Here is a 143,174-nt window from a genome sequence, read left to right on the forward strand (position 1 = left end):
ATCTATGTGAAATATGTTATCGATTTTCAATAACAATCTTTAAAAAAAATACAAAATGACAATCAGTGACGATGACAGGATGTCAACTTTATGTAAAAAAGTTGTAAGAAAACGATGTCACGTGACACAAAGATAAATGAGTATACAAAATTTGTGTATTTTGTCCACTAGGGAGATTTACATGAATGGCAACATTCTTCACATATGCATCTAAGCAGTTGTCATGTGAACAGGTATGATGTATATAAGCCGGCCACACTCTATTGGCCAGGTGGCATGTCACGTGTCGTACCGCCGGATATGTAGGAGGAGGTTGTTTATCTGTAAACAAATTGTTGTGTTTAGCCCTGAACACAGACCGGGCTACCCCTACGGTAAACAGCCATTTGAACCTTCGCCATTTTTTACGGAAATTGGGCCCGTTCGGACAATACAGTGCCCACACGTAGTTACTTGACAATCCTTCAGGGGCCTAATGTGTCGTAGAGGTAGCTGAAGTGAAGTGGAAACATTATTTCCATATGGAAATTGTGTAACTTCGAGATTTTTGTAAACTGGAAAGTGCCCGAGCCAAGGAGGATTTGTACGTCGGCGGCGTGCAGGCGTGTGCGCACGGGCTACTCGCCATTGGCCGGAGCATTTTGAATAGGCTGCTTCACACGGCTTTCATCAGCTGCGCGAGAGGTCACTATAATCCGTTTACTGAAATTATCTTGTAGCCGGTAAGTTATTCTTAATAAACCTGCAATATTGCAATGTTTGGATTTGTGGAGTGGATTCCTATTGAAAACTGAGCCAGAACTTCGTATTTCACGTACAATCGGTTCAATTTTCACGCCGAAATCGCGCCATCTCGTGGGAAGCACCACTCACGAGCGAGAGAGCTAGTATCCTTGCATTTATGAGATTGCGAAGCGTGTCCCATGAAATGTTGTCACAATCCTGTTGTTTGTGGGGCGTAAATGGTGATATGTTTTACAGTCCGGTACATGATGTATGAAATATTTTCTTTATAAGATATAAAGTTGTATCTCCTCTCCAATGCGGAAGAAGTGGGACATGTTTTTGTTCATGAGTGAGTAAATTCTCCCTAGGAGTGAGCTGAAGTAACTACACATTCGAATGACTCGTACTGGAGGGGTTCCCCCGGCCCTAGCTTTGGGTAATCTCTGTGTTTCTTCTGGACCAAAAATCATTCAGTTCTTCAGAAAATCTGTAAAGTCCATAGACGATGATCAAAGTTAGTCGCATTCAACTGTATTACAGGACAAACTTGAAGGAATGGGACGGAGATCTTTATCAAATCGTGTTTTAAATGCCGGTCGGTACACGTGGGTAGGCGTAAGGAAAGTGCTCTGTGATCAGCATGAGTTCCCTAAACTTTGTGTTACGTCAGTAGCGCTATAGTATGTGGACAGGCGCTGGGGTGTTTCCCGGGGTTTGTACAAGTGTGTATCTGGGATTTTGTCATCCTGCATCTGAAGTAGTCTTTGGTTGTAATTTTTCAAGTTTGTGCATTTCTTTTAGTTTTTTATGTGCAGGTTTTAAACTTTTGAGCTTGATGAGTTTCAATACAAAGTCACTGAGTGAGATAAAAAAAAATATTGTCACCACAAGAGTGGAAATGATGCATGCACACAACTTCAGTTCAGTTTCCCAAGTTGAAGTTTGAAAGATTTCAACTCCATGTAGGCCCTCTGGCTTCTCAGTTTTTGACAGTGTTTGGCCTAAGCTTTTTTTTTTGTCAAAACAAGGACTTGTAACTTGTCCAGAAAATAGTCATTGGAAAAAAAGATACAGACAAGTATGGGTGACAAATTAGCATTAATGTTAATTTGAATGAGGTGTTTTTAAATCTGAAAAAAAAATAGTTGACTTCAAGCATTCCGTATAAAAATAGTCCCTGCATATGTTATAAATGTAGTCAGTTTGATGTGACCTTGGTCATTTTTTGGGGGGGTGCATGAATTTGTAGATAAAGTTTTTCCTTAGAAATTGTAATCCCGAGTGTCGCGCCTTCATTTTACCTATAAGATGGAAAGGGTACTTCTTTCCGCATGGATTTTGGTTACAGGGGCAGTGGCTGTTCCTCTTCATTTGGTGGGATGTGACAAAGTTGGGGCATTTAACACAGCCACCCCCATCTGAAATGTCATCTATCCTTTCAGCTCCATCAGAGATCCTTTGGAACAAGTGCATTGTGTTCGAAGTTGTTAAGTAACTCTTCTTTCCTGTGAAAAGCATGTAAAAGGACCATCAAAATAGCTTGTACATGTACTTGTGCTTGAAGACAAAACTGAAGGAACATTTTGCAGACGCATATGAATGCCTGTTCTGCATATGTACTTTGTACATTGTACTATCCTGAATATATCAAATATATATCCTTTTTTACAGTTTTGCCTCACCGTTGTTAAGAATCTGTTGTTTATAAAATTAATAATGACGTCAAATACAACATGTACCTTGGCAGGGTTCATGTATTACTTTTGCTACTAGCAGAGTTGAAACCTCCAGACAAGGGTTGAATATCCCAGTGGATCAAGAGGAGAGTATTGTCAGCCAAGTGAGTGCACCCCAGTTGCCAGGTACATCTATGGCACTGGTATTTTAGATACGGGTGTAGTTTGCACATGACCACCATGCTATGCTGTGTACAGTATTTGCAAGCCTCCCCCCCCCAGCCTGAGACATGAAGACATGGTTTCCAGCTCCTGAACTGGTTTGACTTACAAGAAAAGGGGACGGACGCATTGCCAAGACTTTATACCCTGTTGGAGCATTCTTTTATTGGCTAGCGGTAGCGGTGCGCCGCGCTGCAATCCGCCCCACTCCCCGTAATGTTACCCACTTAATGGTAATCAAATGATGGCAGTGTTCTGATACGGGCTGGAATGTACCCAGTTTTGCCCCTGCCTCCCTTGGTTGATTCAAACAAATGGAAATTGCCCTCTGAAGTATGCACGCTTGATAGCAGGTAGAATTAGCCAAGCAGGTCAAAATGTCTAGGCGATACTCGGCAGTCTCATTATGCGAGACATTGGATAAGAAGCACATATCGGCATGAACTGAGATCGTGGTTGTTTATTTGGGCAAAATAGGGAAGCAGTCTACAAAAGGTGCAATTTCTGAAGTTTGTGCAACAGATTTGAGAACCGAGTGCAATGTTGTAACAATTCAAAGCAGACAACTTAGTGCATCATATGCATTTGTGTGTATGATACATGGAAACATTCCCAAAAGCATGGTACAGAAGTCTATGGTGCAGTTCACAATACAGGATACATGTACATGTACATTGCAGTGCCAACTACACATACCTTGCACAGAAGTAAGAACGTATCATGCAGGTACTGTGGATATATATATACATGTTCATGTTAATATACCAGCCCCTTTGAATTACAGATACTGTGAGATACTATGCCCCTATAAACGCTTTGATACATGTAGTATTGTGTGAGTAAAATACATGCGTTTGTGTTTACAAGCTTTGCAGTAGGTCTCACCCTTGCCAGAGATAAGAATTTTCCGAATATTTATGAGATAGAAACATTCAGTCTGCCTCGCTTTAATTAATGTCTATGAAACTCGGTATAAAATATACATGCGACGATTACACATGTACTTTGTAGTATAAATTATGCAAACTGTTTGTGTGCATTTGTGTGTTACAGACAGATCTATGTCTGTGTACGAAGGCTGATACGGTTCAAGCGTACACCCATGTACATGTTCTCATGTATGTGGCAAGAATAGTACTTGTATGAATGTCAATATCATGTTGTGTTCCTTCATGTTTACTACTGTGCCTTAGGAAAGAAATATTCTTGATGGAATTTCTTTGGGCTAATGTTACTGCAGTTACGTGTACCAATAGTTGCCACTGACTGGTCTGTTAATCAGTATACCAATAATGAATGTGCAATGGTAAGAATATTCGCCTTGTTGAATGGAACATTCCATCTTTCAACTCACGAAGATTTCTAACCATCGCACGAGTGAAAAAACATTCATTATTTGTTCTATATAACTGCCATATAGATCATTGTCATTTGATTTATCTTTGAACGATTTCAAATCCCAATGACTTTTCGGACCAAATGTTATTCTCCTCAGGTTTGATCAGCGCTGTGTGTTGTGCTCGCGCTGCCTTTTGAGGGATGAGGCCATTCATATGTCGTGGAAACAAGGATGATCCTAACCATTGTAAATTTTTTACAACCACACATGGGTGAATAGTACCCGATGCAGCATGAATGGCAGGAAAAATAAATGTCACGAATAATGAATGTCATGTGATGCGTGTTCCACCAGTGAAATGACAAGGATCTGTGTGGCAGTTATATAATAATTCATGATGATGAATTGTTTTTGAAGGAATGCACTTGTCTGTGTGTGCAGGTTGTGTTCAAACTTTTGTTGAGAGTGTGACAATATTCAGATTGAGATTTGAGATGTGCGGCGTTTGCATTTCTTTCCGCGTGCTTTCAAGTGCCTTGTCAAGGCCAAGTTTAGTTTGTTTGTGACTGTGCCAGGTTCACATAATGTCCTCTTATGGCCATCAAAGGAAATGTCCACAATGTGAGACTGATTTGGTGTGTCTAAAGTGTTAGAATGATGACCATACGTGCTTGTCAGCACGTTTGCATTATGTGCCCGTACATACCTTAATTTAGTCCAAGTGGCATATTTTTTCAAATGAAGAACCATCCACAACTTGATGTAAAACCAATAACACAAACCAAATTAGGAAAATGGATGACATCCCTGCGGTTTCATGTGGGGTTTCAGAAAAATACAGATCTTGATTGGAAAATGCAGGACTACATGTAGGTTGAGATAATTTGTTGGATGTTTGTTGAACCCCTGCATTAAGTCTTTTTAAAGTTACCTGTGCCTGAAGGCAATTTCTGCAGTTTACCCATACTGACAATCTTACTGGAAACGATTATCCAGATCCCTTGACTTCCAATGTCAAGGGCAATTTGGGAAGTTTTTCCTGAAGCAGCCATTTCCTAGGAAGAAGTCTCAAGTCCAAGCAGTGGGACAGTTGGCAATGGTAATCAGTTATTATATACAGGTTCAACATATTTGTGCCGATACCGATAAATCGTGTACCATACAGTAAACTATGGTGTGAATACATGTATGTAACCTTGGAAAATCCTTACACATCCGGTAATGTGCTTCTTGTACATTCCATGTGGAGCTTCTCAGGCTTGTATTGTATCCCGTGTTGTCACGAAGACTTGAAACCCATTTTTGTTGGAGCATGACAGTATATAATGAATTCAAAGCGAATGCACAAGAAGTTGAAAAAGAATTGGCAAGGGGTTTGTGGGACTTGCATGTTAATGCATGCACATGTAGCCTGGTGCATCCAAGTGCATTTTTTTTGGGGGGGGGTTCATGTTTCTTTTATCCCCTTCTCAAATCACCATTAAGTCAAACGTTTGAAACATCTCCCCACTCCGCTTTCTTATTTTACACCCTGTGGCTTCAACGACCTTAATTGCTGCAGTTCAATCAGTTGAATATGTAGCTTTTTGGGAGTATTGTTTTATGGGTGACGACATGATCAGCCAAGACTGAAATATTTAGCCTCTAAGGGCATCAGTGCTATAAAAATCCTTGCCAACGCAGCAAGAGGGTTGTAGCTTTTTTTTCTGTGTTTCCTGTTTCTGCCATGAAATGGAGGCCCAGTGGCAATTCATTTGTAAAGTTTAAACAGAGAGGAGACAATGTGTAATTGCGTAATGTGTCTGCATGTGTTAGAAGGGATTATGGGGGATTAAAGAGTTTGATACATGATGCAGACATTTGTAGTCCCCCCTTCCCCGCAGGTTCAACCAGGTTAAACAAGTAGAGCCTGTACCCCTCTTAGCTTCCTGTATAGACACATGGATTTCTTTGTTTGAGAGGTCTTTGTCCTGGGCGTGGCCATCCCACGCCAGCATTGAACCCTCCAGGCGCCAAATCATCAGCCATTTCCCACTATCCCACAATCCCCTACCCGGCATTCCCCCCCCTGTCAATCATCATGACATCATTGGCTGGGACTCCTGGTCACCATGGTGATTCCCTTTCCTCATGATTAATTCATCATCCCACCTCAGCATTCCCTTTGTTCCCCTGCGTTGAGGCAACCAGCCAATCAGGGCTCAAGGTCACCGGAGGTGAGCTGATCATGCTCCCAGTGTGTGATAACTTGACCTTTGACATTTCAGCGTAAGGCATGAGTGATCTCTAAATATAAGCCTGGTCATGTGACCATTTCCAGTGGGAAGAAGTGGGGGGGGGCTGATGTGTATCAGCCAGACAAGACTCATAAAAGACATTACAGATTCCTTCCAACTAAATACAAGTTTACAGAGCTGTCAGTTGACAAAAGTAAAAATGGACTAACATAGCAACAAGAAATCCTTTCAACATACCTGTAGGTTTTATGTATATGGAACTTCTGTGTTTTGTCGGGGGAGGGGTGTTTAGTTCATGACAATGACTATAACTGTACATATATGCACGATGTTCACTTACAATTCTTGAGTAAGTGTCAGTATTTTTTGCACTGTTATGCCGGGATTTACTACTTGGTCATGGCATTGGAATAATGCACAATTTAAGAAACCCAGGTCTTTATCAAATTGATCTCTTCGATTGAAGGTTGAACACACGAACATCCTCAGCAATCATCTTTAGCCTTTTGCGGCAACAAACATTTGGGAGGGCGCATTTTCACTACACAGATCAGTTGGGATTAACGAACACCTCTTGCATGTGATAGTAATGGACTTTGACAAATACCTCATCAATTGAATGTTTGAAATTTGATTTTAAGCCTGGTTTGATGACTTTGCAGGGATGACTTTGCACCATTCATGATGTCAAACGTATTAAGGTTGTGCTTGCAGTGTAACATATGGACAGAATGGGCTTTGTTATAAAATCAACTGCTTGTATTAATGTCAGAGAATACCGTTGACTTTGTTGCTCTGCAGACTCTCCTTGAATAGGTTCAGTCCCCTCTAAAAAACTAACTAGTTGATTTGAACGACAGTAAAATACCAGTTCATTCATTGCTGACCTTGCGAGATGCTGATTAAAACTACTAATGATATGGCCAATCCATTAGTTCTCGAGTCAGAATTCATCTTTCACGATGCGCCTTCAAATTTATTGATATGAAGTTCCCTGAATTTTCCCAGAAAGTTCTCACTGCATGACTCGGGACATTTGCCTTACGTAGAACAACAGTGACAAGGCAGTGCTTGCTTCCATCCCTCAGAATCTTTCAAAATTACTTGCCGCGTTTTTTGAAGGATCTGAAAGGTCAAGCCCCGTTCCCTGCTCCACCAGGCATTGTACATTGTACCTGCGCACATGTAGGGTTTGTACATTCTTGATCCACCCTGCCACAGGTTCACTTAGGAGCTACATGTACAGACTACACTGCAGTTGATGTATGCAATTCTGCTCGTAGGGGAGACATGAATAGTCCCTTGAAATGCAGCAAGCACCTGAACTTGAGTGCTGAAGACTGAACTGTGAGTGCCTACATGCAGCTGACCGGTCACATTAGCTGGATACTGGAAGTAATGCTTGGACATAGATATGTAAGCAGGCAGTGTTTTGGGTGACGAGCTCCATTTTCGAAGTTGCTAAGGAAGCCATCCATGCAAAAAGCATAAAGAGGCAAAAAGGGAAGTGCGTGAAAAAGAGACAAAACGGAAGAATTAGAACCCCCCTTCAAAAAAAAGAAAAAAGAAAAATGGAAGGGGGGGGGACATACCAGGTGCACTCCCCTTTGGATCCACCACCACTCAATGGGACATCTTGACCACTTGGACAAATATTGTGCTCAAAAAGGGTACAAGTGCTGATAATTTTAAAGGTCACTGATGGTGCTGTTGTGTGGAGGGCACCTATCTTGGAAGTCAAAAACCAGCTGACCGTTATCACAGGCGCATAGTTGGTTCTGACATCCAAAGCATTGTGCTCTATTCGTATTCCTCTGTGCATACTGCATTCCTGTGCCCTATACAGTCTGAACTGACCTCCATCTTTTGTCAAATCACCTTGTAACCTTGGGCGGCAGAAGAACATGTACTGTGCATGTCGGCCTACACATGACTGTGTATCACTGTGACTTTTGGTCTGTGCTTTTCACCATTGTGTAATTTTTTTCTTAACTAGCCCAGAAGACCTTAAAAAACAACCTATAAAAAAAGAGCTATAACATTACGCCTTACGGTGCACATGTGGCCTGTGAACATGTAGATAATGGATCTGAACACACTGAAGTCCTTTGCTCAAGCAAGCTACTTGTTCGTGTATTTGCTTAATGTACCGTTGCTTATGGAGTCCCGCATATATATATACAGCAACCAAATGCATGTGAGAAAACACATTACCCCAACCTTGTAGAGATACATGTAGCCATGTACATGTACACTCTACCTGTCCTTGTTAATAATCATATTCAGTTAATCTGAAAGGGTGGATACATGTACTGTAACCAATCATGTTCATTTAATCTGAAAGGGTGGAAGCCGAACACATTATTGCTGTTAGAATGCTTGGCACTGGCAGCAGTCTGGTGGCTAAGTACAGGTACATGCACATTGAAACGTGCAGTGCAGGCCCTTGTACATTGTGAACAATATGCACATGCATGCACACCGTTCCACCACAGTTATGGTGACATGCATGTACATGTATAGTCATCTTTTTGCCTATTTTGTGTGAACCAAAAAATACCACGGGGACAAATTTTCGTTCTGACAGTTTGGCCCATAGTTTCCCAACAAAAGAAATTGTTCCCTCAACCCTGTAAAAAGCCTACCTACATGTACGTACACATGCCTGCCCCCCTTACACATTGTGCCGTTATGCACGTTATTCACTGTGCTTATTGAAGAGGGTAAATTATTCTCTCTGGTTTTTGTCCCTATCAAAGGGATACTTCTACTGCTCGAGTGGTCATTGGTTTTGGTCTTGGAGCTGATCTCAGGAATTGCGACACAACGTTGACGAGATACAGTGGCAAGTCTGTGTTGATTGGTCAGCAGCTGATTAGTTGCATTTACTTAGTGGCAGTATTCATGATTGAAAAAGAAAGGAAAACATTGCATGGTACATTGTGGCTGCACTAATTTCGGGAAATTTGAGGAAAAGCCTATATGTTGCCCCTAACCACTATTTAGTTAAGTCAAGAACATTCAAAGCACTTGCCTAAATCATGAAATACAGTGAAGATTTCGTTTTAAGTGCACAGAGAATGTTTGATGTGAGACCTCCATTAAGGGGTTGTTTGGTTTAAGTTGTGCTGATTATATAAGGCACACAAACTAATTGGATGATAGATACATGAACTCTATGATGTACATGTATGACAGTGATTTTCCATAAGAGCAAAATGAAGTGTTCCACTCCGTCATGTTAATGATGCATGGTGTAACTTAAATGACCCAGAACTGGACTGCTGAACAACACTAAGGTAGGTTTCCCAACCATCTTGGAAATCAGGGAACACCTCTACAATGAGTTACTGTTTTTCCAGTCGGGTGAAAATCAGGAAATTTGACAGAAATGCCCCGAATAAGAGTCATGGATTTTGATTTTTCCAAAAGAGAGAGTGGTCAGTCTGGCACATTTCACTGCAACTGCATCGGAGAAAACTCGGGAAAACTCAGGGAATGTTGTTTTCACACAATGCTGAGGACCCTGCAAGAAATTATGCCGCAACGTACAGTCTACAGGCAGTGTTCATAAGTCATGCATGTACATGTATGTATGTTGCAATGTGTATTAGAATGCTTCAGGGTTTTTAAAGGTGGTGCAAATTCCTGGAGGTGTACGTACATGTACGAAGCTGAGGAAACACTGAGGAAAGGGTATGAAAATCATGGGACGCACTGCTGGGACAGGCACATGTGTGCTGCCTTTATTTTTGGGATGTGCCAAAGATGTTATTAGCGTACATTCGGAATATTTTGGCATCATAAAAAAAGCTGCCGTTAAACCGTTTTAAGGAGATAATCTGTGATAGCGGTGTGCCCTCTTAAATGCCCTCCAACCCCCCAGATGCTGTTCGTGTGATGAATACCACAGCTTGATAGGCTCAAACAAAAAAGGGCAATTGAACTCATTGCGCACTGGCGCAGTCTGGTGTACTACATCCCAGTAACCTGCCAGTGCAATAATGTGGAAAATGCACTTCTACATTGTAACACGTTAGCCTGAAACTGGCATGAGAATTCACGAAGAGCTGATAATGTATCGAGGGTGCACGTATGTTTATGTTATGCACATTGCGCAGACCAAGCGTGGCACCTGACTTGAGCTAAGTTTGACCAGGGAATTTAACCAGTGTAGAATGCACTGCGATAATGGCACTTATGCTAATGCAGAGATTATGGCAGCATATGAACGTTCACCTGGAGCAGGGTGTTTACGTGCCATGCACTATGGATACATTTTGTGTGCTTATGTTTCCCCAAACACTGTAGTTGCACGATGCCGTATTGGGCGAGCCCAATTTTTGTTTTAATGGACTGTTTCCTTGTCTGCCCCCCGTCAGTTTTGGAGGCTGCCATTTTTTGCTCATCTCCTTCATGTACATGTACCACTACCTCAGGACTTAAATGGGAGGGGGGGCTATTTATAACCCCCCCCATCTACATTGTGCATTGGGTTGAGACCCTAGCACAGATGCATGTGTTTGACCGTGTTTATGATGAGAGATCACAAATTGTTGTGAATTAGGGATGTTCATCGATGGAATAGGCCAGGCTTGAACTTCATTTACAAGTCACCTGACAGAAAACCAGTTCTACAAGACCGTTCTGGTATTTCTTGTGCGTATTGTATATAAGGCCCCCCCAAGTAGTTATGCTTTCGATTACATGCCTCTCAAAAATTGGGTCGGTACATGTACTGGTAGGTTGGAAAAATTTTTTGTCGTCATTTTTTTGTGCTGATTGAATGGCATAAATGGGAACGAAAGCTACCAAAAATTGCCACAAAAAGTGACAAAAACGTGCCTTAATATCTATAAAAATTTCTACAGTCGACAATTCTTAAGAATTATGGACAATTTACACTGCTATGCACAACGCTAGTCAGGTAATCACAATGGCAAACTGGCCAACGATGTCTGTGTATTGTGTGGTAAGCATGCGTGATGCATCCAGACGGGTGGGTGATAAACCTTGTGCCGCTGCAGGAAACTTTGTGGAAACAAGCTCAATTCAAGTACGAGCAAAACAACTTCAAAGTAAACTTGTGAACATAGAAAATACACACATGGACAAGAGACTAAATTCTGTGAATTAACTTGCAGAAATCTTGCAACATCGATGTTTTTTTGACCTGCAGCTGTAGGGTTGCATGAATGTAAGGCTGGTGTAGTGTAACGACATCATTTGTATATAGTACACTGATGGCCACATTTCCATCACGTGTTCTTTTGCATGTTCGTGGCGCAGTGGGAACCAGCACAGCATTGCTTTAACGCATTGAGCTTTGCGCATGTGTTTTCAACATTGACAGTGAAATGCCAAGGGAACGCATGAAACTAAAGGAAGTTTATTTTAAAAGTTGCAAATGTAAGTAGAAAAACATAAATAAAAGTGTTTTAACATGATAAAGGGTTGTTCAGACGTCTTTTGAAAAGACAGAAACGACAATAGGATTTTAGTTTTTTTATTTAAAAATTTGTTTTTAAATTCATTTTTGGAACTTGCTGATAAAAATTTTAGGGTAGCGCAGAAAAATCTGGATCTGTTGGGAAACTGGAAGCAGAAGTTCTTTTTTTTGGCCTTAAGACCAGCTTTACAATTGTAGGTTGCTTCTATCACATCAGATGAATTAAATGTTGCTGGTTTTTGTGCACCCACACAAAAGATGAACACTGAACGTACGCTAATGTTGGTTAAAAGGTTGAATTTGTAGTAACAACTTTCTGGGGAGTTTCCAGTGTTATCCTACATGTACATGTAGACCACCACACTTGTATGGTCCTGGCTTGCACAAGACCGACATTAAATTCGTTGGACGTGGTCTCAGTGATCCAATGCAATTCAAAACCCTGATGGGCAGTATGGGAAATGGTTAGTGCGTGAAGCGGGGGTTATTACGTCTCTGCATGTACATATGCATGCACGCACCATGGACAACTCAGTATTTCCAACTGCAAAAGAAGAAGTAATCATCCCAGAAGTTGGACCAGATGCAGGTATCGATGATCATACTTGGCCACTGTGTGATGAGGGATAATGTTGTTCAGTGATGCGTGGATTGCTAATGTTTCCCTTTCTTTTTGTCTGCTGACTTTGTGGACAGTGTGGAAAGCAGGATGTCTGGAATGGATGAGCTGGGCCCACAGGATCACGCCGAAGGAGAGAAAACTGCCTCAGTCGTAGCATCGTCATCCCAGCCCTCGCCGATCGCCTGTGACAAGTAAGGATAACCGGGGGGGTGGGGGGGGGAGGGGAAGGGAAAGGCAGCGTATGTTTGAGGTCGTCGGGGCCATGTTGCACAGTGGCACCGCCCTCCTTCCCCAACAGTTGAACTCGACCTTGACTCGCAGGAAATGCAATCTAGGAGGGGCTGATCAGCTTTTCCCCTATGTGGTTCCGTAGCAAATTTGGGGTGGGGGGGATGGTAGGTAGGGGGGATGCGGCAGATGAGAGAGGGTGCTGTGCCCTGCTCTCGGCCCGTGCAGTGCGACCCCAGCAAGCACTCGAAAGATATTTTTGATCACTAAGAAAAATCAGATCCTTACAAAGAACTGGAACAACACCCCTGTTTACGTCAGACTTGGTTCATTTAAGCAAGGTTCAGATAACATCCGTTGTTTTGCTCATTAAGAAAAGGAAGGATATCAGTAGAGCATGAATTGACGGCAGTGTGTATTCAAAAATAGAAAATGAGTAACACTGGCACCAAAAATGTCATTACTGTGCCCCGCCCATGTTGTACATGTACATTGTACATGTACTTGGATTATGTTCAAAACATGCACTAATCTCTGAGCAGATGCCTTAAAGTGGAATCCACCTATACTGTATGTACATGTACATGTCCTTCCCACAGATTAGTTCATTGTGGTGTTGTCATCGGGAGACACAGATTGACATGTCAAAGTGGCCAGGTTCCATGTGAGACCTGATACATGCATGTGCTCATTATTGCCCTGTAAAGTTCTGCAGACAGACACTATGCGTAGTACCAGTCGTCTACAACACAAACGCCTTTTACATTGGGGCTGTGTCCAAATTTCGTATTTTGCCGCTGTGGCTTTTTTAGTCGTGAACATGCTCCAGAGCACGCATACAGCCATACATGTAGATCGTGTACCGCAGTACCAGTACCGGATGGCAGATTGACGTTTGTAGGAAAGAGTATGTTGCTGTGCTTCTCAGTCCCTTAGCAGGTGAAGGAGTGAAGATTGTTTATGGTTAGGCCATCCCTCCCGGGGCCCATCATAATCCCTCATGGAGATGTTGGAGGGTTTTGAAGGGTTGGGGAACATAGAGCTGCTCCAGTTATCCTTCCCGAGATACCTGACACCCCCCCTGAAAGTTGACGCACCAAGAATGTCCCGTTAGTTTACTGCCCAGTGGGGTCCAGAAGGGTTGCCGGGGGAGTTAAGGTTAAAGCTTCTTTGTGCAACTTTTACAGTTCAGGTTGGCGCATTTAGTAGCACCACGGTGTGCGATCGGCAGTGGGCAGAACTCTGGAACTTTTTCCACTGCACAAATTTCTTAACGTTAAAACATTTTGGTCTTCACCAGGAACTCAACCATGCTAGAAGAGAAGAGCATTCACTCTGTCAAGCGTTTGTGGAATACAGACGCCGACGAGGCTGTCGAAACGTCTAAAAGGTGAGGGATCTGTGTTCAGTTTCTAACAGTCTGTCATCTGTTTCACCAGAATTGTGATCAAAATATTAATGGTGTGTTGGAGTTGATGTCAGAAATTGCGACACAACCTTGATAAGACACAACGGCAAGTCTGTTGGTCGGTCAGCAGTTGATTAGTTGTGATGGAGTAGTTGTCAGCTGACCCGTATTAATTCAACAATGTGGCAGCTACCAGGAAGGGATTGCCTACAGACTGCAAGGCACTCCTATGTCGGTTTATTAACACTGAGCTTGCTAACTTGAGTTCAGAAACCCATCAGTTATTCAGTTCTAAATATTGTTTCATGTAATGAGCTTGTTTTAAAACTTCTTCAACTCTGGTGAAGCAGAGACGCGTTCTTCCCGAGGAAACATTGTGATTTTCGGACCCGAAATTAGGGAGACCAAGATCCTGAAGATGCACCTCCAGACTTCTCCCATAGATTCGGCATTGAGATCAGTGCCAGGAGCTTGTTCTCACACTGCGAATGAGCAATTCTTAATCAACTGTGAGACCTCATACTGGACATTCCTAATCTAACTTCATAGTGTTTGAGAATCTTGCCCTTAACTAATTTTAGCTCTTAGTCAATCAGTTTCAGAGCTCCCTACCATTTTTTTTTTTGGAGGGGGGAGGGCAACTACTTAAGTAAACTGAAAATATCAGCATCGTGGGGGATTAAGCACTTGTACTTGATTCTGCCGAGGTAAGCCTTATTTTGAGCTTGCAGTTTGCATTATGGATTAAAGTATCCTCTACAAGATGGAAACTGATGAAAATAAACTTCTGATTGCCCTGGTTTCCTCTCCTTATATGGTACAGGTCCATATATTTTTCTTAAAGATGTTAGATTGAAGACGGGGCCTGTGATTGGTATGCAGCTGGTCTGTAAGTGGACGCTGTACGTGTGTGCCCATTTGATACTGTACATGTACATGTATGATTACATGTCTGTTTTCTGTGCAAGGTCACCTCTTTGACCAGGTTTCCTGGTGTGGCTTCTACAACAGCGCCACCATGAGGCTAACCTTGGCTAGTCCAGGAAGCTGGCATTTACAAATCTCTAGAGGGCCTCTCTTTGGAGAAGGCTGTTTACAAGCACTAGTGTGTGATGTTGGCAAGATGATGTTTGTTGTAGGTCATAAAGTTGATCAGACATAAAAATGTGATTTGAGGAAAAAGCATAATTTTTCGTGTTACTTGCATTTTGAACTTGAAAGCTTAATTTGCTTAAACTTTTTCTACAGAGCACGTTTGTCAGAATCTGAGGACAACAGAATTTATGATAACGTGGCAAATGAGAAGCTATCTCATGCCATCGTTGCACCCGTGCAAAACCAAGACAAGGACACAAATGGTGATGGACGGAGTGACCATATACCTCAGGACACCAGCAATGGTGCGCTAGAGAATAACTCCCCACTGACGAACAACACCAAGGATTCATGCCTACTGGAAACTGTTGACCTTAGGCCAGATGTACATGTATCTCAGAGGGAGACTAGTTCAGTTCCCAGGGAGCCCAGCAAGAGTCGGAGTGAGACTTCAAGTACGTCAAGAACGGAAACTAGCACATTGAGTAACAGTAACCAGGAGGAGTCTATGGATGTAGATTCAGACTCGCCAGCAAACAGTGCACCGGTCAAACCCTCAGGATTAGAAACGCAAAGAACAGAAGCAACTGATAATAGCAAAGAGCGTCTTCAAGACTCGGACGAAACGGAATCAACAGATCTGTGCGGGGAGGCTTTGGAGCCTAAAGCGAAAGTCTCAGCAGCTGAACCAGAGGAAGTGGCGGGCGTACGACCAACAATCACCAACAACCAAACAGGTGCTTCAGGAACTCGGGATGTGAAACCCAAACAGTCTGTCTCGGAGACCCCCTCAAGAACCGAGAACGGAAGTGGCACGCAGAAAACAGTGCAACGCGATCTAGAAAATGGAGACGGGAAGCCCCAGACAGGAAATACTGCTGACCGCCAAAACATGGTCAAGGAGACATTGGGAGAAAAGGTTGAGAACAGTGTGGACTTGAAGGAGACTAGAGACAAGATGAAAGGAGACAGTACAAAAGAAGTTCCTACAAGCACAGGGTAAGTTGGACAGTAGTTTTTGAAGGCAGTGCAGACAATCCTGTTGGCTCTGTGGCTTTTTCCTTCCATTTTTAATTGATATCAAGGTATTTTTATCTGTTTGTCAAGAAATTTGTTTCACTCGTGGAAATAAATGAATGTGTATTTAAATGTGCAAAACCGTATGTCATATTAACAGGGACAAAGAAAAATATTGGACCCCAAATTTATTGAATGACCCATTGTTGAGGGCAGTTTTTGGTTGAAGTGAGGAGTTTCTACAGTACAGGTCAGGATTTTAGCCGACACTCTAACATGATCAGTAAACCCGACACACATTTCGATACACACTTCGTGGTTTTTACTGTGCATTGCTGGTCCAATGCATGATGAGCCTGACTCCGGATCTCAATATGTCGCCAGGGCTTGTGACCACAGACTGCAAAGGTCGCCGACAACATGTAGTGAGCCACTTCACACGCAGAGCCGTCGCTCCAGCCTTATGTATGCATGTACATGTATGGCAGTGCACTGAATAAGTGACTTTATATGTAGCGCTGGCCGGCAAGATGACCGTCACAAGTATTGAAATATGTACAGCCGTTTCCTAGTTTTGGAGCGAGAAAAGTTATTTGGTCAGGTTACATCTGAAAAAGTCAAATTTTGGTGAAACTGGCTGGCAGTCACACTGTGTGTGTTTGGATACAACAAAACTTTCTCCAAATGTACATGTAAGCCTTGAATTTAAACTCACAGGATCGACTGAAGTGACGATGTTTTTCCTGCTGGTTCTGGACTGGTTTTTAAGCAATTCTGGATTGCCCGAGAAACGTTTTCACAAGTAAAAAGTAACCACGAAAGAAATCTATTCTTCGGCCAGAACCATTATAACAAGCTGATTTTCCTATGAACCATTTCTTAATTTAGGGAAGTTGGAATCAATACACGTTGACACGCTAAGCGTGTTTGCGTGTCGGCTAAAATTCTGACCTGTTCTGTACCCAGGATGATCATAGAGGAGCAGAGACATGGCCTGAATCTGGTGTCTCCTGAAAGGCGGTCATTCATGCCAGGGACACTGGTGAGATTGTGTCTGTTCACTGTCAGGCTGAGAGTCCTCAGAAAAGATCTCTTCAGATATTGTTCTTAAAAACAGAAATTTCCTCTCTTTTCTGTTTTGTGAAAGATACAGGAGTGTGGTACTGCTTGGGTAACCCACAGGGTAGCCTGGTGTTAATGATTCTCGACTCACGAGTGAAGGGTTTGGGGTTCAAGTCCCGCTGCTGGCCAATAAAGAAGGAAAGAAGTGATAACACTGTATTTTACTGTCTATAATTTATAATTGTGATCCAGCCGTGTTTGACGTTATTTCAAGAGTACGTCAGACTCATTTGCCAGGGTTTTCAAGCTTTGTTCATTAATGCCATTTGCTTAATCCTAACCACCCCAAACCTGCCATACTCCAACAGCAGGTTTTGTCAGGTTTGGTACTGTATCTGATGAACTTGTTGAATTTCGTGAGACTTGGGATGAAAGGCTTAGGGAGATGGTGTTGGATTCTGTGTGAGTTGGGACACACACGGGTCATTGTGTACAGTGTCTGGCTTGCTTTACCAATTGTTGGACTATGCTTGATTTTGTCAGGTTTGGTACTGTTCAGTGCAAGTCATCCTATACTGCATAGACCCATCCATACCATATCACTCAAACACCAACGGGCTCATTCTGTTGGAGTTTATCAGGTTTGGTACAGTGACCTGCATGTACAAGTACATAGACAAGTACACAAACCTGTTGGATTTTGTGAGGTTCAGTGTGCTTTTTAGTACAGGAGCCTAGGGGGTTAGGGTTAACAATGCCAATATTGAAGAGTTTTGGAAGTAGTACAGGAGTAGGGGATAAGCAACATTCATGTAAGCAGCAGAAGAAGTTCAGTACAAGTGACACGTGTTGTCAGTACGTTGAAGTAGTTGAAGTTACTCAGTGTATTCATCACAGGTGAATTATTTCGGCAGAATTTTTGGCATATTGTGCTTTGTGCAGTTGTGCACCATGCTGTACGGATCATGTGGAAGGCAAGTTGTAATTCAGTATCTGGAACTGTTTGTTTGATGTGTGGCAAATTTAGGATTTGTTGTTTCATTTCCTGCCCATAGAAACAAGGAGCACTCCAGATCATCTTCACCCCAGGATGATGTGATTGTCCTGTCAGACGATGAAGTGGATGGCACTCCAGATGGTGACGATACAAGCTCCATCGACACGGGACCTTTCTCGCCCCTTCCCGATGACGACCCCCTGGGCAAGTTGACGGAGGAGGAGCTGGCTCATCGGGACAAAGCCATCCGGGACCTCCAGGAAGAGTTGCGGACTGAGGAGGGCAAACTGCTGCTGCTTAAGAAGCTGCGACAGAGTCAGCTCCAGCCCGTCCAGGTCCTGCCCAAGGAAGGGGCTGTGGCTGCCACTGACTCGGCCGGCACCAGCGCTGTACTGCCTCCCCAGAAGCCCAATCCCACGCCCGTTATCAATGCCACGCTGCCGCAGGTACTCCGCACCACCCCAGGCGCCAAGATCCAATTGTCGGCCCAGCAGCAGCAGCAACAGCTGCAGCACCTGAAGCAGCTGCAGCAGCTCCAACAGCAGCACCAGCAGAAGGCTGGCAGCCACGCCATCCAGATGCCCCAGCTGGTGCGGGGCTCCCAGATCCAGACCATCGGGCGCAGTGTGCTGACCCCTCACAGCGGGCCACCTCCGCTCGTCATGGTGTCCAGGGGAGGGCAGCCCGTCCAGAACACCCGGCACATCATACGAGTCAGCGGCACAGGAACTGTCAGCACAACATCTCTGCAGACGGCTGGCTCGCAGCTCGTCAGCCAGCAGTCCCGCCCCAGCACAACAACAGCCAATGACAGCCAGTCGGCAGCAAGCCGCCAAGCGGCTGCCAAGTTGGCCCTCCGCAAGCAGCTTGAGAAGACCCTGCTACAGATCCCTCCGCCAAAGCCTCCCCCACCAGAGCTCCACTTCCTGCCTAGCGCGGCCAACAACGAGTTCATCATCCTGGTCGGCTTGGAGGAGGTGGTCAACACCATCCTGGAGGTGGAGAAGGACTCCAAGCGGAAGACGCCGCAGCGCTTCACCGACCCATTCCGCTGTGCCCAGTGCAAGACGGACTTCACCACTATTTGGAAGCAGGATGCCAAGCAGGGCATCATGTGTGAGACCTGCATCGTCTCCAACCAGAAGAAGTCCCTCAAGGCGGAACACACCAACCGGTTGAAGACGGCATTTGTCAAAGCGCTACAGCAGGAGCAAGAGATTGAGCAGCGGATGCAGCAGGGCCAGAACCCAGTCATCCACAGCGTGAGTACCCTAGTTAGTCTCTGTAGTCATTGTGGTAAGCTGAGGGAAAGTTGTTAGGTATGCCATAAATACATCTTGATAATAGTTCGCGGTACCCGCTGCTTCATTTGACTTGGACCGGCCAGCCGACCCCGGCAAGCTCGGTGGTCGAGTGGTTAAGACATCTGCACTAGTAAGCAGGAGGTCGTGGGTTCGAGTCCCACCCGAGTAAGCTTGTGAGGTTTTTTTCGCAAGCTCTCGGACAAGCACTGAGCGTACAGTGCTTATAAATATACGTTGGGTAAGGGCAAACCCGTTATATATAGTTATATATAATATGCCATAATTGACTATACTATGTTTGGCCCTTCAATACTGGAGTGAGACTATTCCACAGTCAACCTTTGTAAGAACTTTGCATGAAAGGGATTTATGTTTTACATGTTGTATTGCAGAGGATCACAGAACTTTCTTTTAAGTGTCATTGCAAGCCACACATACTCGGCTTCCTGGCGTAATACGCGTGGCTGTTTGGAGCAAACCACGCACCTATCCCTGTCCCACTGAACCAGAACATACCGGCCCACCCTTAGTCAACAAGTGCTCCTTAGGCCGAGTAGTGATAATTCATTGTGCTTTGTCAGACATTGCCTCATGATTCGACAGCATACATGTGCTTGCTCTGCTATGCGTTGACACGTCTCTGTGTGGTGTCCCTCCTTACGCAGAGCCAGCAGACATCCAGACAGCACCACCAGAGCTCCCAGCTCCAGTCGGCCAGGCAGCGAGTCATGAACCCGGTACCCCATCAGCAGCAGCGCACGGTGCTCAACCCTGCCCCCAACACCCAGCGAGTCATGCAGCCAGTCACCTACACCTACATACCCCATGTTAGCGGGGTGAAGAACTCAAACCAGGCGTTTGCCTACAGAGTCCCCTCGTCCCAGGTCCGTTGTTTCTGCATCCCTGAAATTCTCCCTACCATCTTCAGGGTTGAGGCTAACACGAATGTGAATATTTGCACTGCGGATTCCCATAAATTGAACAAATTTCTTCTGGAGCAGTTTTCATGCCAAATGTTTTGTGATATCATATTCACTTCGTATGTATGGTCCCTCAATGAGTTCTTGATGTGATGTTCAATTTTGGAAAGAACTTTATTCTCCCTGTTTGTTTCTTGCACTTCAGATTCAGATGGTGAGCAAGAACCAGATTTCTAGCAGTCACCACTCGGCAGCAGCCCGGCAGCGGGAATACCTACTAGACATGATCCCGTCCAAGGTGCTCAATCAGAACCCTGCTGTCCCGTGGAAGAGATGAGCCCTCCTAGCCAGCGTTCATTCTCCCCCTTCCAATCCCCAACCCTGATTGTGTTGAAATAGCTTCATACAGTCTGTAGAGGGCACTTTTTTTCTCTCTTCCTGATCGGCCAAACACTGACGTGCTGTCGTAAGAAAGCATACCCGGGGATCATTTAGCCTTCTCATCTGTGAAAATTGGGGGGGTTGATATGCTGGGCATTGTTTGGTGTGTGAATCTGGCAGCATGCAGGAGATGCTGTCCATCTACTCATGTAACCCTTAAATTGGTGGTATTGAGGGCCACGGTCAGGAAATGAGAAATCGCTGGTGGTCAGCTCACCTGGTCTGGTTTCTGAAAGTGCACTCATTGGCCAATGTATGTCCGAGGTCAGTGAAGAGTACACTGCTATTGGCCGTGGATGGCGAAGCTTGAACCGGAATCCTCCGCACTTTGCAGGTCATTCAAGCCCGTCAGCTCATTTAAAAATAAATCTTGCTTCTTACGTTGTCTTCATGATATGATGTTCCACGTAATCAGCCAGATAACCGAGCCCCTCAGGTGAACGGAAAGTATCTGAATCCAAACACCTGCAGGTTATTGCAGAAGGTGCTGCATCCTGATTTCTCCAACATGATATTTTAGTTTCACTTCTTATGACGGAGAGCCACAAAAGAACGCTCCGGTCTTGGCAGCAGTTCCAAGAGAGAAACCTACTCCTTGTTTCAAGCAGACAACCTTTTGAGTAGGAGGCTAATCAAGTTGCCCCAAAGTGGGATTACCTTGTGTTGAAACGGGCCACTGTTAATTATTTATCGTTATACAGCTCGAAGAGCCGATGGTAGCCGGGGGAAGGGTCCCTCCATAACAGTGGCTGTGATAGATTATGATAGCCTTTATTTATTTGCAAGTGGGTCACATCTGTTCTAATTCACTGTAAATTTATTTGGACAGACTTAATTTGCAATGTTTGCTCAGTTGGTTTTAACAAAAGTGGGAAAAGAAGAAAAATGCAAGAACAGTGAAATAGCAGAGAAGCAAACGAGAATGTTCATCTTCCTGACCAAAGCCTTACAATTGCAATGTTGCTCAGATTATTTGAATATTGGAGCATTAAGGGTTGGACAGATTTGGTCAGCAATTCATGTTTGTATGTAAAGCGATCTAAAGATTGTAAATACTTGTAGTTTATGAACACCGTTGTTATTGATATGACATAAAAAACTCCTGTAAATTATTTAATGGTGAATATGTTATCTTCCATGGTTAGCCCACAACAAAAGGGTTTGTCTCTGAGCATGGGACAGGTGCCAAAATTCCTCTTCAATGGGAGTGGTTGGGTAGGGAGAGCTTTTTGTATGGAGTGGTAAGTTTTTTGGGGGTGGAAAGGGTGTAATCATAAAAATCAGCGAATATTCCCGTGAGTTTTCTCCCTGTTGGTCTAGCCCTAGACGTGGGCAAGAATACCATAGTCCTGTGCATGGGGGAAAAGTGATTCGACTTGCATGTTCCAATCTTGGTAAATTCCAAGGTCTGATCAACTGATGAGCATTTGTTTTTGTGTATCGTGTATGCGCATGACGGAAGATTCCATCCCACCGGACGTTCATCTGAAAATCTTTTTTTTTTAAATACTCCAATTAGGTATTTATGTGTTGCAAATTGAAAAATGTAAACTATCACAATTGGATATTTAAGATTTTCTGAAAGGAGAAAAAAGGAATAAAAAAAGTTATTTATTCAGATTAACCGAGTACCGAATTCTCCCAAGGCAAATACTTTCCTGTGACATTAACAGTGGTATCTGTCCAATATAGGGATGGCTTAATTTTATTTCACGTAATCTAACCTAAAAAAATGCAATATTTAATCCTCAATATTCCAAGGGGGGGATTCATCAGCTGGCTCACAGTCAACATGGATATTTCATGCTTGCCGAAAAGTACTATCAGTGTCCTAGATTTTTCAGATGGGGGGTTTCACGGTTGAAAAAAAAAAAAGGTTCTTGTTACAACAGTCAGCAACTCATAACTTAACTAGCTGGAGACTGATTCAACACAAATAACTGCAAGTAGGTGAATGGAATGTGTGACTAACCTGACAATTAAGATTGTACTTTTGTGGGCATCATAAAGAGAGTGTAATAATTCTGTTGCCAAAGGGAGTGATAAATGTTCTTTTTCTGGCCACAAAGGAGTCCTCGAGTCAAAATAGTTTGGTCCAGAGCTGTTTATAGAGAGAGTTGCGAGTATCTCAGTCGGGACAAAAATGGTGGTTCATGAACACTGAGAGCACATGATGAGCCAGTTCGGTATTTCAACAGGGCATGCCCGCTATGAGGCTATTTGGGAACGGCTACACGCGCCCAATAGTCTGTTTTATCAACGCAGCCATACACTGACTCGCGTGCGCTTTGTTCCCAAAAGACCTTGGCTTTTTGAAATACTGAACTGGCTCATAGTTGCATGATGTACTGCACTCATAATAAACAGCCATGTTGGTTCCCAAAGGCTGAAGATGGCGCAACTCTCTCTCTCTCTAGACAGCTCTGGTTTGGTCCAAGTCTTGTGTTAATGTTCGTCTTCAGGAAAAAGACCAAGGACCTCAAGAGGCTTTTTCATGATCACAAAAAAATGAAGTCGTACTCCTTCATTTCTGAGACTGACATAAGGCCCCCTCCCGTGTGGAAAAATATGCAAATCCAATTCCACTCAAACTGGGCCGTAAGAATTCCCTGTGGGGAAAACAGTTTTTGTTTGTGGAGAAACAAGTCTTGTGAGGAATGTTCCGATGTTACAAGGTAATTTTTTTTTTTGTTTTTTGGGGGATGTGGGACTTGATACATCTTCTGTTAAACGGTTTTGTGATGTTGTCTACGTGTAAGTTACGGGGGACAGTCCTGTACAAACTCTTTGGGGGTGTTACAAGAAAGTGTAGAACATTAAAGATATTGGTATTGTAATAATAAAAGCATTGATGATTCATTGTTTTTTTGTTTGGCTGTTCCATGTGTCATTTCACTGTCTAAGCAGGATGGGTACATGTATTTCACAGCTGAAGACATTTCTGTAATTTTCATAGAGTGCCTTCCAGTTCATTTCCGAGTGGCATATTTCGTTGCACAGAACAGATGGGATCTCAGGCTATTCATGGTGAAAGACAGCAATAAGTGGAAAGGCTTGCAGTAGCACCATGCGAAGGAATATATCTCAGAGTATGTGAGGTTCTGAAAAGAACCGGGAGTATACTCGTTTTGGACTGAGCATGCAGTCCGCTCGTTGCATATTGCCCTGCCTGTGTTCTGTGGTCATTACAGGCAGCAGACTTGCAATTCCAAAAACTTAGGGATCAAAGTGTGACATTTTTGTGTCCCTGTTACACTTGACCTTTGCTATTTGACATGGAAATATCACCAGAATTGATTTCAAACTATTACTATTTGTTTGGAAGATAACTGATACTAGATACAAACTAGTCCAATGACTTGGAATTCTCCATTTGTCCTTTGAGTTTATTCAAATATCAAAAGAAATGCTTTGCTCTATATACATGAAGCATTGATTCAATGCGGCACAAAAAATCACAGAAATCTCAGGCTAAAAATAATGCAAATCAAGATTATTTCACCTAATGCACTTTATTAGTTCACCTAGGCAAATACACACGTGCCACTTGCATATCGGGATAAATATGTATACGTAGTCCAAAAAACCCCCACTAAAGATTGGAGCACTCTGGGTATAAACCACCATCGGCAGCTTCCAATGGCTGTTTAATAGGTATTTTGTTCCAGGCTACCACTGTCACATGATGCACCATACCAAAAGTCATGTGACCTATACAGTGAGTATCACTCCCACAGTAAAGTGTGTTTTAAGTGTTGACCAAAAATAAAACTGATTTCAACTATAGCACTCAACACATCAGCAGTCTGAGTATTGTACCGAACATCAGGTTAAATGACATGTATGATGCACTTAGCTATAGGAGGACACCGTGTTTGTTGACGTCTTTAACACCCACTACATGTGACTCGGTAGGTGCAATCAGTCTGTTGGGACCATATAGGCAAGGTGCAGTTAGTAATGACACCACATGTTGCTATTGGCTCTATGAAGTGTCAAAACGGTGCTGTGTTTTGCCCCGAGTAGAGAGGAATTTGCATTCTGCTGTTCAGTGCACATTTCAATTTTTGGCATTATACATTATGTGCAGTATAAACACTTCATTATCGATGCATGGCACATGACTCAGACTCGGCCTTGGCAATAAGGGCCAGACATTGGTCAACCTGTAGCTTGATCTGCTGCAGTTGACCACACCAGTGGCCCTACAACAAGTATCCTGTCATGGGGAGGTGTGGTTTGACGTGGGTGGCAACATCGATCACTGTACCCTCAAGGGCGCACTTTGTTCTGTTAAATAAACAGGAGAAAAGAGGCGCGAGGCTGACGTTGCGTGCACTGGCCAGATGGAACTCATGAACCATATTTTTTAGGAAAAACTAACATCTCCACTTGGGCGCTGGCCATTTTCTACCAAAATGGCTACAGCAAGCCCCTGTGGACATCATGAAAATGGAACGAATGACAAATTCGAAAAACATACCAACTACAGCATTATTGTTGCTTAGAGTGGCAGATGTTACTTATACACAGTGACACCCAGTGTTAAATTGTGTTCAAAACGACAGGAAAACACTGCTCCCATATTTTGTGTTCAAGAACATCTGGACTACTGCTAGCGTACCATCTACGAACCCCGCATTCTTTTGTTTATAGTTTCTCTCAAGATTTCCAGTCTTATAAATGCTGCCTGCCTTTAAGGAACCTGCCCAAAAGCTTGAGGATACACAAAAGCAAAACTGCCAAGTTTGAATGCGGTGTCTTTGCTTTAACATTAAGGCCAGGAATACGATGCACAAAGGGTCGGAGAATTACATATTACATGAACATACTTTCAGGCTTCAGCAGAAACTTATGAAAATAGCATCTATAAAGTTTCAGAAAAATCTTTTGCCAATAAAAAGTGAATTGATGTTCGCCATTCCACCCAAACCTGCCAGTCTAGCGCTGTCGTCGCTTGAATTTTCAGGCACTTTGGGACCGTGCAGCCAGTTGGAAAATCGGGAGATACGGTGACATTTCAGGGAAGCCACTGAAATCTTGCTTATGAAGCACTACTTCACTTTTACTCCAGTGATGTTTGTGCTACTCTATTCTTCAGCGCCGGAAAATTGTGCATACAGGAAGCATTAAAATTGCACCATACAATAACCCCCCCCAAAAAAAACTGTCGTGCTTTGTATGTATAAATTTGTACCTCTTATTAAGAATCACCTACTGATTACTTTCAAAATGTATATATATATACACAAGATAATGAGGACAACATACAGTTGTACATTTGTTTAAGACTAACCCATCACATTGTGGCAGCGGCAATGTAATAATTGATCTCATCTAAAACTTGTGTTCACTGAAAGCATTTTGGCATTCGAAGAAAACGATGCTAATTACTTCATTTTAGTCGCTACTGGGTGTCTGCTGTGAACATATCTGAGTTGCATTTCTCCATAGGCCCTCGACACAAAAAGAGGGGAAATCACTGTTGAAGGGTGCACACTCTGTCATTGACTTGAAATGGGATGGCCGGAGCAAGGCTGTGCAAGCATAGATCCTTGTTTAGGCCAACAGTGTCGGTGTCAAATGAAATTTGGACACGCATAAAATCCAGTCACTTCAAACAGCATAATATGGACTTTCAGTCTCACATTTGACAGTGAGTTTGCACTCTACTGAGAACCAAACCATGTGCAATGAAGTCCATACATCAATACATCCAGAAATCCAGATTTCACATTAAATGGGTCAATAGCTGACTCACGGAAGTCATTCATACCCCCCCCATGAAATTCAACATACTTGATATGTAGTTTATCTAAATACTTAAATATCAACATTCTTTGCATTATTCTGCATGTTACTAAATGTAGATATTCTCGGAAGTACATGTATTAAAATATTGGATACACATCTACTTTGGAATTTGTGGTGTATGGTTGGAGGATTCAACACACCAAAATACATTATTTTGCTGGAAAACCAAATCAAAACAGAAAAGCCTAAGAGAGACACCTTGCCAGTCCAATTGCTATGTAATGTGGTTTTTAAGCACAGTCTTTCCCTGAAGCATTCTTTTTCTCTGCCAAAGTGAACTTTTGATTTTTCTAAAGCTGTTTCTGGGCATAGTAATCCAACACCATCCCTTTCCCCCACTTTTTTGGGGGGAGGGGGGGTCCAGCTGTGTGGATATCCCTGTCTGTGCTGAATTCAGCAGAGAATTTCCAAAACTGAACTGGATTTTTAAAATTCCTGTTGTGGTTGTTGCGGCTGAGAAATATGGAAGTCAGCATTCTTAATTCGTCCAGTTCCTCAAGCGAAAACATTTGAAACGGTTTTGGCATTTTGATGGAAATTTAATTTATTGGCGCTTCCTACAACAACCAATGTAAGTGTTGCAGACCAATTTTTTTTCTTCTAATATTAGTCTTGTTGACCATGGTTAGACTACGGTTATAGAAATCTGGTACAGTTGTTACAGGATGGCTTCAATACACGAAAAACTCTGAATTTCAATATTATTACTATTTACATGAAAACTCTCACATTTGTACAATATTCGAATTCGGGTGAACTGATCCACCCAGGTATTAAAATTCAATCTTCAGCATGACAATTCCACTCATATTATTTATTTTTAAACCAACTACAAATGTACAGACATTACCAGTCCACGTGCATATACTTAATAAAAAAAAAATTACTGTGGTGCAGTGAGAATTTGTTCGGTTGAAAATGATGGGGCTGGGGCGGGGAAGAGCGGGGATAAATGAAAGGCGGCTCAGGAGTGTCACTCATCCAAACCGCCTGGCGGCAGTTTTGAGGAAGGCTTAAACCTCATCTTGACTAGCTTTCTCTAAAATGCTTTCTATTGAGTTGGACTCGTCTGATGGACTGATTGACACTGGCCTGCCAAAGTAAGTTCTATTCCAGGCTACCAATGGCCCTGTTTATTACTATGCGCCATATGGAGGTGCTGCACTGAAATTGGACTGTCATATTGACAGAAAGAATTACAAGTTATAGCAGTAATTTAGACAAGACCAATGTTTGAATCCACTATTTTCTTAAAAGCTCCGTCGTCACGCAACGTCTGTGCCATTGCTAACGTGTCATCCCTATTCCTTTCCTCATGCAAGACTGAAATGATAAGCTCCATGAACGTGCATGTTATATTGACAGGTGACAGATGGAAACCGTATTTTTTTTGCCGCACAGAAGAACACTCTAGCACACTGCTTGCCAACAGTCAGTTACAATCAGCGCCCTTATCAATGGAAGGAACATCCCTTTTGTTTTTTTTTTATTATGCAGAGCACAAACTGTAGATAACGGGAAATAATGACCCTTCTCATGAGAGATTTGTGTTCGGAAAATACTGCGTTTATCATGACGCTGTTGTTCTGTACGTGAACGGCGTACATCGCTCAAACCAAGCACCGTCCTGTCTCAACATTTGGGTCAAACTTGAAAATAGGTTTTCAATCAAATAGGTTACCATTCATCAAGTTGCATGATTGTATTTTTTTCCATGGTCGATAAGGGGCACTGTACTGAATAGAAATTTGACTCAGGGCGTTGGTTTTGGTATTAAATAGGGCCAGCTCATGTAAGCAAGCGGTGCTCTACTGTTCGGTGTACCTAAAGTGTTCTTGGTACGTGTGCATTTCTTTCACTTCCACTCCTGCACCGTCCCATCAAACAGTTCCTCTTATTTCTGTATATTCCATGAAATTCCGAGCTACTCAGAGGAAAAAAGACTCTAAAGGCCTACAGTTTTTATCGCATTTTGGATGGCACATGCATGAGTGGTGGAAACAAAGGAATCAGCAGACAGGAGGAAAGCTTGTGTGCCTCATTGTACAATCATCGCACCAATTCTGGAGTTTTGGTTTCACGTTATCATTGGTTCACGGCATCACTGGTGCCCCATTGCAGATGATGGTTGAAAATACTGCTGTATGGTGGTTGAGAAAAAAAACCTGCAAGCTCTTAAGACTCATTTTGAAAAAACCTGTACATTATGACAAGCAAAATGCCAGATACTGATGTTGGGCTTTCCCAATACTGTTTATCTTCAAAGCAAATGGATGAAATTCTTCCAATTTCATTTCTGCTGGCTGAATTCAAACATATCTTATGAATCACAGGCATGATGACTTTCATACCTTCAAATTGTCATGTTAACATGAGAGACAGAACAACTTCTGAGCCTTGATACTGAGGGTCCATTTGAAAAACCTGAATTTCTGTTGCCCAACTCTGAATTTGATAACTTACGTCGACGTCCATGCATTACGTCTAAGTCTCTTGACAGTTCTGGGCAAATTTCCAGGTAAGTTTCACCTTGTTAAACTCCATCAACTTGACGTTATTGATACATTACTGGAGGGGCGGAGCTAATATCAAATCCCCGCCCCCTTAGGGGGAGGGACAGTCTTTATCTCTTACTATTACTACGCTACTACATCTTGTGGATTCACCTGACCAGGAATGACAGACGGGTTCTTAGTCCACCCCTTCAAAGCCTTCGGCGTTCTCCACCGCTATGCGCAGTTTCTCCTTGAGTGTGTAGTAAGATTCGTAAGGAGGCAGGTCCAACCGGTTGAAACTGTTGGGAAATGAACAACAGCGACGTCATTATCACTGTGATTTTTACGTCAATTTTTAGGCAACATAAGAGAAATAAATCTGTGCCTGTAATTCTATCAAGTGAGCCTGCTGTTCTAGCCTAGAGGCTTCTTTCTCATCACAAGTTGTTCTTATTAAAACAAAGTTAATTGCCGCGAGGGGGGTTAGAGGGTAAAGGAAACTGGACATCACAACATCTTATCCAGGAGAGAAACCATCACATGGAAAATAAACATAAGTTGCCGTGATTGATTGGTTTAAGTTTGGTTTTTCTTCAGGTTGATGCATTTTGTATGGGTGGTCCTAAACTTTTACAAATGACTGTACTGCACTGCGCTACTGGACAAGCTCCTGATGTTGCTGGAGTGTGCAAGTCAGCACGCAGGCAGGACCAAGTCTCCAAAACGACCAACAACGCACTTCATTCTGTGCATGCTCAGTTGGCTTGTAATCCACTAGGGGATTGATTAAGACGGAAAGCGCCACCATTGACCTACCAGGTGTGGGCTCGGGGTAGGGACTCTGGCTTGCCCCACTTCTCCACGGTGAACAGCTGGGGCCCGTTGCTGCCGTAGAGGTGAGCGAAGCCATTCATGGGTACCCGGGAGGTGCCTGTCACAAACTGGAGGAGGCGGGATCGCATCTCGGCATCAAACGACAAAATAGCCTACAAAAGAAAAGCAGAATAGTGAGGCAATTCTTTCATTGAAACTATTCCAAGTTGCTTCCAGATTAAAAGTGACAATACTGCCTAAACCTGTATGTCTTGTCCCCTGTGTCCTTTTATTATGACATCTGGACCCAATTTCAGAGACCTGCTTTTCAGAGAATCGTGACAAATTGGCGCACTAAGCAGGGCACCACTCCCAAGCCATACTTTTACCAAGACTGGTTAGCTGGTTACCCATTCTTCTAAGAACACTCTCCCGACACTGGGCAAATTTCCGAGTACGGCGGCTCACTGACACTGACGCCTGATCACAATCTCCCCCAAGCAAGCACTCCTACGAGTCCAGAGGTGACTGGCACATACCTTCCACAGCCACTGTATAACGATGTGATTTGGGTGGTAGCCTCCCCGGTAGGCAGTGTTGCTCCTCCAGTCGTTGACATTAATGTCCCCTAGCCCGCTGAGCAAGAGCTGCATTGAGAGGGAAATAGTCAAGGAGACAGTCAGACGACAGACCAAGTATTCCTTGACCCTGCGCAGGTACTGTACAGGTTGTAGGTGATGCTGTGAGACTACTTGCCAAAGCCAGCAAAGGACACATTACATGAGTGCAATGGTATGCATGAGAGAATTGAGCAGGGCACCTGTGATAAATTTTCGGTTGAATGTGCAAAACCTCCATTCTCTTCACGTGGCAGAAATACACCGGGGGGGAGGGTTCCCGGGAACCTCACAAGGAAACCAGTGCTGACTTGTAATTTCATTTTTGTCCCAAGGTTACATCCACGGTTGCACATCGAAACCTACTTCTTGTTACAATTTCCGTTTAGCTGATGAAAATAATGGCAGAAAAAAAACAACCATATTCCAGGCAACTACTATCAAACAAAACCAACTCCACAAAACTTGGAGTGCTCTTTCACGTGTATTAGCAACACAAACGAGCAACAAAATGATTGGGGCTCGTTCTATGGGACTCGGTTATAGTTTTAGAAATGTGACCAAGTAAAATATTTAAATCGAAGGTTTTTTTCACCTCCAGCTCGTTCTCATCAAATATCTTCAGGAGGTCCAGTGGAACCAAATCTACAAAACCCTGCAAGAAAAGGTAAGAAACTATTCAGATTCCAAATTCTATTCAGAATGTGAATAAGTTATAAAGCAAGCTGCCATGAGGTCCTGGAGGCAAGAGGTACAGTACTTTATGATGTATATGTGCTGTATATGTGCGTTGGATTTTGATTTCCAAAGTTATGCTACTTTCTACAACAATTGCAGGTATTTCTTGTTATCGGTGCTCATTCTAGCAGTGCAATCTTTTCATAATGCACAAGATATTTTATTGATAAATTCAGACCCGCTGTTCTTTAAAATAATTTGAATTTCAATAAAGGTTATCAACAATTAAACATTAGGACTATTTTCATATCATAATGCCACTTCTTGGTGTTCTTGTATTGTAATTACTGTAACATGGATCTGTATTTAAACCTCTAATGAGTGGCCAGGTTCTCTGGCATATACAAATACACAATATAATTCCTGTGCATGCACTTCTAAGGACCACACATGCTTGATCCAATATTAGAACTTGTCCAGAACAAAAGGTGTCTTCAGGTCTCGGACGGTCAGTCATCGTGTGTCTAGGCTATTATGGCACTGTTCGACTTCTTTCCAAGTACTGTGACTTCATGTGTCTAGGCTATTACGGCACTGTTTGACTACTTTCCAAGTACTGTGACGACATTGCTAGATTTTGAGATAGTTGAGTGTGGATAAAGCTGCATAATGTGGACAGTGGACAGTACTTTTCGAGTATTTTTTTCCAGAATTTGATTAACCAATAGTTGAATACATCTACATCCAAAGTCCCAATTTCATTTTTTTTTACTCTCAGACTTGACTTCATTTGTCTGCTGTCGACGCGTTTCTCCCACTGTTCATAACAAACAGCTCAGTATTTGGCAGTAAAGTAATCTCTAGTTCTTACCTCCATGAATGAAGACATCTGCTTGCGGACTCGGTTGACAAACCGCCACTGAATCACGAGCCTGCAACACAATAAAAAAATCCAACTCTGCCGTTGATGAGTGCAACGGGAAAGTGCAACAAATATCCAGCCTCACTGAAAGTTACAACATACTACTTAGTGGTACAATGTAGCATATGGCGCTGTGGCTTGCATGAGAACATGATCTCATTGCTCTCAGAAGCCATAAAAGACAATAGATAAGACAATGAACCATACAGCGCTGTGGCACTATCAATACATGACTTTATTGTTCTCTGTACCAGTAATAATGGAAGTAACCTAGCCAGAAGTAGGTCTAGGCCTACAGAAGTGTAGGTCCTTCGGACTAAGACTACTACGTAGTATTTTGTGGTGCTGAGTCCTGTACCCCAGGTGACATGTCAGGGGGTACAGGTTAAGAAAACTAACAGAGACTTAAGATCAAACCAAAAATACTGATTAACCACTACCAGCCGGGGACTCCGAAATCGAAGCCGTATGGTTTATATGTGTGGCCGGGGTCTCCGAACTCGGACAAAGGAAACAGGGCCCTGTAACAAAAGACCGTACTCCGAACAAAAGACCAGGCTGCTGGGCATGACCGGCATTTTTCACTCTCAAAAGTGGTGATAATCCAGCGTTATTTTGAAACCGTATACCAGGGTTTGGGGTATTTAGAGCTAGCGGATTACCACCGGGGACAAAAGCTCTCCACCACCGCAGCGATGAGCCACACAGCACCGCTGCATGCTAATCTGGCCCCTATTGAAAAGAGGTCAGTAGTGCACTGAGCTAGGGTCGTGAACAAAAGAACGTTACATAACACCGCACAATCTGGGCTCTTTTTACAAGGCTGCAGGCCTCGCTGAAATACTCGGGCGTCAATGAAGGTCACCTGTCAACTTAGAGTAGTGCCTAAAGATTACTCCGTGCGGCTATAAACGACTGTTAAATGGAATGATGAATTGTTGAAGGATTTTGAAAACGGAAAAAATGATAGTCATGCCGGCCCAGCATCCTCAACGTTGAAAAATGCCCCGGCCCGAAGTGGTTAAGCTGAATGTCACTAACTCTGCAAGTCAGCTGTAATGCAGGGTCATAAGCGTCTTGTACAGACAATATTAAGTTAAAATGAGCACTGGTGGCATGATTCAAAATGATCAATGTTGAAAATTAACTGGACTGTTTATATCAAGCCCTTTGGTGAGGATTTACAGTTGTGTCTGGAATTCAAGAGGCCTTCAAAATAGGGCTAACTTCGTCTAACTTTGGTTTCATACTTGTGCTGCATTGAAGAAAACCCAATGGTACTACAGTGGAACGCCGCTAATAACAAACACGACGGGGTCCGCGCTAAATGTTCGGGACAGCAGTCGTTCGGTATAGCGAAATTAACTGCCGAATGTTTCATTGCCATGTTGAATAGCACCCTCTCTTGTCTAACTGAAGTATACCCTCTTGTGATACTATGATTTGTCATTTTCGTGATATTTTGCCGTTGCATTCATGTTTCAGGTTTCTAGAAATGTATCTGTACATTATTTTTGTTTTTTATTAAATCTTGATTTACAAAATTAATATTTAGTTATCCTAAAAGTCGTGAAGCTACCACTCAGGATAAATCTCTGAATCTAGGTTGATTTGCAACTGCATCATGTTCGGTAGGTTTTGTGCACACACTATTGGGAGCCAAGCATGATGTTCGGTATAGCCGAATGTTCGGTATAGGGACGTTCCACTGTATAAACACATTCCAGACTTGTGCGTCAGTTCTACGGGTCTAGAAGTCTCTGATTCAGTCCATTGTTTGTTCACTCCACCAGTCAGTTTGAAACCTGAAGTCGGTTTATGAGAAAGTCTGAAAGGAAGACCGGGCACTGCACTGAAGTCCACGCATGATCCACACGATGCTACCCACTAACTTACTGTGTGTACTCTCTCTTGTTGGTGTTAGTGACTGGGATCTCGCTACCGTGGGGTTTCAACTCTGTCGTCTTAGTCTGTTGGTTTAAAAAAACCCAAAAAGACACCAAATTATTCAAAATGTGGTATACGATTCATCTGACCAGCTGATGAGACAGCACAGAAATTTTCCAGAAAATGTCTTAGAAACTAACTTGCTTCCACTGTAAATATGACAGTTTTGGAAAAACCCGGGAAAATCGATCCACATTTAAAGGAACTGTACAATTTCAATGACGGCAGAATCTGTCTAGTACATCCACATATAAGTCCACACTAATAGACTGTCCAGGGCTGAAGCAATCCCCTACCACACACAGTCAATTCTTAACTCCAAGCATAGGACTAGAAGTGATTCTAGGGGGTACTTTTTGGTCCAAAATTCTATTTTTCCCCTACAACACATTAACATTACTGAGACCGAAATTTGAAAGTCTCGAAACTTTGGAAAAGAAGAAACCCTTTTCATGCATACCGCTCCAAAACTTTCTTCGTCTACAGAAAAGGTCAGGTCAAGGTCAGTGGGGTCATTCTCCTTGATCCAGAGCAGAGAGTTGTAGTATTCCGTATCCTGAGGGACAGAAAAAGTGGAAAAGGTCAAGCTGAGGTCATGTATCCATGACAACATGTAAGAATCACATGCCTCCTGGGATAGTGAAGATGATCAGAGACCATTTGCGGTTGGGAAAACTCCCAAGGGGAGCATGTCATCAGCCTCGCATAAAAGAGGAAAAGTTTCAATCATTAGACCTTACACGGCGCTGATTTCATTCTTGCTTTGCAGAATTAATCACAACTTGAATCATCAGGATTTATTCACAAAATATGCCCCCCCCACAAAAAACTTGCCCGACTGCTGCGAGTTAGAACATGTCTTTTTCAGCCCCTTCAAGATTGATATGCTTTTCCTAGGGGGCAGTCCATCTCTTTGGTGCGCAGAAACACAATGCCCCAAATCACCTCAGAGAGCAACTCATACACAGACAGTATACAGAATGTGAGCCAACTCACCACAGACTCCATATCAGCCAGGGTAATCTGCCTATTCAACATCATCTTGTAAAATGGTCGGATGAAGAACGCTGAGGATGCAACAAGAGGGACATTTCGTCACATCACAGGCAGAAATTTGTTTCTCGCTGATAAGAGTTTCCCCCCTCTGTGTTGAAGTGCAATCTCCAGCTGACCCTGAGAGCCTCAATAATTTCCGTGAATGAGACCTTTGCACTTGCAAGCAGGAGGTTGAGGGTTCACATCCAGTGCAACAGCAAACAAGCTAGTTATTGTTTCACCTGCTTTGCAAAAGCACTGATCATTTTGCAGCATTAACGGAGTAGACCCTTAAAGTGTCTGACCAAAATGTCTCAGAAAAATGAGTGTTTCATGAGGATAGTACGTCCAATTTTCACAGACTACGTGTCAAAATGATTGAGATATTACTGGAAAAAATCTGAAAACTCAGCATAGAAAAAAAACACGCACTGCAATGATGTCAGAGCAAAATGTCTAGGGGGAAGATTCTACCCAACTGCCCCCACGGCCCTTTCCGGGTTGAATGGAAAATGGCGTTGCATAGGAACAAATGACAATGGTGTCCAATGGTGAACTGGGGAAAACTCAGAACAGCAAATGTTGAAAGGGAGAAACAACACAAGGGAAAGTGAAAAAAAAAAAAACGAATCGAAAAGAGAGCAATGAATGACCAAAGAAACTGGGCTACCGGAACGGATGCCAGGAAAGTGACAATGCTCGCTCACCATCCAGAAGTTTGCCGTGGTAGACGGCCATGCCGGCCACCCGGCCGATGAACTTGAAGTAAGACAGGTGCTGTTCATTACACAAGCCCGAGTCTGGGTTGATCTGAAGTGTGTAGTTGTCCCTGCTCGTAAAAACAGTGACAGCAACGTGTCAGGACTTTCCAAACTTCTTTGGAAAATTGTCAGAATCATAAGCAACATGACAACATAGTAATGTTTTAAGAGCATCAAGCTAAAAGGCCTTTGTAGTATAGCATGAGACTCCCAATCCTGTTTCAGAGAATGCAGATACCATGAATATAATTTTCTCACGGTGATGCTGTATTTCAGACGTTCTCATTTATCAGGATATCAACTGCATTGATGAAATAATACACCTAACTGCGACACACTTTTTGTACAGACATTTACAATGGGAGAGAAACAGACTTGAACCACTTCCTGGCGGGGGAGCCAGGGTGCCCGGTTTTGGACAAAAGAGCTTGTTAGTGTAACAAAAGACTGTACTAGGAACAAAGGACTTGCTGCTGGGAATTGCCATCATTTTTCGACTTCCATTTTTCGAAAAGACACTCTGGCCCAATATCATGATTTTTTTCAAATTTCTGTTTTTGGGCAAAATCAACTAGGTTATGCAATGCCCACAACTTGGTGTAATCGTTGCTTTTTACTAAATCTACTGAAATCAGCCAAATCACGATGATCTACCTGGGGCAAATTTCAATTATTCCGCATTTTGCTTTTCACGAAGAGGCGAATTTGTCTTCCACAGATATGGCATCAGCTATGAAGGGCAAAACCATGCGCAAACTCGCTTTGCCACTTTCGCAAAGGGTCACATTTGACGCTGGAAATGTACAACTTTTCCACCTGGCTCGCGCTTTGGCAAAATAGCACGCGTTTTCACGAATAGACAAAAGCCACATGAATTTTAGTGTTTTCACGATGAGGCAAATTTGTTTGTTTACAAAAGAAACAATTTTAATTGACTTTTAATGATATCATTTGGTAGTTGATTCGTTCATGAAGTAGCATTGGTTAAGTCAAAGGCATGCTATATACTACGAAAATAATAAACACGCACACCAGCTTCAAATGCGATTTGCTTGAAACCTAGGTTATACTCCCTGGTGAGAAATTCACCTCTTCAGGAAAACGGTGACGATAATTAAACTTAAAACATAACTTGTGCAGTAAAAAAAGTCTTCAATATCATTCACTATCTCAACAAGTGTCGAGACCAGTCATGGCTTTCGATTATTTGATTTAGGAAACTATCTGAATGATGACCGAATGTTCAAAAACTCGACAAATTAGGCACAGCCACACAGATTTGCTTCTCTCGGTCCTCAGGCTTGCACTCTTATGCTGGTAAAAAGATTCTGTTGAAAGACGGTTCTTGACTCACATGGCTGAATACTCAAAGAGACCATAATATGGGTTGAACATCTCCCGTGATAACAAGAAGAACCACTCCCTGCACAGTAAAGACAATAATGACGATAAAATTCTGAAACTAAATTTGAAGATTCTGTCAGTGCTGGCACTAATCACCAGACCTTTCATTCTAAAAACAAAGCTGTTGGTGAGACATCCCTTTTTTTCAGAAGAAACCCCCGAGTTCCTCCAAACTGCAAAGTTGCTCATGAAATAACCTATGCCGTTTGCACCATTTTGTTTTCTTCAAACTTATCTTTCGTTTCAGTTTCAGGTATAAGCGTCTAAAACTGTGCTGTGCTGTGCTGAATATCCGACTCACCGAATATTTGATCGATTATCGAATATTCTACAACTATTTTTCATATTTGAATATTCGAATGCCAAATTCATGAAAAGGGAGGGAGAATTTTCTTTTGAAAAGCCAAAGAAACCTTACAGAGATTCAAAATGTACATTATTCATGAAAAAATTTAAAAGGAATTTACACTTTCAACAGGAAAAGAACTTTTATTTGTCTCTTAAATCTTACTAAATAGTGGCTAGAGATAATCGCACATGTGAGAAGCTATTATAGTAATTATATAATGTAAAATTGTGTGCTATTGCAACTGATTTTGTACATCATTTGTTCATCAACAATCTGCCAGTTGGTAAGACCGAATATTCGGATATTTGATCAAATTGAAGGTCGAATAGTGAATTATTCGAATTGACTCAGCCCTACATATTTTGTAATCATTTTGTAAAGTTTTCTCTAAAATGTAGTTTTTCAATTCATTTGTGAATCCCATGAAGACACCACACCTTTCAGGTAACACTCCCTGCATTTACCAATGCCAGGCAAGGAACACAGCCAACGATTCTGACCTTGCAACTCCTCCGTAATCCAGCCCCGTCTCCCCCACAAACTCGATCCATAGCCGGGCCTTGAGGAGATCTGGGTTCTTCACACTGATGATATTGCGGTAGGAATCCTCCATGATGCTGGCCCGGCTGCACTTCAGCTCATACCGATTGGGGATGTTGGACTGCAAGTGGAGAGGAAGGGGCGGAGTTAAGAAATTTGGAGGGTGGTAAATATCAGTTAAATGATTCTGGAAACTGTTGCAGCTGTATTCGTCACTTGAAATGTATTCCTTGATCACCTGTGAGTTGAACTATTAAAATTTGTCGTTGCAGATCATGCTTAAAATGAAGTACATCTTGAGAATAATCTTACTTGATATATTCATCTTTAAACTGTGTGCCTAGCCCAACATCTCTACAGTACACAACTGGCATCTCAAGACTTCCACAACTGAATATCAACAATACCTACATTCATGAAGAGTGGTCAGGCTCTCTCTAATGTTTACATCATCCAAATCAGGCCACACAGGATGTTGAACTAAGCCCAGATTTTGGCAGCTCAGGGTCACCTTACACCACTTGACTACATGCGGTGACTATTACGAACAGTTAAATTGGCCAAGTTCTTCAGTGTTGTACAAATACACTATGGTGGAATCTCACCCCTTTGATGCCTTGTAAATACTTACAGGCTTCTTGAGTCTAGACTTGAAATAGTCATACTTCCTCTTGTAGTCTCTTGAGTATGGAACAGCCTAAAATAGAAACGTACCCAAGATGAACAAACAGTTTGAAAATGGCAAGCTTTCACATCTGGTTTTTCATGCTCTGTCCTGTCCTCTTTAGTAAACCATTTTAAATAGGTACTATTTAAAATTCAATTACAATTCACAATTAGAAACAGAAAGTCTAAAAATAAAAATTAAAGTTACTTGGAGCACAGAAGCCAGATCAACCATTGTTATTAAACTGTTAAGAGGGTGTCAGATTCCAGATAAATCTTTCTGCTTTCAAAAGTAACCCCGTCTGCCCCACCTCAAAACGTAGCTCCCTAATAGAAAATCTCCAGCCAGTTATCAGTGAAGTGAGTTTATGGCCAATGGAAAAAAAAACGGCATGAATGTCATATCATGTTTGAATGGGTGCAAAGAGAAACTCAAAATATTCCAGTTGTTAAAAAAATGTCCTCTTTTCTGATAGAGGTTTTCACTTGCGACACTTTTTGGTATACTTTCCAAAGAACAGCTACACTGAAGAAATATTTCCAAAACACCCTGGGAGGGCTGTTAACTTTGAAGTTGGGAGTAAAACTTCCTAAGAAAGTCCCTTGTTGGTAAACTGTGTACAAAATAGGCAGCTTGTGCGACAGACATAAAAAAAAAATTGCAGATAAACCTACCGGTCCCGCGATAGAAGGATTCTGAAGCCTCGGGTCTTCCCACTGAGTACTGTGCGTATCTGCGGACAAAAAAACAAACCACAGGTTAGCATGGTCCAATGTATGTACATTACACGCACTGAGCCCAGCTCAGGTTCTTATGCAGGTACTTGTTGGCAGTTGCACTATTACTTTGAACTGACCGAGTGACACGTTAATTTTGTCACTTCCCTTAGTATCACTGTCTCTTTTCCTGCGTTGTTTACAAACCAGGCTTCTTTCGAAGGCCAATTTTCTAATTGGTTGGTTGGCTTTTTTGTCATTAACACCTTCAAAGAGCGATCTGGATCCATTGTCTTGTTGAGAGATAACTAAATGTCAATTCAAACACAAAAAAAGATAAAAAGTAATGGACAGGAAGCGTGTGTGGTACCACTGATGAGACTGTGTACAACTGGATTTATGCATGAGCCCTAGTACGTGAATTTATAAAGAACTGCAGAATGCTTCAGGTTGACCTAGCCCAGCGTACGTTAGAGCGCACTTACTGTGATCTATGAAAAACGTCCTTCCATCGCTATGAACCCGTTGCTCCCATCCGGGCTACATGTAAGCAGAAAAAAACCAACAACCGGAGTACATTAAAACATGTTCCGGGGAGTACTTCTGCAGTACAACATCATTTTGAACCAGGCAAGTGTGCAAATGAGTGAAGTAGATGTATATGTAAGTTCACGTGCTGGTTCTCACGCCAATGCCTTGTACATGCATAATGGTGCACGTGAGGTATTCTCTTTGGTAAGCCATATGAAGTGCCGTGTATTTACACGTCTATACCTGGCCCCCATGCTTGAGTGATTCCCATTGAGTTTGTACCCATGGAAGTTTGAACTAGACCGTGGAGGTCGGTGGTATGTGGAGCCCTCGAGCAGCCGCGGGTCATGGCTAGGTGTTGTAGCAAATGTCGCTTGGCAACACAGTCTCCAAGTTTTGAAAAAGCGACACTGAGGTACTGAAAAATGCCACACAATTCTGGAACAAATGACCACCAAGGGCCAGCGAAACAAGTTTGTAAAGTCTAACATTGCAAAGGACTGTGGTTGTGTTGTCTTGCCATTTCAGAGAGTTGGTATTTTTAACAGAAACAATACGGCCCTTGGGACGAGTGTAGCATGGAATAACACCATCGGATACCGGCTTGGATGGTATTTCGGTATTATTAGTTGGTATTTGTGGCTTTCTTTTTTTCAAGACCGAACAATATCGTCTGATGATCCATCCATAAATACCAAAATACCAGTGACCTTGGTATGGAATTTCAATACCGCGGTATTCTTGCTAATGTGTTCGGAATGTTTGCAGAACCATTTTGAATTAAAGGAAAACCCCCATATTGTCAATGTCTAGCACGAATTGGTCACATGGAAGTGAAGCGGCTGCCAAGCCACAAGCCAAAAGACTAGGAAGTTTGGTAATCACTGCTGGCATTGCGTTTGCAGTTTGGGTGTAGCTCATAGTGTCTGGGAGGACATGCAGGGGAACATTTTGGCAGGAGTAACTTCTGGATGGAATCATGACTTCCAAACGGATTCAATATGCCACATTTAGTGAGTAGCCGTGAACAGTCTTCACAATCTGTCTGCTCCTGAAAGGTTTTGAGGTGTACTGTGTGACCAGAACCACAGGGCTCAGATTTGAGACAATCTGTACTCACCGGTAGAGGTCCCAGGTCATCCACCGGTTGCCTCTGTTTCCTGGGGTCATCCTAAACATAACAGGAAATAATATTCATTATCAAAGAACAAAGTTTTCATGCTAGCTTTCGTCAATTAGAAAAAAATCTTGCAACAGTAAAAAAGATTTCATTAGTGGCTCTTGCTACACCCAGCTAGTTCATTTCAGCTGTCAGCCAAAGTGAAACCACAAGATATGGCAGTCAGTATTAGTTTTATAACACCTCTCCCATGGATTCATCTCAGGTTTCTTCCAAGCTGCATCTGAATCACTCGGCCAGCTAGAAGCTGACGAACAAAGTTTCTTCTTGTAGCGTGAATTTTCTTGCTGATCGTGGCCAAGTAAATTTGGAGCCCTGCCCTACTCACCCAAGTGGTGCTGCGCGTGTTGTGGTTGATGAAGAAGATGCGTCCATTGGCGGACCTCTGCATTTGCCAGCCGGCGGGCAGGGGGCCCAGGGGATCGTTAGGGGATGCAATGAAAGGCTGACTGGTCTGAGTTGGTGGGACTTGTTGCTGCAAGGGAATCATGGAAGGGCTGGTTAAAACTTTCTTCTCATTCTAAAGTAAGGACGACCTCATATTCTGATATTAAGCTGGAGGTTTGTGTCTGGATGGCTTCACACCAAAAAGGCCAGCTCATACTTAGTGTGAAAGCGAACACACTTTGGTGGCGTCAGATCAATTATTTCCACATTCGGAAAAGCTGGCTGCATTCCAACTCCAGCAAATTTCACTGCGAAAGTTCTGTGTTGTTGAATTTGCAAGAATTTGCTTTCGCCTGAAGTATAAATTGGTTTTAATTTTTATAAATATCTGTTCCTTTTTTTTGTACTAAGCACAAACGCCGCGTACAACACCAGCTTCCTGAGCAGACCTGTGTCTGGGAAAGTAGACAGTGCAAGATTTCATTTGATGAATCAAGGTCGTCTTTAGTTTTTGCTGTCTGCAGTGCAAGACCACTTCCACGGAAATATCAAGAAACACTACCTTGCTATTTAAAACTTCATTCAGTGAAAATTAAAAAAAAAACACATCACCAGCTAAAATGTCACATGACACATACATGTACTGCACGTGCCCGGTATTTGGCTTTTCTTTCTAAGGGACAATCATTCCACTCAGTGGCTACATGTAGCCCCGATGGCCTGACCACATCAGCAACTTTTGTTCGTTCTAAGCTCCCTTTCTACAACTTGGTATTCACTGTCTGAAGAATGTGGACTTTGCCTTTGTGACCTGCAGTTACCTGTGTTGGCACGGTAGGCTGCGCTGGTTGGACCTGGATCATCTGTGTTGACGACTGTGAGGGAGACCTTTGAGGCCTTGATGGTTCCTTCAGATTAAAAAAAAAACCAGGTAGTGTAACACTGTAGTGTGACTGCACAGCAAGTCAATTTTCCTTTAACGCCAACCATGCTGAACCCAACGACATCCAAACAGGGACCACTATCTGTGGGACTGTGTTGGTATGAGCAGTAAATAAAAGGCCTTTTGTTCTAGCTGTTTGATTCGGTCTAGTTCAGCAGGCTTCACACTTCTGCTGCTGTTGGACTCTGTCGGGTTCAGCAGGGTGCATAGAGAAAAAACCTGAAGGAGGTTGGGGTTAATGAGTTTGTTTCTGCATTCAATTGGGGACCCTGAACAATAGAGGACAATAAGGTCCCCGATTGACAGAGGGTCCCCGATTGACAACTGTGTACAAAACATATGGGTGGTCTTCTAAAAAAGTTAAAGTACAAACAAAAGAGGAACAATAGGGGGTTCCCAGTTGCAGGCAAATACACACTTGTATGTTCATGTAAATTAACTAAAAACTGGTGTTGATTTTTTGTCAAAAGTAACTCAAAACAATCATCATATGACCAGAGTACACTCTGTCTTCCTTCGCACTGACTAAACATGCTCAATCTTTATACCACTTCTAATGAGCATCTGATGTCTTCTGTGCATCTGTTTCACAGTCTTTCTAATTAAAGTTTCCCAGATTAGTCAATAGTCACACTGATGAAAAAAAACAAAAACAATGCAATACCAAGACAAGCTGTACATTGCACTGCAGCAGGAACCTTGAGCAATATCCAGCAAAGCTGCCCGTAGATATTACAATTTCTGACAAACATCCTTACAGGATCATTGCTGTGGTCGTGAAAAGAGATGTTTCCAGTCTTGCCTCGGGTCTTTGTTTTGTCAAATTAAGTGGAGAAGAAATGATCCAGCGTCTTACCACTGCCTCTTCTTCTGCTTCCAAGTTATCGTCCGCGCTGATCTGTCGTCGGGCGCGATAAATGGCTCGCATCTCGTCCTGTACGTTGGCAGGCATACCAGCCGGAGGGCCAGCCGAAGCACCACTATATACATTTTACACAAAAGACATTTGAAAATTTCAACCTACACAGCACAAGGAACAGAGAAATTTCAATAGGAATAGGGCCAAGGGAAAACAGTTGGTGACATGGCACCCCCATCCATGGTAATGAGTTGCTGGGCTTGCTACCTGTTAATATACACCTGTACACATTATTAAGTATTTCCAGAACTGTGGTATTTTAACTCTTTATTTTATAGAGGCATTAACCCTCCTATGCTGAAGTCACTCTTTGGGTCATTTGGAAAACACCTCAAAGAAGCACAGCTGTGTTGTGTTGTGCACTGCACTAACTGTCCCTCACAGGAATATCAGATTGCACTTTTGTGCTGCCCAAGAACTGTGCTTCACTGTTTCATGTGCATAATTGTGCAGTAAACCAAATGCAGTGAAGAGGACTGCACAAAAGACCCTGGGTCATTTTGTGCTGACAACCTACTGTGTACACACTGAACCTGTGCATGTTTGAGTTCCATATAGAAACTACATGCTCACCAGTGACTGTGGGCATTTGTGCACATTTGTGCTGTAAAACCATAGGAGGGTTAACATGATAAATCCATTTAAACATGTCCTTTTGTGCAGAAGTCAAATTGACACTTTCCAGAGTAACTTTTTGTTTGTCTTTCAAATTTGAATTCCAACACATGATGCTACAGCCCTTTGCTCTGGTTTGGAATTCAGACATCGGTAGAATGAAGTTCTTTGGAGTCACAGCCAAACCCCGAACACAAAGTGACTGCTTGCTCTCTGTACCTTGTGGGCCTCTCCCATTGTGTCCTCCTGGTGTTGTGATCCACGTAGTAGTAGCGGCCGTTGGCATCCACCCGCTCTTCCCAGCCCGAGGGCAAGGGGGCTCTGGCCTCTATATTAGCCTCCTGCTCAGGGGAAGCACTGGTCTCTGTCTCAACTTCGTTGTCAGCATCCACGATCTCCCAATCATTCTAAACAGAGTAACAAATCTGAGGTGTGAGAAACAGCAAGCAGCAGCAGCACAAGAGTCCGGAAAAACAAAAACGGCAGAAATGTAACAGATACAGCAAAAAGCATGAAAATCAACAGCAGAAGCAACATTAGTAGCAAAAACAACGGAAGCTACAGATACAAAAAACAGCAGAAGCAGCAAATCAGCAACAGCAGAAGCAACAAAACAGAAACAGTAGAAGCAACAAAACAGAAACAGCAGAAGCAACAAAACAGAAACAGCAGAAGAATCAAAACAGCAACAGCAGAAGCAAAAAAACAGAAACAGCAGAAGAATCAAAACAGCAACAGCAGAAGCAAAAAAAACAGAAACAGCAGAAGCAGCAAATCAGCAACAGCAGAAGCAACAAAACAGAATCAACAGAAGAATCAAAACAGAAACAGCAGAAGCAACACAACAGAAACAGCAGAAGAAGCAAAACAGCAAAAGCAGAAGTAACAAAACAGAAACAGCAGAAGAATCAAAACAGCAACAGCAGAAGCAAAAAAAACAGAAACAGCAGAAGCAACAAAACAGAAACAACAGAAGAATCAAAACAGAAACAGCAGAAGCAACAAAAGAGCAATAGCAGAAGCAACAAAAACAGCTACAGATACAGACAACAACAGCAGTATAGCAAAGACAACGACAGTAGTCGCAACCAAGCAGCTACAGATATCAGGGTACAGCAGGAACAGAAAGAGTAGCAGAGTAAACAGTATAAACAGCAACTGAAGCAGCAGCACTTAGCAACAAAGCAGAAATGGAACAAGAGCAGTATCAAAGACACTTGCTGCGACAGCAACAAAAAACAGCAGTCCCCACAACATAGTAATACAGCCAGAGACAGATACGGCGGAGGCACAGCAGCAACAGACCCAAAACTAAAAAAAGGGCAACAGCAACACACACAGCAGCAGTTTTAATTCCTAGGATTGACTAAAACCCTAGTACATGTAGTAAGTGCAACAACAAGAGCTGCTGCTGCTGCAGAGAGAGCAGATTGTCCACGTACCTCTTCTTCCCGACGGGGTTCGGCGTCTGGCACAGACTCGTCCCGGAGATACGCGATGGTCAAACGGAGGAAACCGCGAACCCTGGAGCGCGGGCTTCTTTGACGTAGGAGGTAGTCTTTGTGGTGGTGCCACGTTCCCTCTTGCTCTGTCTGTGAACGGAGAAAAAATCAGATGCTGATTTTCATGGAGGTGATTTGATGTGAACTGAGTTGTAAGAAGGTGGAGGTACCGTGTGGTATAAGCAGACGGGAATTATCAAGAAGACTCGAAGGGAGTTGCACTCCAGTCAACCACAATTCTGAGACATCCAAGTGAGTTTAACTTCGATAGAACCACTGAAAGAAGACAACTGGAAATCTACAACCCAACCACAGGAAAATTCCTCAACGTAAAAATGGGCGACTACAGCTCTCCCATGCTACCCTCCGGTGCTCAGAGGCACAAATGAAGGGGCAATCTCAGTGTCTCTTCAACCACTGAACCTTTCCCGACAACCACTTCCAGCTGAAGAGGCAGCCCAAATAGGTCGTGAAAATGTTCTTCACCCCAGTAAGTTTCACAGGCTGGTTGTCCTGTTCAAAGGAATCACTGTGAATTATACCTTCAGTCTGGTCATGATACAGGCGTTTCACAATAGCGTGCCTCCAAGAGTTTGCAACGCACGGGCAAATCATAACGCGCTTAATCTGTCGATCCAATGCCTGTTTTGGAATGGGTAGACAGATTTCGCGCACTGGAGGCGAATCATTGTGAATTGCCCCTATTGACAGGGCAAGAACAGAGACAGAGAAAATGGAAGACTGATGATAGACTTCTGAAGGCCTGTGATGGATCCGAAGACAGGGCACTGCAGCAACCCTACCACCGTCTTCTAACACAGATGACAACGGTCAAGTTTCAGGCATGCAGGTAAAAATAATGTGTCTGGTGCAGTCAGTTACGTAGTCTACAATGTGGGAGGGGGGAGCCTGAAACCAGACCACTGTAGGGAGACTTACATCCCCCAATGCAGTGAGAAATCTACCCAAAGGGCTTGCATTAATTTCGCAAGCTCAGTAACAATTTTACTAGGCTACAGAATTATTTTGGCGGGGGGGAGGGGTGGCCAATTAGCTACAATTCCATAATGGTCATTTTTATAAATTAGAGTAAATCGTGATTATGTCACTTACTGGAATATTTGCAAGGGGAATATCCACCATACCCAGGAAGTCATCTCGAGTCTGTGAAAGAAACGCAGCATTGTCACAGCATGAGTATGTGCAAGTACAGGCTGGATGTACGTATCTACAGGCAAACGGATATAAGGCTGATACAATAAAAAGCACGGGTACAGTGTACCCTGGGATCTTTCGGCTACCTGCGACTGGCGTGCTGGCTTAACCATTTCACGGATGTGCTAACGTTTTGCTAAACATTCACCGAAATAAATCAAGATTCCCGTCCTTAATCGCGACGTACAACAAGAGGCCAAAGACTACTGTGAGTTGCCATGATGTGTGAGGGCATTTTGAAATACACATGGTCATTTAGCAAGGTACCAGTTCAGCGTATTACGAATCAGCCACTTGCTAACCTGCACCGCACTGACCAAGTGGCTTGGGTGGTCAGCATGACAGCCACTTATACTGACTTAGGAAGGAAAACAAAAGTAAACATGGCCCCACAGGTAAAACACGGCAAGACTGTACCTCAACAATGGTGAAGTATCTTCACACTGATTCCATATTTGTACATGTGCTAGTGTGTACACATATCATCATTCCATCAAGTGCTCAGTTTCCCTTAAATACCCCTAATGACAGAAGCAAATGTTGCAACAAATACTTCCCCGCTTCTCATTGGCAAAAGATGACACAGGGCACTATACAGGTATTTAATAGACTGTCACTCTATTCCAGGTTTTTGTAAACACTTATCCCCCACTACAGAATAACAGTTTTTATACATAGTGCCTTTAGCTAACTCAGATCAAACCGCTTTCCAATATTATTACCCCTGCTCACTGGGCCCATGAAACATTCCAAATACCATCTCAGCTCCCTGGGGAGTATACAGCTCAATGCTACCATTTTGGCGCAAAGCAGCTAAATCAACCACAATAACCATCGCTGCCCTCACAGGTACCCAATTACTCCTGGGTGGAGTGAGGCAATGAGTGACAAAGTGCCTTGCCCACCATGACCTCAGGTTGGATTCGAACCCCCAACCTGTGGCTTACAAGTGCACTAGTAAGCAGGAGGTCGTGGGTTCGAGTCCCACCCGAGTAAGCTTATGAGGTTTTTTCACAAGCTCTCGGACAAGCACTGAGCATGCAGTGCTTATTAATATACGTTGGGTAAGCGCAAAACCTGTTATATATAATGAAGTATTCTAATTGTCTACCAATTAGAATACTACGATGCCTACCAAGAAACTCACAGTCAACTGTTCAAAGAACATGTACCTGCGCACCCAGCAAAGTACCGGTACATTCACGTACTACACCCTACTACTCACCAGCCGGTTCTCATCAAAGACTTCAAATAACAGGCGATTATCCCTGGGGTTCACCTGAAAACAAAGCAGATACCGGTAATATTCATAGGACAATTGACGATATCATAATGACAACATCCCTACGTCATTGATACAGGGTGAGTAAAATGCAAAGGGTGCTTGCGTGGGCAACAACAGCTTTTAGTCTGCCATTTTATCAAGGTGCGGGGTAAGATAAGGTGTCATGTGCAGACCACCATATTTATTATATATTAGACAAAGACGGTCTGAAGTCTGACTGCAATAACAACAATCCCACACTCTGCAATAACATACATTATACATATATGATCTTTTGTTGACACAGCCGAGCTTACATACACTAGCCATACAGTGTGCCAGTTTTTCAGCAGGAGGGGTGACACATACATGTAATTATACGGTAGTTAGCATGGGGACTGAACCAGTCCACCTACGTGTTCTTTAAAGCAGGGCAAGTGAAAATTTGTCTTTGGAGTTTCCGATTCACCATGTTGTGCAATTTTGAACTTTCAGATAAAAAAACTGCAAGTTAAATGCATCTCAACTTCCAAGTAGAGTACATGTCCCAGTGTGAAACAAGAATAAAGCAAAAGAAATTTGCCACATACTTACTCTGAAGACAAATTCTTCAAACCATTTTGGATTCAGTGTCTGAAAATAACCAAGGCAAATACATAATCAGTTTTCCGGAAGTCACATGAACTGACCTCTACCATTTGCATAACTCAGGCGTACAAAACAGACCCCTTCACAGCGAAGAACAAAATGTTATATAATGCACAAAAAACACATGACATCAAAGACTTGTGAACCAGTTCTCGCACACTGGTTCATAAATTGAGAAACTGTCGTAAATCTGCAGTGGCTTCCATGCAGAAGTAAATTGCTTGTGTCCCCTATTACAGGAATATGCAAATTCTGGTGCAAATTGGTTGCATATTGTTTTGAACCAATCCTGAGAGAGGCCTTGCATGGCAGCAATCCTACGGCAGTCCCAGCGAATTCCAAATGTGGCATATCATGATTATTTATGAGATGACGTATTTTGTCCAATCAGCGGGCAAGAAAATGACATCATACTTGCGGCGCACTTCCGGGTTTGTGTAACTCCTATGGCAGTTCAAAGGTCTATCTTTGACCCCTTCTAACCTATTAACGGCTCGGTTGGAAAAAAATATTTGCATATGAATGGGGAGAGAATAGCTACCGGGTCAAAATGGTACAGGTTAAATTTTTCTGACCGTGCAGTTCGTGTGGCACGCTGGTCGCGCAACTTTCGAATTATAAGGACTTACACTGGACTGTACAGGGAAACCTCCTTTATGTAGAGTGTATACCCAGTGGAACAAAAGCACTGGCCTACAACATGGCAGCCATGTAAACCCTCCATACAGTGTTAGCTGTATCATCTTCTTCTTCAAAAAAAAAAGGAGGCCATGGATGAAACTACGTATTACCATCTACAGATGTATTGTGTGTTACCATTCTGGCCAAAAAATCTACAAGTAACTGTGCATGTACAATGTAAAATGCATGCAGTAATGTCAATTTCAACCATACGAGTAGTTGATTTCAACATTGTATACACTGTACGTGTACACACACACCCTTACATGTGTATACTTGTGGGGTACTTCCTTTGTTCTCGTGTACAAAACTGCCACAAAACACGGAAAAATTTCAAATCACTGCCATTTCAACCAAATTCAGTTTCCTGGGTTGAAATTTCGACCGTATGTCCCTTATATAAAACACTTCAATTTGCAACAGATGAATGGCACTTGAAAATTCCTCTTTTTCGAATAAATATGAAATGTATAGTATCGATTTCGTGAAATTCTTGTGGGGTACCACTTTAGTACCCCACAAGGATCAAAACTGGCCTTGTGGGTTACCTTCCATTGTTCCGGTATCCCATAAGGCACCATGTACAAGCGCATGTGTGCGACGGTCTTCACTGTGTTAAGGCATAGGTTTGTAGCTCTATGGTTAAGGGTACACTTCTTTTCTTATGCAAATTAGGGGATTTTCCCCTATCACCCCAGCTTTTTCAGTCCCAACTAAATTATTTTTTTACCGGTACATGTTCCCTGTACTAACTCAGACAAGTGTTTGTCCTAATTACTACTGAACAATAATGTGTATGTATGTATGTTGTATGTACATGTAGTTTACTGTGCACTTATACATGTACATGAGGAATACATACATGTGTGTATGTACAGTGTACATGTACCCTACATGTGCTGTTTATGTTGCCAAAAATAGCTGTGGTCTGTGTGTACATGTACGGTTCATGTATAAAGCACCGGCTGGGGGAGGTTTGTGTACAATGTGCAGTTTGACCAAAGTCTCTCTATCAATGTCTTATCTTGCTCTATATGGCGCTTTTCCTTTGAAAACGACAATTAATTACTACTGATTAAGAAGTCCTATTTCAATTTCATACATAATTTACAAAATGCACAGGTACAGTGCTCAACAAATTAGGGGTAAAGTGAAAACGACTCACTGGAAAGCCCCATTACATGCATGCTATCAATTCTAAATGTTAGCATGCATCTTCCCTGTAAATGAAGCGAAGCCTGTTCAAACATGTACCTGTAAACTTCAAAGTAATCAGCAGTCATGCTATTGCATCATGAAGTACATGGTAGCTGAAATAAAATTCATCATGGCTGAAATGTAAAGTTCAGAATTTGCATAGTGCCACAAATTTGTGTTTCTGTACTCTGCTTACATGCTACATGTACATTGTATGAGTAAAAAACAATTGCGGTTACACCATGGATCAATCTCTTTCTTGAGTACGTGTGGTTCTGAGAAGAACCAGGGAATAACTCGATGTTTCGAACAGTACACTGTAATCTGAGAAGAACCGGGGAATAACTCGACGACGGTTCTTCTCAGAACCACACATACTCAAGAAAGAGACTGATCCATGGTGTAACCGCAATCGTTTTTTACTCATACAGCTCTTTCACCATGAAAACCTTTAAGTCTTTTATGCTACATGTACATTGTCAGATTGTACCTACTGACATGACTGATATGTACATGTACATGCCCGACTTGTACCATACGCCTACAATGTACCGGTACAAGTAATTATGCACAACAAATACCAAAGGACCTAAGAGAGACAATTAAGACCCAAATTTCAGACAAAAATATTTCACAATCCACAGTCTGGTAACCTGACTTGCCAATGGACACGTACATGAGTATAAACCAACTACATGTACATGTAGTCAAGGTTAAAGACATGACTTTGATCTCAAATGGAAACAAAAAATAGGAGTTAAAGTTACAAATACAGTGTATTAATTTCTTACATATGTAGGTTTTACTTTCACCAGACGGAGTACATGTGCGATATGAGTGCATTGCACATGGACCGTGGCCCACGGCAAATTTACACAATTTATTTACATGTACAGCAGTTAGAATAGTACAGTACATACATGTACATGAACAAGTACCGGGTACCTCCCAATGGGATTGCTGACAAATGACACAAGACAAGCTTCCTTATGTGGGTATACTGATAGACCCATTTTGATAGAAGCATTTCTGGCACGCAGCCTGCCAAGGCTCAGCAGTGAGCCGTCAAACCTGTCACATTAACACCTTCCCCAATGTTCCTGTTCGCCCACTGAATTATGCTGTGCCAGCCCCAGCTAGACCATGCATCATACCCTGTGCAAACATGCACATGTATGTACATGTATTGTACATGTAATACATGAAAGTCAAATCTTTCACAGATCGCCTCTTCCACCATTAGTGATGTACAGGTGCAATATCCCGTAAGCAGGTGCTTTTGTTCTTATTTTCCCCATGGTAACATGAACCAGTACACGTACATGTACATACAGTAAGAATATCTGCACTTTGTGAAATGATGAATGTGGAAATAGGATTAGACTTATACATGTATACGTACATGTACACATGTACATGTAGCCTGCCCAAGCTGGCAGCACAGAGTGCATATTTGTGATATGTGGAGTTCCTCATAATGACAGGACCTGAGATGACCTAATGTACATGTACTGTACATGCAGCCTGGCAGAACATTTCCCGGTACATACATGTACATGTATAATGTACATGGACTTATGTGCATGTATGTATATATTAGAAAAAAAAAATCGTAGTACCCGAGAAACTTTCTTTTTCATGTACTGTACACCATAAAGTGATGGTGAGACATCAGATAAATTTGACGGATATGTGACGGATATGTGGCATATTATGTTGCGCACAAGACAGTAGACACAAGCACTGTGCTTACAGAGTAAGCTGGCATGTACCGTGTGCTACAGTGCCACTGGTCCCTGTCATTCAATTTGCATGGAATTGGCTGCATTCAGAAAGCAAATCAGACTGACTCTTCAACATGAATTCCAACCCTCCTTTTGCTGTGACAGTCACAGACTGTCAAAAATTCCTTCCACTTCTCCCTCTACTGCACATACATGTAGACATATACCCTATATATATATATGTCATTTGACTAATTTTGACTGATAGGACAAATGTGCCAAGTATGCACCTTTGCAGAGGAGGGTTAACGTTACTGGTACCATACATGTAGCTGTTGAGAATCCACACTGTAGCTTGTCAGCACAAGAAATGTGCAAGATGCTGCAATACTAATTTTGGACAGGGGGTAAATTTGTTAATTTATGCACCATTCCCTCACAAAAAAAAAAGATGAATACTAATTGAATGTGCAATGTATACATACATGTACATGTACGCAAACTTTATTTTTATTACTGGTTTATTATTATTAAAATAAACTGTCCAGAACAGAATAGCAACCCAAAGGTTGAATTGCACTTGTACTAGTTCCATCTTATTGATAAAAACAAACATACTCCGTATATTGTAATAAAAAACGGAAGTACCAAAAAGTCTAAAATTGGGGTGTAAAGATATAAACATCAAACAAGGGGCACAAAAAAGAACGTTAAAATTATACATGTACATATCACATAAAAATAAAAACAAACACAAAAAGAGTCAGGAAAGACAAAATAAATTAACATTAACAAAACATCAATTCTGTGATCAGAATAAATACATGTATATCACACTAGATAATGGAAAGACCACGCTCAAATATGAAGAAAAAAGGAAAGAAACTGAACATGTAAGAGTATCATCTTTTGATGCTATTCGGCTGGTAATCTGAAAACATACATGTACTAGTACATGTACATAGGGTAGAGTGTAATAGTGCTCTGTACTACCATGACGACCTAACAGGCATGGTTTTTTGCAAAATAACTCTGAAGTGTATTGTACTGTCTATGCAACACTGCTTCACATAAAGTAGATTTGCCCACACATGTACATGTAAATTTAGTTCAAGGTTAAATGACATAGGGCTGTGAATACTTATAGCGGTATGGGGGTGAGGAAGGAGGCTCAGTCAGGTGAATGCAAACGCCGCCGCCCTGCATGGATCTGTGAGCTCATTACAGGACAATCCCTGTTCTAGACGGCACCGCTGTGCAAGTTCAATAGCAGTGTTTACCATTTTGGGATTTTTTTTTTTTTTGAGGAGACACGCGCAACTTGACGATACTTGGCAGTTTGGTTATACAGCACTGCATCCTGTTGATTGCTTGGCACAGCATCACTGTGTGTAGGCCTTTGATAGGAGAAAAACAAGGGGGGATTGGGGAGGAGAGATGCTGTAATACAGGGGTCATTCCGTGAAGGTGGGGAACACCTGGTAATTTGCCTATGGTCTGATGACTTCAAATGGAGTAAATCTCATAGCTTCTCAAATAATTAGCCTGTTAAGTTTACATCATAAAAAGAGCACATAGAGAAGTACATGTACATGTATACATGTATTGTAGAACCATTTTGTTCATATTTGTGGAAAAACTTTTTGCAGCATAAAGCACGAAAAGGAGGTTTATGTAAAACCAGTTTTTTGGTGACAAAATAAATGGGAATTTAAGAAGCAGAGAGAGTGGGTTGAAAGTAAATGTAAACATTGTCATATTTTTTACATGTTCGTATCTACATGTACATGTACATGTGTACATGTATATCAAACTTCCCCAGTTCACTGCACCTGGTCTGATATATCCCACAAGGCTCCCTTGACGAAGAGAAAGCATACAGTACATGTACATCACAGTATTCATGACCTCTCCAAAGGTAAAAAAGTCAAAGAGGATGAGAAAGAAAAAAAAAGGAAAATAAAGAAAAAAGTGATAAAAATGAGGGCCCGAGCAAAATCTATTTTACATTTACTAAACCTAAAACTGAGGAGAAATGGATAAAAGGAGCATGTTTTTCTCTGTAAAACATGCTGAATGTTACATGTACTGTACGCATGTACGGTATGTTAACTATGAGCATTATACTTTACAGCAAGTAATGCTTACCGGTAGGTTACGTTTTGTACATGTACATTTGCCAGAATGCTGAAGAGGATGCATCCAGATTGGCCTCAAATATGAAATGGAGGGTCCTTACATGTACGTGCATGTTCACATGTATCCATATACATGGTGTACTTATGCTTGCATGCATGCATACCAGTTACATTACTGTATATGAAGCAAAATATTTCACAGCACATGGCTTCCCCATCCGCTTTGAGCAGAAGCACGCCCTCACTGGTTGAAAAGAGCCACGTTGGTGGGGAGTATTCATTTTTGGTAACAATGCAACCGCAGCGCATACATTTCATAGTCGTTTGTGAACCACTGAAGTGCAGAACTTAGGAGCCTTGTTTTCTCAGGAAAACTACCCTCACTTGGTCCAGCCAGCTCAGTGTGGATGATGTTATTAAAAACCCTCAGGGGTGAGATTGGCCAATGATAAAAATAGCTGAAAACAGCTGAAAAAAGGCATAAAGAAGCTGAACTGTGAAAATCTCCTATACTTTTGTTTACAGCCAGTGAGAAAAAAACAACAACTAAAATCCAAAACAAAAAAAAGCTGAAATCAGCAAAAAAGCTGAGAAATCTCGCCCCTGAACCCTGAATGTAAACTGACCTGCAATTTGCATGCATAAAAAGTTTAACTTCTATCACCTCATGAGTGCATAAGATACATGTATTACATGCAAAGTGTCAACTGAAATGATACTGTGTGATTTATATCAATTATGCAAGAGTTGATGTCTTGTGATCTACAGGTACATTACACCTGCACAGTTTTTCTGTCTCGCAGCCATGCCCAAGCAAAGGTTAAGTTTGCACGTAGTTTTGTACTAGTAGCTACCGTACTGTTGTTAATTTACGATCTCTGCTGATGTCATATGTAACTAAAAGCATGAATATAATGGGGCCTCAAAGTTCACATCTGCACGAACCGGTACATGTATATGCACAGGTCAGTGCCTTCAACAGATAAAAGAAGTCCTACATGTACATGTATGTACGTGTACTTCAAAGTTAAAACAACTTGGTTTTAATATAGGGTTCTTTTTGTATTTAAGCCTTTATGTCTACCCCCCTCCCAGAAATGCCCAAACCATTTAAACAGAGTGATTTTAACCCCTCGGTGAAAACACTACTCAACAAACACTGTCTTCAAGATTCTCAGCATTAGTACAGCACCCTGTTATACATGTACATGTACACACTCCACGTATATCCAAAAGTAAACAGTTTTTGATGGGAAATGTATGCACATGTATATGCCTCAACAATTTTTGGGATCATTTCTAAATGACTTCTTCTGGTAATTGGTTAACCCTAACCCTCCCAAATCTTCCAAAATCCTTTTCTGCAAAGTGGAGGAATGGGGTTAGGGTTAATGAATTTGTTTTACAAAAAGAGTCACATGGTTCAAACTTGAAAAAGTTACACCTACATGTATGCACCCTTCTTGTACATGAACATGAACACGTACTGAACATAAAAACACAGAAATGTACAGCTATTAAAAACTCAAAGACATAATCCCCCCCCCAAGAAAATCAATTCACAACCATAAACAAAAACGTAGATGAAAAGGAAAACCAAAACCAAACTTTTTAAAATCTTTTCCTTCACACTTCACAAACGAGTAAGAAGCATGGACTTAGAAGAAACTTGCAAATGTCCCACTGAGGCCAGGGCATAGACAACTGTGTACAAATGCACATAACTGCAGTGCTTACGTAATGCACTGGTACACGGTACATGTACACAACTACTTGTTACCAGGTATGACTTATGTGGACCCAAAACAGGTCCACATGGGGCCCCATAATTCTACGGGTTCCAAACGTTTCTACCGTTCCAAACAAATACATGTAGGTTTCCTCTTAGCGCAGGGATGGCCTACCCACACATACTGCACTTAACTGTTGACAAGGTGGTAACTATGAACAGATAAATATACTGGTTAGATCATCCAGTCAAATCATATATCAGCTCTGAATCAGTACCAATCTATCAGCGCAGCATCACTTGTCTATGATACATCCTCCTTCCAAATGTACAGTATAAATCAAAGCCAGGGCCAATGAACTTTTTGTCCATCACTGGTGTGTATTGCCCTCCCTTGTGCAACATGTACAGGAGTCAATGCCTATTACATGTACATGTAAATCTGTTTGATTTCATAATCTGCTTGTACATGTACATGTATTTACATGTACATGTACATGTATGTACATGTAGGTTGTACAGTGCACCTCTTGGACAACCTGTTCCGGACACCTTGCTAGGGTCAACCATCCGTAAAAAGAAAAAAAAGCTTAACTTGGATACTGTGTTTGCTACCGTACTTCAAGGCAAATGTCAACACCTTGTTTTCAAAACGGGCTAACAAAAACAACCAAAAAACCCTCCTTGGATCAGGTGCTAACCAATGTACGGTCAGAGAACACCTCTCAATGTGATTTATGCTATACTTTATCCCTTACATGTGTACGTGCATACTTAGATCTGGCTTTTACATTACAATGGCTTCACTGTGAATCAGTTGGAAAGCACTCTTGGTTGGTTTCCCCATCTGCAACATCCCACCAGTGAACTAAAGGGCAATTTTTGCATTGCTGCTCCTGGGGTGCCAATAATAATGACAAGTTGTTAGCCACTGGTACATTGTAATTGTGTTTTGTCTGTGAACTTCAGGCGAAACCCTCATATCAGTAACAAAACCGGCCAGTAACTTATCTAACTGGATGGTCGATCATTTGCAAGATGGGCGGCAAGACGACAACATCCCCTTGCGTTAAGTAAAGATACATGTATGTACATGAACATAAGAAATACTGTGTGAATCGCAGTGATCATGCGCGTGGAGAACAAAACCTAATCAATGATCGACTTGGCATCAAGTCTCATGCCAACCTGAAGATGCCACACTGCTGTATGATACCGATATGACACAAATGTGTACAGGGTCCTACATGTCGCTCTAGGGCACCAGCCAGGCGTGTATGCAATAAGCTTGTAAATGGTGCGTGTTGCACCATGGAGGATTGATGCGACACGTGTATATCGACATAGTACATGTTGAAATTAAAAAACTCTGTCTCATTCACACACAGACCCCTGAATGTTATGCCAAATCAATGATGTCACATACAAATTTACATAAGTAATTTCCAAGAGTAATGAATTAATGCAAATTACCTGCCAAGCAAATGGTAATAGTTTGAAATCAATTCCGGTGATACCTCCATGTCAAATAACAAAGGACAGATGTAATGAGGACACAAAAATGTCACACTTTTGGAACCCTTATTTCTGGAATTACCCATATTTACTCCCTACAATGTAGTTTGATATCCTCCATCAAAATGTCTAATCCCGCCAGTTCCTGCTGTTACAGGAAATTTTACAGGGTACGTGTAAAGAAAGAAAGCTACATGTGCATTTATCTGGACTGATCTCTTCCTATAGATGGACATGTGCCCAATCCTTGAAAATGCAATGGTATTATGGGAGATTTGTGCACAGTTGAGGATGTCCAGCTACTAGAACTTCATGTACACTGGACCGGTACAGCTATTACTGTTGCTTGTGCGAGTGGATCTGACAGTCTTTTTACACCATTTGTTTCCTGAACAAGGTGGCACATTTTGGAGGCCAGTGCACCATCTAGCAACCTCAGCTGAAGCAGTGACCTGACACAGACAACAGGAATTTGTTGTGCGACATACCAGTAACAAAGAATTCCAGGATATGCCATACATGTAAGACGTACCGTACCTGTCCCAGATTAGTGGGACAGGCAGATAATAAAATCCAGTGCAGCAAATGCACTGTGGTTTTTATTCGACACACAATTGGCTCTAGCAGTGTACAGGTACACTGTACAGGTATCTGCATTTATAAGTACCCTGCTTAAAGAATATTACATGCTTGACACCAGCTTGACAAACTTGGGCTGATTTTCTCCTAAAACAGGGTTTGTCATTTTGTGCACTCTTGCCTGCTACAGTAAACTGCCCCTAGGCTAAGTATTGATGCAGTAGCCATGAAAATACATGAATGTATATTTGTAACTTTGTAATTAAAGTCCTGCACTGGTTGGGCCCAAAATACTCATGTTTCCTGTTCCCTCACTCCCCCAACTAATGGCGTAACCCTAGAGTGATCTTGGGTGAAACTTTTGGGAAAATGTGAAATGTCAGGCCTATTCACTGGAGAGAAAAAACATTCTTTTTTTTCCACAGAAAGCCTGGTTTTAAGGGCTATCCTAACTTTACAAGATGGAAGTGAAAAAGGCAAACTTAAAAAAGAAAAAGAAAAATAAGTAGATCACTCACCCTTTTAATAGTTTTTGTCTGTACGCATGCGATTTCTCCATCGTCCGCATCGCCCCTGTATAGCCTGATTTTAACATATGGGTCACTGAAACAAAACCAAAAAAAATCAAAAACAGGTGTAGAAAACGGCATTGAAAAAAAGTGCATTTATTGTTTATGTTGTTGCAATAAAACATTCCACAGTAGCTGGCTATACATGCACATGTAGTAGACTTCATTCCCACAAGTGTGATGTATTTATGCAAGTATAGGGAAAAGTGTATGATTGAATATAAGTACATACTGTACACATGAGTACTGCGGCACTGTGGGACAAGTTTGAGTGATGATAGTTAAAGCTACTGTGCAGTACAATTGATGTCACTTAAGTGGTGGATGCCTGAACTATCTAGTCCACCATTGTTAAACCAGGGCCCTGGGCTTGGTCACATCACTGGCTATCGACAACCTTATTCATGACTGACTAGAGTGGAAACCAATGACCTGGAAATGATTGCACACGATGACAGAAATGTTCAATGCAGGGAGTGCAGCGACTGAAAACCAAATGCGAATGACAACAAAATTTAGGAAAAAGAGATTGACAAGGCATATTTGAGTGGGATGATGTTGCACTGCATGTTAATTTGTAAAAAAGCAATCAATCAATGGTTGAACTACATGGAAGTTATGCTTGGGCTTGCCTGTGGCTGTAGTTAAGTGCCTTTGTACCAGTAAAAGAGATACAGACAAAGCACTAAAGAACGTGCACTGATTGGTTTATGCTGTCGGCTCATAAATCATATTAATCACTTGCATATATGGTATTATTCGTCGTCATACTCGCCTCAGATGAGGTATTATTTTTGACCCCCAAAAACCACTTTTTAAAATTGATAGGATACCACTAGAAACCAAGGTCCTTTACAAAGCTGGACTTCACAAATGTGGACAAATGGTGGTCATTTGCTCAAGATTTGTGCAGCACTTTTAACAGCATCATCACTTTTTTTTTGGAAACTCCAAGGTTTACAGTGTTGTAGTCGAGACCACATAAGACCTTCACAAGAACAGCACAAGACCAACACAAGACCTCCTGTCTGAATTCAAGTCACAAGCTATTCAAATGTAATGCAACTAAAGCATTCCTTTGTCACTGTTCACCCTGTACTAGTGAATGGTCTTGTCATTAGTCGTGTGTCTGGTCTTGTGCATGGTCTTATGTCTGGTCTTGTGCATGGTCTTGTGTCTGGTCTTGTGAATGGTCTTGTGTCTGGTCTTATGCATGGTCTTGTGTCTGGTCTTGTGCATGGTCTTGTGTCTGGTCTTGTGAATGGTCTCGTGTCTGGTCTCATGCATGGTTTTGTGACTGGTCTTGTGACTGGTCTTGTGTATGGTCTTGTGCATGGTCCTGTGTCTGGCCTTGTATCTGGTCTTGTGTCTAATCTTGTGTCTGGTCTTGTGTCATGTGCGTCTGGTCTTGTGTCTAATCTTGTGTCCAGTCTTCTGCACTGTCTTGCATCTGGTCTTGTGTCTGGTCTTGTAAATGGTCTTGTGCATGGTCTTATGTCTGGTCTTGTGCATGGTCTTGTGTCTGGTCTTGTGATGGTCTCAACTACAATACTGAAGATTTGAGTGGCCCAACGTGGGCTCCACACAACTGTGCGAGCCTCAGTGTAGGCCTAGTATAGATGTCACATGATTACACATTTTCCTCACTTTGACACACAGGAAATCCCTGCATGCTTAGATGTCGTCCAGTGAAAAGTGGTTAAGAAATCATTCCTCGTGTAAAACCTGTACGGTATTTGGTTCAAGCCTGCACATGTCAGGTAGCCTACTGTACATGCGACTGTAACCCAGTGGAGCACGAAATGCAAACTTTCAAGATACACACCTAGCACCAAATATGTCCTTCTTGGCCAGAGAAACACCTTGGAGAATTCTCACTTTCAAAATTCTTGAAGTTCCTGGGACTTCACCCTGTACCAAAATTATAAGAAAAAGAAGGGTATACAAACGATCTAGAGTGGAGAAATTTTGCATTTCCAATAATTTTCTACAATGTACAGCATTGTACATGTACGTACAATGAGCATTACCAATGAAGTATATATTTGATCTCAGATTCCAAGAATCCATTATGGTGCTGCAATAGCTCAATTGATATGCACGCTACCTAGCAAGTACATAAATCCAGGTTTGAGCCCTACGATGACGATCAAGTTTGTTTTCATTGTTTTTCGTTCTCTTTTGGAAACATTTTTCTGAAATCAAATCCCATGTTTACTTTCCATAGAAGCTTTTCCTTTTCCAAGCGCGTACATGTATTATGCTGGCATCTGGTTGCATTTTAGTAGTTTTCTTAAATCCACTTAATTCACCCACTGAGACTGGATAAACATGTTGACAGGTGGTTAAGAAAATACTAAGTGCAGCTGAAGACTAGGAGACCACATTTCAAGACACACCATTGGCATTTTGGAGTTATTAACGCTCCCAAAGGTACCATACCTTGAGAACTGTTAGGACTGATGATGAGTGGGACAGATGTCAGCCCCAGCAGTTCTGGGGGTACCCAAAAGGTTGCAAGATTGGCCTTTGTTTTAAATTGATTTTTAAGATCTTGCAATCTGTTATACATGTAGCTACTTCAAGAACTGTGAGGTTTATACAAACCTTACAAACCCTGTATGTACAAACTCGCATAAACACATTTTGGCTGTTTTGATTGTGCCAAATTACTCTGCCATCAAAGCTATCTGTACAGCAAAATTTCACACATGCTTTCTTGGTGAAGTTAGATGTCTGATGGGGAGGTTTATTCACCTTATCTCCTCATTAAAATGGTGAAATTCTTGAGTATTTTGCCCATCCACACTACAGAAAATCAGCTGCATGACAGCTTGACCAATCTTGACCTATCACAGCACAGCTCCTACTTCCTAAATAGTAAGGCACTACTCCGTAGGCTTTACTACACCCCACCTTTTTGATGGTTCCACGTTATGGCATTTTGAAAGCTACCCAGCAATCATACCAAATGAAACATACACTTGCACTTGCTTAAGCAACTCTTTCCCTAAAGATCCTATAATAATAGCTAACCTGTATGGAACTACCATTCTCGGGTGTATTTTGTAGCGTTTAACCCAGCGCTCGATTTACCCGGTGCATGCATGCACCAGTGCATGTAGATTTTTGCTTGCGTACATAGCTTTTTTACTGAGCACGTAACTTTTTAACCACCAAAATACTCATTTCCTGCATATATTTAAGCGAGAATAAGAATAAAGTTTGTTGAATTCTTGACCAGATAGTGTACGGACATGTTATTTCTTTCTCCCATTCCTCGCAACAGATTTATTGCTCGTAGCACTAGCACTGTTTTTAGAGTGGGAAAGCCCTCATTGATTACGCGAGCATGTGACATCACTGTGGCTCTTCACAACTGAATCAATTGTAGGCATCCCTCTAGGACATAATTGGGGCTATCGCAATTGGATCAACTGTCGATACCCCTCCAGGCAATGTTATTGGTTACGCACGTGTGCTCTAGCACTAGCTGTCAAACTGGTGAATGCAATGTTGTGATTTGACTCTGATTCTGAATCTGCTGCCTGGGATAAGGATTCAACTAGTGAGGACTCTGAGTTTTAGTACTGGTGGCTTAGCATCAATTGTACAAAGGGGTAAGTTAATACTTAAAACCTTAATTCTGATAATTTTTTAAGTATACACAAGAGAGAATGACGCTCACATCTAACCAAGTACGGTTCTCACAAGTTTTCTTTATTATATCAAACATACTTAAATGCTCACCTAACCTTATCTTTGGCTTATAATCCTTTAATTGCTATACACAGAAATATGCACTACCGGTAATTACATGTACTTGTGATGTAGGTTTTTCCTGGTGCAAGTACATGCCACTTTTTTTTGTAAATCAAGCCCTGGTTTAACCTACATTATTGGCAAAAAATGTGAGTTTTTCTACCAATCCCATCCTCACCTCTCATCCCTCAATGATCTGCATTCTCTTGTGACCGTACGTCACGTGACAAAAACAGATGCAGTGTATTTGCATAATGAACATTTATGATGCTTTGGATACCAGATACCTGATAAAGTTATGTATACAGACGTCTGAGAAATCAGTGGTCAGGGAACCACTAATCACATATCGGCTCGACCTTTTGCAATAAATAAATCCCCGAATTACATGGAAAACAAGACACTTTATTAGTCTCACAACTTCACAACCATATCTTCACAAAATATTATCACTCCCTGAAGTACATATTTCTCAAACATTTTAAACGTATGTAAACAGCTACAGTGGCTTGACAACGCAGCGTGTATCGTGTGCAATAACATAGCCACCCCCCCCGCTTCCAAAATTAATTTATAGGGTGTTTAGGGGAAGATTTGCTTAAGGCAAATCTGGTAAGCTACTGGGCAGCTTTCAGAATGACATAGTGTGTGGAACCATCAAAAAAGGTGGAGCGCAGTAGGGTCTTCAGAGTAGGCCTACTGCCTCGGCCTTGCTGTCATGACTGTTCAGGAAGTACACCATCAGGTACACAGCTCCTATCTTTTCCATCTTGTTTTCCTGTCACCCACAATGAAAGCCACACTGTGACTGGCTCAATTTATTCCATTCCAATGACCAATCATAGCTCAACTTTCATTTTGTACACTCTGTTAGTTACACCCTTTTCAAGTAGGCAGTTCTGCTACTGGCTTAGGGCCTAGGCCTACCACAAGTTAGGCCCAAGCCCTACTCAAGATTGCTCGTACGGAAAAATTTGATCCAAAAAGTGGAGTTTAAGCTACCTGCAAGACCAATCACTCACCGAAATTTCGGGAAGTCCTAGAATTGTTGCCATAAACTGCTCTTGTTGTTTCACGGGATCAGCTGCAAAAATCAGTCGAAATGCCGTCAATATCAACCAATCTCGACCATCTAATTTGTAACTGCACACAATATGCACAAACAACCGGTTACAGGAACTGGTTCCCCGCGACTCGTTCACATTTTGCATATAGTTTACCAGCGCAGTTAGCCACACTTTGGGAGTTGACCTCAAACTCGCGATATCACGGGGCATTTCGTGCACAGTGAGTACGCTTTTTTGGCGTTGGTGGCGTCTGGGTGCCTGACGTGTTCTGACGTCATTAGGAAAACATTCTCCATGGTAAAATGTAGTCATAGTTTTGTCGTGACATGCAGTAATTTTCCGCTTTTTCGATCATGCCAATCACAGACCATTTTAATAGCTGTTAAAGCATAGACCTTTAAAAATAAGTGACCTCCATTATAAAGACTTTAGAATGGAGACCGATGGGTTAAATTAACTCGCAATGGATGTCAAGCCTGCTTACAAAGAGATTCACAATTAATTGTGGAGGGGAAGGAGAATCATTTTTGGACGGCAAAAATAGGGAATTTCTTAATGCATCATTTGCAGTCTGAAAGGTAAAGCTGATTAAATTTTGGGATGTTTCACACGCACTGGAAAGGGAAAATGAAATACCCCTTAAAAACTTCCTTTTATTTCATCATATTTAAAAACACTGTCAAAATTGCCCGGCGGGTGGTGGCCCCCGTACTTTGACCGCGCCCTCGGTTCCGCTGGTGGACGGAGTGTCGTAGGCTCAAGACACTGGATCAACTCCAATCATTTTAATTTGTACAGAGAACTGCTTTCACTCCATCTTCGAATACGAGTGTTTACGGACATCCCTTTCAAGTTCAAAACATTTTTCATTTTCGGGCGACTGTGGGCAAAGGAAGAGACAGTATTCTCTTTCTTTATGTATGAGACTAATGACAAGATCCTAGACGAAACAGACGTGAGATTAGCGGGTGTGCTGGTGTTGGTGTTCGGCCCGAGCGCCCGGCGAGAGCGCTGCCGGGGAAAGGCTGATGGCTGAGGGCATTGTGGATGAAACTTCTGCCAGGCGCACGTTACATAAGCGGTGGTCAATTCAATTTTTTCTTCCTAATTGCAGAAAATATTTTCACTACACTTTATTCTTAATTCATCCAAAATTGATCAAGATAACCACTAATTTGAAATATATCGCCAAAAGAGACGTGATTAGTGATAATTAATGAGAACATAAATTACCACTCTGTTGGTTGTACCAAGGCCATATTTTTTATCATAAAGCCGATACTTTTCCCGTGTTAAAGCATTTCTATTAGCGAACCAAAAAAATTACGCAAAGTTTTCAATTTCTCAATTTCCAATATCCTTTCCCTGCATTATGGTCCCTGCAGTACCGGCCCTCACTTTATGCTGCATTTTCTAAGGCAATATGAGGCGGTGATCTCTTAAACAAATCAAAACCAAAGTGCAGACTTGTACCACACTTCTTTGTCCCACGAGGCCGGAAATGTGCTGAGACAAAAAGTCCCCGCCCTTAATTAATTCTAGACGTACCTGTAATTGTAATGTGCTCTTCGTGATAAAGCTTTCCTTGCCAATGGCGGCATATAGGCCTGTACCGACAGGTTTGAAATTTAGACGGTGAATTGATGCGGGATATGCAGACTCTCTTTTTTCACGTTCATTATCCCTGATCCATCCTGTTTTTGAGAGAAAAAAAGAGAGGGCTATTTGGGGTTCCACGAGGTCACCTGAGTCCCTGCTAAACATCATCTTCATAGTCTTGGGTCGAGACCGTTGCTGTAAATGTATGCTATAAGTAGCCGCCGCGAGAGGGCGGTATCTCAACGAACAGACTCTTAACTGATTTCCCCGTCGTCACCTCTGCTGTTCCCCCAACACTGAACGCCTATGAGCTTAAAGCTTGAAGTATTGCCCCCATGTATGATCCATTTTCCAATTTATTTTATTGGATATATGGAACTCACAAAATTTGGGATATTGTAGAATCGTCCTTTTCAGGAAACAGTGCTGATTCACCACCGCTCATGTGATACGCATACGATGACTGGCAAGCCATACATTATCAGGACATTGTGACGGACAGCTAAAACCCGTTGCCGAAACTGAATTCCTACGTTAAAGAACACAAAGTGTGATCACCGGCAGAGGGGCTAATGGGAGTAAGCGGTGTTCTATGAACCGTGACTCTCGTCCCTCATGCCTCCCATATTGAAGGGATGATTTTTTTTGTTATGTTTATTTAATTAAATTAAGCATTAGATAGTATAATTTCTAGCATATTATGATAATTTGATTTCGCAAAATGTACTCAATCAACTCAGTAGTAATCTCTACAAATTCTCCGCATTAAATATCAACCAACTTAAAACTCAACTTTAACGTTTAGTCTGCGTTGATAGCGAAATTTGTCTCTTTGTGAAAACGACGGTCACTGTTTATCTGTCCACTTTGGTAGCCAATGAGTCTGTATTTCTTACGCTGAAAAAAAGCGTGACAGATCACATCCGGCAAGATCCAAGCCAACCAGGCATTTGGTAGCAAATCCGGGACCACTAACACGAGGCAAGAGCACAGGCTCAACTCCTTCCACATGCGGTATGCCTCAAGCGCATCCTCGGAATCAGCTTACAGAACCAATATCCTGCAGCGCACGGTGCACTACCTACGCAGCCGACGCCACCTTCGATATGGCCGAGACACAGTCCGACGTACTATGGAAGATCATGTGAGGTTACCAAAGGATATCCTGCACGGGCACCTAGCCACGAGCACCAGACGAGTGGGTTGCCAGCTCACTTTGATTCAAGGACACCATCAAGACAGACCTGAAAACCTGCAATATCTCTCCACACATCAGCTGGGAGATACGACAGGCCGAGAACCTGAGATGCCTGACGTCAGATCGTCCGCAAGGGCACCACAGATGCAAACTGGATGAGAAGTCAGCGGATGGAGCTAAGCTGGACTGAAAAAGGCGTGCTGCAGCGGGTTTTTTTTGGTAAACCAGGCTTCTCTGGACGTCCGCACAAGATGAAATAGGGACTACCACTCACAGACTGAGATACTTTACAGAATTTAAGTATTAAAAAGAAAATACATTTTGATGAGGAACGAACGTGGACAACATCAAGGTCCCCTTTTGGCTTTGTCAGATCATTTTTTTTCTCTTTTTTTTTTACCACATACCTATCTTCTCCGAGCGGAAGAAAAGAGGGCATGTTTTTTTGGAACTCACCACACAGGCGTGCCACGAGGTCCGGTATCCCGTTCGTAAGTGACTTAGTCACAAAGGCAGGAGCGCCACAATTTGCAGGCTCTCATTGGACAATCGCTGAAGGTGCGCGTTAACTTCCGGTTCCATGGAAACCGGCGGTCAATGCATGTAACCCTATGTGCAGTGCACGTGTGCAGTGGACGTGGTTTAAACTGAAGTGACGTCACACTTACGAACCGGATTCCGGTCTTGCGGACACGCTGAACGCGTGCAAGAACTCACTTATTACCACCTGTCTTTCTTTTCGCTGATTGGGGGTGCACTTCAGCTCGGGGCGGATACTGTACAGACTGCCGACAAGTGAACATATTCGCATTTGCGTGACAGTACGTGTTTCAGTCTCGAATGAATTTACCTGTAAAACGCCGAATTAAATTTGCTTGTTGTGTGCCTAATGCTCACTACGGACATCTGTGAGTGTCGAGAATAAGAGAACACAGAAATCTGCAATTTAGAAAGGACGGTGATCACCAAAATGCGCCTGACGTACATAATGCATCGCATTGTGTATCGCCTATGTCTTCGCCGGAAGCACAGCCGGTGGCTGAAGGATATACTTTTTGTGGCATTTCTTGCAGAGAAGTTTCTTTAAACATAAAGTATTTTTCCGCTTTTTAAAGGATTTTTATCATGATGGTGGTATTGGAAGGAACGACCCATAGGCACAAGAAGTTGCAAGATAGATGAGACGAAAGGTGGGCTGACGACGCATCAAGACACGACGCGACACCACAGCGAATACCCGTTGTCGCTTGTTGAGCGGCGTGGCGACACTACGAAACTACACTGGAGACATTGTAAATAGTTCGTTTTGATCCTATTCAGCATCTGTAACCAGTGACTAGGATTTTACTAGGGGGGGGCACCAGCATCTTGGGGCGGGGGGTACCGGCTTTCAGAGGTGTTGCTTTTGGGGCAAGCTTTTGTTAGCCTTGTTCAATATCCATTCATCCGTTTTTTTGTGGGGGGGGGCACCTGGGGGCACTGGCAATTTTTGGTTTTTTTGGGGGGGACATATTTGTTCATCAAATTCCAGAAAGAAATACGCCAACCGATACATGTATTCCATTTTTTCCTCTCAGTTTCACCTTGAAATCAAGAAATACTAGACAGCGCCGTGGATAACCAAATGTTTATTAAATGTATTGTTGGGGGCAATTACCACTTGGTTTAAGTTTCAGAAAATATGACGTGTTGGTTTTTGTGGGTGTATATGCCATGGTGGATAGACCAATGAGAACAGGTTGTCCAGTACATCAGCATTATTTATGGGGCTAACAAGTAACGTTACTGTTTAAAAGACTTCTGTGAGCCAACCTGCAAATAAAGTCATGTCTAATTTGGAGTATACAGCAGATTTCATCATAGGTATACCCACCCTCAAAATAATGTTGAATCAGTTCGTCTCTTATGAAAACTACTAAGGAATCAAACATTGTTAATAATTTATTATTTACATTCCGTTCTGTGGGATATCGTGCAGGGACAGACAGAAATATTACATAGGCTATAGACGCTAACGTCAGGCCGTTAAAGAGTAAAGTTACGTCTAGAATAACTAAGGTATCGAGAAAAACAATCTACCCTAACAAAAATCTAATTTTTAAATTTATTTATGTAACCAAAAAATGGTATTATTTCATATACACGTCACTTTACCGATGCCAGTCTTTAAAAATGAAAGGATATTATTTCTTCTTTCAAGTGGAGTTCGGCGCAACTGCATAAACGTATACATTTTCTAGTTCTACTGCTAAAATGAGAAGCAGGCATGGTGGATCGATCGAACAAGTACATGTGTGAAACGATCAAGGGTCAAAGTTAAACTGCGCAAGCGTGAAAAAAAAACACGCACGACGGGCGACGCGCGACGGGCGGCGGCAGATATGGAATTCCGTAGATCATGCATGGTCTTGTGGAACAACGGTACAGACAAGGACTCTTTGTCATCAGTTGTAATAAATAAGAACCAAAAAGGTGACTGATGAAGTACGGAAAAAAGGCACAGAAAATATGCTCCGTTTCCCCCAACAGAGAGAGAAAAAATAGGTGGGATGCTATATTATCACCGGTATACTTTAAATCATTTAGTGAATTAGAAACAAAGACCACAAATATACACAAACGAGCCCTTGTGTCTCCAAGCTCCGGATACGGACTTTTAAAACTCTCGCTCTCTGGGGAAACATTAGCTTGCGTTGCGTTTTGAGAGAGCTCCATATCAACAAAGGGAGTATGTGATTTCAAAGTTACCAATACCGGCATTTCACAATAGTGCGCCTCCAAGAGTTTGTTACACGTTGACCAATCACAATGCGCGAAATCTGTCGACCCTTTCCGAACGCGCATTGGGTCGACAGATTTCGCACATTGTGATTGGTCAACGCGTTGCAAACACTTGGAGGCGCACTATTGTGAATCGCCAGTGTTTTCGACTGATTTAGTAAAAAAAATACACTTTCCTTGTTTCACACTTTTCTTGTTTCATCTCATGCAGAAGGAATTAATCCAACAAGTACTCACTGTGAACGAGGACCAGACCATGAGCCGAAGTTGAGGGACTCCCTGCTAGAGATCGGAAATAAGATCATGGAAGCACTGAAGGAAGTGTACAAGACAACGGGTAGTTATGTGCAGTTAATGCTAAGGGTTGATGATGATCAAATGCATATTGCGGGGATATACACCAAAGTGCTATTAAGAACACGAGATGGAGTAGTCGTTATTACAAGTAGAGACCAGGGAAGGATACAAATCATAAGTTCCACTGAGTATGGTCAAATTTTTGGAACAAAGACCAGAAGTGGGGATCTTATCAAACGACTAATATTTGTTGGCACAGGTGGTGTTGGAAAGTCTACCATTTTCGATAAGATTGCATACGACTGGGCCGATCAGATAAGTAAAGAGCTCAAAAGATTCAAGCTTGTCATTTCATTGAAGATGTACGCCCTATTCCAATATTCTGATCTGGATGGCGCAGTCGTTGATCAACTCCTTGATGAAGATTCAGAAATATCAAGAAAGAACATTGATCAATTCATTCTGGCACACAAAAACGAGGTCCTGATTCTTTTAGACGGCTTTGACGAAATGAGGACCAAATCGTTCGATGCAGCCTCGTTTGGTTCCATCCTTAAAGCCCTGAATAGAACAAAATACCGGGATTCTGTGTATCAACCCGCCCCTCCCATCTCGACAGACTGATGTCAAAGTCTTTGGTACAAAATCCTTGCACACACGTAGAGGTTGTGTACGTTCACAAATTTCACCAAAACAGGATCGACAACGGTAATGCATTAATTGAAGCCATCAGCAGTTCAAACGCACTGAGCGATTTGGCCAAGATTCCAATGCTGCTCTTTCTGATGTGTTTATTGTGGAGGGAAAGTCAAAAGCTTCCAGAGACAACGTCGCGTCTTTTCGATGATGCAGTTGCTTACATTTTTGAAAGAAAAGCAGATCTATCTAAGGAGGACGTGGCACGAGTATTAATTACAATAGGAGAAGCTGCGCTGCGTAGACTAAGGGACACTGACCAGAAATTTTCATTTCAAGTCGACGAGTTTGCACCAAATGCGCTAGACCTGGCACTGAAGGCAGGCGTCGTAAACCGGCAAAGTCCCGCAACAGCATAGAATTCACGCACAGGACGATGCAGGAATACTGCGCTGCGAAATATCTGCAGAGTTTACACATATCAAACCAGGGAGTGTTCAAGCGTATTTTATGTATGCTTCATGTGCAGCGGGGAAAATTCCTTGACAGTTTGCAGCACCTTTGTTGCACGATTAATGCCGTTGTTTCAAATGAGTTTCTCTTTCGTTTTTGTTGTGGTGATAATGAGAAGTGCATGAGTGTCATCATAAACCATCTGGACCGTTCTTTCAAGAAGAACCCAAATCAACCCAAGCACCAATCAAGCATGATACAAACGATCAGTCGTAATTGCTTTTTTGAAAGCCAGTCCAACAAAGCTCCCCGTTGTCTCACCAGCGACTCAAATATCCCGTCGAAAATCGATGTGAGCAACAGTAATGATTTCTGCAGTCTTGTGTACCTGCTCGAAGTCGTCTGTAGGTCAGACAACTGCGCAGCGCAGCTAGCACACGTCCGAACAATTTCTGTGTCGGCGGCATCTTCGGTCACTGGATTAGCTATCGCCGTTGGCTACATGGAAAATCTCACGGACATGCAGCTTATAAGATGTCATTTAGTGAATGACGATCGTCTCTGAAAAACAACAAAGTCCTGACCAAACTATGCGTAGATGGCGACAATACATCTGGAGGTCGAGCAGAGGCGTGGGCCCCCTGGTCAGGCACTTAACAAAACTAAACATGCTAGAACTAACAAGCTGCAGTCTGCATGGCACGGACATTGAGCACATTGCTTCTTCTGTAGGGAGTAAGGTTGGACTGACTGACTTTATTCTTACAGGCAACACAGCATTGGGCGGATCGGCTCACACGTGGTCACGCTACTTACCGCGAATGACGCGCCTACAGACGCTGAACCTCAGCAATTGCTTGTTGGAGAGTACAGATCTTGAACACATTGCTTGGTGTGTAGGCGGCATGCGCCACCTGACTGACTTAATCCTTGCCGGTAACACATCACTGGGCGGATCGGCTGATCTGTGGTCCCGCCACTTGCGACGACTTACGTACCTAAATACGCTGAACCTAAGCAACTGCTCATTGCAATGGACGGACGTTGAACACATTGTCCTGTCTGTAGCTGACTTGCACAGACTAACCGACTTGATCTTCGCAGACAACACGACATTGGGCCGATCGGATCACTCGTTCAGTGTCGTGTGGCATATGAATTCGAAGCATGTACGGACGCTGAACCTCTGCAAGTGCTCCCTGCAGAGTAAAGACATTGCACATGTCGCCTCATCTGTGAGTGATACGCCCGGACTGTCTCTCTTGATCCTTGCTGGCAACACAACTTTGGGTGGGTCGGCCGATTCATGGTCTTCGTACTTGCTGCAAATGAAGCAAATACGAACCCTTAATCTTAGCAACTGCTCACTGCAGAGTGAAGACATCGCACACATCGCCTCATCAGTAGGTGACATGCCAAGACTGACAGACTTGATCCTTGCTGACAACACAGCACTGGGCGGATCAGCTAACTTGTGGTCGTGCCATCTGCCAGATATAGTTACATACAGATGTTGAACCTCAGCAATTGTTCATTCGAATGGAAAGCTGTTAAGCACATTGCCGCGGCCTTAGGTGACATGCCAAGACTGACTGACTTAATCCTTGCCGACAACCCAGCACTAGGCAGATCGGCTAAATTGTGGTCGCGCTACCTGCGACAAATGCACCACATAGAGACGCTGAACCTCAGTAGCTGCTCCTTTCAAATGACCACCTTTGAACACGTTGCCTCGGTTTTAAGTGACATGCCCGGACTGACTGGCTTGATCCTTGCTGATAATAAAGAACTGGGCAGATCTGCCAACTCGTGGCCGCGCTTCTTAAAGCAAATGCGACACATGCAGACGCTTAGCCTGAGCAGCTGCTCATTGCAATGGACAGATGTCAAACACATTGCATCCTCTGTAGCTGACTTGACCGGACTGACGGACTTGATCCTTGTCGATAATACAGCATTAGGTGGATCGGCGGAAAAGTGGTCCGGCTACTTGCCACAAATGACGCACATACAGACGCTAAACCTGGGCTATTGCTCACTGGAAGGAGTAGATGTACACCACATTGCCTCATCTACAGGTACCATGCCCGAACTGACTAACTTGATCCATGGCGGCAACATAGCACTAGGCGGGTCGGCTAGATCGTGGTCACATCACATACTAGAGATGCGGTACATACAGACGCTAAACTTGAGCAATTGTTTGTTGCAAGTTGAAGACATTGAACACATTGCCTTAAATACAGGAAATAATCCCCGGCTAGCCAACTTGATCCTTTCGGGCAACTCAGCATTGGGTGGAACAGCTGATTTGTGGTCTCATTCCCTGTCACAAATGCGTCACATAAAATTGCTGAACTTGACAAACTGCTCACTGCAGTGCACAGATGTTGAGCACATTGCTTCGTCTGCAGGCAGCATGCTCAGATTGACTGACTTGATCCTTGCTGGCAACGCAGCACTGGGCGGATCCGCCCTCACGTGGTCGCGTCACTTGCCCCGAATGACGAGCGTTGAGACGCTGAACCTTAGCAGTTGCTCATTGTATTGTGTGGATCTCGACCACATTGCTCGGTCTGTAGGTGGCATGTTCGGACTGACTGAATTGATCCTGGCAGGCAACAATGCACTGTGAGAATCGGCTGAATTGTGGTCTCGCTACTTGCCGCAAATGACGCAAGTGAAAACGTTGGACGTGAGCTATTGCTCACTGCAGAGTAAAGACATTACACACGTAGCTTCATCTGTAGGTGATATGCGAGGACTAACTGGCTTAATCTTTGCTGGCAACGCAGCTTTGGGCGGATCGGCTGACATATGGTCCCGGTACTTCCTTCGAATGAAGCAAATGCGAACGCTTAATTTAAGCAACATCTTACTCCAAAGTAAAGACATTGCACACATTGCCTGATCTGTAGGTACCATGCCAGGACTGACTGTCTTAATTCTCACTGGTAACAAATCTTTGGGTGGATCCGCTGACTCATGGGCCGACTACTTACTGCGAATGAAGCATCTAAGGACGCTGAACCTAAGCAATTGTTCATTGCGGTGGACAGCTGTCCAACACATTTCAGGGTCTGTAAGAGACATGTCTGGACTGACTGACTTGATTCTTGCAGGCAACACAGCGCTCGGCGGATTGGCAGGATTGTGGGCTCGCTCCTTGAGGAAAATGGAGCACATAGAGACGCTTGACCTGAGCAAGTGCGCACTGGTATGGAGAGACGTTGAACACATTTTCTCTTCAGTACGTGACATGCCTGTACTGGCCAACTTAATCCTTGCTGGTAACAGAGCATTAGGCAGATCCTTTGAGTTGTGGTCTCCCTATTTACAGCAAATACAACACATAAAGACATTGAACCTGAGCAGTTGCTCCTTGATGTGGACAGCTGTCAAACACATTGCCTCATATGCAACCAAGATGCGCAGAATGACTGAATTGATCCTGGCTAACAACACAACATTGGGAGGATCGACCGAAACGTGGGCCCGTCATATGCCGCAAGTGACTTACATACAGACCCTGAACTTGAGTAACTGCTCACTGGAGGGGAAAAACATTGAGCATATTGCCTCATCTACAGGTGTTATACATAGGCTGAGTGACTTGAACCTTGCAGAAAATACAGCATTAGGTGGATCAGCCAAATCGTGGTCGCGCCACCTGCAGAAAATGCGGCGCTTACAGACGCTTGACCTGACCTGTTGCTCTTTGGAGGTTGAAGATATGGAGTACATTGCCTCATCTGTAGGTGATATGCCCGCACTGACCGACTTGATCCTTGTACGCAACACAGCACTGGGTGGATCTGCTAAATCGTGGTCTCTCCACTTGCCACAAATGATATACTTAAAGACACTTAACCTAAGCAGATGCTCGTTGCAGATTGAAGATATTGCGCATATTGCGTTGCCTGTAGGTAGCATGCACATACTGACTGACGTGATCGTGACTGGCAACCCAGCATTGTGCGGATCGGGTGACTTGCCCCCCTCGTTAAGAAATGTCACCAAAAAACTTCGGTTTTGAGTCACTTTCATAAACAAAAAAAAAACAACATACACGTACGAAGAAAAATAATTTGAGTGAACTGAATACCACCACGAGCTGTCAGGTTAGGTCAACTTGAAGATGTATTACATAGGCTGTGCCCGGCAGATCGCGGACATGTTTCCCACCTCTCTCCCATATTCTATAGCCACCTTAGCAGCTTTTGTCTCAGCTGATCATGGGTGCAAATCCGGAGGGGGAAATATCCCCCACTTTATGAGGTGGGGGATGGGCTATTGAATCGTCCCCCCACATTTTTGTGATGAGTTTACAATATTTCCTGACGACTAAAATGTTAGCAATATCACTAAAAAGGGAAAGTAATTTTAAAAGCCTTAAATATGCCATTGTGGTGTAAGATTTTACATGAATGGATACATATTACTGTTGCACATCTTTATCACGAACATCGCCCCCAGTATAGTATACATGGTGCTGCCTTCCCGCTTTTCAATTTTCCATGACCAGGCAAGTCAACCCCCCCTTTCCCCATCCCCTCAATTTCCAACTCAGCTTTAAGCCAGTGCAGCTGATGGAACTGGGACCAAGTCTGGGACCTTCACCTACTAAAATTCCAAAGTTTATCCCACCGTCGTTAAAAAAATGTCCCTTTTCCAAATGTACCTTTTGACGATTTACAGTTAAATGTAGGAAATATCCTCAGCTCAGAACACAACTTGACAGCGCGGCGCTGTGTGCATTAAAAAGCCATGTCTTAATCCCTCTTCACTTATAGTTCCAGAAAATGTTCATGTCTGAATAGAAAGCTGTCATGGGTGCGCCCGATAACTATAATAGTTTAGGACCACCTTACCTTTATGTGCGGTGCATGTATCAAGTGGTTTCATACTAAACGCATGTACATCCTTGGCATTCCCTGCTTTCCAAATTAATTCGGAGGTGGTACCAGTGGTATTGTCCATTTAAGTCGCACATTTTCATCTATAAAGAAAGCTTAATTGTATTTGGTGCAAAAAACTAAGGTCGGTGTTGTCGAGTGTTCCGAGAGAAATTCCATCTATAAAGATAGCTTAATTGTATTTGGTGCAAAACTATAAGGTCGGTATGTTGAGTATTCCGAGAGAAATTCCATCTATAAAGATAACTTAATTGTATTTGGTGCAAAACTATAAGGTCGGTATTGTCGAGTATTCCGAGAGAAATTCCATCTATAAAGATAGCTTAATTGTATTTGGTGCAAAACTATAAGGTCGGTATGTGGAGTGTTTCGAGAGAAATTCCATCTATAAAGATAGCTTAATTGTATTTGGTGCAAAACTATAAGGTCGGTATTGTCGAGTGTTCGGAGAGAAAATCCATCTATAAAGATAGCTTAATTGTATTTGGTGCAAAACTATAAGGTCGGTGTTGTCGAGTGTTCCGAGAGAAATTCCATCTACAAAGATAGCTTAATTGTATTTGGTGCAAAACTATAAGGTCGGTATTGTCGAGTGTTCCGAGAGAAACTCCATCTATAAAGATAGCTTAATTGTATTTGGTGCAAAACTATAAGGTCGGTATTGTTGAGTGTTCCGAGAGAAATTAAAATTAAAATTGAAATATATTTAGGAAAATATATCATACGGATCACTATTAGCTGTACAATGCCAATTCTGTTTTCCATTCTGGTCCTATTTTAGGAGAAAATCAAACATAAAAAATAACGAACAAGATAAATGTATCAGACCTCATCGAACAGTAATTGACAAGTAAGATCAAAGATTTGGTTTAAATAAATTCGTAGAACTTTCAACGGAGCTGTAAATATGTAAATTCATGTATACCATTGTAGGTGATATTCACGATAGTAGCTGTGAAAAAGATGTCGCCTATGTTAACGTGAAAAATAAACTTAAATAGTTTAAACAAATATAAGATAACAGCAAGCAGTGATTACAGAAACATAATATCTACCCTAAAGAAATGAACGAAAATTTAATTCATTGAGAGAAGGTTTGCAAGTTCTCCATTTGAAAGCAATCTCTTCTATGAGAGTGGTGATTCTGAAGAGAACGGTGGGTGTAAACTCGACGTTTCAACCAGGATGTTCTGGTTGTCGAGAGGTGCATCCTGGTTGAAACGTCGAGCGTAACCCACAGGGTTTTGTCAGATGCCCTCTTGAAATTGATTTCGCAATGATGTACCCGCAAAAATTCTCTTAGTCTAGCATCCATCATGCAAAGTTTAAAATCTTATAAATTTGAATTGGTGTAGGCCCTATAGTTCGAAATCTTGTCATATATGCCAAGATTCCATTTCATATGTGTTTATGTCAAAAGACAGGTATTGTAACAAAATCCGTCATCGTCGGGGAAATAAACAATACTTCTAAGGTCAAAGTTCAAATGCCGCCTTTTAATTTTCATTTTACTCTTCCCTGTGTGAATATTAACGTAGACTCTAACAGTTTCACAATGTACTGCAGAAATGCTCTATTTTAAAACACTAAATTGTATTTAATGCTTGCACTGAAACGCGTGATAGCTTGAGTTTTCTGCAAAAGTGCAGAAGTCTGAGGATTCTAGCATTGATTATTTATGGTTTCGACCCTTAACAGAAAAGGCTTTTCATCAGTCAGGTTCAAAATTGCTGTATTATCTCTATCTGTAACTGTGGACTCTTATATCAGGTCTCAGCTTTGGATCTCATGGCTGATTTAGTCGGAAAAATATGGGTGCATGTACCTCCGACGTTTCCAAACATCTTCCTGAGCCACTGTCTGAAGTCAATGCTTATAGCAACTGTTCTAGTACCTTGTCGCATTCGCCTTTTTTGTTCTGGATAATTAAGGATCAAAATTTAGAAAGAGCAATTTAAGTGGTCGAACAATGAACAGTATTATTCAATTTTTATATTTCTCTTCCCTCTCTTCCGGTTGTCAGAATTACCGTGCAAACACACTCGCATCATAATGCCATTGAAGATGTGTGACAATTTCAAATGGCAATGGGCCACTTTGGGATACTAAGGACACTGTCTTTTTCAATCCCATCAGAAAAAAGAAGCAGGAGACTTCGTGTTCGTTGTCCATCTGCAATTCCCAAATTGCTCAGCAATGGCCCCGACCCTTTGCCCCCAACTAGCGCTGCGGTATGAAAAACAATTTGTAATATATATCAGCGCAAAAGACATTATTCTCGGGGAAACCATTTTTTTTATCATGTTTCCTGAATCTTTCTTCTAGATTGTGATCCGTTACACGGAATGGTGATGGGCAACTGGTATGAAAGCCTCGTTTCAGTTTATAAATATGCGTCTTAAATCTAAGATATGTTGAACCATATATTTTATTTGTCACTGCTGATTGTTATCAATTTGTAATGAATTTTTATTTTATTGCTCTCAGGCTCCCAAAATGAAAAGTTAACATTGCTTTCAATTTTCAAATGGCTAAGAGCTATTCTGCAATGTTGTCAAGCACGCGCAAACTTGTAATGTTTGAAGGTTACACACAATACATGTAATTAACGTATACATCCGGACGTCTTGACACCATTGTTTTAACTATCTTGCCAAATGTAAAATCTTCAATTTGTCCGACACATTGATTACAAATAAGACATTGTGGAAAACTCAAATACCCCGACTACAAACTTCTTGCTGTGATTTGTGTAAACTTTCGAAACTACAAAACTCCCCAAGTTGAAGTGCACCCTCATCGGCAAACGAGAGACAGGTTGGGGAACCATTTTTAGGGTGTACTCACGCAAATATATGTAGGCCAGAAAAATGTCCGTCGAGCTCATTAATAAAATTTATACATTCAAACTATTCTTTAACCATGGAATTGGGAAATTGAAGGAATATTGGCACTGAACCTCAGGCCCGGACTCAGGGCTTCCAATGCTGAGTAAGTTAGATGCAATCGGTCCGAAAGTGCCACTATTTAGACGTTTTGCAGAGGGATGCATGTCCAAAATGGCTCCTTTTTCAGGCAATGAAAATTATTTCAATTCAGGGGCGGTCTGCTTTGGGTGAAATTTCTCAAAAATTCATCGGTCAAACCACTAAAAATTGAAAGGAAAAATGAAAAAGGACATATGGAACATCATTTTGCTGTCCAGCTGGGACACCTGTGATAGTTGCATTATAAAATAATTTTGAAATAACAGGATTTATCATTTGTGTCTATGGGAATTTATTTTTAGGGGTGCACCCTTTAGCCATTGCACGCGCAGTAAATTCCCACTCGAGGGGTGTTGCTGCTTTGTAAAAAAAGACGCCCTCACATGTTCCACTCGGGGCGGACTAGCACTCCATTCTGCGCATAATCAAAGTTGGGCCTGGTCAGGTGACTTCAATTCCCAAACCAAACGCTCTATCCCGTCAGTAGGCTTACCTTGTACATATGAAGAATAAGTGGAATGGGGGAGTACCCTCCCCAAAAGAATTGCGCTATTAGTTTTTTCTTCGACATTTAGGGTGGATTGTTTTATTTGCCACATTATTCCTGAGGTACAGAACAATTAACTTATCGGTGGTGGGGGAATTTTTACATTAAAGGGGGAAGTCTCTCCGATGTATTTCGTTACTCAAAGCAGAAAAAAACCGGCTAAGGGTTGTTACTATCAATACATGTAGGGTAAGTTTTTTCGGGTGGAGAGTCAATAGGCCTATCAGCTACCCTGGGCATTTTGAAGTTGGAAAACCTGTTCCCCCAGGAACTTCCAAAACATCGGAGAGCTAATTTGGACAATCAACAAATTATTTCATTATTGATTTTCAAATACCTCATAGTTATGGCACACTGAGCAGAAAGAAGTATTTAATTAACACGTTTCAAGTTTCAATAGTAAAGGTCGGTTCAAAGCTCGACGTGAGAGCGCAACGCATCAGACCTCTATGACTTCGAAATGTCCCTCGCCACTGGCTCAGTTCGTTCTCCGTCATCGCACTTATCATGTAAGTAGTACAACGCATGAGCCTGTCTGCGTAATACTATCATGCAAACAGAAGGCGATTGTTCATGACTACTCGCGACAGGACCATACTATAAATTGGCCAGAGGGGTGTTTGAAAAATAAAGTAACATTGTTAAACAGAATTGTTGGAAATTTATAATTCTTTAAACATGTTTTTACTTTCTGACGCAAAACGTTCATATGAAGCGGAAAAAATCCAACACTGATATCAATTAACAATTCATAACACCCAAATGAAATGCCATTGGCTCTGTCAATCCATGCAAAGCCGTGTATGGACAGAACTGCGACACACGACCACCATTGTTATAAACAAAGTGGCAGGTGTACGCACCATTGCGCAGGAATAGTTGGTATACAATAGCCACACTCTCTGTAGGCACTCATAACGACCAGCCAGTTTGTTTCCAAAATCTGAAGCTGTTGCAACTCTAGTGTTGGAGTTAAGTCACAAGTCCCTTCACTAGGCAAGCAATAATTAACAGGGTGAACAATGACAAAAGAAAGCTTTTGTCACAATTCACGTGAATAGCTTGTGAACTGGCTTATTAAGAGTGAGGGACTTGCAGGGACTTCTGATGGACTCCAATGCAACACTGCGCAAATCACTCTATGTCCAGCTATGCGTCATAACTTGTGACTTCTTCTCTGCTTACAGTGATATAGATGAAGATAATCCTTGTTTCAAATGAAGAAAATACTACAATGAAGCATTGCTGGCGCCCATTTCTTGCACAAACCGAAGTACTATTCAAAAAATGACGTGCTGAAGCTATATTGTTGTGAATTTGGACACAGATTAACAGAAACTTCCAGCTTTATGCAAATCTTTACTTCCTATCTGCTCGTTATCTAAATTGAAACGTCTAACTTCTCGTTATCTAGATTGAAACGTAATGCCAAGATCCCCAACACAAATACTCAAAAATATTATCATATGATTTGAGACAAAAATATCAGGATCGACAATTTACACTTTAATACTCAAAAATAAAAGCTTTCTAAAATTCATAAACAATAGCTTGAGAAAAGTGTATAGATGTAGTAGGTTTGAGGTCTAAAGAACTCTAGGTCTATATTTGAACGATGTTTCAATCTCTTTCTTTGGAAACATTATTTGCATGACATGTTAATTTCTTTGAGCAGGACGAAATACAGGCAGATGGAATGGCAGGTTTGTTTTTATTAAGCGTCAATATTTATTTCTAACAGAATAGAAGTCATTCTGAATGTCCTCAGTACACCGTTACCGGTCTTATATGTGCCCTTTGATGGGGTCACGTGTCTGATATAATGATACTCGGAAGTCGCTCCGAGAGGAACTTGATTTCTCGCACCGTACCAGAATCTGCAGAGGGCTGAGTATCCACAAAGACACCGTCGTCCTGAAAGAGAGGTGAGTCGGGCTGTATTCCTGGCAGAGGGTTGAGTTGAGCGGCCTGTGCTACGTCGTCGTCCACGGAGAGAAGCTTGCGTTTCCCTGCCGATGTGCTTTGATTGTTGCTGGGGGGTGTTCCCTTCATCTGTCGGTTAGAGTTGACGTCCGAGTTGTAGGCACTCTCTCCGGAGATGTATGGGTCGGGAGGCAAGGTTGAACTGCTGTTTGCAGCATAATTTGACTGACTTTGGCTGGGCTCACTAACCTTTTCGGGATCTGGTGCAGGTGAATTCTGATTTGCATGGATGCTGTTATTGTCAGTTTTACTAACCTGATCGTCAAGAGTTTGGGGCAAATTCTGGGTGATATGATTGGCCACCCAGTTACTAGTTCGATCTTTTCTGTACTCGCGTTGTTCGATATAAATTGCGTCTGTTATGACGTCACCGGGATTGCGATTTCCTGACTGGCCGGGTGAATTTGCTTGCCCATCATCCATTTGATCATCACCTTCCTTTGCAACCTCCTCAACGCCACTGTTTGAACTTTGACCGGGAGAAGTACTTCTAGACCGAGGCTTGTTGTTGAAGCTGTCTACAGCGTTGACCTGCTCTCTGACCTCGTGTTTGCGCTTCTCTTCTTCCGGAAGGAGAAAGTGGACTTTTCGCTTCTTTTTGTGGACCATCTGGCGCTGTATTTTCTTTCTCCTTTCGAGCAAAGCTTGCAGTTCTTGTTTCCGTCTTTTGTTAATCGCTGCCGGTGAGTCTGAGAAATCGATTCGTTCATCGCCGGGTCTAAGGGATAAGCTATCCAGCGAAATGTGGAGCTCTCTAGGGATGTCAATGTCGCCCTCTGGCGTCCGTCTGTTATAGATGGGTTTGAGTTTGCCTCCCGGCAATCGCTTAGGAGTGAGTTTTTCCAGCTCGACTTGCACGAGCTCCGAGTAAACGAATTGCTTCCGGACAGGGTAGCGTTTTGCCACTTCACTCTCACTCTTCCGGGCAAAAGCGTCTTTACGAACGGAGCGCCGCCGGGGATGACGCGATTTGCTCTGGGCCTTCCGCTTGTTTTCTTTGGCCGCCAGAGCCTCCATCTCCTTCCTCTTCTTTTCTGCCTCCGCGTTCCTGTGACTGCGCTTGGGTTTGGTCTTGCGCACCCCTGGCGTCCACGGTTTGAGGTGGGGAGGCAGGAAGTCGGGGAGTAACCAGTTGCTGGGATACGAGTCCCCCCCGACGTTCGGGAAGGGATCAATTTCAACGATGGGGCTCTCCGCTTCGCTGGAATCGTCGGTGGTGTAACTGTCTTCCTCGCGGTCCGACAGGGCAACTCTAGCCCTGCATTCATGTTTACGACGACTTCTCAGGCTTGGCAGGGAGATGGTGCGCATCCGAAGTTCTTCCGATATCAGATCCCGGCTGGGTAAGATTTCCAGCGATCTGGAGGAGAACGCAGCCCTCCCCTTGCCAGAGTTGGAAGGTCTCAGAAGACCCTGGTCGTCAACGAGACGTGGTAGGAAGTTGTGAGTCATGAGTTGTGACTGTTCTGAACCTCCGGCGTTGAACTGGGCCTTGTGGTTGTACTGATGACTCAGCTCGCCACCAGCGTAAGACTGAGATACACCCTGTGCGGGTGTCTGATCGGAGTAGTCAGATACTCTACTGTCACTGCTACTGCTCGATTTCCCTACGCTGTCTCTCCCATAGGAAAAATCTCTGCTGGTGAATCTCGTCACAGCACCGACAAACCCAGAGGCGCTTCCCCGGTCGAGAACACCCCGGGAACCGTTAAGTACCGGTAGCGTGCTGGCGTGACGCTGGCTGATAGCCGGTAAGCTTCGGCTATCGTGCGGCATCATGGCCCCAACATTCATGACCTAACTTGGATTTATTTTTCCAGTCTGGAATACTGAAAAGTTCAGGAAATGAAAAATCTGTCATCACCAGATAACCATTTCTTTCGGTGACCATCCTGCTACTGCATGTCTTTTGAGAACTATGGAGGTATCACCGTGACAAGATGTAGGAAAGCATAATCACTAGAGAGGCACTACATCTCCATCTGGCCGCTCCTCCACTCCAAATTCTAGTCCATGGATCCCTCTGAAGTGATCTTGCTTGAAGTTGGACCCCCTTCAGCTTGCTGTTATGGTGGGATATCATCCGTGTCACTCAGATGGTCATATTGCCTCCCATTGATCGCCACTTGGTGGAAAAAGATGCATCGACATCTGCAGAGGAAACATTAAAGAAACAGCCTTAGAACAACTAAAGCCCTCTAGGTAATAAAGATCAATATATGTTGGAAACCACGACTCTAGGTCGGTAAGTAGGCTCGAAGTAGTAAACTGAAGGCTTGTCAGCTTTGGAGAGAGGGTGGATACCACCAACAGGACTGACAGCTTGTTTGAAATGTGGACATGGGGATTCAAACTTTTCTCCACTGGAGCGTAGGCATCAATTTTCTAAATAGTGGTGGGTTTCGTGTCTATTTTTAGGGGGTGATCATCTTTTGATGGAAATTTCTCCAAAAGTTCCCGATTAGAACATTAAAATCGATTGGAAAATGAAAGATGGGAAATCACATATATAACTTAATGTTTGCTTTTCCCATTTTTTCTTAAAGTGAGATTATTTATCACAGTTGTCTATGACAGTTTAAATATTTACTGGTCTGCAACCTGTTAGCAGGGGTTGGATTTATTTGGTGGTAGTGCACGCCCCTCCCTTCAGGCAAGTAAACAGTCAACAAACAGACTTTGGATTTTACGTTTTGAAAAAGTTGGGGGTATTGTACATACGCAGCAATTTATGTGATTAGAATCTATATAACTTGTGATTCTAACAGTTTGTGTGAATTGGCGAATTCTAATTCTTTGCTCAATCACCCAGCTCGTTATGGGACCCACATTCGGCTGTTGATACCATAAACAAGTCAATGCTACGGGGTGTGGAAACATTCTACAAAATTGGGTATCATTTGGCACTCAAGACCGTTGTGTTTACGCACCCACAATCGGCAGAAGTCAATGAAAGAAGCGTTGTTGGCAAAGGCAGGGAGCCCTTTGAATGGGCACGGCAAACAATATTTACCCAGCTCTCGGGGTTCACTAGCAACGGTGTTTAATGTCTGACGTAGGTGAGAGGCAGCAGGATACAAAAGGCCTAAAGTCACATTGTTGCCCGTTGACTGGGACTGCCTTTGATGTCCCTTTTAGCATAATATACATTTGCTTGCCGTGTCTCTCTATTTTCAAATGCTATATGTACACGCATTGTCAGATAAATCAGTGGCACAAACTGTTTTTGCAGTCAACCAAAACCAAACCAACCAAAACGTGTGACAGGGTTGCTGTAATTTGTAAGCATTCTACGGACTTAAACCTGCAAATCATACCCCGACCATAATATAGTGATAACATATTCAAGGAAGGTGTCTATCATCAGAGATGCATTCTATGTACATGTATGTTTTAAGCCTTTTGGTCAGGAAATTTCATGTCAAAAATGTGATCACGAATCGCACGAAACCTTAAAATAACAATACGTTCACCCGAGTAGTATACTTGTTAAGAAATAAATAAAAAACCCTAGGGGCCTTCAGCCACCTATGTTTGAAGTTACATGCAGGGGGCCTACATGACAGGCTTCAGGGTGTCCAGAAATGAACGACTGCAAAATTGTCAATTTTGTATATGTTGGGGATTTTTGAAAATTTGTCTCACTCTATCTGCTCGGCCAAAGTAACCCAGAGGTTGAAGTCGGGTCAAAATGAATGCTATCGGGTAATTTAGACCCGAAAATTGTGGGTTTTCACCAGGAAAAGGACATAGCAACTCACGGTTCATGCTCGGGATCAATATGACCCAGGGAGTTTCAGAGTGAAGGAACATATCATTCACTCTCCGTACCCCTCCTCCCGGGTTCTATACCCCAGTACTGGTTTGGGCTTCAGCTGGGTGAGTGAGTGCAGAGATACAGATTGAATAGCCTGCACCGAAGTGCGAGAATTTGTATGTGATGCACATATATCTATGCATACACAAGTCATCTCAGATCAGCAAGAATCTACAGTATGTATGATCTTTGCCTTAGGTATACGATTCTAGGCAAATGAGTGGGGTGTAAGGAGAACTAACGTCAGGATTGCGTTCTATTTAATCGCTTCTCTGCCTTGACAGAGATCCACATTTATTATCAGGTTCACACTTTACAGGAGAGAGAACAGATTTCCGTATAAGGGCGATGGGACAATGGAAAGAGCTTGTAAATAGCAGACACACTAATTCGTCGGTGGCATGCTGGGCGGCTCTAATCAAACGAGACAGGCCACTGCACCTGTTGCAAAAAAGATCCCAATTTCCGAATCACAACTCACCTAAGCAATATCGATCCCTCTTATTGAGGGCTCTTGTACCGCGAACCTTCCTTAAATTCTCACCCCAGCTGACGAGAATTTTGAGTGTGAAAGAAAATCCTGAATTGAAATTTCCAGCCGCAGCATTGGGTTGAATATTCGGTTGTTGATGGATTCGGTGGAAATAAATTTTATACCTAGATACCTATATAGAAGGATCAATTCAAAGGGACGCACATATAAGCCAGCTGACACCATTAGTAAAAGGGACAAAGGAATTTCCCTGAAGCTTGGAGATTTAGTTCAACACAAACCTTTTTCAGAAACACACCGATGAATTATCTGTTGTAGAAAATGAACGTTATTTTCCGATTTTTATCAGGATTCTGCCCACAGAGGGTGGGAGTTATTTACTTTATGAGAGTGTTATATTCTTTTTTAACTAATCATTTCAACAAAAAAGAACGAACGTAAATCGTGGCAGCAAACCACACACCCATGTAAGGGCAGAACCGTGTGGTGTGGGTTGAGGGCATTCTGGGACACGGTTCCTCAATATTTAATGACTGGATCTTATTTTGTACCCCATTTATTTCGCATCAGCCTTTATACTAGGCAAGATATGGGACGGAGGGTACCCCCCCACATGTCCAATACACACTGTAGACTATTGTTACCTAACACATCCCCCCCAGAAGTCTGTAAAGAATTTCTGTGATTCCGATCAAACAATGACCAACACAAAAGGGGGGTTCTCTCCGTCCCATATCTTGCTTCAAATGTCAGCTGTGACTACCCGGAATCCTTTTTTTCTATACGGGCGTTAACAACCTATAAGACATATACTTGCGTACACAAACAGAGCCTTCGACCACAGCAACGGACACGTTTGTTATGGACTGTAAGCCGTTTTCCATAAGCCGGGGCGGTAAGCTGACGAGGCATTGCTTACAGAACTGGAGAGTCTATAGCTTCAAGGGGCTCTTTTTTACCCCAAAGAGGATTACTTAGGGACTACATTGAGCTTTCTGGAAGGATGACGATTAAAACGATTAGTCAAACTAGACTCTTCATCAGACCATGGAGGAATAAAACAGCGCTGTGTTCTGCGGTCTGGTCATGCGAGTATAAAAAAGGTTGAGAAATTTGAGTTCCTGCGTGATGGGAAGACACGGAATATACGCGTAGGACTACACTTGTACTTATACAACAGGTGGTTAAGTATGGAGAAAATAAACGGGTATAATTATGAAGACGTTAAACTTCGGCGCAACGCTATATGAGCATGCTGTGTTTTCACCCGTGGGTCTATAAACTCTCTATAAAGGCAAAAGACTGGAAAACTCGCCCTCTAAAAGAATGAGTCCCTCATAAATCCTCTCGAAAAGTGTAAAAACCACTCTAAAAGAGTGAAAAACCACCCTAAACGAGTGAAAATCACTCTAAAGAGAAGTCATATAAGGGACCAATCTTTTTCGAGTCGTCCATTTTCGGGATGTCCTTTATATGGCTCCTTGGCAGAGAGGAAATTTCACTGTTTGAGTGGTTTTCACTCTTTAGAGTGGATTTTACTCTTTTTGTTTTCACCAATAAAGTTGAACACAGCCAAATAAACACTGCAAATTGTGTGAATGAAGCTTATGCTGAACATATACCCAATTTAATCAGTGGTAGACAATCTCGTTTGACCACAGCCTACAGTATAGCGTCCATCAGTGTTATCTTTGTTAGCGAAGTTATTATATTTTCCAGTACTTATGGCCTTCATTTGCTTTCTTAAAGATCGATGGATTCTATTCTGTTTTAAAACAGAATTTCGTGCACATAATCTGACCCGGTTGCCAAGTGGAAAGAGGGGACAGTGATAATTTCTTTAACAATTTCCAACAATCATTGAAGACATTGCACACTCCTTTGACTTCATTCCGCCAGGTGACAAGTCACACAGTGGAAACAAACAGCCGCGGGGGGGGGGAATCAGAATCGATATCCCGCTCACATGATGGTGAAATTTAGGCTTAACAGTGAAAAATGGCCACAGACGTGTGGACACCAGTCGCTTAAAAAAACCCTGAATACAACAAAGCACGTGTCAACTAGGACACTTTCAACGCAAACTGTTTGCAGAGTCAACTTGCGTGATTTATGCACTCATAACTACGATCACAAATTTCCCACTCTTGTCTAATTAAAAAACGTGGTTGGCAATGCGGAGAAATGATTGAAAGACGGAATACCGTGAGAAATTAAGAAATCAAACGACCAAGTAATCGTGTGTGCTCACTGTTCTTTCAAAACACTGACAAAAAGTGTTCCACTTCTGTTTATGTTCATTAATGCGAGTTGAATTAATTAACGACAGTGAAAATATCTGGAATTGCGTCTAGAGGCTAGAAGACGAGACACTATTGGGTATCAATAATGCTGCTAACCATTAACCGGCATTGACAGAAAGAACCCCAAATCAATAGGGAAATCAATGGCACTTTAATTCACGGACTCCAGCCAGACGAATTCGTGTTTTGAAAACACAGTCTGTGTCCACAGGCAAGAACTGAAAACCTACTACACTTACAAGATTCTTGCAAGTTTTGGTCCAGCGAGAGACATACATAAACAGATATTATATTTCGTAATACAAAACGAATTTTGCTCCCCTACGAAGAGCTGTATTCCGTTCACAGTTCGATGTGTACGATTTGGATAACTTCAGATCAGTTCAAATACAATTGTTTATGCACATATATGGTTGAGAGAAGAGTTTTTGTGAATCTTTGTTAAAGCAGGAGCTGCATTAGTGGGTAAACAGGATCATCTCATTGTTGCAGTAAAGCTCAGTTTATGTTACAGAAATATACACGTTTCTGCTATGGGCCTCACTTGAAGAAAACCAAAATTTTAATTTGATGGTAAAATATTTCAAAGTCAAGACAGTATAAATTGAAGTAGGAATAGAGAGTAAAATGATAACGCGCTACCACTCTGGAAAATTATAAAATTTGGTCGATGTTTCGCTTTCAGCAATTGAAAATGAGCACAAAATCCGTTGAATAAAGCCTGTTGCTGTACGCATTTCTATTCCCCGCGATGTATTATACATTTGGACATCACAAAAACACTAAAATCCAAAGAGCATTTCAATTACAGGAGACCACATATTACCTGCGTAACTTTCACACAGTACTTCAAGCAGAAAATGGAACCGCATTTTAACAAAGGGAAGTAGTGTTTAACATGAGGCCTAACTTTATAAATGTATATTCTTTCATGTTAAAGGCTCATGTTCGTGTTGCTGATTTGCGTGATCAGCAACACTCTGAAATCTGGCCCAAGTGAAGGGTATGAAGGCCGTGCTATTTTTTGTCTGTGGAAGCACCTAAGACGAAACTTCTCTTGAAATAAAATGCCTTACCTTTGGTGCAGAGTTCTGTCCATTCAGAGCCTTACGCACAGACGAGGTATGCCACAACTGTCAAAGACAAAGCAAAGCAGATATTCCGTTGCTCGTCAACAAGATATGTGTACTCAAATATCGGCTAAACAAACATGCATTAAATGGGACGTTATCATCTAGCGCAAGACTGGCGTGGATACAAAGGCTAAACTTATCGTGATGGGAAAATAATTGCGAAATGTGGCAGCGGAATAAATGAAAAAATAATGCTAAAGCACTCAAATGTAACCGAAGGAATGACAGTTTCAATGTTTGGAAGCTGACACTCTTGATAAATAGCAGGGTAATGTTTTAGGACCTACTTGAACATTGCTCCGGTGACGGCACAGATTGTAAAAACAAAACAAAACAGAGGATTCAACACTGGCTGTGGTTTGAGATCTGCTCGGAAGATTTCTCTATTCATACATGGATATTCAGCTTGTTATAGATTCATGATTTGAAGTATTTCAGACCATTCAACTTTGTTCTCCTTGTTATTTGCAAAGGATAGACGTTCGTGCCAAATAATTTCCGTTGCCAACACATATTCAAAATAGTACAAGGACCTCATACTAATTCTAGATTTTGACCTCCATGATAAAACGTGTCCCGCTTACATGAGCAAAGATGGGGTGCGTTATGAGGAATGGGACTGTTTATTAGGCCATTTGTTAATTATAGAATACATGACATCCTTAATCTTTTGGACACAGTTATTCCGAAGAGTTTTGAAATATCCTAAAAATATAACAAACATATTCATTAAGAGGTGCAGCACATTATGATTCGACAAAGGTCACCCTACAGTGAACAGAATGAGTGTTTTTACGACTCAGTGGTTTGTACTTAGCTGTAACAGCCTACTGTCAGGAATGGAACCATAACACGTCTGAACACACGGTTGCTATGGACCATGTACACCCAAAGCCATCGGCAACTTAGCTTCAATCAAGTCTTACTGCAGACATGGTATTTATTCATAACTGCACTTGCATAATATTTTTTAGGGGAGTCACAACTCATAATAACTAAGGCTTGCTATGATAAGAAAATTTTGACGTACCCGTCAGCTCCTTGAAGGTTGAGGCATCAGCCATTAAAAATCACAGCAGACGGCCAGTCCACGCTGAACTCCTTGAATGGACGGGATCAACAGAAACTGTCGTACGTTTAAACAGTGATCGTTAAGCAAGAATTTCGCACATGTGCCCTCTCGCGCACACAGGAGACAGTCAGGGCCCTTACTTTAATAATGCCTGCCCGGTGTTTGTAACATTTGCAGACTTGAAATCGGATTGAATAGGCCCTGGAAGACCATTTCATCCAGGAAAATGTATACGGTAACGGTGTCAAAAGTGAGGACGAGGCAGAAACTGCTGAACCGTGTGCGACCAAGCGTGCGCGGGGAAGACAGCGCACAATAGCCGGATTGGATCCGTCGTGACGCTGGCGGCAGTCAACCCTGACGGTCTTTGTTTACCATTTGGTCTGCGGTTGTGTTCATAAGTAGGGCCTTTTCTGGTTGTGTATATTGAGGGCGGTTCTTTGTTGAGCGGACTGGAGGACTGAATTTATGTTACACTCCTAGCTTAGCTGAGGTTTCATCAACTCTGGAACATTGTGCTCCATGCAAAACCCCTAAAAACACAACGCACCCCTAGAAGATCCTTTCATCTGCCCTCTGAATGCAATTTAGAGACAACATTGTCACGAAATTGGGTTGCTTGGTGCTAAATTACATCTTGGAGGAACTTGGAAAGAACCTAGCAACTGCATGGTGGCGCTATATGCGACAATGCACTGGCAACACGTTGGTTGCAAATGAAAAAAGTCCCCACGAGTTGCCAATCGTTGGGGGGGGGGCTACAGGTGTGCATCCTCCCCACTTGAAGTGGGGAGTGGGGAGGATGATTATACTGGTAATCTCCTTCTTCACGTCTCAAGGGGTTGTAAGGGACGTGACTTGAGGGTTCGATTGTCTATTTGTCAAGGGAAATAGAGCCTTCTTTTGGCCCCTCACAGGGCTGATGGGGCACCCGCTACTCCTCGGCCGTTGGTATCAATAATTGGGGTCATCGTTCTGAACCTCCGAGAATCGTTTCATAAGTCGTTTTGGCATGGGTGTACAGCTATTAGAAAATGTACAGCTATTAGGAGAAATTCTCAGTTGAGTGAGACCGGAGATTCTACCCAAGGGTATGCCAGTTTTTTCCCAGGAAACTATTATCTCCGATACAGAAATTTTTCCCTATGTTAGTCCCATCGGGCTGATTCGCTCGGATATTTTGTGTCCCAATATGTGGAAAGCGGCAAATTTTGAGTCTGGAACCAGAAACGTGCAATACAAGGCTTGCTAATTAAAAGAGATATACGTTTTTGTCGCCATTCAACCCATAATTGAAGAACAAGATGGCGTCCAAATGTGACATTTTTATGTTAAAGTAGGAGGTCCTGGCACAGTCAGACCAACGCCCAGGCTCATTTAGGCTATCCTAAGCCAAGCCCCAGGACCAGGCCAAGTTAAACCCTGGGCGAAGGCCCAGGCCAAGCAAAAGCCAGGCCAAGCCAAGCCAAACCAAAGCCAAGCAAAGCCAAACCAAGCCAAAGCCAAACCAACAGTCACAACGCACCCAGACCAGCCCAACTCACACCCAGGACCAACTCGGAAGTAGGCAAGGCAAGGTGTAGCCCAGGCCCCGTCGTAACCCAGCCCGGGCCTTGTCCACGAATAGCCCGGGATTAGTCAACACCCACAGGCCAAGCCCAGGCCAAGCTAACAACCTAGCCCATGCCCAGGAAAGCCCAACTCACACCCAGCCTCAGCCTGGGCTCCAGGCGAAGCCCATGCTATGCCCAGGCCAAGCCCAAGACAAGCTCCCAGCCTGCACACGATGGCAGTGTATTTTGCGAAATTATTCACGGATAGGGGACGGTCACACACAGAATCTGGATCTTGAATACATACATTTGGAATTATAACTATGTAACCTTTAACCTTGCTTTCAATATGAGATGTTTGACAACTTTCACAGACATTTCAGCTTTTCATTGGCATTGTAATATCCTGGGGAAGACCAAACAAGGTAGATTTCCAAGTCCTTCAAAAACTTTTGGAACTCACCAGCGTTGAATTGTGGGCCCTAGTCAGATGCCAGCACCCGAGGGATGTCGAAACGAGGAAACTGCTTTGTCAGCATAGAAATTAACCGGGTACTTGTGGTTATGAAATTGAATTTGTCACCAAGAATTGGTAACCTTTGACCTTCACGATGTCATATGGGCTTTTGTCCCTTGGGCCACTGCCATCATCCTGTGGCTTCAGCTTTTCTCTGGGGTTTCTTGGCCTCAGTTCCTGGCAAGGTTCACCCGAGTCCACGAGTTGCTTTAATGTCCTTGGCATCAAACTGTTGTAGCATATGTGAGTGGAGTGTAGTCTCTTAAGAATGGCTTGTCTTAAACCTTTTGGAATCAGAATGGCTTCACTCTTAAGAATGATTCCATTCTAGTGATTCTAAGCACATCCTTCTTGTCATAGTGCGGACACGCCTCATTTAATAACTCGCACTTTGTAACAGGCAAGCAGCCAAGCAGCCAGTTGCAAGTGACTCTTTGTGTGCAGTTGCCTCCCTGACTTACTTCTTCCAAGTTAATTGTCATGATGCAAGGTCTCAGATCAGGTGAATTGATGTGAGCACGGCTTATAGGGTATCGGGGATCCCCAAGAAAGTGGAAGTCCATGTCGTAACGATGAACTCTCATCAGGAGGGTTTGAAGACGCTTGGGTGCTTGACAGAGTGGTTTGTTGAGAGTAGATGCGATGCGACCGGTTTGTAATCATTTGGTACGATCACCACTGTACTGGCCAAAACGTTCAAGTCCAAGCACTGGCAGTAGTTCTTTTTTGATTTGCGCCCAGTTGCGTTCATTACTGGATAGTGAGCGAAATGCATATTTGACAGGTTTACCGTCTTGTAGCAGAATGGCTCTAATACTGTCTTTGCTACTGTGAATTTGGAGTGCAATGCCCCTGGTACACTGAATAGTTTTTGTTTCACACTCTCTAGTACTCTAGTACTCTTTCGCAAGCAGGGCACCAGTTCCACTCATCATCCTAGCGAGTCAGGGATCTGATTGGTTCCAGATCAAAGGAAGAAATCTTGCCATATACATGTACTTCACCATTCCACATAGACGTTTCACGCCCTGAATGTCTGTTGGGGCTGGCATTTTCAGCACTCCCTCAACTTTGGAGTCGTCCACTCTGACTCCTTCTTCGGTAAAACAGTGTCCGTGAACTCGGGTTTTTGTCTTTCCGATTTCCTTCTTGTTTTCATTCAGGATGATGTTTCGTTCCTGGCATGTCTGATACAACTTTACCAGCTTCTCATCATTATCTTTTGTGGCCTCAGATTTCATATGACCCCATCATGGTGAAGACTCACCGCTTCCACAAGTTTGCGGTGGAAAGTTTGCTCCTCACATTAAAACCCAAAGTCAACTTGGCCCAGCAAAATCGGCCAAATGGAGTTCTCATGGTGGTAAGCTTGCTGGATTCCTCATCTTGTCTGACGTGCCAAAAAGCTGCCTTAACGTCTAACTTGCTGAACGCTTTTGCATCTTGCAACATTTGGAGCACGTCATCAACAGTGGGCAACTAGTACTTCTCTCATGAGGGCTTGACGGCTGTTGTGGATTAATGCAAATTCTGAGCTTGCCACTGGCTTCTTGCACCACGGCCATCGGACTTATCCACTGTGTAGGCTCTTTGACAGGGATGAGCACACCCGACTGACTTGGTTGTTAAGTTCAGCTTGAATTGGACACCCCCTTTAAAGGCACTGGAACTTTACTTCAACATAGAGCACGTGGTTTCAATTCTGGATCCACATGAAGGATGGCCAAGCTATCAATGAATCTTCTTTATTCACAGTCGTCAGGTGCATGTCGGTCAGGGCTTTCAGGCCAAGCAAGCAGTGTAGATGGTTTGGCATTACCATAAAGATAGCACTGTGTACTTCACTGGTGCGGATATATTTCTGCCTCCCCTAGGGGTCTGATTTTTGAGTCATTACTCGTACGTGACCAGCTGCACTTTCGCGGGCCGCACTTGTTCTTCACGGAAAAATCATTGATGCAGCGTGTTGACGTCGATCAGCAACCTGTGTCCACTTGGAAAAGAATGTGGCAGCCAGTTACAGCTAGCTGTGAGAGTGATCCGTCTACTGCTGCTATAACGTGCAAGGTATGCACCGTCTCTTCATTAGAGTCGGTTAGAAAAGTCAGTCTTTCTCATGACGTGTGAAACCACAGTAATTGCACTCACGTTTCACAGGTGGTGCAGACGAGGGTAGCTTTAATCGCTGGCAAGTGGTGATTTCTTAGCACTTAACTTCCACGGAGTCTATTTCAAGGTCGATTCTTGTCTTGATCCACGGACTAGCTTTACGGAAGGCGAAGCCCATGACTCCGGCCAAAGTATTTTCCCTTGCATGGTGGCTCTCTCTGCTGTTTTGCAAACGTTCACACACAGGTCCAGTGTTAGCTTGGTCTACAGTAACATCTTCTGTGCCTCCTGGTCACGTATGCCGAGGAAACTCTGGGTAGGGAGTCTTGAGAGTCATTGTGATAGTTACACTATTAAGTTTCATCATGCTGTGGATGGCTGTAAGAAATGACTCGAAAGATTCATCCCCCTTTTGCTCTTTCTTTTAAGGAAGAAAATGTTTACAACTTTCGTTTACTTCACCCAAAGGAGTCAGTCTTGGCGGGAGTGTCACATTCCCCTGGCTCAAAGTGAAAGATGCTTAACATTATACCGAAGTCTGGTGGCTGTAGTGGTTTGATATCGCTAACTGGTGCTGCAGTAGTCATCTTTAGGGACACAACAAGTCACAGCCTGTTCGACAGCTCGAGAAATTTCGGTCATTGCACGACATGTACATGTTTATCGCGTAATACGAACGAACAGTTGTATGTTCTGAAACGTGCATGCGTGTGTCTGCACTCAGGCGGATTTCATGACCGGGCAAAAAGTCATCAATTATGGGGCTATCCGACAGCTTTATTTTATTATTCAGCAATTTTATTAAAGCACAAGATTCCGGCACCACTGCCACAAAGTTGCGTGACCCGATGCAGGCAAATTCACAGGCATTAGAGATCGGATACTGAAGGGTGATGAGCTTTTTTCTTTCCCCACAGTCAACACTGGCATCGGGATTACAGATAGACAGAGGGCGCTTTTAACTTTTGTGTACACAGCATTTTACCGGTCTGGCTTATCAACAAAGGCACTGTTGCTGTAAACTATGAAAGACACTATTCACTTCACGTTTTCATGTTCAACATTTGGATCCCAATTCTGCTCTTTGAAACCATCTCTGGGAGAAAAGGTTGCTCACTGGCTTCAAATATTGTCACATACGTATGCAGCAATAAATTAAAAAAGAAGTGGACATTTATAACAACAAAATAATCAAATAATCGAGCATTTTTGCACGCAAATAAATGCAACATTAAGTGTCAGTGCCTAAGAGGAAATCCCAGTTTTTCCCATTAACATGGACAATGGCAGTAGTTTAAAAACCAAGAAAGGCTCCGAAATACAGATTGAAATAGCAAACCAAAAATTGAAAAATAGGTAACCGAAACACAAAGGTACAATATCATCGCACGGCCATCACGTTAACTCACACAAGAAGATTATGTAAGCACCCCGTCAGCTGTGACAGATACACTGTAAATTTTGGAAATCGTTTGCCCTAAAGGGCATGAGAGTGACTCCTGCCAAAGCTTGGGGTTGCTAGAAAATGAATGCAGATGTACGAATGAAAACGTGACTTTGAAAATCAGTTTAAGGAAACTGAAAATATGAAAACCCCATGGTGATATCTTTGTTTCAAGACGATGTTACCGTGGATGCATCAGCAAGTTGCAACGCTGGGCTATACAGGATAGGGTATGTTTTCAAAGATCTACCTTGACCTCCTCAAAATGGGAAAATGACCGGAGAAAACATCCAAAACACGGGCCAGACTATTTAGGGGAATTTGAATAAGTGAATTATAACGACAAACAGTATAGGAAAGCATTTAAATAGTATTTGCGAGTGTGAATTCAGTACCCAGGCTACAGACCAATTAACCCAAGGAGACGCCATTCCTGCGGGGCCATCGCGGCACTCACGCACATGTCTTACATGAATGAACTTCGGCAACTGAAGTCACGACACCCTATTGGTTGGAGAGGAATCTAACGCATGCGCACCACTTGCGTGCGCACAGGATGGCCCATAATTATAATGGCTTCTAATACTTTTCAGTGGATTTATGCCTCATTGTACTGGTCCAAAACAACGCCGGATATCTTAGCTGTTCAAACAACTGTGCTTGTAACATCTGCTTTCAGAATTCAGCTATGCCAGTATGGGCCACGATGTCACGACCTGTTGGTTGTAGGGTGCAAGGGTTTGGTTAGAACAACCAACCCAAATCAAAGTGGTCCGTTAACGCACATTGACAATCATTCCCTTCCACACAACAAACAACGTGCAGGCCCTCTAGGGTCTATCGAGAGTCACCTTGACGATTAGAGGTCAAATACGACACGGAGCGAGGCTAAACTTCTTGCTTTAAAATATTATACTGGATCATCCTATGTATTTTGGACCTACACCGCATAGGCCCAGTTGAACATCATCTCCGAATACTGTTTACGTGACCCTCAAACTGCCAGGGTGGAGATCTGGACGCAAAGTTTACATTTACTTCAAAGGATCTATGCTTGGAATGCTATGACGACTGAGGTTTGACCTCGTACCAGCAATTGGCGAAGGCAAATCTTGTCCTGAAGAGCGTAAAAGCTGGAGGGAAAAGCTGAACCTCCCCCAAACAAAACGATTTGGACGCATAGCATTGGCTTTCCAGAGAAAGAAAGAGAACTTCAATCATGGTGTGGACGCGGCATCTCAGGATAAGGAACCAGTGGGTGCGGGAATTCTTGGCAGAATTTCTGGGGACGTTTATTTTGATGGTAGGTAAATTTTGTATAATTCTGTACATACGCATTGCACCAATAATACACGCACTTCGATGTCCCGTTCTGCGTCCATAACCAAGACTATACCTTCGGTTTTCAGATATCCGTTGATCTTGAAAGGCATCTCTTTACATTTTCATTTCAAACCAGGTATTTTGGGCGAGCGTAGGCTCTACTGCACCTGTAACTAACAGCCCATATGATAAAAATAACAGTTTAAGACAGACTCACAGTCAAGACTGTCGTTACCTGGCGTTTTTATAAACTCAAAATAACCACCTGTAAAGGCCTTTACATGCTGATCACCGATGTAAAAGAACATGTGTATTTCTTTGCTGCCAATTTTGCTATCAGAACAAAGCCTTTTAACCAAAGGACTATATATTGGAGGGCTAGGTATACTTAACACCTGCTATAGGGACAAGTTGGGAGACGTTCGCAATACGTACTGATGAAGTCATTGCAGGCTGCTGTAGACTGGCTCAGATGTATAAATGTTCAAGTTTGTTCGTTCAAAATATTGGGGCAAGTAGAGCTCCCCTGTATGCTTCCAAGAATTGTTCAGCTTAGTTTTAAGAAATTTAGAGGTACAATGATGGAATATTATGCATACTGTTATCACACCAGGGCTTTATCTACTCAAATACACCCTATAGTATTGCCCAAGTCAAGTGACCCTTATATTGGACTTGATAACAAAGTAAATTTGGACGGTGAGCCAGCGACCCTTGGACTGGCAAATGCACGTTGTTTTTATTAAAACAGGTCGGATAATCTGCACTGAAATGTGTTGATATCGCCCTGACCATTATTTTTTGAAATTGTTCCCCATGGCACAAACATTTCTCCCTCCAAAATCAAACAGAAATCAAAACAATCCAAGTCAAGCCCCACCCGGCCGCTGGACGAAAACCTAAACATGTGTTTCGTAAAATGACCGTTGGTGAGCAATGAAGGTCTCCACGATTTTATGATTCTCATTTCTAACCGACCCTCTAATTAGTGCCAACTGAAAATTTGAACAAATAGCATCAAGACAGCAGACAACTTATGAATGGCAAAATGAAGTAATCAGACTGTGATATTTGCGCTCCGTGCTGCGCATGGTTTATGGCAGCAAAAGTACCAGTAGCAGATGCGAGAGTGTTCATTGCAGCTCTCATCATGATGGGGGTCACTTTACCTTTGCTGCGTCCTTTTAATCATAAACATAATCATATCTTTGCCACCACTGCATGATACGGACACATTTATGATGTAGGCCTACATCAACTACACCAACGTGCTAAAAAGGCCTTATTTTGCCCGTAACACCACCTCATCATAAACTCATTACCAACAAAACGAGAACGTTTTAATTTTTCTTGCAATTTATGATTTTGCCAACCGGTTATCCCTACTTCACAGACAAAACTGTGAGACCCATAAAACATTGTTATCACAGCAATGCATCGCTCTACGCTGCCTTATATCGACCTTTGTTACAACACAAACAGTAGCAATGCCTGGTTGTACACTGTCATTCTGCGATAATCACTATGTTGATTGGCTCCTCTGTCGCGGGTCAAAATGGGCGGGGGTCATTAAGGTTAATTTGAAGGTCTTGTGATTTACAGTCCTCGTCAAGGATTGTTTGTCAGTTGAAACGTTAACTGTGACTTGCTTTTATAATAAAATTGATCTATGATCTCGAGAAAGAATTTACGGGCCGTAATTCTACACAGTTTGTAAATGAACCATGAGAAGAAGGTGTTCTCGTCGGCGTTTACCCTGTAAATGGCCTTTTAATGTTAAATGGTACTTGCTTTTCCTATAAAACTAAGCCACAGACAGTATTTGCTTATGGGCAAGACCTGCTTGCATGCAGACCATAAATAAACGATAAATATCTCAAGACCAAGAGCAATTCTGATACACCATCTTTCTGATCGCATTTTTTTGGGGGGGGATGGAGGGGTTATCCAACGACCGTTGGACAAAACAGCCCAATATGGTCACCTTAAAAGTAGACCTGGAACCATTTTGAAGCGACCCCTCATCGCAAAGGCAATCAATTTAGGGTTGTATTGTACCAATCTTTCACAGAAACGCTTCACTGCTTGAGCGATATATTCCTATGAAAAAATAGGGCCTAGAAATGTTTTTGTTTTGGCCTCATTTTCTGGTGTGCAACCTTCACAGCGCTATATACGATAGGTAGGCACTGATGGAGAGTTTGAGACAGAGATAAACTTTCAATCCAAGTACATGTACAACAATCATTTATTGAAGGATTCCATTCTTGACTTTGCAGGTTTTTGGAGATGGCAACGTAGCGCAGAGCGTCCTCAGCAGCAGTGCTGCCGGTGAATTCCTCTCCATCAACGTTGGCTGGTGGGTTGCAGTTACCATGGGCGTGTATGCGTCGGCCGGAGTCTCTGGTAAGTCCGCCAGAGTGTGCTGGAAGAGAGCAAGGCTCGCAGTAGTGTTTCCCGAAGGACTTGAAAGCACGAACACGTCATCCGAACTGGTACAATCACCTTTCTAGGGGCAAGGCGATATGGATTCTTTTAACGACGAAAAAAAAAGGACCATTGTTTTCAGGAAGAAAATTCCATATCCAACCCCTGGACCCAGAACCTGGAAGCGCTACCAGGCACATGGATGCTGCGAAATATTTCTTCTATTCCGGGATAAATCGGCACAGACGTTTCCAGAATGAAAGTACTGCTTTCTTCCCACATTTCTTAGGTTTGGAAGCTAAAGTTTTGAGAATCTTTGCATGATTAAATGTTTTCACTAAGATTGTTTTGGAGGGCTTGTTCAGTATGAATATGACTAGAATATGATAGTGGTTATACCGGTGTAATTTCGGGTTGGATGTGAGTAATTTATTAACTGTCTAGGCAGCGAAATTGGATATATACGGAAGTGTCATCCATCTTACTTAAACTCAGGGGTTCTTAGGCAAACAAATACATGTAAATACGGCTAGTTAATTGACAAGGTGACCCAAATCATCTATCGTTACTCGGTTTTGTCCTTACAGGAATATGCTACGTTAATTGCGTCAGTATCGTATAAACACCCGGTGATATGAGTGTAAACTCCCTCGAATTAGAAAGCAGAAATTTTCGGCGGGAAATTAAACGACTTTTTTTAATTATAAAGCGCACTCAGAGTCAAATCACCCACCTGGACACGTGTCCTTAACCGTTTAACCAAACAATTCTGAACAAACAAAATCAACTTCAAAACATACTTAACAGTATGATTCATTAACCACCATCACCAAAGCCGGCTATAAATCAACCCTCCCTTAAACGTGTTTCCTTATTCTGTGCTCCCGACACACTTGTAACGTGGTAGCAAGTCACTCAGTATACATTTGTTGCTTATTAACTGCGATCAGAGCTGTTTATAGAGAGAGTTGCGACTTGAATGTCTCAATTGTTGGAACCGAAATTTTTGGTTATGCGTCAGTGCGCACGGGCAGTTAGCACACAATAGCTACCTGCTGTGCTGAACATATAATGAGCAGCCATTTTGGTTCCAAAGTCTGAAGTTGACATACTCCCTCTATATACATCTCCAGTATTGATGGATTATCGAGTCAGATACAGTCAGAAGCTTCTCTTACAGAGCAGCTCATTTTCTCCCAGAAAGCAGAATTACGCTTCACTCGGTTAACAGTATTTGGGGATTGGAAATTAAAACAACAGATTAATTTTCACGTTGTTTTCCACATGTGAGTGGGTTGTTTTGCTATCACATTGAACACCAAATGCGCACTTTTAACTCCAAACTGTCTGTTTTACCTCATTTTGTCATGTGAAAAAATAAACTTGGGCATATACGGCATAACAGCGACGTGCTGATTAGATACTCCTGTTACTGATCTTTGTCCTACTTTCTAATTTTGTCTTGGAATGATCCACAGGTGGCCACATCAATCCGGCCGTGTCTTTAGCCCTGGCTGTGGTGGGCAAGTTCAGTTGGATCAAGCTTCCCATGTACGTGTTGGCTCAGTTCCTCGGTTCTTTTGCCGCATCAGCTTGTCTCTACGGAGTCTACCTCGGTAATTATATAAAATAAAGCCCCCCGGCCCCGATCCACATATACTTACCTGCTGAACTTCACCACCAATGCTGCCCGTATGAGCTTGAACATCAAAGGGCAATAATGTTAGCGTGGGCGAACCAACAAGGTAAAAAGTGCTCAGACGCCTACACTGGTTCCACTTTCCGGATTGGAACCAGCAGGTCTAAGTTTAATTACAAAGCTTTCATTGCACTAAGTCATACCAAGCTTGCAGTATCGAAATGTGTATCTTGGAGTGGAACAAGCTGCGAGATCTTGACCAGGAATGAACCCCAAGGGGAAATGCATTTAGCATAGGCTGGGGAATTGGGTTTGTGGTTCTTTCCTCGCCTTCCACCTCTGCGGTCCGGGTTCGATTCCCGGCTCAGTCCACATGGGGATTGGGTTTTCAGTCTCCTTTTTATCCGTGGGTTTCACACCCAGAATATTCCTCTGGGGTTTTCCTCCCACCTCTAAAACTGTAACTGCTTTTCATTTCATTGTGCCTGAGTGATCAAATATATGACGTCGGCGCATCTCTTTGAAGAAGAACTACGCCTACACCCTATCAGACGTTTCAAGAGTCCCACTCCTCCTCTGCTTTTAATTAGCATTTAAGCACTTTACAAATAGCCTTGCTTTGACATTATGAATGAGTTTTAGTTGCATCCCACTGCTTAGTACACGTATATGTATTGTTAACAGATTTATAGAGTTTATACAAATTATTTATGAGAAAGATTCTGCTAGGATCGAAACGTCATCAGGCCCTTTATATTTTGAGATTGTATTGAAGGTCATTGTAGTCAGCAGGCAGTTTGCAGCAGTTTTATATTATATATCCTTGACATTAAAAATGATTTAATATTTGGTCCATATTGTTGCAGACGCACTGAATGCTTATGATGGAGGCAATCGCACGGTAATAGGTCCTAAAGGCACTGCCGGCATCTGGGCCACTTATCCCCAAGATTTCCTTTCACTGCAGGGCGGCCTAGGAGACCAGGTAATTTTCCTCTATGCAATTACATAAAACTTGGGTTTTGTCAAAAGGGCATGTCCTGACTTAAAGCCACGTGCAGAGCAAACCTGTCAGGAAGAATGGGCATGCGCATATCAATATTGTCAGATTTTCACCTCAACGGCTGATTCCGTACAAAGGGCCCTAGGGGTAGTAGTAAATCCGAAATGTGTAACTGGTTTGCTGCCGATGGAAATATCACTTGCAAGTGATCGCACATGAAACGAGTTTAAAGATACCTCTGCGCCAAAGACCGGCATAATTATTCGGCAATGAGCCAGTTTGGTATAGCTGTCCAACAACATGAAGCGCGCCGCGGGTCACATTTATACAGGGTGTATCAGAAAAAAGTAGACTCTCAGAAAAATTAATTTATAAATGACATCTGATCAAGTTTCAAAAATCTGGTTGTTCCCGCTGGTGAAGGGTATTGTTCTGCCTTGATTGATGCTAGTTTCTTGGTTCACATTTCACGCTTTAATGAGCACATGAAATTTGAATTTTGGAAAATGAAAGTCTGTTGTGCCCGGGTGTGTGAGGGTTAAAATTCATCGAGAAATGTATGAAATATTAACCCCTTTCTGCTTGGTAATGATACACCCAGAAATAAGATTATTTTTTGTGTCGATTGTACGGGGTTAAAGGATTAATTACGTTTTTGAAAATTTTATGCAAGGAAAAAAGTCTTTTTAAACGTTTTGTTCAGTCTGGAAGATGTCATTTTAACCCTCACATATCCGTGCGCAACAGACTTTTATTTTTTAAAATTCAAACTTCTGCTGTTCATTGAAACTGGCATCAATCAAAGCAGAGCTTCGCCCTTCACCAACGGGTACAACCCGAATACTTAAACTTGGTCCTCCTATGTTATTTTTATGGTAATTTTTCTGAGAGACGAGCCGTGTGTAACTAACTGCTAGTCTCTCACGTGCGCAACGGTTGCGTATCCGTCGAATTGCTCCCAGGGCGATTTGACCGTCGTACGCGTTGTGTTTTGATGGAATCGTTTTTTTGTCCGTAAAAGTGAAACGCATGAACACATCGTGTACACAACGCATCCAAAAACGTACATATGGAAAGACGCCTTTACTCAGTCCGGCCATACGCCCACTCGCACGCAAAAACATGTTCGAACTGGCGTGACGTTAGATTCTTTGCTCTCAAATGACCTTGCCTTCATGAAAAAAAAACCCCACTGACTTGGCTCATTGCAATGTACGTATATTATACCCTTGATTTTCTGCACATGGCCATGACCACGCCCATATCCCTCGTCTCTCATAAAGAAGTCTTCCAATTTGTTGTTTGTTGATGGGGAAGGGAGGAGTTACATATCTGTTAAGCTGCTGACAAATTTTATGACATTGTTCAAGAGGGTACAACTTTTGAAAAATGGACTTAAAGTTCTGGTAATTAAGTTCGGTTAACCTCAGTTGGAACTTTCTGGCACCGCTGATTCCATATTTCCCGGGGAGGGGGCGTGCCCTGGAACACCCCATAGCAAGGAAAAGGCCAACTTTGGTCAAAAAGTCTCCTGGCTGGTATAGATTTAACTCGTCTTTTCAAACAACGACCTCAGATTTTTGCCACGGGGCTGCTTCTGGTCTGTGTGCTGGCCATCACGGACAAGAGGAACGACGGGGCACCCAGCGGTATGGCAGCCATCATGGTTGGTCTGAGCGTGCTTGGAATCGGTGTGAGCTTCGGTTTCAACTGCGGCTACGCCATCAATCCAGCGCGAGACTTCCCGCCGAGACTCTTCACCTACTGCGCTGGTTGGGGCGTTGATGTTTGGGTGTAAGTCCTGAGAACTAACAAGGAAGTTTCCTTGCAATATTTGCCGTAAGGAAGGGATTGGAATTCCATAATATTCTTGGATTTAACTTATGGGCGTTTATCATTGTAACACCTTGCGACAGCGTTTGCTCGTTCCCACCAGACCCATGGGGCATCAGGATGGGCTATTTTTTTCTGGCTGCATAGCGTAATTTCTTTGAGCTCTTTTTCGATAAAGTCTGGCTGAACAATAAGCGAGTTGACTCCCTTGCAGTGGCGGCGCAAGCCCTCGGTGGCTGTGGGTGCAAGTGTGGGGCAAGGCAGAATCGTGTGGGTGCAAATGAATCTTCATTTTGCTGGGTTATGATGCAGAGTCGTAAACCGAAAAGGTCGATCGTCCTGTCGTAATATTCGACAAAATGTTTTGTGGGTGCAACCGTGGGTGCAAGCGGCTTTTCATGAGTGGGCGCATTTGCACCTACATGATACTACGTAGCGCCGCCACTGCTCCCTTGTATGGGGGATACGCGAGTTGAATAGACGTGAAGATCATAGATTTCTCGTTTATTTTGACCACCATTTTGTATTGGTGGTCAAAATTTGCAGAATGTCCAGTGTTGGTTTGCAGCAACTTTGCCTCAAAATGCATATTCCAATTCATCGGTGTTAAAACGACAGCAACATTCTGCTAGCATTTGGTAGAAGTATTTAAAATATTTAGATAAAAGTTTTCACACTTTATGAATTGTTCGTTTTTTTATACTCACGGCCAACTAAAGTTTTGCCAACCATGGTAAAAACAAAACCTGTACAAGTGACGTAGGCAAAAGAGAGGTGTTTAGATGTGCATTTATACTGGGCAGAAAACAGCCCACAATGTCTTGCAACATCAGCATTTCCTTCCCGAAATTTTGTGAAAGGGATTCGCTCAACTCAGCGCCCGTAAGGTCGCTTGGGCCAGCCAAGCGGTTGCAGTGATTACTATAGTTGTCTCCGCTAAATCCAATTATTTTTTAATACTTTGGCTGTTATTCTCATCTGGGTTACAGCCCCAACGGAATGCATTGGTGGTGGGTGCCGATCGTTGGGCCCTGCATTGGAGCGGTACTGGGCGCCCTGTTGTACATTCTCTGTGTGGAGGCCCATCATACCCCGGAAGACGAATTGCCAATCACCGAAGGGGATGCATATGGTAATTAACAAAGGGATCATAGTTGATATTGCAATAAAGCCTTTTTTGCAGTCAAAACCAGCGTACTGTCTAATCCCCATGTTTCAGTGTTGTCAGGGCTTTGCCAGCGGGCTTTATGCAACGTTGTCTTTGACACGAGGTCTGGAGGGGTTTCAGAACATAACCGTCCAACCTTGAAAGGATGGAGCTGTGGTATGGAAACACATGGCCAAAAGTCACAGAGCACAAGCCTTAACACAAAGCAGAACTAGACCGACATTACGCCCCACCGCCAGCTTTGGGCATGGTTGGGCATGTACACGCTGGGGGCAAATCCCAAGAGCAAGAGATAGTTTTGATGCATATGCTTTTTACCGAGGGGGAAGGAAGGAGCAGCTGCTTGCCGGGGGGGGGAGGGGGGTTTAGGCGGCGCCACCTTAGGCCCCAGCTAGCAAATGGCCTGCCGACATTTGAGAAATAGACAAAATTTCCCTTACAGATTATGTCACTCAGGTCCGCAATTTTGCAACAAGTCAAACCACAGTGCCCAGATGTTACTTCAGTCGTATAACTAATTATTACTCAACAAACACATGCAACTGTTTAATTTCATTATGTTGTCTTTGCTTATCAAATTAACGTCGTTTTATGGTCTGTTTCCTTGCAATTGTAGCTGTTTCTGAAGATGTTGTGATGAAACGCCGAGAGGAAGACGACTCTCTCTAGAGTGTCTTACACAACTTTACCCTCCAGGACTTGAAGACAATTAAAAATAGTTTGCTTTGGCTTAAGCAGTTTCTTCTTCGAAAGCCGGAACTTCATATATATAAAATTATACCTTTTTCAACAATTTGCAAATAAAGCTGAAAAATGCTGCCATCACTGCCTGGCTTTTATTTAAGTAAACTGATGCCTAAGTCACAGATCGGTACCGACCTCATGCAAACAGATTTAAACTTCGGGAAGTTTAGCAACACAAATCTGTAAATAGTAGTATTATTAAAAGAACAGTCATACTGCAGCTACTCTCACGCATGTCTCCAACAATTCACCTTTTACCTGACACGAAGTATGTTATTTAGGTAGAGTAGCATGATTGAACTTTCTTAAGTAAACTTTTTTTAAAAAACAAATGTAAGGTACGCCAGGTAACAAACAGTAAGATGGGTAGTTAGATTCTTTGATGGCTACAATTTATATGTATTAATGTAGGTTTTAAGTGACAAAACATGACCACACTTGTGTACCTTACAAAAAATTGAAGGTTATCTTTTAGCGCTGTGCACAAAAACAAATTAATCATAACATTCCTGGAAAAGTACGGGTGCATATTTATAAGAAATTATTCCAGCCCAGAGGTCTTTATAAAAAAATCTTACTGGTTATCAATGACGTTTCCAACAACGGACATTCCAGTTAGCCCCGCCCCCTGCGTGCTTCTCTGTCGCAGATTGGTTGGAAGACCACGATGGATGGGGTTTAATGGTTCAGTTCTTTATCAGGAAATTTATACGTTGATAAATTGGCTAATGATTCAGTCTAGGAAGAACTTAATCTTGGTCCGACATCACCAACCCTGTTCGCTAAGATCTCCTTCGACACGGAGAAGACAATTATTCACCAACCATTAATTTCGGGTTCATTTCATTGCTCAAGTTATTAGCATGTCCCTTCCAATGTTGATTTAAGAAGTCGGAATTCCTGTAGTACTGAGACCGTGGACAGTAGGGTATTAAAGGCCTACTGAATTTATTTCAGATATCGAAATTACTTCGATTGAAATAAAAGTTCTGGACCTTGAAACGTCCAGTATGTTCAAAAAGCTGAAAAGGCATTTTTATGATCGACTAGCGGAGTGAGAAATCATTCTCAAGGATATCTTAAGGATTATCCATAACTTCAGTAATGTATGCTTAACCGTATACAAGGAAATCGTACAATATTACGTACTGGGGGCCGTGAATGCTTTGAAGAAGGGTTGGAAATTTCATTTCAAGCTTAAATTTTTAAAAAGTTAATCAATGAACGGATTTTGGCTTAAACCATTTTTAAAAAATCATGTTAGTGGTCAGAGTCCCCCCAAAAGGCATGTGGTACAATTAAGAAGTGTCACTAAAATTTACACACCACGTTGCTTATGCGCTGACACTTTCCTCAGCTAAAAAAAACGCACTGTCTTATACTACTACTTTAACAGTGCCTTCATAAAAAGATGGTGTCTAGCCCCCCCGCCCCTATTTTACGGAATTGGGTGGCCTGTTTTTCCGGTTCGTATAACTTCATAAGAGTGACATCGATTCATACAACCACCACATAAAGTTACATGAAACTATGGAATCGGAAGTCAACCTGGAAGTGTTCATCAAAGGGAGTTTGTATAATCAGTAGTAGGGTGCGTTCTCGTGTACGATAAAGTCACTTGATGAGCCCGATTACCTTTCACATCAAGACCTGGCTCCGCCACTGAAAAAACAAAACCCATTCGGAACTGTAAAGTGGAGCATAAGTGAAACTTGAAAGTAAATTGTTTCCTAAGATTACTTTGAAGTTTTTCGGTTTGATCATCAAGTCCTTGAATTATTTTTAAACATTGATTCGGGCATACCTCGCCCGGGGTGAAGCGCTATAAACGACCATTTTGTTGCTCTAAAACTAAACGTTATGCCTCTATCAGCTGATTCTGTGTAAAACGACAAAGCTTGAACTTCACATTTTTCCAACTTCCCTTTGCCCCGATTGGCCCCAAGCGGCGCCTTCATCTGGAAAACGCCCCCAAGAGGGGCCAATTAAGGCATGTACGCTGTGTGCAGGGTCAGAGGTGTTTATACTGACATTAGTAAGTGGCACCCGTACTTTGCCAAGTGTGCGTATGTGTTTATAGCAATTTTACCGGCATTGTATTTACAGCGCTGGATATATATATATATAGAATAACGCCAAATCGGGACCCCTGTCAAAACTAAGGTAAGATTCATGCAATCAGAATGAAAGATTGTTTCTCTCACTAAGTATTAGGCCTTGCTAGACGAATGTTTGTAAATTTATGCAGCGCACTGACCACGACTAGGCATAGTGATCATAGCGCTAGCTGCCAGATTCTCGCTGGGCAAGCACGACAAGAATTCACACTGGCGTTTGGTGATGTGGATAAATGCTTTTTATACCTGTACGCACGCCACAGTGCCATTGAGGGGGAAGGATGTCTGTTTATTTTTATAGAGAGTTACACAGAGCAGGGTTCGACGTCTCTTGCCCCTTTTATTGAAGTGAATGCATCCATACTGACTACCGTGTACATGTACACCTGCAGTGAATGCACAGAACGCACAGCACATGGTAATCGGCCCCGCAGCTGTCACAAAGCGAAACACACGCCAGTAAGCCATGCGAAGCCAACGTATTGTGTTGTTTCTATTGAAGGCATCGCCATCATGTTTAAGTTGTGAATTTTATTCATTTGTTTGCATCGACTTTGACTCGATGTCGTGTTCAGGCCTAGTAAACTGCCCACCCATTTTGTGACGTGGTTTCCTATTCTTCGAGGTAAAGTGCGTAGTACTGCTTCTATGATCACAGCAGCTTTTGAGCAACAGAATGAACCGACGAGTAGATTGACTCATCCGATGTTGAGGGGTTGGATGGGGAATACTTTATGTGCATGTACAGTATATTACGGTAGATTCCTCGATAGGAAATGTGCATCTAATTAAAAAAAATGAATCGAATACGATAAGTTTTGCTGGTATAATGTAAGTCGGTACATTGAGCACCGTGTAGTGGTAATCCGCTAAGGGAAAAATGAGCAGAATTTTTCTTTCCACAGCATTTCAATTTCATTATCATTCTTAAGCTTGGAGCTGCGCTTGTATAATCTTCCACCCTACGTGTAATCCAATAAAAGCACTCTTCCCCAATGACTCGGTGAGATGGGCAGCGCATTAAGATATGCTCGAAATGCGACCACGCACTAATTCGAATAACGTTTGCAGACACGAAAATCTTTTTCTCTGCGCTCCCAATCCAAACGCAGTGCTATTGTGAGCTCCAGTACAGGGGAAATTGTGTACACGAGATTAGTTCATGTTTAAATGTCTGCCAAATATGCCCAATTGGTGTTAATGGTGGCTAGTTAAAACAAGTTACAGTTGTTTGGACTGCTCAGCAGGGGGATGAAGTGAAAGACTATTCAAACTTACGTACAGTGTATTGCTTGGTTTTTGTCTAAAGGAGCGCTTTCCATGCACTTTGTCTTCAGGGTTAATACTTTTTGACAAATGGCTTTTATGTAGCTCCCTCATTTTGCCTATCGGCAGCCAACGATTGCAGAAAACCACCCATTGGTTAGTTTTCGATTTTACCTGAAGTTTTTTCAAAATGCACACTTGTCTCATTAAGTTTAAATAGAGGGATTTCACATTAGCGCCGCCTGCGCATATCTGCATCAAAACCGAGGCTCTCTGTGTTGAACTTAGTCGCGCCCGCCTGCGAAATCCACACAGTACATGGAGTATCCGGTTCGTAAAAGTGACGCCACTCCAGGTAGTGAACCACGCCCACTGCACAAGATACACGACCATCGCAGGTATACGTTAGTTGGCGGTCAATTGTCGTTATTTTTTCTTTTAATTTTACGTGTCGAGTCATCCTGAAAGACTCTTCCTCAAAATTTTGCAGCCTGAAAAGTCTGAATTTAACATACCTTTATGTATTTTGTGTCTTAACTCCTTTCTTTCAATCGTCTGATCGTATTAAGAATCGAAGCAGACACATACAGCCTCGTTTTCAACGCGGAAGTGCGCAGATCGACGCTAAAAGCGTCGTATTGGGATCCCTCTATAGGGTTGTATTTTCATTTAGTATGTAATAATGTAATACGTTGAGTTTCACTTGGTGTTTTGATAATTGCATTGCATTTTCAACTCCATGAATTATTCAGCTACTTTTGTACGGAGGTCTGGCCATAGTTTTAACAGCCACTCGTTGTAAAAACACGACTGTGACGTAAAATCTGCAGACCCTATTCCGTCAATCTTTTATTATCGCTCAGAATATAGCGGCCAGTGTACATGTAGAAAGGGTACACGGCGCCGCGGCAGAAGATCATCGAACCCCGACAGGCCCGCCTTCCCCGTCTCTTGTCAGTGGTTCGCTGTCACGGTCTGCACTGGACACCCAACCGGGTCACTCGGAGCCGTCATGCCAGTCTGCGATTCGATACGTAGGCATTTAGCCATTAAAAGTAACTTGGCACGTGGAATTCTCGCTGAGATGGCCGGAACCTTCATACTTGTTGTAAGTAGACGGTAGATGTTTATTAAACTAGGAATGCAAATGCACGACACCAGTGCGCATATATCTATCTTCATTTCCCCCATTTAAAAACCGTGAACAACTAGCCGTGACTGTATGTCGACACGATTTCGTAGCACGTATTGCTTGTTTCATATAGCTGCTCTGTGCTCCACTTTGATGCACTGTGCACATGGTCTTCACAATGTTCCCCGGGCCTTCAGCATCCTTTTTGCAAACAATTTTAAGGATGTAGTCAAGTCCTTATGAATTCTCACACACAAGTCCATCTCAATTACAAGTCACCAACTCTCAAGTCACAAACAGTGGCGCAACGAAGACATTTTCTTTTCTCTGGGGTCAACTTGCCGACTTGTTAAACATGTTTTCCAACCTCGTGTCTTGTAAAATTCACAAAGTGATCCTTGTATTTTCATGCTTCAGGGGAAATACTGACGGTCAACGTATAGGCCTATCTTTTATGTACTAATTGTGGATTCATTTGCCGACCGAAACTCTATTTACCGACTGGAATTAATTATTGGGGGTCGCCGCCCCCACACCCTTGCAATTGGCTACGCCCTTGGTCATAAGCTGTCCGAGTTCAATTTGTGTTACCTCCGATTTTACTTTCAATTTCACGAGTGACGGGGGCGTGTGATTGCCGTCACGAAAACCAGTTATCCCGTAGAGTCTTCCTGTAAACGAAAATCTTGCATAGGTATCCCAGCCTCGTCTCCTCACTGAATGCAGCAGCAAAAATTCCACTCAGTGTTCCACATCACTAATTGCTCTTCTTACGGTGTCACAGTTATTCGTGGATGGCGGATTAGCCCAAGCCGCAGTGAGCGGCTACACATCCGGCACACGTGTCTCCACCGCGCTGACCTCAGGCATGGGCGTGGCATTTGGGATCTACACTGGTGTAGGGGTGTCAGGTGGGTGCACTCTTCGCACGAGTATATATAGGCCGTGGTCGGATGTGACACGGGGACTAACATATAAAAGGCAGACTGACGAACAGAAGACCATCATGTAGTTGTAATCGATACAAAAAGCTGAATTCGAGTGAGCTCAAGATTTTGTTGTTGGCCTAAACATCATAAGAGGCTCCAGCAGTAGCTGTTAGGTGAAAGGTGGAGATGTACACTTTTTTATTCCCATGTATTCGAAGACTGAAGGAGCACAAAAGGACCAAAAAAGTGGTGAAGTCGAATAGAAAGGAAACTGTTGGGTACGTGTCGAGCAAATTCTGTTCAAAATTGTTATTATGTGACTTCACGATTTCACATGTTAATAATAGTGAATGGCGTTAAAATGAACTTCTGAGCTGTAGTTATTTGCAAAAAATTTAAAACCGCCTGTGGTTTTTATTGGTATTTCTGTCACTGGGTCTGCATTGCATTGTCTCATTGAGTGATTATTTAACATATTTTCAAGTGGTGCATAACGTCAGTGTAGTGCTATATACCCATTGGAATGACTTTTTTTTGCAAAGGCAAGTCTTGTACGACATTTTGCCTTCAAGGCAGCATGGGTAAAAAGCCGGTCTAAGTAATCAGAAATAAATGAGGGCACATTAAATATTAGACTGTTAACATTTCAAAGCATGGAAATGTAGTTAAATAGATACTCAGGTTACACATTAAAAGTAAACATAGTAAACATAAGTTGCCGTGATTGATTGGTTCAAGTTCGGTTTTTCCTCAGGTTAGTACATTTTGTATGGGTGGTCCTAAACTGTTATAAATGACTGTAAGCTTGTAAACATTGCAATTCTGAAGGAAAGACATTGCCCTTGATAGACGGCAGTTTGTTCAGCCCCGTTTGCTCGCGATAACTTTTCACACCAGTGTTTTAGTGCGGGCTATTTCTGTCCCCATTAAATATGTAAAAACTTTATAGTATTTCAGGGTATACTAGTGATTATGATTACGATTGAGTCCGAGTCTTTGTAGAAAAAAGTACACCGACAATGGCCATTTATTAGAAAGAACATGTAAGTCTTTTCTTAAATATTTGTATCCTTCTCTAAAACCCGTCATTTTTGTGCTAAAACACACGTGTTCCATCTTAAAGTAACTGACCAACGTCTTCCAAGTATATTTGCCAACTCGGAAAAGATCTCGACTGCACCACTGTTTCGTCCATCTTACTACTCGGCCACTGAGCTCAGGCTCGCTGAGAATCAAATAAAATATTAAAAAATTAACTTGTGTGCAGCTTAACTGGAGTCTTTTCATACAATGGGTTTGCAGGAGGCCACGTGAATCCATCAATTACTGTGGGCCTGGCATCGGTTGGCAAGTTTGCGTGGCGACGGGCCCCACTCTGGATAGCAGCTCAATTCATCGGCGCATTCGTCGCAGCATATGTGGTGTATGGGATATACTACCGTAAGTGTGTGGGGCTTCTTAAGGGTTATATTTCGATATGTAGTGAACAGTAAAGAACATTCAGCCATCGACCTTCTGTAAGTGTGTGGGGCTTCTTAAGGGTTATATTTCGATATGTAGGGAACAGTAAAGAACATTCAGCCATCGACCTTCTGTAAGTGTGTGGGGCTTCTTAAGGGTTATATTTCGATATGTAGTGAACAGTAAAAAACATTCAGCCATCGACCTTCTGTAAGTGTGTGGGGCTTCTTAAGGGTTATATTTCGATATGTAGGGAACAGTAAAGAACATTCAGCCATCGACCTTCTGTAAGTGTGTGGGGCTTCTTAAGGGTTATATTTCGATATGTAGTGAACAGTAAAGAACATTCAGCCATCGACCTTCTGTAAGTGTGTGGGGCTTCTTAAGGGTTATATTTCGATATGTAGTGAACAGTAAAGAACATTCAGCAATCGACATTCTGCAGTGGTGGATCTACAAAGGAAGGCTTGCATGAGAGCTGAAGCCCCACTACCCTCAAGACAATTCCAAATCTACGTCATTAGGCTATACTGTTCACACGGTTGCGACAGCCAATACAGTTGCATGCATCAGGACCAGCCACCGGTGCACCAAACTGTGTTAATTAATTTGAATCCAAGACAGGTACCCGGACATTTGTCGGCTTTTGGGGCAGTTTTACAGAAGTCTTTGAGCATGCTGAATCTTTAACATGGACCCATTCAACGAACCTGTCAAAAAAATCGTGCAACACTTCTGAGATGCAGGCTAGAAAATTTGAAACACCTTAAAAAAAAGTGAATAATGTTGTGGTGTCGAGAAAAGAAGTTGAGAAAGTTGAAAGAAAAACCCTCCAGGCCCCCACTGTATGTCGTGAGCTTGAATCAGTGACTTGCGCAGTCTTTGGTTTGTATCATATGACCATCCAGGGTAAAAGGGTGGAGACTAAGAAAACTCTGAAGACCGTTTGAATCTGATTCCACAGGCACAGACTCTGCAGTGTATAAAAACTGATCTATGAATACAGGCCAACGTTTGGTACTACAGTTTTGCTTTCTACCTTAATTGTCTTGGGTTTTATAGCTGGGCTGGATCATTTTGACAACGGGAACCGGACAGTTTTTGGACCTACTGGGACAGGAGGGATCTTCTGCACCTATCCGCAGCCATACTTTGGGCTCTGGGTAGGTCTCGCTGAACAGGCAAGTGTCACGTTATACTTCGCGTTAACTGGCTCACTTTTTGTTTTAATAAAAAAGAAGGGGGGGAACAGCCTGCGGTGTTTTCGTGAATTTGCTCTTGAACTGTAGAAAGCGGACCCATTGTTTGTAATTGACCGTACTGTTTGTTAACATAAAAATGACCCATTAAAAGTGCTTACACAAATCACGGGGATAGCAGACCTGCCAACCTCGCCCTTCTCCTTCCTGAGGGAGGTCAGGCATCGCCACACTATAGTTCATTCAAAATTTCTGATATATTGTGTGGTAATGCCTGACCTCCTGAAGGAATACGGCATGTTGGCAGGTCTGGGATAGATTTCATTTCTTGTACATGTGAAAAACCTTTCAAAAATAAGACCACGCACGACAACTCATGAACTTACCCAGACGAGGTTTTTCACTGTTTCAAATTTGAACTTTTGAATTGAGCATTGCAAGATGTTAATCATCAATAGATTATTAACACCGGTCTCTTGCTGCACTGCACCCTGATGTTTTTCGACGAGCGAAATGGTAAACCGACTAAAGGGATGGAGCCGTTCTTTGTGGGTCTGTCCGTGGCAGTTATCATTCTGGCATGGGGACACAACGCTGGAGCGCCCATGAATCCAGCCAGGGACTTGGCCGGTCGGTTGCTGTCCTGGCAGGTCGGATATGGAGCTGATGTGTGGCAGTAAGTTTATGTGTTTGTCCTTGGTTTTTAACAACTCCTTGTCATTATTTTTGGCAGTTATTTCAAGTGTGCTGCTATCAGACATGAACGACCATAGGAATATTCCAGAGATCGCTTTCACGGAATTCTCACAGCCGATCGGATGATCTACCGCTGTTAACAAACAAGGCTTGGAGCGGGCCTCGTATTACGGTATTACCTGATTGAGAACGCGTTGAGGTGAGCTTTTGTCCCCAAAATATACTTCACGGCTACAGATTTGGGCAGTTAATATAATAGCCTTTCAAAATTGATCTTTTCCAGCAAGAAAGAACTTAAAAAAGAAACAATAAAGAGAAAATAACCTCTGTGATTTAAACTAACCACATCCACAACATGTTAATCCTTTCCCTTCCCCACAACTGTGCGAAAGCCCGCTCAACCAATCTTCTTGTGTCTACAGTCTCAATTGTGGACAAAGCTGTTGCTTCACTCGGATAATACCGTAATATATTTTGGGTCCGTTCTATATGGGCTATTCTCTGTGAGAAGCCTCGCTTGTTAACATGCAGCGGTGATAGTGTGATCAGGTGCACGGCCGAGGCCCTTCCTCCGCATGCTCAACTTGTTTCCAGTCTCCTGTTGTATGCATACCTTCGTACATCTTTGTTGCACCTCCATTGATGCAGCCCAACTTGTTGTGTTGTTTCTTTGTCAGAACTGTACTTGAGGAAAATAAAATTTCAGCATTGTTCGAGGCCTCGACCTGGAGGCCGATTTTTTAAAGCCTTCGCTTCGCTAAGTAATGACTTGGTCTTAGCCTCGGCACCGTTTTGACTTGAAGAAAGAGTGGAGGCTGGTTCCGGGCCTCCCGTTTTGTTTCAGTTTTCCCAGCTTTTATCTTTCCTCAAACGCGTCCTGCCAACGGTGATATATTAGAGAAACTCACCTTCGATCGTGTAAGGTTATGCTACACATGCATGTGTGTAATACACGTAACTGACTTTGGTCTCGGCCTTGGCCACTCTAGCCTTGAATGGCAGAGACTCGATCAGTCTTGGCCTTGGAGACCTCAGACTCAGCCTTGGAGGTCGTGGACTCGACTCCAACTCTGGTGTTCGGAAGGAGGTTATTAGTTTCCCCGATGTCGGTCAATGAAGTCAGCTGCCTACACTCTAGAGAAAACTCTCAAAGACTGATATACTAGGCCTATTACATGAATTTCATCGTCAGTGGATGTGATATAATAAACATGAAACAGTGACCTAAAGGCCAAAGCTCACTATTACCTGAATTTCATCGCTAATGGAAGTGACGCCATGCATAGCAAACACAAACAGTGACCTTAAAGCCAAAGCTCGCTGTCACCTGAATTTAATCGGGACTGGAGGGTTGACAACAAACACATAAAACACTAAACTCCGTATAAAATGCCAAACCCTACTCTTTCAGGCCTCATGGAATGCACTGGTGGTGGGTGCCAACCTTTGTCCCGCTACTAGGGGGGCTGTGCGGGGCCAACTTTTACTTCTTATTCGTGGAAATGCACCACCCAAAGAATGTCGGCGAAAGTTCTGCCAACGAGGGGACACCTTTAGAAGAGACAGGTGCTTGATAGCTGAAATATCCTGAAAACAGGTACCTAATTAGCAAAATCTTTCAGAAAACACGAGATTCTACAATTATGTAGTCACTTCTCAACGAAGAAAGGAGACCCTCCCCCCCAAAAAGGGATAAACTGATTTGCATCCCGACTCTCAAACGAAGACACTCTATAAGGTAGAAATACTGAAGTTGTATTTAAATATGCCCCTTGGTAGGAAATAACAATGGTGTCTGCTGCTACCTTGTAATGCAATTCAGTAGAAGCTGCATGTATTTAATTTCGTCCTTGAAAGGCTACAGGCGTAAATTATCTATGCATTAGTATACCAAGTTCTTCCAATTTAGAGGTTCATGTTACACAAACACTGACAGCTTAAAGTGATGCAGTAAACTAGCCGCTTGAAGTGATCCTTAGAAAATACTATCACCTAAGGCGAAGCTGAGGGTAAATATAATGTTCCATGGATACAGGCAACCTACACCACAAGATAAGTACATGTAGTCATATTTGTTTTATAAAACGTCTCCCACAGATTCTACTGAATTTAAGTGATAACTGATTAATTTGATCTAAAAACAGATGAAAGGAACATTTTGAATAAGAAATTTGTTGAAAATTTACAGGCACTTTTCCAAACTACCTCTTTACGAAAAGCTTGAATCCAGCTCCGTACAGCTAGCACTTTGGAGGCGCGTATCTAGCGCACACATTTTGCGCATGCCTGTGATATGGTGGTAATGCGCCAAGTTGCACGCGTACAAAACGCCAAAGCCACTGGTTACGCTTGCCCTCGTCATACAGTCCTTCAATTCAAAAGAAATTCTTTTCGATTTAGGTTTCTGGAAATGATACCAATATTTCTAATGACAGGAAATTGTTCTGCTGTTCTCTTGAACACAAACACAAATTGGACTTTTGAATTCACCAATCACTTAATAAAGGCAAAAATTGGGTTTAGTTCGAATGGTTTTGTTTTATTAGATAACTATTAATGTGGCCATCAATTCAACTCTGTAACTTCTTGTACCTCGTCAGGGCTGCAGTTAAATATAATCAACACAGTTAATGCCATTGTGTAAGCAGTATCAAGTGTATTTACAAATTATAATTTATAGTGATGAGAATCGCGCAAAGAAGTGCAATAACTTGCCAATATTTTAACAATTATAGCGATGTATGTGGGATGTATATTTATTCATGAGTGGAGTGTTTATATACATCAAAGTGTTTGGTAATTTCTTGGATAAGACAGCAATTAAGAAAATTAGCACAAAAAAGAGAGGATGAATCAGGAATAGACATCATCAGTAGACAGCATTACCAACAAGGAGTATTGTTATGAACTCAGGTAAATTCTATCGTGCTTGTCTTAGGTGTTCATGCAATACCCTTAATTATAAACGTGCGGGTTTTAGCACATTTATCCTGTTAATGTGTATTTTCCTAAAGAATTCGAGTGCTGCGTGTACATACCTATAGCCTAATGATTGACAACCTTGCTAAATGTAGAATTTAAATGTAAATAAATGTGTGAGCAATATGGGTGACGAATTGACATGTATCCGTTTCTCCAAGTATTCCTCTTTTTTCAGAACTTCCAAGGTCCGGCATGAAGGCTTGGCCCTTCAGTCCTGTTTGAAGGAATAAGGAAGACTGCTGGTTCGGGCCGGTGAATAAGACTTTACCGAAATGCGAGGACAGAATACGATGACAAGTCGTGGGAAGATGAAAATTCCGCTTTGTACAGGTCACAGACCCTTCCATGTTTGGTCAGTGTCCTTGTGTATGCAATACTGCGACGCGCTCTACATAGACCGGATCTAATGTGGAAACGTGCCAGCCTTTAAAATAATACTAAGCCGATGAGCTTTCATTTTGTTGATCATAAAGAAACCTCTCTGGCCTTTTTTTTGGTTTCACAGCGTAAGTTAGGTATTAATAAAGTTTCATCGAGTGATATTATCAAACGAGGAGGAAGCTTGAGAAACCGCGGGAGACTCCAACTCCAGCTTGTTCAATCATGTGATTTTCTTCCTCGGATATTTAAACTTATCTGACAATAAAATTAAGAGGACCAAACAACTGAAATATATCCAAAACAAGTAACATTAAAATCTTAGGGGTGACTTTTTTAGACTTTCAAATTTAAAAGTAGGTTAGGTTCTGGATTTGGGGAGTCTCGAATTCACAGAGTGGTCATTTAAGAGTGGTTGACAATTTTATTTTGAAAGTGGCATTTTTTCACGCCTAACGAAAAGAAAAAGGTTGCCGTGCTTCTTCAAGGGAATCCTCAGGAATTACCAATTGCATCGAAAAATAAAAAAGATGAAAGCTGTGGTACTGTGCCATAAATTGAAATCAATGAATGATTACCTTGAAATGTAATCTTACCTCTCTTCAAAATGATACCACATTCAAGACAAAACCGGTTTGAGGTGGAACTGGTTACAGAGTCATCCCTGTATTAATTGAATGCAATCTTGTCTCAAGTTGTCTCAAAAACCATCACAGGGAACTACATGTACGTGCATGCAAGTTTTGACGGCGTTAAAACTGAAGAACTCCAACGCGTATCGTGAGTGGGTATCACAGCCAAGACATAGTTTCATAGTGCAGTACCAACAACTCAGACACGCCAAAAACTTATCCACAATATCATGGAAGACCAAATATCAAAATAGTCCCATTACATAGTTTACATTACATTACATAGTTTGTCAGTCTTTACAGCAATTTCTTTGTATGCCTTTAGAAAATGTACTGTTGCCGTCGCCCTCTTTGTCGACTCCCTTTGGGTCTAGTAATCCCAGAAGATGGCGCACTGTTTCTCGGCTTTGTTTTTCATTGTTTTCATTCCTGAAAACACAAGGTTCCTGTCATAACAAGGTAATATGCAAAGTCAAAAGGACCTTTTATCAACGAGGTCCGACTGTATTAACATGACACATGACCAGTCCACAACAATTAAATGACTTTATCCAAGCCCCGGTATTACAAACAAGATACAGACGCACAAGTATGACATTCATTTTAGATATAGGTGAATTGAACACCAATTTTCATCAACTATTTCTTGTCTCATCTTAAAATATCAGCTTCAAAGTTCTGCCAGGTTCCTGGGCAACATCCTGGCTAATCAAAATCTCAAACCTGGACCCTTGTTATGAGATGAGTCAGCTTTTCTACCACCAGTCTCTCTTGGCTGAGTTTCCTCATCACTTAGAGTCGCCTGTCCTCATTTTCGGAAGTCCTATCCCACAAGCCTCTCAAGTCTTATCCCAAACACAGAGAGTGACTCCAGCCACCACAAGTGCCATTCCAACGTAGGTTTCTGCAAAGAAACCACTGAGAATTTGTTCACGTCTGTCTGATTAATTCCATTTACCATCATCCTCATCCTCGTCATCACCCTTATCATTTTCCTGTCCAGTACATAAACCCCATCCGGAGAGTATGCGTCCGCATTAATGCAGACAAACAAATGCAGATGCTACTCAAGGCCTGGTGTCCACTGTTCCAATACTTCAACAATTCGGCCCTACTTTAGGGAAACACAAACACATCACTTTTTCTAAATCTTAATCTAAAGTAGTAAAATTAGAAAACGCACAACAGAGCTCATTCAAGAGCCAGGTTGCTTCAAACCAGCAGTCTTGTTATTACCTTTCCCATCAATATCTTCACCCAGCATCTTTCCCGTTAGCGTGGTGAAGATGAATGTTAGTGCATTGGTGATAGGTACAGCTAATGAAAGCTCTGAATATATAAACAAACAAAAATACATGTAAAACATTTCACTCACTGAGGGAATCCTGAGGCAAAATGCAGGAAAAAAGGCTTTACTGGTGTGTAACCATTATAGTTCAGGGCCTTTAAGTGGAGCAGCTCTTTCTCAAGAATTTACCAATACGGGCAATTCATATTAGTGTGCCTCCAAGAGTTTGCGATGCGTTGGCCAATCACAATGCACAAAATCTGTCGACCTTTTCCAAAAGCGAACTGGGTTGAGAGATTTCACACATTGTGATTGGTCAACACGTTGCAAACTCTTGGAGGCGCACTATTGTGAAATGCCCATATTGGGACATTATGGTCAACTGGTTGATGGTAACCGAAAAGGTATACATATATATATATAAACCTATCAAAGTCTTTGATCCAACAATGTCCATGATTGGCTGATGGATAAGCCAAAACCAACTGCTTGAATTTAGCTCTACCTCCATTTTGTGATCATAGGAAATTTCATTTCAATTATAAGACAAACAAGTGTTACCGTTTCTGCAATGTAGTTGATGTAAACTGACCGAAAATGATATTTTCTAACTGGAATTAAACTGTAATTGTTATGGGTAACTAGAAAGCCGATGGGGGCAGGTACTTGATTTGGAGTTTAACCACCCCCCTCAAAAAATTTTTTACCAACCTGCTGAAGCTAGCGTTAGATAGAAAAGAACTGATCCACTTTGATTTACAAGGAATGGCAGGATGTACTGAAATAAAGACAACACAACAGAATTTTAAAATGAAGCTGGAAATTAAGAAAAGTGTGTCCGTGCCAGAGCCACATTTTGTACATTGCTATCCAACTATTGCCAAAATAATGATTACTCTTCTCTTTCTCATGCAATTTGAAGCAGAATACCTGAAAAGTGGCCTAACACCCCTTTGAAAAGTTGCATTGAATCCATCCTGTTAAAGTGAGGGCAATGACGGGTTGCACCAACACTACAGACGCTACTAAAACTATCACTAATGCATCTGAAAAAGATAGTAATGGTTGATTTGATGCAGTTTGAAGTACATGTAATTGCTTTCACCTTCCAGTTCAAAATCAGAAACTTCAGCTCTGCCAAAAACTGTGCCACCCTGCCGCCCCTCTGGACTCGCTGGATGCCCTCCCCGCCTCTCTTCATGAGCGGATTGGTTGCTCCCCAGAGGAGCGCAACCATGATCAGCGACAGGGACTGCCATAGTACGCTTATATCGGCCATGTTACGGGGAATCTCTGTGACATGAATAGCCAAGTGATTTAAAATGCCAGAATCATGTCATCAGGCTAGGACATGGCTGTAGACATATGGGGTGGGAGGAGGCAGAGAGGATCTTGGAATACCTCCTAACAAGTATGGGGGGGGGAATTAAGCTTTTGAGAAGAGTGCACCTTTCACACTTACTAGGCTGTATGAAAGAACATCAAATCCTGACTCTGACTGACTAGTAATATCAACTCAATTCTGGAAGTAATACTAGACAGACTGGACATCACTTATCACTTATCTTGCTCAGCCGTGACCAATATATATAGGCCTATAGTACAAGCCATCTAATATGACCCAAGACATCAAATTTAACAGTGAAAATATTAAAGTCTTCACCATGTTCACTAAGGAAACATTTTTTTTTCAGACCAGTCCATAGTAATACTGGGGTTTGTGCAAGTGGTATTAGGCCTACATGTATATGGAATCTTTTCGAAATAATGAATTCCATATAACGAGCAATTACATGTACAGCTAGCTAAGGCCTCAGTTTACTTTCCCGTACATGCCAGGAACAGCCCTAGCTTAAAAAGCATTGCTTTTTCATCCAATCAATGCTTGCAAATTTGGACAATGCTTGACAAGAGTCATGAATGGAAATGTTGGACTGAGGTGGTTCTGATCATGTCCTGATGGTACGGTATTAAATTTAGGCCTACCACAACAGTGGAAATTACCTGCATGTATGTACCTTAGTTGTGTAAGTATCTCAGGCACCGCTGCGCAATTTTCATACTTGTTTCCTTCTGGGTTCCTGGGCTCGAATTAGGAAAAACTTTCATATACGGTACTCCTTAGCGCACAACATGACAATCTATGCGCACGTACCATCAGGGACCTGCGCAAATAAACGTAAACATGTACAGCGGAAAGGTGACTCATGAGGGCGGTCTCTGTGCCAACACGCGTACCAGGTACCCTGGCAAGATGGCAGCCTCCATGTTGAGACGCACATCTTCTCTCATCAAAGCTTCCCGAAATTTGCTCGCTAGCTGCTCCGTAGTGCATGCTAAATACAGTTCTGGCTTGCTCGTGAACAGTGGCAAGTATCCCTTTTTGCAGGAGCTTGGAATTGAAGAGGAAAACGCTGGAGCATTCACTGGAAAATGGGGAGGCAAAGGGGAGGTCAGTCATTCATTGTCAGTGTGCCTATAGCGGCGTAAAGAATGTGTTTCTGTTGTTAGGCCCACATCGGACCCCCCAGTTCTTGGGGTATATTAAACTTAGTAACTGTTGTGTGTAACATGTTAATGTTAGTAATGTTACTGTCGTGCCTGTACGTTAGCATGGTTAGGTTGAGTCCGAGTAACTTGGTTAACAGTGTCAGTTGTTGGACCCTACAAATTGCCTTTTTTAAACATTTGGACATGGTCGAGCGATAGACTACTATTATTAGCAGGGTCCAAGTACCTTGCATAGGCTATTGTTTCCATTAATTCATTTCAATCAAAATAGCTCATACCCCTACAGCCCTAGTAAAAATCCTCCGAATTCACATTGCACACTTCACGTGCGTGCGTGCATCACAGAGTATTTGCATCACACTACATCATGTTTGTATTTGACCCTGTATTTTTGTCATTTTCCCACAGCTCATCACATCTTATAGCCCCATAAATGGAGAGCCTATTGCAACTGTCAGACAGGTCAGTCATTTGTTTTATTCTGGAACATAGATTTGAAGAGCTTTGGCACTCATCTTTGTTCTTCACGAAGGGGCTTCCAACTGAGGTAGTACAGAGTACATGGACTTGTGTACACTGTACATGTCTGATACACTCTCAAAGTTGAGATGTGTGTACATTTCACCATTTGCAGACACAGTCTTGGCCAAACAACATTAAATGCACTATTTTGTTTTCACGTGGTTACTGTACCACCTTTGTAATATCTCCTGTTAATTGAGCAATACGGTCATCCTGTCCATCTATCTTTATGTCCTCTAGTATTATAGATCAGACTACACTGTACAATTCTCATGCTGCTCTGCACGTACGCTGCACATGTACGTGTACAACCAAAACCTGCATTCGTGATCATCTACAATTCAAAATCTCAGAATGTATTAATATTTTGTTGGTGCTAGTCATTCCTTGGTTTTGCATTTGGATGTCTTTCACCGGACATCTCTCTCTTTGTACCCAGGCCAGCCTGGAGGAATATGACGAAAGCGTCAAGAATGCCAAAGAAGCCTGGGATGTATGGGCAGATGTGAGTATATATACATACAGGTATATATGTATCTCGTGGGAAATCCATTGTATTTGTAATTTTTTGCTCGTTCAGATTGGGTCAGGGTAATTTATCAGTTCATCAGTTCCTTTTGGCAGGTATTCCTTAGCTTATACAGTGTTCATCTGGTATAGTTAGTTTGATACACGCTAGCCATGTGGGACGGGATAGGATGCAAGCTGAGAGCATACGCGTAGGTCATAGGGTTTCAGTTTGGAATGTTAGAAGTCTGATGACTCAAAGCAGCGCTGAGTTTTTGGTTTCTTTTTAACAATTGACAAAAATATTCTTTATTCAAACATGGATAAGTAGAAAGTACTTAAAAAACATTATTTTTTTTTTTTAAGGTGCCAGCGCCCATGCGTGGTGAAATTGTGCGTCAGATTGGAGATGCTCTTCGGGTGAAGAAAAATGCAATTGGGCAGTTGGTAAGTGAAAACTCAGTTGGACTTCCAACTGTAGTCTGACGAAATGCTTCAACGTGGACTGGTACTGCGGTACAATTGTGACCCGTCACGACGAAATGAGCGGAAAGTCGCATTCTGCTCTTTCCTATTTTGAAGGTCCAAAATCATATTGAAGTGGAGCTTAATTTGGGGATTTTGTAATATTTGGAAAGACTAACCAGTCTCCTGTTTAATTCCAAATATTTCGCAGGATCGTAGAGTTAAACATGTCATTTTCACAGCAGTTTTGACAAAACATTATGCATGCCTGGTCTGAAATGTTGTCGGGAACAAAGACGCACAGCTGCCAGAATAATGTCATATTGTCACCTTATACTTCTACCCTAAGTGTTCCAGGTACATGCCATTTGGAGAGCTCTTTTTCTGCTGATCTCAAAAATACCAATATCTCAATTTTTGAAAATTCCGACTCTCAGCTCATTTTGCTGGTGACAGGTCACAATTACGAATAACATAGGAAAACAAGCTAATCCAGGTTAATTGAAAATGTAAGGTTACAGTGGAACACTTAGGTCCATGGCCCCCTATGCCCCTTTGTATTCCTGTATTTTACTGAACTAAGATCCGCCACTGAGGAATTTCAGGAAGAGAAACTGTGAGATAATCATTCTTGCTGGTCAAGGGGAGGGTGGGGATCGGTTGAGTGCAGCGCTCCGGTCTTTTTACCGTCAGTCCACTGATGTCATTTTTCTTTTGCTGTATTTGTGTGAGTCAAGAAAGGGTCATCTTTCTGATATCAGTCTTTGTTTGCCATGTTTGCTGGCAGTCCCTTTACTATCATCCAATAGTCTTATCCTCCTGTGTGGGAATATGCCTATTGATTAAGTTATGTGTTTTTAAATTACTAATTGCTTAAAATCTAACCTGAGACTAATCTAAGACTTTTAAGACTTATACAAGTTAGAGTTTAAGCTATAATAATTTTAAAATTGTCATCATTGTAGATTTTGTTTCCTGTTCGTAGTCTTATTGCTTTCACACTAGGACAAGAATTTCATGTCTGTTTTCAACCTACTTTAACTATTAATCAACAATTGAGATTACTGAAAAATCAACTTACGGATCATTTTACACGTGAACTGTCTCATTGGCTGTGGGAAACTGTGAGAACGAGTCTATCAAAGGCTTTTGTTCTGTTGCAGTTGTCGCTGGAGGTGGGCAAGATCGTAGCTGAAGGTGGCGGGGAGATTCAAGAATTTATTGACATCTGCGACTTTGCGGTCGGCCTGTCCAGGATGTTTGCCGGCAGAGTTCTCCCCTCAGAACGTAAGTTTCAAACATTGAAATACGTACAAATGCATGTTTAAAAGAGTATAAATAAATAAAAATAAAAAGCAAAAAAGGATAGAAATTCACTTTTAAGTTCACCACTTTTAAGTTCACCAATTTTAAGTTCACCACTTTTAAGTTCACCACTTTTAAGTTCACCACTTTTAAGTTTGTGACTTCTTGAGAGTTTGTTCTAGAGTTTTCAGGACTCGGGAATAAACTTTAGGATTCAGCGAACTGATGCCTGGTGGGACTTGATCCCACGACCTTTCGATTTGGCAGTCAATCTACTGGGCTATCCAGCCCCGTGTCGGTGGTCTCCCACCTTAGTGTGTTCAGTGGTGCTTGTAAGAAGCCGCAAATCATTGAGTTAACTCATTGTGTTGCCCACATCAACTGCTTGTGGGATAATTGAAGTTTTATGTGTTGTTTTGTTCAACCTGGGTTATTTGAGCTTTGAATGACGAACACTGTTCTACTCGTGGCTTCATGTGAGGGGAGACACTGGAGTTTTGGATTTAGGAAATGGGTCAAAGAGAGAAAACAGAAAACAACACGGACAGTGACATTGGGTAGACAGTACTTTTGAGAATAGAATCCAAAGGCCAATCAGTGTATGGTTCCCTGTGCAGGATTAGAAAACGAGACAAAGTTGGGTAGAAAGAACAGTGTGGTACTCCATCGATCTCCTTTGGAAAGTTGGGAGCCAGATTATTCCACAGTGCATAAATATTTTATGAAATGGAGGTGACGATAAGACCCGAGAGTGTAATCAGGGCAGTGTGACATTTTTTGGGGCCTTACAGGACCTGGCCACGCTCTTCTCGAGCAGTGGAATCCTCGTGGACACACTGGGGTCATCACGGCCTTCAACTTCCCCACTGCAGTGTTTGGTTGGAATGCTGGCATTACCATGGTCTGTGGGAACACTTGCCTCTGGTAAAATGGAGTTTTTTTGCTCTAATTTCAGTTTAGTTGGAATGTGAACAAGTATGTAACCAGTGTAATGGGTCTATGAGTGATTACATAATGCGAACCTTGAAAAAAAGGGGAAAATGGAATTGAAGATAATAAACAACTTTATGCTAACATCCTTTAACCCCTCTGCGCTGGGAAGCGGTAATAGCCGCTGTAAAAATTGAGATCCCTCAGCCCGCTTTTCAGCTATTATTCTCGGCCCACGCTCGAGCGAACACGGTGAAAGAAAGCATACCCTGGCTCTTGTATATATGGTGATTGGCCTTTGTGTGTATCTCATGTGCCAAATTGCAATTTCTATCTCCTTTGTTTAGGAAGCCAGCCCCTTCGACCCCATTGTGTGGCATTGCCGTTACAAAGTAAGCCTTCCGAGTATCTAGGGGTCAACTTGTGTCGTAAGAAAGGTTTTGAGCTTGAAACCTTTGAGCTTATAAACAACACAGTTTAACAAGTCTCCGAGCATAATAATCACTGACACAAGTTAGCTTTGATTGTCAAATATTGTAGAATTGTATTGTATTGTATTGAATTGTATTGTATTGTAGAGACCAGACTCGCAGCTCAGTCCATAAGTCCTCATGAGGTAGTCTCAAGTCCTAAGTTACTCCAATTGGTTGTGACAATTATATTCCGTAGCCTTTTATGCATGGTTTAGCTGGAAGATGAGCATTGCTCTACAAGAAGCTCTAAATATTATATACAAAGTGCCCTAATTTTCTCTTTGGTGTTGACTTGTGTGCATGCTGTTTGCCACATCTCAGATTGCTAAATCAAAATGATGTTTGCCGTTCCAAAGTCGATCAATACGGGCGATGCACAGTAGCGTGCCGCCAAGAGATTGCAAGGCATTGGCCAATCACAGTGCGCGAAATCTGTCGACCCTTTCCAAACCCGCATTGGGTCGACAGATTTCATGCATTATGATTGGCCAGTGCGTTGCAAACTCTTGGAGGCGTACTATTGTGAAACACCCGTATTAGCATTGGATGTCGTCTCCCCTAAAGGTGCAGTTTGAATCTAGACTGTGTTGTGAAACTGACTTTGTTTATTGACAGTCAGTCCTATGTACATGTACCGGTTAAGGAGAACAACCTACCCCATCTGTTTAAATTAATATTACTGTCAACTGTGACAAAAGCATTCCTTAGCCTCTGATGTGTGGTTTGCCGAAGCGAGCTTTGTTCTAAAGGTCAGAGGATGGCATTCCACCCTGTCTGACGATATTGATATAACTTGTTTTGATTTTCATTGCAGAGTTATTCAGTCTGTTTTTGCTGCCAACAAGATGCCGCCGGCTATCATGACCCTGTTGTGTGGTGGAGCTGATCTCGGGTATTTGGACTTCTTTTTTCAGAACAATTCCTTTTGTGTGGAGCATTTTCCAATTACCTGGGTTTAGCCCTCATGACATTGGGTTCTCCTAAGCCAGTTCGGTATTTCAACTGTGCATGCTCTGACGTTTGTTAGTTTCTCTCAGGATAAATAAGTCACCATAAGCATGCACAATGGCAGAGGACCAACAAAATCATATGCAGAGATTTGGTCTTGAAGTGCAATGGGTGGGTCGTACGCATCTATCAAAGTTTGCATGAACGGACATTTCCATCTCGTTTTTAATAAGTTAAAGAATTGGAGTACTGAAGAATTCATTTGCCACACACCCTATAGACTTGTACGTGTTCATGTGCTCCATTTTACCATGAAGTCAAAATCCTGAAATCTCGTGGAAATGGAATACCGAACTGACAAGTTGATGTCTTGGAATATCGAATCAGGTTTAAAAGCTGTGCAAGCCATCAAAGAGCACGCTCCTGGAGGTTATTGAAGCAACTATTGATAATGACCTTCAATATATTTTCATGGTATGCTGTACAATATTGTGTGAGATTGACATTTGTGGACCGTTACCACAGAGCTATATTAACTTACTAGAGTGCGAGCTCCTCATGCCCTGCACGAAGACTGGTTGCCTCTTAGGCACAGACATTTTGAACTCGGGTGCATATTTCTAGAACTTGATAAAGTAAGATGAAATGAAAGTAGAACAAACACAAAAAACATACAGTCCATTTTCTGTCATTTGATTTATTATCTGCAATGCGTCTAGACACGCATTTGCTTTCAAGCAGGTCTCACATTGCACAGCAAGTTAGCGCTCTAGATATTGTTAAATATAGCTCTGTGACTGCAACTTGAATTGGTTAACTGTGATGAATGAAGTATTGAACCAAAATCAAATTTACTGCCTGCGTACCAGAAAAGTATGTGAAAATTGAATTCCTTTATTAGTAAATGCACCCAGAACAGTTCGATCAAGGAGCAGTGCCAGACCAGTTGATGCGTCAATTAACTTTTGACATAGCAGAGGAAGGTGGTTTCTAAACTATTATTTTTCTGTGATCCGTATGTTCGTTACTTCCTCAAAACAGAGAAGCCATTGCCCGTGATGAGAGGGTACCGATTGTGTCCTTCACTGGTAGCACACCTGTAAGTTGAAATTGAAAAAAGAAGAAAAAGGCTCTGTTGACCATCCCATGCTTTGGTAGCCATATCTACATTTCTCTATGCGTCTTGATGTAATGGTGGTAGCATGGACTTGGACTGAAAACAAGGAAGCCTCCTTGCATTGCAAGTAATATGCGGAGCTGGGAGCAGAGGGTCTTTATTAAGAAAACAACTGGGGTGTCCCTGTCACATGAACACTTCAAAATGACCAGGCGGGATTTATGGTGTCTTTGCTCCGCCGGCTGAGATAGCAACTACATGTATGTACCGTTAATTATGGGAGGGCCAAGATGTGTACATCATGTGGACTGAGAGCATTCATGTGATTCGGAGACATGTGACAAGTTTCAGCTGAATGTACACAAAATAGAAGAGGAAGGCTGTTGAGAGCCAATGATCGCACCAACCTTTGTATAACATATAATTAGTTGGCCATAAATTTGAAGAAATTTTTCGATCTGATCCTATGTCCTTATTTCAACACTTGTAAATTTCTGAGTGGTACTGTTTTTTTTTTTTAATGCACACAATATTTTGAATTCTACTTTCGGCATTATTACTGTGAAAAACAAGTGAAGCTTTTCCTCCTGAATTGGAATTGTCCATAGTTCAACAAGAACATGCCTCCCTGCCTGAAATTTAACAACACAAGGACTTACCTCAGCTGATGATTCTCAAGTTGTTAAAAGGGTCCGCTTTGTAGCTGGAAGTACTTTTAAATGCATCAAAAAATCCGTTTTTGAAACGGAAGTCGTAATTCGGATCTGTCTTTGCTTTGAAGGTAGGGCAGAAAATTGGAACAATTGTGCAGGAGAGATTTGGCCGCTGCATCTTGGAGCTTGGAGGTAACAACGCCATCATAGGTAATTGCAGGAGTCCTAGTGTATGGAGAGTCTTCTTGTAACTGACTCTGGAGTATGTTAGTCACTACAGTACTCACTGCAGTTTTGTAATCAAGATTATCACAAGACCAGACGCGGGACCAGTCACAAGTAACAGAGTTTGATTTGAAATGCTTGTGAATCTGATTTTGCACTGGTTGGTCTTCTGTAGGACTAGTCGCAGGGTCTTGCGATGGTCTAATTTAAGAGGTCCCAACTGCAGCACCAGCTTACTGAGGGCCTTGATAAAGCAAACTTGTCCTACCACCAATCCTCCTGTGCCTATGGCAACAAGCGTCATCCCTACGAGGGGGAGGGGGAAATCCACCCCTGTGGCCATGAAATTTCAATGATCATAACAAAACCATTTGTAAATTGAGTTGAATTTAACATTTATACTGGTTAAAGGGGTGTCTTTCCTTGTTTGCCAAGTTTTCCCCTCCAGCTATGAGATAGTCCAACTTAACCCCAGCTCTTTAAGGGTTAATGTAGCGGTGTACACGTTTATGAGTACCAGTGTGCAAAATTGTACCAAAGAAGGGATCCTACAGGTAGTTGAAGTGTTGCAAATGCAAGTAGGAGTTGAATTCCTTTTAGGTGTCATTGAGTAACTTTGGAAGGTTTTTAGTTGGGTCTAAATGCAGGACAGAGTGTTTGAGTATGTACAAGTACTATAACACAGAGGTTGTGGTTCAGTACATTTTGATCTCTGCAAATATTGAAGTTCAGCACTATACAAATTATAAACTGCAGGTTGCTAGGGTGCAAGCACTAATGACTGGGCGTAGAAAAAATACCTGATTATGATTGCAAAATGAAGCATGTTTACTGTAGCCTTTAAAATTTTAATAGAGCGGTTTGACTAGCACGAGTGTGAATTGGAATACACTGTAATACTCAGCCGCAGACAATTTGATGATTGAATCCATCTCAAGGATGTTATGTAAGTTTAACTGAAATTTTGATCGTACACGAGTGTAAATGCAGAAAAGTTCTCAACAACAGACAATTTGATGATTGCATTCTGTCACAGTGTTGTAAGCCCATATTTTTCCCCTTAAAACTCACTTGTTTGCAAAAATTGTGGTAGTCTGCATCACGTCCAATGTCCATGTTCTCCAGCTTTATTTCCAGCTAAGTAGTACAATATTTGGCAATTTTTTGCATTTGAAAAGTACTCTTATACAACATCAGGGCAGCCAATTGCATACTTGGAAGTTTGGCTCCACATAATTGTTGATGCTTACACATTCTCTCATTTGTTCTGCGTAGTACTCGAAGATGCTGACCTCAACCTGGTTATTCCTGCCACCCTCTTTGCTAGCGTGGGCACCCAGGGGCAGCGTTGCACCACCACGCGCCGATTGGTAAGATGCGTTACTGTTGTCTGAACCACAGGCAGTACTGTAGATTGTTGGTTGAAACTCTTTCTCTGGGATGAAAATAAAGTGTGCACCCTGTGTCAAAATATCTCCCACGTGGCGATGTGCAGGTATGGGGTGTCTTGAGAGACAGTCAAATACATGTACATGTACGATTGGCATTTAGGCTGAGTCGGTGCAAATCATTGAATAGTTGAATAATTGACCTTTTAATCGATTGAATATTTGAATATGCAACTATCCCAAATCCTAACAAAAGCTGAAACATTACTGACACAAAACTCAGGAAAGGGACAAGTCACTTTAGTAGTGTTTCTCCTAAATTTTTTTCAATAAATATGTGCAAGTGTTTCAACACCAAAAAATATTCCTTACTTGTGAATAGGCATGCAGGCCGTTGCTTGAATGAAACAGTAGAGCACTTTATGTTCTTACAAAGTCATCATTCCCTTTTGCAGTAAAAATAGTTTAAACGAAATTCACCTGTCAATTTGAACATCAAAATGGATAGTGATGTTGATGGAGGTCACTCTTTATTCCCAGTTCAGTTGAAGCCTTCGCAACTGATACACTCGATGAAGAAGTGATTGTGGAGTTCTCAAGGCACGGCAAAATTATCCTGCTAACGTGAGGGCTACTTACTGGCCTTCTGTACTGTGTTTTTTACCATGTACGCGTTTGTAAGGTGGCCTTCATGTACATGTACCTTGTTGAGATTCAAGATGGGGGTGCATGCCCTTGACTGGAATTCCAAATGACATTTCTTGTTGGGGATTCATTCCCTTTTGAGTTCCAACATCTCAAAAAGTAAAGCAGACAAACCTGAAGGTACTGTGAGTTTTTGGCCTCCCTGTTGGACGTATTCATCAAGTTAAGGGGAGAGGCCTCATAGCCATTTTGTAGCAGTGCTGTTCAAAGTGGAAAGTTTTGGACAATTGGTGGGGATTTTCGTAGCTGCTACGTTTCTGACGTTCATTTCGCTGCTTGTGAAAAAAGGGGGATTTGACTACACCGTACAGAAGGGGGCAAGTGTGTGGGTGTATGACACTAATACTTAATGGGTTAGCTGCCTCACACGCCATGAAATGCCAAGGTAGCATCAGCCAATCCACTGATAAGAACGCCCCAAGCTGTAGACAAGTTCAGCAGCCGTGGCGACGCTGTCACTGGTGGTTTTCAGTAGCTCCCACTAATGGCAGTAAGCACTGTGATAACTGTTGCGTGGAGCCACTGTTTGGTGCCAGAGTACCTACATAGAAAATCCAACACCATGCTTTCAGCCTCTACAAGGGGCCATTGGGAATGTCCAGTTGAATTTCATTGGTTTTTCTCCACAGTCTTCACTCCCAGATCCAGTTGGAAGCTTGAGTGAGCTATTCCTGCATGTTTGTGCTTGTCTAGCTGAGTGGCAAGGTTTGCATCGCAAGGAAAATGGTTGAAATACGTTTTTACTTGAGAAAAAACTCACCATGGTACAGCCCCACTTGTTTGTAAACATCTTCATGTAGTGGACCCTCCTATGGTCCTTCTGCAATTGACTGGCATCCCATCCAGGGGGAATAGAAGTATTCTCAGTTGTTTCATGCCAAGGAAACCAGAGATAAACACCGGCCTCATAAGCCGAATTGTCCTTCTGGTTTTCGTATTTTAACTTTTGCGAAGGTGTCCCGCAGTATTTCTACTCAGTCTGGGACACTCCCCTAACTGACCTTTGAACCTATTCCCCTGCTATGTTATTTAAGGTCCAAGATTGAAAGTTGGATACATGCCAAAAATGAGCACCTCAAACAACCTGTTGTTCTCTGGCAGGACATTCACTTGAGAAAAAAACTCACCAAGGCACAGCCCCACTTGTTTGTAAACATCTTCATTTAGTGGACCCACCTATTGTCCTTCTCTGGCAGGACATTCACATACATGCAGTTCTTAAATGTTTTGAAGGATAGAGCAGAAGAAGCTCAACTGTCACTGAAAGCATTTTGGTGTAAAGTTGTAGTCTTATGAATCTACCTTGGGTGATGGGTCTCTGGATATTCGTAAAAATAACCTCACCCCGACGCATGGCTATAAAAAGGAACACTCCGTTGTTGGATTATAGTGCTATAGACAATTATAGTGCAGAATTTGATGACGGCGCAGACGGCATTAGCCCCAATACTTCAAGTAGAGACTTTCTCCTGAGCTGCTGGTCTTACATGGCGCCAAACCATGTCAGCCATAACCCGATCCACCTCTTTACGATCACCAGGGGAAACGACACCGGGGCACACTGAGGGTTTAAAGTAACAGCAAGCGAGCCAGCTTGTCTAGCCACCATAAATGCCCTCCCGTCTCCCTCATGGCTAAAAGCTCATTGTTTGCTTGATTGTGACCTAAGGAGGGAATGTTCCCAAAAGGACACTCGGATGTCGTTTATTGTCAATTGGGAGACAAAATAAGGGTTACAGTGATTGGCAAACCTCATTTATTTTCCTTTGCAGGAGCGGATACCTCCTGAGGTGGTGCTTAGAAGTGGTTTTTGGGTTGTAACATGCATTAGTTTGTATCTAAATGCTTTCACGATGCCAATCACCCCCTCTTGGCTTTTTCCGTCAATGTCTGGGATTCTGTCTTTGTCTTGATTTGATATTGATGCCAGGCCCTCATTCAGTTTAAAAGTTTTTTACTTCTGAATTATTCTTTCATTCCTATTCATGCAATCTTTTGTTTTCTGTTGAAAGAGTAAAAAAAAAACCTGACAAGTGAGCAGCCATTACTCAGACCTGAAGATACGATTAGTAGCTCCTCTTACAACACGTTTTAATTAACATTTTATCAAAACTAAATCAGCTTGTGACATTTCCGATTTTCCCTAGCCTCAAATATTATCCACCTAATCTCAAGGACATCATTTCAGCTTTTTTGATTAAACAAAAACAGAAGCAAACATCAGTTGCCCTGGTTCGGGGCAAACATTATTGTCAACTGATTTTTAGGTACCACCAGTAAATTTTCATTAACAGTTCAAGTACTACTTTCATGAAAGGAAATGGAATATAACTTCTTTCCCTTTATCTGGATCTCCTTGTTTGCTTTGAGGGAGATATCAAAAAAGAGAGAAAAAAACCCAAAAGACAAACTTAAAAACAGTTTTACACATGTTGATGTTGATCGTTACTTAAGCCTGTGAAAAGCTGTTTGGTTAAAGACATCAGGTTCAATTTCAACTCAGTATTAAAGGGATTTTATCTGACCTGGTAAATGCCATTGACTAAACTGGAATCAGTCGCAAACACCGTCACCAGAAGTCACCAGCGGATTTTGAAGGATTTTACAGGATTGAGGAAGGCCCATCTATTTTACTACTTCTTTGTATGGGGCAAAGAAGAAAAAAGACTGCACCAATGGTGTTCTTGGCTGGGAAGGATTTTGGAGGCTTGAGGGAAGTCATAGGCCAAAATGCCTGGAGAGTTGTTGCAGCCACACAGCTATTCCAGTTCAGGGCATTCTAAAGGTCAGAGTTGTTTGGGTACTGACACAGAAATGTCCACTCCTCATTTGACCTTTATTTATTGAAAAAAGTATGAATGATGCAATGCATGATTATCATCAACATCGGGTAGGCAGAATATAAAGGTGTGTGTCAATCAATGGCCTTACCAGTAAAAAGAGAGCAAAAGAAGAACAAGAAGAACAAAAACCCAAAAAACTAGATGTTCGTGCTTGTTTCATGTGCAAACACTACCTACTTGATTTTGCCGAGACCCGTTTTCAGTGTACATTATAATGCTATCACAAATAGGTGTGTACTTATAATCAAGGAATAAATTTTGTCATGGATCTGGCCTGACTCCCTGTTATAACTGTCAGAACTGCGGAGAACATTAGAGTAATTTAGAAGCATGGATTCATTTGAAGAGCAATTGCTCACTGATTCGTAGTTGATTGTTAATCTCTTGGATTCGTGCAGAAAGTTGGATACAATAAGGACAAGAGGCAGTTTATTTCTGTTGGTCTTAAACATTTAAGACCGCCCCAAGCATGTATTTACCCCCTTTTATAAATACCATATGAGTACAGAAAGTCAAAACAAGTTAAAAGTGATAAATTCCCAATAACTTTGTTCACAAATTTTACTTCAATTTATATATGAATGACACACAATTGTCACATGATTGGGCATGTGACTGGTCCTCGTCTAACATTTCTACTAGGAACTGCAAAGTGTGGCATGCATGTTGCATGTTTGTGATATATGTGAGTTCAGTGGAAAACAACTCACTGAAAAACAAACTTGTGTGAATTTACATGTTGCGCATGGAATTACTCCCAACCTCCAGTTTGATGATGTTACAGAGCTTATGTGTCTGCCATGAGAAAATCTAGCTTGTGCACAGTTACATCTCTAAAGTGTGTTGATTGAAGGTGTCTGAGAACTGTTCATTTCCAAATACTCTGTACATTAACCTCACAACTTTTTTTTTTACCAAGGTTTTCTGGTCCTTTCATGGTAAAGTGTGAGAAATTAATTTCCAATTTTCAAATGTAAGCTTCCTGTTATTCATTTGTCTTTGCACTTTTGGTAACTGTGGACATAAAGCTCAAATGACTTTATATCTGCAATAGAAAAGAGAAAGATTAGACTAAGAGTAGGTCTGCCGCATTGCAAGTATTGAACTCTGTGTTTCAGTTTAAAAGATATTGTTGACATATTTTCTGGCTATGGACCCTGGCACAGAGCTTAAGGGGGGCCAGGTTTGCTAAAATACAGGGATACAGTGGAACACTATGGTCCCCTCTAGTCCCTTTGAATTACTGCATTTGAAACCATCTCCTGAACCTGTGTGCTGAACCTAGATTTGTCATTTTCTTGACCTATGTATTGATGGGAGGTTTTAAATTTAAAATGTACTTAACTTTGATTAACCCAGAATTAATGTTCACATGACTTGGCCACAGAACAAAATGTTAAGCCCTTCTTAAGATTCATTCGGATCCCAAACCACACACATCTCCATGCCTTCAAAAGGAAAATTCTCTTACCGTTTCTAAAGTATTGGTGCTTTGATTTCCATAACAGTACAAATTTCTGCTTTTCAGGCTACTGGGAGAGAAAGTTCCCTATTAAATGCCAGGAAAAGAGAATCCTGTTATTCTATATATTTTAAATTCAAAGTGATACCAGAGGCATGGCTTTCAATCTTAAAAATACATTTGTACAGACACCAGGGGCAGCTTACTGATGAGCAGCTTCCCCTGAAGCACTACACAGGGCTTAATACATATATGATCCCGCTTTAACATTTAAGGAGAATAACCCTGCCTTTTGGCCATCGTCCCTTAGAGGGCAGATTAAGGGGATGACTTTGTCTGAGTTCATCTTGGAAGTGACAGTTAAGCTTGTAATCCTTGCCCCAGAAATGCACAGATCACACGTAAACTGCCTCTGTAGAAGATTGCTGTATTTTATTGTGAAATGGAAGCGATCGGATATGACTTACTTGACCAGTTCACTTGAGATCCCCAGTTCTCCATCTGGTTTTGTCACATTTAGAAAGAAGTTAAGTTGCATTTCTTTGAAAAGGGCCTGATCAGGCTGCAAAATTGGTCAAGCTGGAAAGAAGGTGTGCTTCTGAACTCCATAACTAACGTTACGATTTCTTGTGTTTCATAAATGCTGAATATGTGATGATTTGTAGCTTTTACTGTCCTCTAGATCTTGAGAAAATGGTTTTCAAACTTTGGAGAGGAGCATATTTGAAATACACCATTGAACCTTAGACAGAATTTATACTAGAGGTACAGTTTTTGGCTTGGTACAGTTTTTGCTAAGCCAGAAACTGTCCTTGCGAAAATTCCACAGGCTAGATGAAAGTAGGTATACATGTACATGTACATGTACATGTATGTGTTACCACCTTCCTTGTTACCCCTACATATTTAACCCTAAAAAGGGGGGGGAGGGCAGAATCTGCCCCCTCAACACTTTTCCTGATATCGCTGTAGTTTTTTTTCCCAGGTACTGAGCTTTTAATAGTTTTTAGAGTAACTCTTTGCTCTCATTTTGACAGCGTTTGTGTAAAAATCGAACATACTGTTCTAGCACAGTGCCCATTTTTCTGAGACAGGTCCTCCAAGGCATGTTTGTGGCCTTGAACTTCAAATGACCGTAACAACAAAAGCATAAGTTAAGTTCAAACTTTAAATTTGTAATGATAAGGAATGTCTTTAAACATGCCTACCAAGTTAAAAAAAATTGAGCATGGTACAACCAAGATCTTCCCCCCCCGCCGTCGTGAGATGGGCTTAAATGAGGTTAATGACAAAGTGTACTGGAATCGTGTGAATGAATGGTTTTGACACTGTTGTTGATTGAACAAGGAAATTTGAGGAAAGATTTCAACCACAATTGTGACTGATGCACTGTACCATCAGGGTTATCTGGGACTCAGCTGCCGGTTTTCCAGCTTGCCCAAGTGGAAAAAGGAGAATATATTCTAGAAGCTCTATGATTTGATCCGTCTTTTGTCACTCTCTATTTCAGTGTGAGAAATGTAGCTGATTGAAAGCGGACATGTCCAGTTTCATTTTGTGATTCATTTGAGATTGAAAGATTTATACAGCACGCTCAGTTTCAAGCATTTAACAGCACCTGTTCAGAGTTGCAGGTGTTCACCTCCTTGGGATGACATTGCTGCTCCAGGATCACTGGAGATGTAGGTGACAGGGGCACTATCTTGTGTCAACAGGTGGATTGCCTGTTGCATATGTGATGCCATTTAAAGGGGGATAGTGGTGTTTTTCATCCAGGAGTACCCTAAGGGTCCCAATCACTTTCAGCGGGCATGTATATTACCCAGGGGATCCGGCAGGCTCTTTTCTGGAAACCAAGATAAATTGATGTCAAGGATCATCGGCTCAAGGGGGGGGAGAGCAAGGATGGGGCTATTGCAAAATTCATTGGCAATCATTTTGAGTGGATAGCATTTGTTGACCCATTTCTATCAAAATCTACATTTGCCTGCCATCAGGGAATGCGCCATAAAGTCACGGAAAAATAGTCCTGTGCCCTTTGCAATCTACCATCTGCTGTTGCCAGCTGTTGTGGGAATTTTCCTAATGGGTGGGAGACCTATGAATTACGAGTCTTGTCAGAAAGGATTGAAACTATTTAAACTTCCACCGTCTCTTAGGTGGTGTTTGCAAAACGGAAGCAGTAGGCATGGGAACTTCAGCAATTAGACTTCCCCCCCTCCAGCTAAAGTTCTTGACAAATTGTGATTGACTCTGCCGTCATGACCGCCTGTAAACCTGTCAGCAGGCTTTGTCTGGCTGAGTTGAAGGCCGTATTACCTGTATCTCTGGGGGAGGGGTGTCTTTTGAGAGATCTAAGCTGGCTGGGAAAATGTCACACGTACGCATGGGAGAGACTCGTAGGGAAGAAGAACAAAAAAAAAAAAAAAAAAACAAGTACCAGTATCTGTGCACAGACAAGAAAAACATTTGTTCGCTGTGACAACCCACGCTGGATGCACGCAAGGGTCAGCTAAGGCAAAAACTTAGGATTGGAATCTCTTCTTAATGTTGACAGAATCAACCTGACATTCTACCGCATGCACTCTCTCATTTTTCTGCCAACACTTGAGTTATTGAACTTGGATGCTGACGTCAGCTACTGTGTACTCAATGTTCACTTCCTTTGCTTTTGTGCAGTTAAGAGACTTTAGTGAAAATAGTCATATTTCTTGCACTGTAAATACTTTTTCTAGCTGGATTTTTTATAAAATCAATGTTTTCCCTCACTTTTCCTGTTCACTTTGATTCAAGCAGAGTCAGTAACCTTGTGTCGACCTGCAATCCTGGACAAAATTGTTGGGACACTGGGCAATAGCCATACGATCTCCAAGCCCCTCCCCCCACTCCCCTGGTCAGTGTTGTCATGTCCAGCTGGAGCGCAGACTGCGTACTTAGACCCAACATTGAAAAGGGGGTCTGGGGTTGGAGGCCCATCGAGATTTGTCCAGGATTGCCTGAATTGGTTCATAGCTGTGTGTGCATACTGTGCCGATCATGGGGTGTGTTGTGTCGTCGTTTTTTAGAAAACACAGGTTTGAAAATACGGAGATATATTATGGTCACACCGTACAATTAAAAGAAGGGAATATCAGTATCTAGTTTTGTATTGTGTAACCACAGAAAACTGTGATATTGGGTAGCCAAGCCCCATCAGGAAAAGAATCTATAGGCATTTTTTGGGGTGCGATTTCAAGGCATGATGTGTGCATTGCAGAGTATATGTTTGTGGGAGTGCGTCATATACGATGAACCGTAGCATTTTGTGGAATATCTGTACAAAATAGATAGCTTAAACATGAAGTGTCCATTGGGTCTGAAAACACCGTAAAATCGTGTGGGATTACAGTTTGTTAATCATTCCGTCATTTTGTCGAGAAATGCAACGATGATCCATGAAACCATAAAACAAAATAAAAAGGGGAGAGACTCAAGTTCTTTAATGATGTGTTGTGGCTCAGTGTTGGCAGTGTGCCTTGTATGTATTGCTTGCGTGTGCTCTGTTATTTTAGTGTGTGCTGGGTGCTCTGTTGGGTCAGGTTGGAGCATTTGATCTCCATTATAATGGAGATCAGTGGGTGGAGAAAAGCAATCATGACAATGCTTGTAATCTTTTAAGGCTGAACTCAGCACATTTGATGTTCATTTCAGGTTGGTGTTAATTCGAATCGGCCAATGCCGGAAATGGTTCACAGACCCTCCCCACACATAAACAGGCATGCTTAAACCCTGACAATCCTGGACAAAATTGTTGGGACACTTGGCAAGAGCCATACGATCTCCAGCCCCCTCCCCCACGCCCCCGGTCAATGTTATCATGTCCAACCGGAGCGCCGACTGCCCAACATTGAAAGAGGGCCTGGGGGTTGGAGGTCCAGAGAGATTTGTCCTGGATTGTGGCTTACTCCACACAAGGTTTGCCCCACCTGCATTTTGTAGACCCCTTTTTTTTTAATGGGTCCACACCAGGGATGTGATGTTAGCATGAAACACTTTGTCAGGTGGCCTCAAGCAGGCTGTGTACAGAATGTACGGTGAATAACCGCCATTAAATATTTGAGAATTAATCATACTGAGGTTCGATCAATCATTATGGCCGGTCTCTCAAATAGCATGTAAAAATGATGTAGTGCAATAGATGTTTTCTGTGTATAGACTAAAACTTGAGGGAAGGCAAGCATTTTAAACTTTGGGCTTAAGGGTTCCGGTTAGCAAATTTTAAAGCGTGGTCAAAGCTTCAGCTACATGTAAATGCAGATTTTTGAAGCCAGTTACTGCTACTGTATTATGTACAACTAAACGCAAAGCTAAATTGATAAGCATTATGGCCAAATTTTGCGAATATTCACCTTTTTCTAAAGTGTTCACTGACAGCTGAAATGCTAGATTTTATTTTTAAATTTTACATAATGTACACTGACCATTTGTTAATTTTAAACTGTACATTCATACACTACACACACACCGGTGATGGTTGTGTAGTGTGGAGTGCTCTTGTTTAGATATACATGCATGGTTCATGCAAGTCATTACACATGAACATTGTTCTTGATGTTGCAACAAGCACCTGTTTGTATCCGTTCCGGGCAGGAACAAGAGAGGGCGTGCTTAAATTGCATAGCAATGCCGGTCCTTAGGTGGCAATCTACATGTACCATGTGCACACACAGGCTCATGGGCATTTGGTGCTGGACACGCTGACCATGTGTGACCAATTTCTGTCTGAAAGCACGGTCTTTGCATATGCTCATGGTACACGCATGAGCCTGGCTGAATAACTTCCTTAGCCTGTCTCTCCGTAGGTGGTGAGGATGCCATTCGAGGATAAGCAAAGTGTACAGTTGCCTGCTTAAGCTCAGAATCCAATTTTTTTTGCTTCATAAACCATGGAATGCTGACGTTTTTGATAAGCGTTTTTCGGTGCCTTGCGCTGCAGTGCCTTGTGCTGCAGTGCTTTGTGCTAGCTTTGTGCTGCAGTGCCTCGAGCTGCAGTGCTTTAATTGTGCTGCAGTACCTTGTGCTGCAGTGCCTTGTGCTGCAGTGCCTTGTGCTGCAGTGCTTTGTGCTAGCTTTGTGCTGCAGTGCCTCGAGCTGCAGTGCTTTGTGCTGCAGTGCCTTGTGCTGCAGTGCTTTGTGCTGCAGTGCCTTGTGCTGCAGTGCCTTGTGCTGCAGTGCCTTGTGCTGCAGTGCCTTGTGCTGCAGTGCCTTGTGCTGCAGTGCCTTGTACATGTGCATGTATATTAATGTGACTTTCGCTTAAACAAGCTTACCGTTAGAATTTTCCGCTGTACTGTGGAGACATTCTTGCATTACAGCAGAAAACAGAGTCTTGAAACATGCCAGTAGTCATTCATGTCAGTGCATGCTTAGTGGTCATGGCTGATGCAAATATTCCCAAGCCGATGAGCTGCCCAAAAGAGCACAAACTATGCACCGATATATGTATGTGCTTGTGGCCAATTTCGCAAATAAGTGTAACAAAATCCATCCAGCGCCCGAATATATAAACCGCATATCTTGGTGAAGACTATCCAAGTGTTGAGCTACCATGTATTTCTGTCCCCCCTCCCCTTGTTTTTGTGTAATGTGCTGTTTTGATGATGGGAATGCAATACTAGTGTTGGCCCTCGAGAACAAGTGGCAGCGTACATGCGCCCGTGGGCACGTGCAACAGCTAGAGTCTGTTGAGCCTTTTCCCTGGAAGGGCAAAGCCTTCTCATGGACAGCTGAAGTGGTCCGACCCGATAAATCCTATACTTGTTTTGATGCGAGATATTAAATTTTGTTCCAGCGTGTACGTGTACACGTGCAAAATCAGAGCCCAAGCTCTCGAATTTTAGTCCCATGTCTGGCATCGCGAACATTGTAACAACAACTGGCACTTGAAATTTCGATATAAGTGCTCTCGAGGCTATTTTTTTTCATTTTTTCGTACCGTCAAATTAGTTCTGTCATTTGGGGTGTAGGTATTGCAGCAGGATCAAATACCATGCAGCAAAGAGGGGATCAGTTCACCATGGAAAGGTCACGCAGTGGGATGCCTGTATTACTTGTTGTCATGCAGCATGAAGTACGCACAATCTGTATCTAAGATTTGGAGGATCGGGAGGAGCGGGGCAGTGTTTATTTTGCATTATTGAATTTAATGGGAAAGGCGTTTCTATGGAAATACACGTATATCATTTCCCATTGCAGCTTGAAGTTTGTGATGGCAGACACGAGATACTGGGCATAACCTTGAGTCCTCTGGTTCTCTTCAGAGCCTGACTCGCAACAGAGATTTTGCAAGGCGCAACAGCTAACGTAGTCACGTGCCATTTTTATTCCATCTGAAGCACGTAAAACAATCCCCCAACACGTTCACGCTTACACCTGATGAGAAAGCCCTAAATAGAATTCTTCTCTTTTCCTAAATCTGTACCTTTCATGTTTGTGGTTTTTTTCTCAGATCCTCCATGAGAACATTTATGATGAGGTGCTGGAGAAATTGAAGAAAGCCTACAGTCAGGTCAGAATTGGAGACCCCTTGGATGGTACGTCTGATTGTTAGGAAAGTTGTACATGTTATGTCTAAAAAAGACTGAAACAACTCACGTGCTGAACACACAGTTTGCCCTGAGTTGAAATGCACCCTCACTGGCGAAGACGAGACGGGCTTTTTCCACCGGGCTTGTGCAGAGGACGAAGCATTGTGTTTCTTATTGTTTCTTTCGTACAACTCTCTCCCATAAACTAAATATAAGCACAGGCACTAATACGTGGTGGACAGAATTGAGCAAACGACCGACCACCCATAAAAACTCTTGTGTGGAGGCGTGGCATACGTAGTGTGGACCTCTGCACAAAAGAAGTCCACATAATGTAGGGTGCGATGGCATTGTGTGGACTCGCACAAATCCACACAATGTTTTCCCCTCTCTGAAAAACAGTTTCAGAGGCATTTTGGGGTCAAGGTTGTCAGGTGGCAAAAGGAAGGGGAACAGTCCAGGAAATCATCAAAAATCCAGCTCGAAGGAGTTATCCTAGTTGGAGAAAAAGGAGCATTTTCCTCAAGTTTCCTTAACCACAGGAGAACAAAGGAATGTCCACACTTTGTATGTAAAACAGGTATGTGTGTTCCCTCTGGGTGTCTGTCCGCTCCCATAAACGTGTACAAACATGTGAAACATGTACATGTACTCATGGATCGCGACTGGATGCATGTCTTTTTTCAGAGAATACCCTGTACGGTCCCATGCACTCGCAGCAAGGCGTGGAAATCTACCAGAATGCCATCCAGAATGCCCTGGCTCAGGGAGGCAAACTTGAAGTTGGAGGAAAGGTGAGGAATGTTCCTGTTGTGTGCTGATGTGTGCAGCAC

The 143,174-nt window shown here is 42.4% G+C and overlaps 10 protein-coding genes across 13 annotated transcripts in view; 7 read left to right on the top strand and 3 right to left on the bottom strand.

Moving 5' to 3' along the window:
- The first annotated feature begins 362 nt into the window (after positions 1 to 362).
- Positions 363 to 23,588, top strand: LOC110981377 (transcriptional repressor p66-alpha-like). The gene is made up of 7 exons (XM_022238909.2): positions 363 to 722; positions 12,346 to 12,462; positions 13,800 to 13,889; positions 15,156 to 16,001; positions 18,137 to 19,340; positions 20,048 to 20,266; positions 20,508 to 23,588. Exons 2-7 carry the CDS (start codon positions 12,359 to 12,361, stop codon positions 20,637 to 20,639), a joined length of 2,595 nt encoding a protein of 864 aa, XP_022094601.2. The 5' UTR covers positions 363 to 722; positions 12,346 to 12,358; the 3' UTR covers positions 20,640 to 23,588.
- A 520-nt stretch (positions 23,589 to 24,108) lies between these two features.
- On the bottom strand, positions 24,109 to 63,781 carry LOC110981384 (E3 ubiquitin-protein ligase NEDD4-like). The gene is made up of 26 exons (XM_022238923.2): positions 63,622 to 63,781; positions 60,663 to 60,748; positions 58,787 to 58,871; positions 48,652 to 48,690; positions 48,019 to 48,072; positions 46,692 to 46,742; positions 45,519 to 45,668; positions 44,296 to 44,483; positions 43,399 to 43,522; positions 42,421 to 42,507; positions 41,541 to 41,687; positions 41,153 to 41,203; positions 39,987 to 40,041; positions 39,460 to 39,518; positions 38,750 to 38,815; positions 38,079 to 38,239; positions 37,180 to 37,248; positions 35,772 to 35,893; positions 35,026 to 35,096; positions 34,490 to 34,585; positions 33,979 to 34,052; positions 32,032 to 32,092; positions 31,078 to 31,137; positions 30,405 to 30,512; positions 29,869 to 30,038; positions 24,109 to 29,351 (listed from the first exon to the last, which is right to left on the bottom strand). Exons 1-26 carry the CDS (start codon positions 63,652 to 63,654, stop codon positions 29,249 to 29,251), a joined length of 2,370 nt encoding a protein of 789 aa, XP_022094615.2. The 5' UTR covers positions 63,655 to 63,781; the 3' UTR covers positions 24,109 to 29,248.
- A 5,567-nt stretch (positions 63,782 to 69,348) lies between these two features.
- LOC147799076 (NLR family CARD domain-containing protein 4-like) lies at positions 69,349 to 70,690 on the top strand. Its single transcript, XM_087137294.1, is given in 2 exon segments — positions 69,349 to 70,124; positions 70,127 to 70,690. Coding segments are annotated over 2 exon segments (1,047 nt in total). The 5' UTR covers positions 69,349 to 69,547; the 3' UTR covers positions 70,597 to 70,690.
- Positions 70,691 to 72,144: 1,454 nt separating this feature from the next.
- Positions 72,145 to 73,269, top strand: LOC110981041 (leucine-rich repeat-containing protein 31-like). The gene has a single exon (XM_022238210.2). It carries the CDS (start codon positions 72,210 to 72,212, stop codon positions 73,263 to 73,265), a length of 1,056 nt encoding a protein of 351 aa, XP_022093902.2. The 5' UTR covers positions 72,145 to 72,209; the 3' UTR covers positions 73,266 to 73,269.
- Positions 73,270 to 73,553: 284 nt separating this feature from the next.
- Positions 73,554 to 77,086, top strand: LOC147799077 (leucine-rich repeat-containing protein 31-like). The gene has a single exon (XM_087137293.1). It carries the CDS (start codon positions 73,554 to 73,556, stop codon positions 74,664 to 74,666), a length of 1,113 nt encoding a protein of 370 aa, XP_086993419.1. The 3' UTR covers positions 74,667 to 77,086.
- Positions 77,087 to 80,408: 3,322 nt separating this feature from the next.
- LOC110982332 (uncharacterized) lies at positions 80,409 to 90,247 on the bottom strand. Its single transcript, XM_022240667.2, has 3 exons — positions 89,840 to 90,247; positions 88,753 to 88,809; positions 80,409 to 83,214 (listed from the first exon to the last, which is right to left on the bottom strand). Exon 3 carries the CDS (start codon positions 82,855 to 82,857, stop codon positions 80,887 to 80,889), a length of 1,971 nt encoding a protein of 656 aa, XP_022096359.2. The 5' UTR covers positions 82,858 to 83,214; positions 88,753 to 88,809; positions 89,840 to 90,247; the 3' UTR covers positions 80,409 to 80,886.
- A 5,872-nt stretch (positions 90,248 to 96,119) lies between these two features.
- On the top strand, positions 96,120 to 106,674 carry LOC110981797 (aquaporin-7-like). Its single transcript, XM_022239721.2, has 7 exons — positions 96,120 to 96,807; positions 99,107 to 99,233; positions 100,733 to 100,870; positions 101,760 to 101,878; positions 103,473 to 103,690; positions 104,719 to 104,861; positions 105,514 to 106,674. Exons 1-7 carry the CDS (start codon positions 96,724 to 96,726, stop codon positions 105,564 to 105,566), a joined length of 882 nt encoding a protein of 293 aa, XP_022095413.1. The 5' UTR covers positions 96,120 to 96,723; the 3' UTR covers positions 105,567 to 106,674.
- A 966-nt stretch (positions 106,675 to 107,640) lies between these two features.
- LOC110981191 (aquaporin-9-like) lies at positions 107,641 to 117,548 on the top strand. Of its 2 annotated transcripts, none has more exons than XM_022238548.2 (7): positions 107,641 to 107,804; positions 109,888 to 110,132; positions 110,941 to 111,067; positions 112,388 to 112,525; positions 113,609 to 113,727; positions 114,204 to 114,421; positions 115,853 to 117,548. In XM_022238548.2, exons 2-7 carry the CDS (start codon positions 110,037 to 110,039, stop codon positions 116,013 to 116,015), a joined length of 861 nt encoding a protein of 286 aa, XP_022094240.1. In that variant the 5' UTR covers positions 107,641 to 107,804; positions 109,888 to 110,036; the 3' UTR covers positions 116,016 to 117,548. The 2 variants fall into 2 exon arrangements, with proteins under 2 accessions (XP_022094240.1, XP_086992650.1); XM_087136524.1 differs by lacking the exon at positions 107,641 to 107,804 and adding an exon at positions 109,277 to 109,422.
- LOC110981196 (transmembrane protein 234-like) lies at positions 116,955 to 121,890 on the bottom strand. Of its 3 annotated transcripts, none has more exons than XM_022238562.2 (5): positions 121,740 to 121,890; positions 120,827 to 121,014; positions 120,433 to 120,499; positions 119,670 to 119,762; positions 116,955 to 119,337 (listed from the first exon to the last, which is right to left on the bottom strand). In XM_022238562.2, exons 2-5 carry the CDS (start codon positions 120,998 to 121,000, stop codon positions 119,273 to 119,275), a joined length of 399 nt encoding a protein of 132 aa, XP_022094254.1. In that variant the 5' UTR covers positions 121,001 to 121,014; positions 121,740 to 121,890; the 3' UTR covers positions 116,955 to 119,272. The 3 variants fall into 3 exon arrangements, with proteins under 3 accessions (XP_022094254.1, XP_022094262.1, XP_086992651.1); XM_022238570.2 differs by having other exon boundaries at positions 121,730 to 121,890; XM_087136525.1 differs by having other exon boundaries at positions 121,726 to 121,890.
- Positions 121,891 to 121,947: 57 nt separating this feature from the next.
- The window catches only part of aldh7a1 (aldehyde dehydrogenase 7 family member A1), a 58,800-nt gene continuing 37,573 nt past the window's right edge, over positions 121,948 to 143,174 (top strand). The window contains exons 1-13 of the mRNA XM_022238536.2: positions 121,948 to 122,173; positions 122,641 to 122,694; positions 123,194 to 123,259; positions 123,628 to 123,708; positions 124,890 to 125,013; positions 125,823 to 125,955; positions 126,309 to 126,353; positions 127,249 to 127,326; positions 128,424 to 128,481; positions 129,281 to 129,362; positions 130,653 to 130,747; positions 142,263 to 142,347; positions 143,029 to 143,135. Coding sequence (XP_022094228.2) covers positions 121,976 to 122,173; positions 122,641 to 122,694; positions 123,194 to 123,259; positions 123,628 to 123,708; positions 124,890 to 125,013; positions 125,823 to 125,955; positions 126,309 to 126,353; positions 127,249 to 127,326; positions 128,424 to 128,481; positions 129,281 to 129,362; positions 130,653 to 130,747; positions 142,263 to 142,347; positions 143,029 to 143,135 — 1,206 coding nt within the window. The 5' untranslated portion in view covers positions 121,948 to 121,975. The remainder of the gene's footprint in view (positions 122,174 to 122,640; positions 122,695 to 123,193; positions 123,260 to 123,627; positions 123,709 to 124,889; positions 125,014 to 125,822; positions 125,956 to 126,308; positions 126,354 to 127,248; positions 127,327 to 128,423; positions 128,482 to 129,280; positions 129,363 to 130,652; positions 130,748 to 142,262; positions 142,348 to 143,028; positions 143,136 to 143,174) is intronic.

The sequence above is a fragment of the Acanthaster planci genome, linkage group LG05, assembly GCF_054643075.1.
Source record: "Acanthaster planci isolate LZ-2023a linkage group LG05, COTS_SCS, whole genome shotgun sequence".
NCBI classification, from domain to species: Eukaryota; Metazoa; Echinodermata; class Asteroidea; order Valvatida; family Acanthasteridae; genus Acanthaster; species Acanthaster planci.

Excerpts from the sequence above, each read along its gene's own strand:
- LOC110981377 (XM_022238909.2), top strand. The coding sequence starts at position 12,359 with ATGTCTGGAATGGATGAGCTGGGCCCACAGGATCACGCCGAAGGAGAG. Across the intron at positions 19,341-20,047 it reads AGAACCCAGTCATCCACAGC|AGCCAGCAGACATCCAGACA; the intron begins GTGAGTACCCTA and ends CTCCTTACGCAG. Across the intron at positions 20,267-20,507 it reads ACAGAGTCCCCTCGTCCCAG|ATTCAGATGGTGAGCAAGAA; the intron begins GTCCGTTGTTTC and ends CTTGCACTTCAG.
- LOC110981384 (XM_022238923.2), bottom strand. The coding sequence starts at position 63,654 with ATGGCAACAATTCTAGGACTTCCCGAAATTTCG. Across the intron at positions 48,073-48,651 it reads TTGAAGAATTTGTCTTCAGA|GTGAACCCCAGGGATAATCG; the intron begins GTAAGTATGTGG and ends CTTTGTTTTCAG. Across the intron at positions 29,352-29,868 it reads CTACCCCGAGCCCACACCTG|TTTCAACCGGTTGGACCTGC; the intron begins GTAGGTCAATGG and ends ATTTCCCAACAG.
- LOC110981041 (XM_022238210.2), top strand. The coding sequence starts at position 72,210 with ATGCCAAGACTGACTGACTTAATCCTTGCCGACAACCCAGCACTAGGC.
- LOC147799077 (XM_087137293.1), top strand. The coding sequence starts at position 73,554 with ATGCCAGGACTGACTGTCTTAATTCTCACTGGTAACAAATCTTTGGGT.
- LOC110982332 (XM_022240667.2), bottom strand. The coding sequence starts at position 82,857 with ATGAATGTTGGGGCCATGATGCCGCACGATAGCCGAAGCTTACCGGCT.
- LOC110981797 (XM_022239721.2), top strand. The coding sequence starts at position 96,724 with ATGGTGTGGACGCGGCATCTCAGGATAAGGAACCAGTGGGTGCGGGAA. Across the intron at positions 100,871-101,759 it reads TCTCTACGGAGTCTACCTCG|ACGCACTGAATGCTTATGAT; the intron begins GTAATTATATAA and ends ATATTGTTGCAG. Across the intron at positions 104,862-105,513 it reads CACCGAAGGGGATGCATATG|CTGTTTCTGAAGATGTTGTG; the intron begins GTAATTAACAAA and ends TTGCAATTGTAG.
- LOC110981191 (XM_022238548.2), top strand. The coding sequence starts at position 110,037 with ATGCCAGTCTGCGATTCGATACGTAGGCATTTAGCCATTAAAAGTAAC. Across the intron at positions 112,526-113,608 it reads GGTGTATGGGATATACTACC|CTGGGCTGGATCATTTTGAC; the intron begins GTAAGTGTGTGG and ends TGGGTTTTATAG. Across the intron at positions 113,728-114,203 it reads GGGTAGGTCTCGCTGAACAG|ATTATTAACACCGGTCTCTT; the intron begins GCAAGTGTCACG and ends AATCATCAATAG.
- LOC110981196 (XM_022238562.2), bottom strand. The coding sequence starts at position 121,000 with ATGGCCGATATAAGCGTACTATGGCAGTCCCTGTCGCTGATCATGGTT. Across the intron at positions 120,500-120,826 it reads TTCTGATTTTGAACTGGAAG|TACATCCTGCCATTCCTTGT; the intron begins GTGAAAGCAATT and ends TCTTTATTTCAG. Across the intron at positions 119,338-119,669 it reads TGAAGATATTGATGGGAAAG|AAACCTACGTTGGAATGGCA; the intron begins GTAATAACAAGA and ends GTTTCTTTGCAG.